The 124,343-nt window shown below is 43.0% G+C and overlaps 7 protein-coding genes, 3 long non-coding RNA genes and 7 other non-coding genes across 51 annotated transcripts; 11 read left to right on the forward strand and 6 right to left on the reverse strand.

Moving 5' to 3' along the window:
• The first annotated feature begins 629 nt into the window (after positions 1-629).
• LOC107308445 (transmembrane 4 L6 family member 1-like) lies at positions 630-14,509 on the forward strand. Of its 6 annotated transcripts, none has more exons than XM_015852342.3 (7): positions 646-766; positions 1,055-1,148; positions 2,917-3,097; positions 6,119-6,184; positions 11,019-11,164; positions 11,936-12,122; positions 12,625-14,509. In XM_015852342.3, the coding sequence occupies exons 3-7, from the start codon at positions 2,927-2,929 to the stop codon at positions 12,643-12,645; spliced, it is 591 nt and encodes a 196-aa protein (XP_015707828.2). In that variant the 5' UTR covers positions 646-766; positions 1,055-1,148; positions 2,917-2,926; the 3' UTR covers positions 12,646-14,509. The 6 variants fall into 6 exon arrangements, with proteins under 6 accessions (XP_015707829.2, XP_015707827.2, XP_015707828.2 ...); XM_015852344.3 differs by having other exon boundaries at positions 2,920-3,097; XM_085536452.1 differs by having other exon boundaries at positions 682-766; positions 1,058-1,148.
• Positions 14,510-16,539: 2,030 nt separating this feature from the next.
• LOC107308443 (high affinity choline transporter 1-like) lies at positions 16,540-23,805 on the forward strand. Its single transcript, XM_015852338.3, has 8 exons — positions 16,540-17,013; positions 18,054-18,167; positions 19,809-19,964; positions 20,144-20,292; positions 20,853-20,996; positions 22,057-22,210; positions 22,865-23,082; positions 23,171-23,805. The coding sequence occupies exons 1-8, from the start codon at positions 16,836-16,838 to the stop codon at positions 23,678-23,680; spliced, it is 1,623 nt and encodes a 540-aa protein (XP_015707824.2). The 5' UTR covers positions 16,540-16,835; the 3' UTR covers positions 23,681-23,805.
• On the reverse strand, positions 19,140-23,085 carry LOC146762855 (uncharacterized). The gene is made up of 2 exons (XR_014942234.1): positions 22,948-23,085; positions 19,140-20,535 (listed from the first exon to the last, which is right to left on the reverse strand). It is a non-coding gene; the product is annotated as an uncharacterized LOC146762855 (long non-coding RNA).
• Positions 23,806-32,710: 8,905 nt separating the features above from the next.
• On the reverse strand, positions 32,711-33,466 carry LOC146762856 (uncharacterized). The gene is made up of 2 exons (XR_014942242.1): positions 33,388-33,466; positions 32,711-32,757 (listed from the first exon to the last, which is right to left on the reverse strand). It is a non-coding gene; the product is annotated as an uncharacterized LOC146762856 (long non-coding RNA).
• A 212-nt stretch (positions 33,467-33,678) lies between these two features.
• On the forward strand, positions 33,679-43,496 carry VSTM5 (V-set and transmembrane domain containing 5). 4 transcript variants are annotated; one of them, XR_014942237.1, is made up of 5 exons: positions 33,679-33,867; positions 35,983-36,312; positions 36,399-36,536; positions 36,861-36,983; positions 39,590-43,496. XR_014942237.1 is itself a non-coding variant. In XM_085536474.1 (4 exons), exons 1-4 carry the CDS (start codon positions 33,783-33,785, stop codon positions 36,902-36,904), a joined length of 597 nt encoding a protein of 198 aa, XP_085392600.1. In that variant the 5' UTR covers positions 33,679-33,782; the 3' UTR covers positions 36,905-40,001. The 4 variants fall into 4 exon arrangements, 1 of the variants encoding a protein (XP_085392600.1); XR_014942238.1 differs by having other exon boundaries at positions 41,043-43,496; XR_014942239.1 differs by having other exon boundaries at positions 39,017-40,001.
• Positions 39,767-51,966, reverse strand: MED17 (mediator complex subunit 17). The gene is made up of 12 exons (XM_015852308.3): positions 51,709-51,966; positions 50,577-50,743; positions 49,901-50,120; positions 48,368-48,504; positions 48,179-48,263; positions 47,511-47,663; positions 46,673-46,803; positions 45,811-45,995; positions 45,274-45,411; positions 44,285-44,402; positions 42,915-43,074; positions 39,767-40,839 (listed from the first exon to the last, which is right to left on the reverse strand). Exons 1-12 carry the CDS (start codon positions 51,938-51,940, stop codon positions 40,634-40,636), a joined length of 1,932 nt encoding a protein of 643 aa, XP_015707794.1. The 5' UTR covers positions 51,941-51,966; the 3' UTR covers positions 39,767-40,633.
• A 225-nt stretch (positions 51,967-52,191) lies between these two features.
• BKGD (beta-keto-L-gulonate decarboxylase) lies at positions 52,192-59,827 on the reverse strand. 3 transcript variants are annotated; one of them, XM_015852319.3, is made up of 10 exons: positions 59,750-59,827; positions 59,343-59,528; positions 58,349-58,472; positions 57,094-57,192; positions 56,121-56,194; positions 55,617-55,718; positions 55,227-55,403; positions 54,048-54,197; positions 53,380-53,496; positions 52,192-52,697 (listed from the first exon to the last, which is right to left on the reverse strand). In XM_015852319.3, the coding sequence occupies exons 3-10, from the start codon at positions 58,404-58,406 to the stop codon at positions 52,524-52,526; spliced, it is 951 nt and encodes a 316-aa protein (XP_015707805.2). In that variant the 5' UTR covers positions 58,407-58,472; positions 59,343-59,528; positions 59,750-59,827; the 3' UTR covers positions 52,192-52,523. The 3 variants fall into 3 exon arrangements, with proteins under 3 accessions (XP_015707805.2, XP_085392599.1, XP_015707804.2); XM_085536473.1 differs by having other exon boundaries at positions 58,919-59,528; XM_015852318.3 differs by lacking the exon at positions 59,343-59,528.
• Positions 59,810-70,997, forward strand: TAF1D (TATA-box binding protein associated factor, RNA polymerase I subunit D). 23 transcript variants are annotated; one of them, XM_085536457.1, is made up of 14 exons: positions 59,810-59,932; positions 60,253-60,492; positions 60,578-61,034; positions 61,162-61,337; positions 61,756-61,816; positions 62,132-62,336; positions 62,839-62,882; positions 63,972-64,548; positions 67,091-67,128; positions 67,589-67,663; positions 68,381-68,437; positions 69,330-69,404; positions 70,011-70,080; positions 70,755-70,997. In XM_085536457.1, the coding sequence occupies exons 2-6, from the start codon at positions 60,266-60,268 to the stop codon at positions 62,252-62,254; spliced, it is 1,044 nt and encodes a 347-aa protein (XP_085392583.1). In that variant the 5' UTR covers positions 59,810-59,932; positions 60,253-60,265; the 3' UTR covers positions 62,255-62,336; positions 62,839-62,882; positions 63,972-64,548; positions 67,091-67,128; positions 67,589-67,663; positions 68,381-68,437; positions 69,330-69,404; positions 70,011-70,080; positions 70,755-70,997. The 23 variants fall into 23 exon arrangements, 22 of the variants coding, with proteins under 22 accessions (XP_085392583.1, XP_015707798.2, XP_085392582.1 ...); XM_015852312.3 differs by having other exon boundaries at positions 63,972-64,027; XM_085536456.1 differs by having other exon boundaries at positions 62,132-62,301.
• On the forward strand, positions 62,634-62,705 carry LOC116652831 (small nucleolar RNA SNORD5). Its single transcript, XR_004306050.1, has one exon. It is a non-coding gene; the product is annotated as a small nucleolar RNA SNORD5 (small nucleolar RNA).
• Positions 63,690-63,816, forward strand: LOC116652823 (small nucleolar RNA SNORA40). Its single transcript, XR_004306042.2, has one exon. It is a non-coding gene; the product is annotated as a small nucleolar RNA SNORA40 (small nucleolar RNA).
• Positions 66,638-66,769, forward strand: LOC116652817 (small nucleolar RNA SNORA1). Its single transcript, XR_004306036.1, has one exon. It is a non-coding gene; the product is annotated as a small nucleolar RNA SNORA1 (small nucleolar RNA).
• Positions 67,266-67,338, forward strand: LOC116652814 (small nucleolar RNA Z40). Its single transcript, XR_004306033.2, has one exon. It is a non-coding gene; the product is annotated as a small nucleolar RNA Z40 (small nucleolar RNA).
• Positions 68,199-68,330, forward strand: LOC116652819 (small nucleolar RNA SNORA18). Its single transcript, XR_004306038.1, has one exon. It is a non-coding gene; the product is annotated as a small nucleolar RNA SNORA18 (small nucleolar RNA).
• LOC116652816 (small nucleolar RNA SNORA8) lies at positions 69,080-69,218 on the forward strand. The gene has a single exon (XR_004306035.2). It is a non-coding gene; the product is annotated as a small nucleolar RNA SNORA8 (small nucleolar RNA).
• A 238-nt stretch (positions 70,998-71,235) lies between the features above and the next one.
• On the reverse strand, positions 71,236-104,834 carry CEP295 (centrosomal protein 295). 2 transcript variants are annotated; one of them, XM_032442200.2, is made up of 29 exons: positions 104,754-104,834; positions 103,371-103,480; positions 102,280-102,480; positions 101,491-101,615; positions 100,652-100,745; positions 98,647-98,760; positions 97,701-97,841; positions 96,122-96,305; positions 95,141-95,308; positions 94,039-94,263; positions 92,977-93,083; positions 91,298-91,492; positions 90,379-90,476; positions 89,200-90,256; positions 87,880-88,051; positions 87,586-87,738; positions 85,507-85,728; positions 80,778-80,881; positions 79,432-79,570; positions 77,910-78,143; positions 76,485-76,639; positions 76,136-76,292; positions 74,698-75,359; positions 74,058-74,231; positions 73,714-73,831; positions 73,207-73,410; positions 72,528-72,636; positions 72,051-72,150; positions 71,236-71,546 (listed from the first exon to the last, which is right to left on the reverse strand). In XM_032442200.2, the coding sequence occupies exons 2-29, from the start codon at positions 103,476-103,478 to the stop codon at positions 71,460-71,462; spliced, it is 5,607 nt and encodes a 1,868-aa protein (XP_032298091.2). In that variant the 5' UTR covers positions 103,479-103,480; positions 104,754-104,834; the 3' UTR covers positions 71,236-71,459. The 2 variants fall into 2 exon arrangements, with proteins under 2 accessions (XP_032298091.2, XP_015707768.3); XM_015852282.3 differs by having other exon boundaries at positions 103,371-103,504.
• LOC116652822 (small nucleolar RNA U2-19) lies at positions 79,815-79,897 on the reverse strand. Its single transcript, XR_004306041.2, has one exon. It is a non-coding gene; the product is annotated as a small nucleolar RNA U2-19 (small nucleolar RNA).
• A 74-nt stretch (positions 104,835-104,908) lies between the features above and the next one.
• On the forward strand, positions 104,909-113,845 carry LOC107308442 (uncharacterized). 2 transcript variants are annotated; one of them, XR_014942240.1, is made up of 4 exons: positions 104,909-105,055; positions 106,382-106,485; positions 112,917-112,975; positions 113,112-113,845. It is a non-coding gene; the product is annotated as an uncharacterized LOC107308442 (long non-coding RNA). The 2 variants fall into 2 exon arrangements; XR_014942241.1 differs by lacking the exons at positions 112,917-112,975; positions 113,112-113,845 and adding an exon at positions 109,978-110,523 and having other exon boundaries at positions 104,967-105,055.
• The last annotated feature ends 10,498 nt before the right edge of the window (positions 113,846-124,343 follow it).

Below are 124,343 nucleotides of genomic sequence, written 5' to 3' on the forward strand. Positions count from 1 at the left end.
CATCAGGAATATAGGTAGGCTAGGATGATGTGTACCTTACAGATACCTAAAGATGGTGAGATGGGAGATGGTGAGATGGTGAGATGGATTCCACCCAAAATGACCCAAAAGTGAAACTTTTTCCAAAGATGAGCATGGGCTACTTACACAAGAAAACTGGTGAGGCAGAGTGTGTGGATATTCATGAAAACTCAGTTTCTTCCCTGAAAGAGTATTATCTGCACAAGAGCTATCAATCCACCTTCCCCTTTGAGCTGAAAGCATTGTGTTTTGGAGTAAAGCCAATGCCAAGTTTTAACAGATGGAAGCCTGTTGTGTATAAGATAACTCTGCACCAACTGCTGGACATCACTGCGCCATTGTCCTGTGCTTTGACCACATTTTCTGCAGCGCAGAGTGTGCTCCCCTTTGTGCTTTTTCACCTCTCCTCCCCTCTTCATATTCTCACAGCTGAAATGGTTGTGGCAGCACAGAGGGCTCCACCGATCCCAAATTTGTGTCCTGGGGCACCAAGGCATTGACCACTGGAACACTGCCCTCAAATAATCAATTGGATAGGGTGGCACGCAAACATTGCGCTGGCCAACCAGCGACAAGTTGGGGTATTTCCTCACTCTCTGGAGAGGAACCACTATTTGTTTAATAGAGGTCACCACCTGAAAACGTTGCTGTGCTCTCTTGGGCTGCCACACTCCAGGAAAGAGGAGCTGGAAAGCTGGACACCGGCTGTGGGAAGTTCTGGGGCCTGGAGGCCATTTTGGTTCTGGTAAGCACAGATGTTTGTCTTCTTCTGTTTGTGTTATGAAGAAAAACCTTCTAGAACCTTAGCTAACAATTAGAAGCTCACTCTTGCTGCCTTGCCTAACAAAGCTGCAGACAGACATTGCTTTTGTTTGCTGAATTAATAAAGCATTTTGAGTGCTTCTGGCAATCCAGAGTGTTTTCCTAAGCCATAATAACATAGCCGTATCATCTGGTGTGCACAGGTAGAACAGCTGCATTGATTCTAGGAGGCTGTCATTAGATCTGGTAATTGTCGCAATTCTCCTTTCAGCAGGAAGTGTTGTTGAGATAGGTCAGGGCTGGAACCCTCCCAGAACAAATCTGCACTCTTCCAACTGAAGCGACGTTGTGCTCCTGTGCACCAGGTGAGAAGCAGGCCCTGCGGCTACGTGCGAAAGATGCTCCCCAACAAGTCCCAGATAAATGGGAGAAGGGAAGGCTGTGCCTGTGCTTGCTTGCTTCTCTCTGTGAGGGAGCAGATGAGGTTGGGTGAATGTATGGAAAAGCAAATGTGGGAACAAAGTGGGAAAGCGGGCAGGAAAGAGCATAAAAATGCACTGAGTATTTGGAGAAAGACAGTTAAAATATCCAATGTTTATTCCATCCCCTTCCTGCTTCATTCTTCCTTTGCACATTGTCTGTTTGGTTAGATTTTTACCTTTTCAAGCCAGTTGGGTTTTTTAATCCAGATGCTTGCAAAATGCCTTGCCCAAATTTGAGCATTACATAAAGAACAGGTAATGACCATAAACCAAGAAACACATCTGTTAAATGTTCCTTTCTGAAACAATTTAATGCTGGATAACTCGTTTTAAAGCTGGATTAAAATACATTATGTGATTATGAAGTACTTAGAAGATAATGTAGATAAGCAGAATGCTCTTATTAAATTCATAGTCATAGAGACCAATTTTTTTTTACTGTAGAAATTCAAACTCAGAAGTCTCTGGCAGTCTCAAAGACCTTGCAGCAATATCTTGCATCCCTCCAAATCAGAGGTCTGTCCTCATGCCTTACCTCATTTCTTCACTGTCTTCATTCTGTCAATGAAGCTGGGTTCAGTACGCCTCTGGTTTTCTCAAATATGTTCCTGCTCTCTCCCATTTGGGCCTTTTGCTTGGGAACACAACCCAGACTGATTTATGTACTCCCAGTCATCAAAAGTAGTGGTCATAGCTCCATGCTTGAGGCTTTTCAAGGCTGAGCCACACAAAGCTAGTGCCAATGCAGACACCTAGTGTTGGTCGCAGCCCTGGTTTCAGCAGGAGGCTGGGGTGGAGACCAGCACAGATCTCTTCCAAGTAAAGCCTCATCTATGATGATACTTTGATTGCAAAAGGTGATTCTTTGAGTTTAAAAGAAAAAGTGTTGACTGCTGTAAAATGTTAAGCTTTGGTTTTACACATTAAGGCAGATCTCTGAAAATGAGGTGGGATGGCTCTCCAATCTACCATTTGCATACAGCCACAGACCTAGATGTGCTTACAGTTTTACTGGATACTTTATCGTGGGTGCTAAGCAACCCCATAACCTGTAGCGTGTCACCCATGAAAGTCTGTCCACCTCTTGCTGTCATTGTAATTTTGACTGAAATGAACCCATAGAAACATAGAATGGCTTGGGTTGGAAGGGACTCCAAGAACCATCAAATTCCAACCCTCTGCCTGTGGCAGGGCCACCAACCTCCAGGTCCGATACTAGACCATGTCATCAGGTACCACACCATCTCATCTTCTACACAAGGCCTAAGCCCCACCAGAAAATCTACCAGGTAGGGCATCCATTTGTGTGGCAACAGTGGTGTTCTTGATGTTCCCAATGGTCAGGCAATCATTCATTTACAACTGAAATGTAACCCTCCATTCATTTCATACCAACATCTGTTTATTCCTGTCAGTTTTAAATAAATCCATTTAAACAATCCAGTTTGGAATAATTCCATTTTAAATAAAGGCTCTGGAGAGAAAAGGCTTTGAATTACAATTATAAATGAATTACAATATTATGCATATCATTCTTAACTAGAACATTTATTGTTTCACATCTGACTCCTCTTTCACTGAGAAGGAAAACTGCTGAAATCCTGTGCCTCCAGTGCAGCAGTAACCCAAACCTTACTACATCTTCCCTCAGCAGAGCCACCATGTGCACAGGAAAGTGTTCGAGGTGCATTGGCATCACCCTGTTCCCGCTGGCTGCATGTGCTATCATCTCCAACATCCTCCTGTATTTCCCCAATGGACAAGTTCTGCAGCTCAGTGAGATAACCGATCTGGTGTGGTTTTTCCAAGGCATTCTGGGAGCTGGGATACTGGTAAGAGAAGTGTTCCTTCTGTTTGTGTTTCGTAGAACTTCTGTTAATGTAACAAAAGTCATGGCAACTCCTTTTCAGAAACATCTGAGTCGGTTAATTGGGAAGGTAGAGTATGGAGCTGAGAAAGTGCATTCGAGACTCAGAAAGTCCCCAGTTCCTGAAATACAGTGATTTCCTGAAATAAACATCAGCTTTTCCAGGTCATGAGTAAGACTGCCTTTCCACTGTGAAGAACAGTGATGTAGGTGATCATGCCTTTGCAGTCAAAGCATAGATGAGGTCTTAAGCTCAGCCAGAGGTGGTGAGCTTTCACCTTGAATACAACCCTTCCTTATTCCTCTCACTGATTTTATTCTCACAGAACCTATCTAAAAATATTAAGGACAAAACTGAAATGTTTTTTGATAGGTGTTCATTAGTGACCCAGCCACCACTGTGTAAATGCGGAGCTGAAAAGGACTTGAACCCCAAATGCCTCCCATGCTCCTCCATACTTGGCTCCTCTTGGATTTGGTCTGGTTTGTGTGTGGTGTTCTGTGACCAGTTCTCCATTCCATGACTCAGAAAAAATCTGAATATCCATAACCAGAAGGGAACCTATTTGGGAATACTGATATTTCCAGTTCATTAGAAGCCTATTCTGTGCGTGTTCTTTCAGTTATCCACTCAGGTGCAGACAAAAAGCTGAGCATGCCTATGACAAGCAGTGGCTGTTATGCAGTCTGGACAGATGGTAAATTGGTGCAGAGAAGGCTACTTGCACATCAGAAAACCAAATGCTTAGAAATAATTAAATTACAAAGAAGTAAATCTTATTTAGTCAGGCCATGATCCAGCTACCACTTAAGTCTATAGAAAACTACAATGGATGTGGCTCAGACTTAGACTTATATTTCCCCCCGCAGAAATGTGGTATAAGATCATTCAATAAACTTCTCCCCATCAGCAGCTTACCTGCTTCGTCTTCTAGCTGCCACTTGAGCATATTACTCACACTGAGTCTGAATGTAAGAAATGAGTGCGTGGAAGGAAGCTTAAAGGACGAACTACATGAGAGACTGGTGGAAAACTGGTATCACTGCAAGCCCAGGAGTCATTGGCGTTCAATGAAAGGAAAGGCAAATGTCAAGCATGAAAGCATCACAAGCTCATTCAAAACATGCTTTCTTTTAAGGCTGCCACAGAGGCTTTCCTGTGGCCAGCACTGCATACTTTAAAGATGAGGACAGCAAAGAGAGAGGGGAGGAAGCATTTGCATTGGCCTTCAAAACACAGACACCAGCAGTAGGAGTAATTATCAATCCACAAATACTGCCACTGAGTGTACATGTTTTCCAGAAGAGAGTATGAGAAATGCCCACAGGTGGAGTGGGAAAGAAAACACTCATTGGCTCCATCTTCCAGGTGCTGGAAGCGTGGAAAAATGGCATCTGGCTTCTGGGCCATACAGAAAAGAAATACAGAGGGCAAGAATACACCATGAATGGAGCCTGGGCAGTATCCTAACTCCACAATAAGACAGACTGGGCTTCACAGATCTCCCCCATGAAAATATACTTGCCTCCAACTGGAAATCGACCCACTGATGGATACCCAGGTTACCAGCACTGAGCAGCCACTCCTGCCCTTTCCTTCTCCTCCTGTTGCTTCTCTAATCAGAATTCACATGACGTGAAAACCTCCCCATTTACTTATTTCCAAAGGTTAAGTTATAAAGAAATTAAGATTCTCTCCATGTGCCAAAGTAACATCCTCCTTGATGGGAAGCTTGTGTAGTGCTTACACCTTAGATGAGAAACCTTTGATGAAGAGACAGTTCTGAAGGGAAGGGAGCTCTCATTCAATGGATAGAAGTTCTAGCTCCCCCTAAAAGCCAGATGGCAATGCACTGGGACTGCCTTGGGGGCCACTTGTGTTTAAGAGTTTCTGTTTTCAGGAAGAGGTCTTTTAATCTCACTCCTCTACCTTTGTAAGACTCCCAATTGTGGTTGAACAACCACTGCAGGTGCTGGAGGCTATCCTTGAGGGGAACACAAAATGCAACCAGGAGTAAATTCATAAAGAAATGTTTTGGGGCTACAAGTCTAAGGAGGTTTTGTAAGACTGTCCTGCACAGTCTTAAATGGATATTCACACTATACACATAAATCCCCTGGACTTCATTCACCATGGACATTCTGCTCCTCATCTCCTATATGGGACAACATCCCATCTTGCTGATTTTGTATCTTTTTCTTTTTAAAATATTTTTCCCCCTCCTCCTTTCATTAACTTTACAGAGACGATTTCCTACTTTGTAAGATACTGTTTTCTTACACAGCTCTGTGAAATGCATGCAATAACAGTGGTGGGCAGATGCAAAGCAGCAGGAGCGCTTTGGCTGCACAGCTGGACTGATAAAAAGCTTTCTTGCCTTCAAGCTACCAAACTAAATGCAGCCTTTCCTATCTCCAGAGCGCCTGTGTAAGTGGCATTACATCCTGAGATACAGATGGTTGACCACAACCTGCTTCCTACAGATACTCCACCGGGCTCATCCATTAGAGCAGTCCCAGCTTGGGCCAGGGAGAAAGACTGACTGAACAGTTCAGCCTTCCTAGCACTTAAATGGGAGGTAGAGGATGGAGATTCAAATTCGAGATCAGCAAAAGGCAAAATACTTGGCCTCCTACCTCCATTGCTCCAGCAACAAACCCTAATAGTGGAGCAGGAGGAAAACTTTCAAGAGCAGAAATTGTGTTTTATCAGAATGAAACCAAACAATCTCCTAAAAATAAGCAGTATAGCTTCAGATAGCTTCAGCAGACAGAATTACTGTGTTAGAAGCATGCCAGACAACTGTAATGTCACTCTTCTTCCTTAGCTACTTCCAGCAAGCACAAGCATCTCAACTGCTGTAACTCATAGAGAAGAGCCAGAAGGTAGTTTGCATTTGAGGAACATGAAGCTTCAACTCCTATACATTAAAAGCCACCCAAGCAGAAGGACTGTGTGCCAATTCAACTTGTGCTTTTCTCGCAGGTTATTTTGCCAGCATTCATGATGCTGGGAGCAGGCGGAGCAGGATGTTGTGCTAACAGATGTGGGGTAAGTAGATGTGTTGAAACGGTGCTATGGGGTTTGCACAATAGCTCTGAAATGGCTGCTCAGCAGGTGGAAACGTAAAATAACAAACCGTCACACCACCATCAGCAGCCAAGTCAGGGAAATGCAGAAGAAGAGCCTGATTTGCAGCGTCTCTAGCTGAGACTAAGAGCTCATTTAGCTAACAAGAATGTAATGATATTGCAGACACTGATATGAGGGGAATTGTACTCAGCCCAGGCAGGTACTGGGGCATTTAGCCACAGCACTGAGGGTAAGGGAAGCAAAGATACTTCACCTCACCCTGCAGAAAGTAATGCGTATCTCCAGCTTCCTCCAGCTTGAAGTGATGGTTCACTTTCCTCTAAACTCTTTCATGGCAATTTGTTTCCCCATAGATTTATCCCTGCTAATCTCTGTATGGGTGGGTAGGGTACCAGCTAAAAGCCTGAGCTTCTATGGCTGGTACTTAGGAACCAGCACTGCTTCCCAAGGGCTGGTCCCCATGGGAGGCTCTGACCCATACCATACAATTGCCCAAGGGCTTGTACATGAGAGGTGCAAATACAATTTGGGCTCTCTGTCATCAGACAAAGGCCAGAGAGACTTTTTCTCTTGATAATTAAGAATATTATAAAGCAACATTTAATACAGACATCTCCATTAACTTTCATGCCCAGGGCACAAAAGTCAAATGTCCCAGGACAGGCTGTGTTTCTCCCTCAGCCCATTGACCCTGGTGATATCACAGTGCTGCCAGTAGCCCACACCTGCAGACTCCACGTGTTCCTCTGCTCACCACCATCTTCCTTTTGATGTCTGAGATATCCCAGCTATGTCCCTTGGTGGCCAGGAATCCTTTCTGTACTTTCCCAGCACTGATAGGTAATGGGCAAACTGTGAGTCACCAGGCTCTAGAGAGCAGAGGAGCTCTGGGACTGGTTCAAACACACACAGTGGCAGTTCTGGGAGGATCTGAAATGAGGTCCACAGGTCTTGGTGGTTTGTCCACCATGTTCTACCCACTGGCAGAGAAATAACCCTCACTGGAGCTACTCAGGCATCACTGAGGTCCAAGGATAGTTTCTGCTTGAACCTTAGATGTAAAATGGTCATTTAGACACAGTGCTCAGTATTGCATTTCAAAGAAAAAGAAAAATAGCTAGAGAACCCATAGTGCCTTGAATTATTACTCAATCAGAACATCACTGTTTTCCTCAGGGTTGAGACTCTGTCCTAGGATAATCTGTGCAATTCCTAGTTTAATAGCTCCAAACTTCATCACAGTATTTCCATGCTAAGTATCAACAACAATGCTAAGAATAATTACTATATTTCTCATCGTTTTATTCATCTTTTGTGTTCTCCGGTTCATAGTGATTATGTGCTGCGTTGAGTAATTTTTTTTTCATTAATCCATTTCAAATTGTTGCTGGCCAACACATCTAGATGGCTTCTTGTTCTTGCATTATGAAGTAACAGGTGGAAAGTAACAGATGTAGAAAGCTTCAGTGTGCTGCAGCTTAGCATGTACACCACTGAAAGCATTAGCAGCACTGGCCAGCAAGTAAAGAAGCCCCCTGAAAAACATTTGATGTCACTGCTTCATCAAACATACTCCAGCGTGTCCCAGTACACCTTAGCAGTTACTAGTAGAATGAGAATAGCTTTAACAGCTTTCCAGACCAACTAACTTGTATAATAATGATATCCAGATAGCCAGATAGTCTATTAATTCCTGAAAAACAAACAAAAGCAAACAAACACAGAAACAGAAAAACAGGGCAAAAAGGAGCGATGCAGAGCAGTTCCAGCTGGGACAGAAGAAACTTCACCAAAGAGGCTGGTGCAAATACACAATGAATGAATGCTACAAGTCTTAGAATCATAGAATCATAAGGTTGGAAAGGACCTACAAGATCATCTGGTCCAGCCATCCTCCCTTTACCATACCTACAGAAAAGCACTAAATCATATCTCCTAGCTCCCTATCCAGACTTTGTTAGCTCAGCACAGACAAAGTATGTGAAGAATAAGGCATTGAAGCAGTAGGAGATAGCAAAATCGGTCAGCAAAGTCAGCAAAAATGATAGCAAAGTATTTCCAAAAGGGAGAGGTCAGGCCAACACCATGAGAAAATAATCATGTCTACAAACTCAGGTATCCCAGCTTAGACTTCATACTGCAACTGAAAACCAAATGAGGAAATTATATATATGCATAATAAAAGTGATAAGTAAAAACAGTATAACAAGGGTAAATGCTGAACTGCTGAGATGATTAGATAGTTAATAAAACTGGATTTCCATGGAATATGCAACAAGCCTGTAGAATAATCTCCAGAACCATAGAATTAGTGGGGAGCTGTGTCTAGTAAACGCCAAGAAGAGCCAGTTCAACAGCTACACTGAAGCAACAACTGCAGCTGAGTCCCTTTCAGTGACAAGTAAACATTTGGCTATATGAACATAGGCACAGTAAAAGAATAACACGAAATGAAGCCAAGCATGCAGCCAAGAGATTTCAAGGGAGAAAATCCTGTGTCAAAGAACAATCACAAAAGCCAGCACCAACAGGTACTACTAGTACTACTAGTACTAACCACTGTGAAACAGTAGTAGCATTTGTCTTTTTTTGATCAGCATTGTCAATGGGTTGTGCTGAGATAAAAGAAATCATAATCATAAATGAAATCCTTTGACCAGGATGTAGAACTCAAAGATGAAGTAAATGAGAAAACAGACAAGGAGAAATGGTTCAGCTTAGGTAGGAGCTTCAGACGCGGTATCATTCACTCACCGTCACTGTGAAGCGCAGCTGGTGACCTTATTATGAGAGACAAGGCATCAGCTACAACCCGGGCACTGCTTTGATCCAGGACAATACCAGACTATCTACGTTTTGCTGACCTTAACGCTCCACTAAGACACAACTCAGCCAACGTGCAGATAAAGACAAGAGTGTCCAGCTTGGAAAAATCAGTCAGAATTTTGAATCAGTGTGATGAAATAAGTTTCCCAAGATACCCCAGCAACTCGCAATGCAGGGATTGCTGTAAAGGCAAAGAACACACAAAATGAGTCAATTCACACACTGACAACAGGCAAGAATATACAAAAAGCAGTAATGTCATCCTCTGACAAGTTGGAAACTGTGTCCACCAGCTCGAACATGTCTGGATAGGGGATAGTTTTCAAGACTGTGTGACAGAACTCCAAGGTGGACAGCGGATATTTCCATCTGGCTCTGCAGTACGGACCTCTGCAGAGCAGCTGACACTGGGACCTTCATTTAGGACTGGTAGTTGTCACAGGGATTTGCTGGCTATGGGGAAATTGAGGCCTGAGGTGCCTGGCTTCAAATCTAAGTCATGGATGGGAGCATTCTCCATGTGCTTTCTCAGGCTTGCTTGCACCCTGCCCCTTAGGCCACAGCATTTCTTCTCTCTTCTTGGCAGAGCTGTGAACAACCACAAGCCTTTTAAGGACTCTTAACTGGACTAGTGGGTTGCCTGTCCCAGATGCAATGCTAGTAGCACCTACCTAAGTATCTTATTCCAATTTACAGAGAGCAATACATCCCATACATTAGTGGAAAACTGCCCCTGAACAAAGGGAACAGTTCTGTGGAGGTAAAGAAACACAGCATATCCCAAGCTGGAAGGGACCCACCAAGGATCACTGAGTCCAACTCCTGGCTCCACACTGAACTGCCCAAAACCACTATGTATGTGAGTGCTGTCTAAAAGGTGTATTCTCACTCCAAAGGAATATGACAGCTTATAGAGAAAATAAAGAGTATATTATAAACAAAATGTATTTTGAAAACATGATTAGCATTTGTTAAAATTCCTTCTACTAAGATTCTGAAAGTACATAATGTCTTATTGTTTGGAAATCTTGGCACCTGATGTACTACTGGTTGACATAAGGTCTGAAAGATGAATTTGAAATTAAATAGATTTTTATGTAGTTAATGATTAAAACCATCATTACATTGAGAAGTGTTAAGTCTCAATTTATGCCGGTTTTTGACTTAATTCAAAGAGAGCATGGCAGTAAATTGAGAAAATACCTTAAAAGGGGTACCCAGAATACTATCATAGAAACACAGAACGGATTGGGTTAGAAGAGACCTTAAAGTTCACTCAGGGAACCTGTTCTGGGCTGGCTGCCCCCCACCAGCTCCTGCTGCCCAGGGCCCCATTTAACCTGGCTTTGAGCACCTCCAGGGATGGGGCACCACCACTCCCTGGGCAGCCTGTTCATTTGAGGCCACCATTGATTCATTGCCACATGAAGCAGAATTTTCAACATGAGTGGTGGTTACCACAATTCAAGCTATTGCAACATGAAGGAAAGCACCAATAAGAAAGACTCTGTTACGTTTCTCATCAATTGGCAAAAATTACTAATGCATACTTCACTGTTTTCATACCTGGTTGAGAAACTGCTTGCTTCAGTTGGTTCAAGGGCTGAGACAGGTGCTCTGGGAGAATCATTTGGAATGACAAGGTATATGAAATGGACCACATCATATCACAGTTTCATTTATGGCTTTTGGAAAGTAAACTCATCAGATTTATAACAATAAAATGAAGAATGATTAAATCTCTGGTCTTATCTACTTTTAGAAGTAAAACACATACAATCTGAAACCCTTTAATATCTAGGATTGCTGAACTAGTTAGAAGTCAACTATCTTTTATTCCACAGATACCATCCTATGACTTTTATCATATAGTAGGAAACAGATAGCTCCCTTCCCATTCACTGTAAGCTTTCCATGATATTCAGTGCCTCTGTGTGTGTGATACTGAAGGTCTTTTCCCTTTCAGATGCTGCTGTCAGTGCTTCTGGCTCTGCTGGGTTTTGCAGGAGGAGTGTACTGCGCAGTTCTCTCCTCAATGGGGCTGATTGGGGGTCCTCTGTGTGACACGGGTGATGGAGAATACCTCTATCCTTTCAGAAACAACACTCTAGAGTGAGTATGATTTATAGGCTCCTCTCAGTTTGTGTTCTCTGATTTCACTGTTCTTCTTTTCATAGAAAACTTATTTTAAGTGAATAGCTGGTCGACACTGTCTACACCCAAACTCATGTTCCTCTGAGCCAGCATGTTCCAGCTGCTCATCCCTTTGGCCAAGAGCTTACCTATAGGCAAAGTGTCTATGTTTCTGCCATTGTGCTTGTCAGCAACCCCTTGTGCATGTCGCACCATGCCTTCAAAAGGCTGCTGAGCGATGAGCTGTGACTATCATCAGAGTCAAGAGGAAGTATTTGATAATTACGCCATATTAATCTGTTAAATCAACATGAATTGAGTCCTCTCTGCCTGCTTCTGAAAAGTAAAGCAAAAATATTCTTTGATCCTTTAAGGGCAAACTTGGCAACCACACTCTTCAAGCCAGACCTAGAGATGATGGATGGGCTGAGATACCTCAGCAGAAAAGGAGAATATGGAGAAATATTTTAAAGCCATTAGATACCTTTCCCCTTAGGTTTTAGCACTGCTGTGAGCATGCAGAAAAGCGTGGGTATAGTCATTAATTGCACCTCTGCAAAGGGAATCCTAAAGAGAATCACCAGATTTACCAGTTGAAGTATAATCTGAGACTCCCTTTTCACACCCTGCAAACAAATTCAAGAAATATAAAGCCAGAAAATGCAAAGCTGTTCTGTAATGGCATACAGGTGAAAGCATTCTCAAATTCTTACTTATTAATGCATTGGCAATTGTTCTTCTTTATAACAGATACAATTATTTGTTCAACCAGACAACATGGAGTATTTGCAAAGAACCTGAAAACATCATCCTTTGGAACATTGTCCTTTTCTCTATTCTCCTGGCCATTGGTGTGATTGAAGCAATTCTTTGCTTAATTCAAGTCACCAATGGACTCATTGGCTTCGTGTGTGGCACATGTATGAGGAGAAGAAAGGTTGGTATGCAGTAAAATAACAGAGAGCTATACATTCTTACCACTTCTTTAATGATAATGGTATGTAAAGAGAGAGATGCACAACCCCTGACTGAATGCCTCTGGAAAGAGGAGGCAGTTCAGATGCATTTGCACATTATTAGTCTCCATCTCAGTGCAGACTGGGATAACTCAGCTCTCAGATATTTCATAATAGCTGAGAAGTTTGATGCTTCCCATACTCCGCTGCATACTCAGTTGCGCTTTTGTGCTCCTGCTCAAGAAGTCTTTTGGGTGAAGCGTAATGGCCCTCCAAAATGTGCAAATGGGAAAGATAAGAAATAGAGGACTTTTTTATTAGTAGTAAAAATGTCATTTTACAGACCTGTAGAGAACTTCTTTCCAATTTGGTTTATCATTACTGCTTCCTTTCCAATCTTACTTTCATTGCACAAGATGCTTGCAGTAAGTCTGATATCCCTCTGGAATATTAATTAACCATCTGTCATTCATTGCTTTTCAGACAAACATTTCAGGAATGTGAACCACATGCAGGGGGTATCAAGACATGCCTTGAGCTGCAAAGTCACATGTTACAAAAATAACGCATTGTGCTGTATTTATGGGGGGAAACAAAGAAACCAGCAAATGTTCAGCAGTGTCAGGGGGGTAAAACTGATCTTTTAAATGAAGAAATCATGGTTGAAAATGGATACGTCATTTACATCTGAGACTTTGGATTTTCATCTCTGTAAATACTCCTGCTGAAACTCAGGTAGTGCCAAAAACACAAATCTGTCTGGTCTGGTCTGCTGTGTTTATGTATAACCTGAGGTCCCCAAATGGAAGCTCACCATTTGCCCTCTTGTGTTCATGAGAAACCAAATCACTGACAATGTGTGCATTTATCAGCTGCACAAAACAGGATGTAAATAGCTCTGCTTGGATGTAAATAGCTTCCTGTCTCCCCCAGACTTACCTTGAGCTCACATGTGTCTTCCTCTTACCTTGCTACCCAGGATCCCAGTTTTACTTTAGGATCTACAGAGAATATATTGAGCTGCACCCACAGCTCTGCAGAGTCAAATGAAACACACAGACTTCAGCATCCTTCAGCCACTCTGGATACAAATCCCTTTCTTGTTTGCTATCTTTCTGTCACCAAAGCCCAGTTCTTCAGGAGCATCTGATACATGCAGTAGCCCCAGAAGAGCATTTTGGTCAATGTAGACCATAGATTTTGGAGCAAGAGTTTAACTAAGTGCAAAGGAGAACCTCAGCATCAATTTTGCCCTCACAAGATTGTGTAGAAGCCTCACTAAATTCCGCACAGCTTTGTAGGGCTGTTCTAGAATAGATCACATGCACGAGCAATTAACTGCTGAAGAAAAACATTAAATCAATAAGGCGAGTAATTACACACAGCTCAGTAACAAATCAGAGATATAATCTGAAAGGCAGCAAATTGCATAAGTCTTAGTGTTACAGCAACAGTAATCCCAAGGAGGATCTGTGTAATTCTCCATCATCAGTCACAGTCAAACCCTTCATGCCAAAGCCCATGACTGGCAAGTTTCAGAATCCCCATCGCGTCGCTGACTTCCTCAAAGGCTAATTCTTGGCCATGCCTCTGACTTCCTTGAGTCAGGCAAGCTGTAAGAACATTGTTATCCATCCTGAATGCAAGTAGAGAGCTATGAAAACCTTCTTTGCACACCCAGACCTTCCACACACACACACGGCCATACGTGCCATCCTCTAATGCAGCACATGAACCCGCTGCAAAAGCTGGTGAAGGAAATGTCAGTTGTGCTAAGAAGAGGAGCACACGGACACTTGCTTAACGTATAACTTCACCCCTGAAAGCAAGGAGCCTGGCCTATGAAGCTTAAAATATCTGTTGTAAAGTGAGTTTAAGGCTCGTTGAGGTTTGCCAGTGTGACATAGGTGCATCCAAACTTGCGAAGTTGGCCTAAAATTTGATGTGCACTGTGAGCAGCAAAGCCTGGGCAATACTGCCATAAAAAAAAGACATCAATTGATTCAACTGAGAGGGAAGTCAAGGAGGCAGCCAGATGGATGCTCAGCATGTAGTCAGATTGGGAGGGAGAATCAATGAGAACTTCACAGCCCTTAAACATTAGCCCTGCCCTCATCCTTTAAGTTTTGTCTCCCTGTTTCTTATCTGAACACTAGAGCCAGTTTGGGCTGCACCAACACCACTACAAGGAAAGATATCCAACTGTATGTAGCATCCCACAGAAAGGTAAATGTACTGCTGCCACCTGTTTGTTCCCAGCTGTCCTGCCCCAGGGATGCTGGGTGTTGTGTCTGTATACTAATGGGAACACCTCTGTAATCACTGGTTTCACTGATACATGTAAATATTAAATATTGTTATTCAAAAATTGTGTTCTGCTTTGATTCGTGTGACCTCAGTGTCTCATGGCTTCAAAATAGTTGCAATAGGAACAAAGAATCAGAGAGTAGCAGAATTATTAAGGTTGGGGAAGTTCTCCAAGATCATCTGTCCAACCATCAGCCCACCATGCCCACTTACTACGTCCCTCAGTGCCACATCTCCACAGTTCCTGCACTCCCCCGGGGATGCTGACATGGAAATTACATGGCAAGTAATTCTGTGAGGCCCCAATCAGCCTCCAGGTGCCACTGCAGGTGGCGAGGGTCTCCTGTATGTCCTGTGTCACACCTCAGAGCCCCTCACAGGTTTCCAGAGACCCATCTCAGTTGTGGAGATGGGCAGGGCTGCCAATAAATGTCTGCAGGATGATAACAATAACAACAGCATTGGCTGGAAGCTGAATTCTTCTCTTCCCGCTATAACTGAAACTGATGCAGAAGATCAGCCAGGCACAAAGCTGTGCTGGTTGGAAGAGATAATACTCCTCATTAGGGTAATGCTCGTAATAAAGGAGAGAAAGTGTTCCTGGGGTTACCTTGGCACAGCAATAAAACTGTAGACCAAGCACACTATTTGAAAAAACTGCTTGAGAGACCAATGGGCTGCTGCTGTAGCTGCTGTTTTTTTCCTGTTAAAGCTGACTGCTGACTACTTCTGAGAAAGTATGAGCTCAGTAGAGTATCCCAAGTATTTATCCTTTGTGTCACTGAAGATATCATAGAATATCCTGACTGCAGTTCCAGAAGGGCATGTGCCTCCCACAGGTGCTCTGTAATATCTGCTTGTCCATAGGGACATCTCAGGGACTTCAGCACAACACAGGTGGTACCAGATATTCCCATATTACCAGCCACATCAAGCCTTGAAACATCCACTGGCTCTGCACTGTTCTTAAACCAGTCGGAGTACAGAGAACTGCCCTCATCCTGTACTGCCTCGTAGAGTGACCTAAAGTAGGTCAGTGAATCACATCCCAAAATTGGATACTTCTCCCTCCAGGTTAGGCACGGAGGTCTTTGTGGTTGGTGCATGTCTGGCACCCTGAGCTGCAGCTCTGCATCACAGACAGGAGGTGAATCCCTTCCCCTACCCTTTCCCTTTCCCTTTCCCTTTCCCTTTCCTTTTCCCTTTCCCTTTCCCCTTCCCCTTCCTTTTCCCCTCCCCTCCCTTCCCTTCCCTTCCCTTCCCTTCCCTTCCCTTCCCTTCCCTTCCCTTCCCTTCCCTTCCCTTCCCTTCCCTTCCCTTCCCTTCCCTTCCCTTCCCTTCCCTTCCCTTCCCTTCCCTTCCCTTCCCTTCCCTTCCCTTCCCTTCCCTTCTCTTCCCTCCCCCTTCCCTTTCCCATTCCCTTCCCTCCAACCCCTCCCCTTCCCTCTCCTTCCCTTTCTTTTTCCCTTTTCCCTTCCCTTTCACCTTTCTCCTTCTCTTTTTTATAAAATAGATGCAATAACTGAGAGTCACCTAGTGGCAAAAGAGCACAACAACAAAATCAACAGGGAACTGGTCTCAATGCAGTTTCATGCTTCTTGCACATCAGCAGAACCACCGCAGCTTCAATTACCTCACATACACTTTTTCTCCAGTCTCTTCCATCTTAGTGTGTAAAGTTGTCATTTAGTTCAAGAACGGTGGAGATGTGGCACTGAGGGATCTGGTGTGTGGTCATGGTGGGGGTGGGCTGATGGTTGGACTGGATGATCTTGGAGGTCTTTTTCAACCTTAATGATTCTATGATTCTACAAAATGAAGTTGTGCTGCCTTTGTATCTCAGAAAGCAGCGCCTTCAGTGAGTCAGCGGTAAGTCTCCTTTCCCTGCTCCCTGGGCTTATTTTGATTATTACTGTAGGATTAGTTCAGACAGCTTTGAACAGACACAGTCTCAGCCCTATCTGCTGCGTCAGCCTTGGACCTAGAACCTAGAGAAATATGGACTATTTTCATAACATTGTGTATCAGACAAAATATAACATTTCCCCTCTTTTAAGCCAAGCTAACTACCTCTCACATCAGTGTTCATTGGCTATTACCAGCGGTAATTCCTGCTCTCCTATTCCCCACTCCTCATAAAAGTAAGATTTGGGTATTTCTTGAAGAAAGACGAAGACAGAAAAGCTGCCTCTTCTCAGCATTTTGGGTTTTATATCTCTGTTTCATCGCTTGCAGAGGGCAAGAAACAAATACTCAGCAGTTTATTCACAAGGCAACACTTTTTTTTCCCTATTTTTTTTCTTTTGTTCTTTCCTGACTGTGACTATCCAAGAATACAGCCATCGATCCACTATCCATATCTAAGACCTACATTAAACAACAGAAAAATGGCTCTAAATATACCAGGATTGGTATCGTTGAGCGTATTTTTTACATTCACTTTGGCTGCTGGAATTTGGGCTTCGTGGAAAAGCAGAAAGGAACAGGAGAACCAAAACCCAACTGAAACGGCCATCGTTGGAGGCAGGAATATAAATGTTTGCATTGGATTGTTTACTGCAACTGGTAAGCTTTCTTAAAGGACTTTTAACGTTCTCCTTGAAATACATGCACTACCCAGATCTGGGGGCAGTTTTCCTTTCAAAGCAAATTGCCTTTAATGTCAGGGCAGATTTTACCTGAGTGTGGCTTTAAAGGAGTATGGTTTCGTGAATCATTTTGGGATGGATTCTTCCAAACCTCTTCACACTGAGCAGAACCTCATGTTTATGTAGATTAAATTAAAGAGTTTAATTTAAGAGTTTAGTTAAGAGCCGGAGAGTTTAATTTAAGAGTGCCTGAAGAATGGGACATTTTTCATTAAGGAAGAGTGTGGTCTTAATCTTGAACTAGTTTCTGTTATCTGGCATTTTTCTCCTGGAACAAACCAGTTGGAACAAACTGTTCCTGGCATTCAGCACTTGCTGGGAGCTACAAGGTGAAGTTTCAACCCCTCCCCTCCCCACTGTCCTGCTCTTCCATTTTCTCTTCTTGCTGCCTGGCACCACTTGAAATTTGCTTTTCTGCCTTTTTTTTTTGTTTGTTTTCTTACAAAGGCTGCTGAGGTGATATTTGTCTGGGTAAGACACTTAAGCCCAGGCTGCAAGTTTGCTATGCTAACTTCAGTGGCTGCTTGCATTTCCTTTCCTAGTGTCTACTCCATTACCATTGTAGGCAGTACTCATGAAGGAAGGCCTGTCAGCCACAGCAGAATACCAAACACAGTCCTCTTTTCCCTAGCGAAGAGTCTTCTAGAGTCTTCCAGTGAGAAAAAAATATGAAATGCAAAATGAGCATATTCAAATTGCCTTTAAATATTGGAACATTGAGCTTTTCTATGAATGAATTCATTTTGAACCTTAGGAATTATTTAGGGTGAGACTCCAACAGTTACCTTCCCTCAGCCAAGTGTGATGAACACTCAATCTGGGACAAGATTTATGTCAGAAAACAGGAGTGTGATTAACTGCTTGAATGAGAAAAAGTTTCACAAGCTCTCAGTGTCCAACAGGACATGATGAGGATGTGCAGCTCAAGATTTACCTTTGTGTCTTTTGTGTTTGCAGCCACCTGGGTTGGAGGAGCGTACATCAATGGCACAGCTGAAATTGTCTACCTGCCTTCCAAAGGACTGCTGTGGGTTCAAGCACCTGTGGGGTTCGCCTTGTCCCTTGTTATTGGTAAAGGATTCACAGAGTAATTGGGGAACAAAACCACGCGAGTGCATTAAGTTGTGTAACAAAGTGCAGAGTACATTTAAAATATGATTTTATTCCTCTAGTTCCCTATAAACCAAGAGTAAGCATTTATGATGCTGTCTTCCAAAAGAAACATAAGAAATCAAGGTAGCTCGGAGCTGGTGTAGAGCTTTGCCTGCTCAGAACAATTTATACTACAAAAGCCTCGGCTGATAATTCTGGGAAGGTGTGGCTGTGTGGATGTCACTTTTTACCGTAGTCTGTTAGACACAAACTACTGAGAATATCGCTATCATCTGATTTTTTCCTTTGGGATTTTTGGGTGATTTTGCCACTAACAGCCATATTTCAGGGTGGATTGTTGATGTACCCGGCTGTGTCCCACCCAACAGCTGGTCACAGTTTTGTTGAAACTGACCAACAGTTTCTGGTCCAACCAAGTCAGCAGTTTCCCACATCTGTTCCAAAACTCAGAAATTACTGTGTTCACACTGAGATTCTTGCTGAGACTGAGGGTTCTTCCAGTCCACACCAAGTTGTAATATATCTGTACAGACACTGGAAGATTAAAGCCAGGAGAGCTGTGCAGACCTTGCACAGGAATTTCTAAAGAAACAATGACCTTTATTCTCAAGTCAGAAAAAAGAGTCCAACTGACGTGAATATGAATCAGACTTGGAAATATACTGCCAGCATTTCTTATGTGAGCAATTCTTACTAATGAAATTGGAGAGTGCAGGTCTAATCCTGCAATCTTTACTCAGGTCAGTAGTGCCCAGACAAGCAGTTCTGTTGGCTTCGGGGTTAAGCACAATACGTACTTCTTGGTTTTAATGAGATGGCTGTATGACTGAAGACTAATATTTAGATGAGGGTGGGTGAAACTCAGCTCAGTGTGCAGATTAAAACAATATAATTTTGGGAACAAACAATGAAGACACCTAAATGAAAACATAACCAGAAAAGTAAGTTTTATCAACATGTTTCATCACATGGACAAGGACAGAAGTTCATCTGTTTTTAGCCAAATACTCAACACTTCTGATGTTTTCCATGGGAAGCATTTCAGAAGACTGTGTCTCAGGTTGGCTGGTCATTGGAGATGAAGACAAGACTACATCTAGGTGTGCTCTGAGCTAATGTCTGAATTTCTGTTACAGTCAGTGTCCTTCATATGCTCAATGAATCGAGATTTCAACTCAGTCTTAAGTCTATGGAATCATAGGATTGTTTGAGTTGGAAGGGTCATCCAGTCCAACACCCCTTGCAGGGAACAGGGACACCTACAGCTAGATCAGGTTGCTCAGAGCCCCATCCAGGGATGCCCGAGGGGTTCCTGCCTGAATTCCATCAGCCACTCCCAGAACATGTAGAAGTGACAAAAGTGAAGGATCGTATCTGTCAGTTGTAGATGTCCCTGATGACCTAGAACCTCTCAGATGGATGAAATCCCCCATTTAGGCAAGTGGATCATTTCCTGGTCTTTGCTGTATTATTTCATAGGCTCCATAAATTATGAACTTCACACTTAAAATACAAATTTGAAATATACTCAACTCCTATAGTACTCTTATATTGTATAATACGTGCAGAATTCTATTAAAATGTAAATTATTCTGATAGGTGGTTTATTCTTTGTAAATCCAATGAGATCCAAGAATTACATGACAGTGATGGATCCCCTTCAGGAAGCATATGGGAACATGATGGGAAGCTTACTTTTTATTCCTCCACTGCTTGGAGAGGTGTTTTGGTTTGCAGCTATCCTGGCATCTCTAGGTGAGTAACTGTTATATTTATTGACAGTCATATGCCACAAATAGCAGAGTGAAATACACATGTGGTCATGATACACATGATGTCAAACAGCGCTAAGAGCACAGTGTATCTTTACTTATTCTATATTCTGCATGTATGAAATCTCCATTAACATACTTGGCTGCTGTCCTTGTCTGCAGGAGCAACAATGAGGGTCATCTTGGATATTGGAAGCTCTTTAGCTATCACCCTCTCAGCATGCACAGTTATACTCTACACTCTACTGGGAGGCCTCTACTCTGTTGCATACACAGATGTCATCCAGCTGGTTTTCGTTACCCTCAGCCTGGCAAGTCCCGTGCATTTCTTTGTTACCAGTTTCCTAACCAAGGGACGAAATCTTTCTCCTTTCAGCATGTCTCCATGAAAATAACTTGATCAGTATTATTTCTTTACCCTCTTCAGAACAAGTCTCCCGAAAGGTGTTAAAATCCTTATGCATTGTAGACATTGCTGACACGAGCTATTGGCTTTGCTGGATGACAAGCTGCTCACAAGTAAGGTCAGCAGAGCTTGTCCACGACAGTCTTGGCTGGAAATGAGAGAGATTTGTCTACTGAAGTGATTCATTTACTTGATGATGTCATGAACCAGAAACATAGAGAAAGGAAGGTGGGAAAAGGAACACACCAGGTCTGGGTTTAAGTAACCTTTAGCTTTATACTCTATGTATAAATGTATATGTATTATTATATTATATATATTATATATATTATAGTATATTATACTCTACGTATATATGTACTATAGCTTTATACTCTACATGTTAACTGGATTTCAATATCTGAATATTTTTTCCTAGAACAAGGATCATCGAAAAATGTTAAACTATTCCAATTTCTATCCTAGTTGGTCTGTATTCCCTTTGCCCTGATAAACCCTGCAACAGAAAGTATTTACTACACTGCAACTCATAAACATTACCAAGACCCTTGGATTGGAAAAATAGAAAAACAGTACCTTGGAAGGTGGCTGGATGACTTCTTCTACCTGGTATGGAATATTTTCTAGGACAGGTGATTGGGAGAAGTAATTATGTGGGATTTTCTGCATGGAAAGCTTACGGGTTCTTCCAGCTGGTAGTACTAAAATGCGCAGTTAGCAGGGGTAGGATGAGGTATAAAACCTCCTTTCAGCCATTCTGCAGCACACTGAATGGGAAAAGCCGGAGCTTAACTCTGAACAGGAAGGGAGGGGTAGGGAAGCATCCTGCACTCATGTAAAGGAATATACCTCTGGAGTAAGACCATCCAGACAACTAATTCTACTCCTGACACAAAATGAGGCACTTTGTACAACCTGATAGTTTGGTCTTTCAGCCTTAGTAAAGTGCTTTTAAGATAATTATGTAAAATTTCCTCTAGCTGAGAAAATCTATTTAAACAGCTCCATTGCAGGTCATCACCATGGCACCAAGAATCACCATTGGCTCCACTGCACAACTCAGCTTTTGAGCTACCAATATATCCAGGACTGCAGTGGGTTGTTACAGTCTCACTATATTGGTAATATGAACACACAGATGCTTGACTTTGCTTGGTGAGGAAAGAACCTTCAGATTTCATCTGATGCAATTTGTCTGCTAAGGAAGAGAAAATAATTACTCCTTTTTATTATGATTATATTTTTACATGTTACATTCTCGTTACCTTTAGGCAGATTTTGACAGAAGTCTCATTCTTGAAAAGCTTATCTTTGGTTGTCCATCCTCTGGTTCTCCTTTACCATGCCAGATAACCTATTATTTCCCAACTTTATCTGCCTGCATTAGGTTTAACCTGTTATGATTAAAATTTCATCTCCATTGTGATTAAAACAAAGGACAACCTCAATCAGAAATATTAAGCCTCAATCAGAAATATTAAGTCTCAATCAGAAATGTTAAGCTTCAATCCGAAATGTTAAGCCTCAATGTCTAAAGCTGGGCAAAGTTTATGCATTTGAAGAGAGAGTTTAATAACAGGGAAGATTATCAACCATCTGAAGGGATAGATGGTGCCATATAGCAAGCAGGAATCCATTGAATACTGCTGCTAACATCTGAATATTTCAGGTGCTTGGGAGCATCCCATGGCAAACTTTCTTCCAAAGAGTGCTCTCCATTGCCTCACCTAGTCAGGCAAGGTTCATCTTCTACCTCTCTGGATTAGGATGCTTTTTAATGGCCATCCCCTCTGTGCTCATTGGTGCAGTTGCAGTGTCAACAGGTAAAGCTGAACTATTTGTATCTGAAAAATGGACGTGTTTTCTGCCAAAGCTGTTTAAAACAAGGGATAAAAAAGCCCTGATTAAATTTTCTACTAATGCAGGCCAGCTGCCTAAAAGCCCACTATGGGAGATGTGGCCACTAAGCTAGAAGCATGTATCAGAAATGTAGAGCCCTGGAGACATTTAAACCACCCCAAAATCTGCCTGGAGATATTTCATTGTGGTGAAATGCTTTTTCATGCACTTTGCAGTGAGGAAAGAGGAAGGCAGAACCATAAAACACTGTATAATATGGTTTTCCTAGAAGTGTTATGCTTGCTTCTCTTAATGTCTTCTGCATGTAAGACCCAGTAGTACTACTACAGATTGCTTTCGATGTTCATGAGAAAATCTGCTTGGATGAATCAAGTTCAGTCCCTTAAGCCCACAACCCCCACCCAGAGGAGTTCAGTTGACTGTGAGCAGGGTTAAATAGCAGCCAGACCACTGACTATTTCTAGAAATCAATTGAAATTCATCAGTCATTAGGGACATCGGAGCAAAACTTCCCTCTCCTCTGAGAGACCTCTCATAAGTGAAGTCTAGAAGACTGATCTTCAAACATCCCATTCCTAGAAACACGTGTTGTGAGTTTTTCTTCTTCTGTCTTAAAGACTGGAACCAGACAAGCTACGGTCTTCCAAGTCCACTCGAGAAGGGAGAATCTGCTATGATACTGCCATTTGTTTTACACTACCTCTGCCCAGCGTACATCTCCATTGCCGGCCTGGGAGCTGTCGCTGCTGCTGCAATGTCTTCTGCAGACTCAGCTCTTCTCTCTGCTGGCTCCATGTTTGCTCATAATATCTACAGAAAAATCTTGAGGAAAAAGGTACTTGGTTACAGCTTTGGAGTCAGGATAGATGTCCAGTCTAGGTCAAGGCAGTGCTGTGGTAACAGTACAATCTCCTCTTTTATAGGCTACAGAGAGGGAGGTCTTATGGGCCATGAGGACCTCCATGCTGGTGTTTGGGGCCGGGGCTGCCAGTCTGGCTTTTTACTCCAACTCTGTCTACGACCTGTGGTTCCTCAGTGGGGAGCTGGTGTATGCCCTGCTCTTCCCACAGCTGTGTTGTGCCCTCTTTGCTCCCAGAAGCAATACATATGGTTCGGCTGCTGGTTTCTTCATTGGACTCCTCCTGAGGCTGCTGGCAGGGGAACCTGCCCTGAAAATCCCCCCCATCATCTGCTATCCACCTTGCTCCCTCCTGGATGGGTCCTACACGCAGCTCTTCCCCTATAAGACATTCACCATGCTTCTCACCTTGGGGACAATCATTGCTGTTTCATATCTGGCAACAGTTTTGTTTCAGAGAAACCTTCTTCCCCGCAGATGGGATGTTTGCAATATCCTGGGGGAAACCAGCACTCACACCCCACTGCATCAGATGGGTTTGCAAACAGTGCCACTGGAAGTGAATCGTGATTAAACGTGGGACCTTAAAAGGACACAGTGCATTCAGCAATTAGAGTTTGGCACTGCTCTTCCCTTTGCTTTCTCCAGTAACAAATAATAATAAAGTAATAAAGACACACTCCATTCATTCAAGGACAATGAGTGAACTCAGAGTCTGCCATGATTAAAGGCACACAGTGATGGGGCACCATCCTGTGGTAGTGACCAAGGGGCACCCTGGGCCCAAACGGTGTTTGCTTTAGGGTGTCCCTTGTTCCCCACCCAAACTTAAGGCTACCAGTCATGCTCCAATATTTATGATGTTCTCAAGTCACATCGTTTTCTCACCTCAAAAATGATTGAGCACACTTGGCTAAAAAAAAAAAGCACAAATCTGTTCCCATTGAAGCAGATGGAGTTTTAATGTAACCTCTCCTAGGGAAGGCATCAGATATAAAACAGAGATTACTGAATGCCATGTAATCACTGTAGAGTCAGTTGGTAATTTCAATTCCACACCATGCACTCCTGCATCGCACTCATTGAGGATCCATGTGCTACTCCCATCTGTATCATGGCATGGTGCAGTGGCCTGGGACAAGAACTGGCAGCCCTTTACTCTAGATACAGCTTTGATCACTCTGCCCTCCACAGGGAGCATCCTTTAAAATACCTTCCCCGGTGTCATCCTCAGGAAGATAGAAGTCCTGATGCTCATCAGAAAGATAGCATATAACCTTGTGCTTTACCCTACTGTTGGTAGACAGCTGTATGCAGTAGTTCTGTTGATATGCTTTGTTAAACCCAGTCCTGAAGTTCATTCCTGTATATCTAGAGACGGTGTTTAATTAAAATACATGTTTAGAGAAAGAAAAACAAATGTTTTGAAAATGAAAAGCCCCAGGCAGTTCCCCACTGAAATCTTTCATACTCTAGTGGTGTGAGTGGGAGTGTGTGAGGCTGTACTTAGCTAAGGGAGACACCAAAGCTATCATTACCATAGCGCCAGAAGAACTGAGCTGCTGTTAAATCACAGTTGCCATATGCTCATTCCAGCATACTCTCCTGATTTAGGGATGACCTAGTTTGGGTACCCAGACATCTGTCTGTGTGGAGCAGGTGGGGCAGACCAAAACTTACAAAATGAACTTGCATAAGGGCACAGACCTGCTGTATGGCCCGATCAAAAGCAAAACTCCAAACTCCTCATGTCAAGGTAAAGCATCCTAACCATTGACCACTCTACCCAATGGCAATGAAGGTTAAATGACTAGATCTGGATGAATCTTTTCACCACTCTGCCCAGTTTCTGCTGTTCCACTGCAAAGTCCCATGGCTTAATGTCCTGGTAGGCAGCAGACCCCCACCTTCCTGGAACAGAAATTACATCCAGTATTCTGGGGTAGGACAGGGTCTGTGTGGTTTCAAATAAAACAAGGTAGATTTAGATTGAGTATAAGGAACAAGTTGTTTATGATAAGAGTAGTGATGCACTGGCACAGGTTGCTGATAGAGGTGGAGGAAGCCTCATCCCTGGGGACACTCAAGGCTGGATGGGGCTCTGAGCACCTTATTGAGCTGTAGTGTCCCTGTTCATTGCAGGGAAGTTGGACAAGGTGGCTTTTAAAGGCCCCTTCCAACTCAAACAATTCTATGGTTCTATGATTCTATGACATTGCTGAAGAGTGTCACCACAGCGGTCACATCACCACTACAGCCACGTCGCAGCCACAGCCACATCACCTCCTGGCATCCCCACAGAATTGTAACTTCAGATAGGAATGCCTTAGTACTGTAGTTTGGTGCCTGGCACACTCAGCACACGCTTTGCCCTTACAAAGCTCCTCTGAATTTAATACTGCTGAAACACACTCTGCTGCGTGTGGAGAGACTGAAATGGCAAAGATACAATGACTGCAACTCTCCTGAATGTTTACCATTTTCCATCCTTATATGACTCCCTCCTCAGAACATTAAAAGGAAAACATTCATCAAGGTCAGGCAAAGTTTTGAAAGCAATTAGCTGCAAGTAAAATAAATATAAAAGCAATTCCAGCCTGTACTTAATGACAAAATGCCTCGTTGTTCCAGTCCAGCACACCCAGTGCCCTTTAGGTACTGCCAGCATAGGGGACATTGACCCAGCACCCATGAAACTCGTTTGGTTCACTTGTGCTTTATGTTCCCAATTCCTTAGAGAGGGACAGCATTTAACATTTAATTGTGAGAGCTTTGGAAGAAAGCCGTGTTATACATTGAGAACGCTCATTTTACATGAGCTGAGACCTTCTGTTTGAGCCTGCATAGCCTGCTAGAATAGCGATGGAAGACCACAGAAGCTGAAGGAACCAAACCTAGTTCAATCTCAGCCCTTCAGAGTGACCTGGAGTGAACTGTTTCCTGAGTGGCAGCTGAGTTTTGGTTTAGAAGAAACTAAACAAGATAGAGACTTTTTACACAGTCTGACAGTGACAGGACAAAGCGGATGGGTTTTAAGCTAAAAGAGGGGAGATTTAGGTCAGAGGTTAGGAAAGAATTCTTTACTCAGAGTGGTGAGGCTCTGGCACTGCTGCACAGAGAGCTGTGGTGCCCCATCCCTGGAGATGCTCAAGGCCAAGTTGGATGGGCCCTGGGCAGCCTGAGCTGGTGGGGGGCAACCAGCCCATGGCAGGGGTTGGAACTGGATGGGCTTTGAGGTCCCTTCCAACCCAAACTGTTCCATGATTCAATGAGTCTGTGATTCTATGGTTCTAAGATTCTATGTTTAATACACTAGCAATCATGCAATGATAATAATCAGTGCCCCAGGAGCTGGGAATGAACTGAGAGACTTCCTTTGCCTCGGGCTTCATTTACATTTTTAGACTTCATCTTCTGTGGAGCATCTGGGCTGATATCAAATGGTTTGATTAAGAAGCAAGAACAACAAAAATCAGTGCTTTATACATTAGGTAGATTAACTGAGAGGTCTTGAAATGTAATTACAAGCACAAAATCACCATCCAGTATGTGAATCTCTAGTGAGGTTGATTCTCAGCACTGTACTATTGAACTGCATTTATTGATGACTGAGTAGGCAATGAAAGGCAGTCGTCATCTTGTCCTCAGCTGGGCAAACAAATGTGATGCACTTCAGTATGGGCTAATGGACAGTCTGAAACAGATGACTAGAGCCAGATCAGGTGAATCGAAGCCTGATGCTCAGTACAAATACTTGCTGAAAGGAAGCCCTGAGTGACGCAATGAAATGTAATGTTGACAGTTATCTGGGAGGAGTCACAACCAGAGCGTGTTCCTGTTGCTTTGGTAACATCCCTTGTCTCACATTCAGGGTTTATGGAAAGATCACAGAATCCCAGAATGGTTGATGTTGGAAAGTTAAAACTAAATGAATTCAGAATACAGACAAGGGTCAGCTTTGTCCATTAAATGTTATAAATGTTAGGACAATTTGCAAAGGGTTGAGGTGGCTTCCACATCACTGAAAATGCTACAGTGCAATGGAAGCCCTTCTGAAAGTTGTGCTCTGTTTTAAATGGAAGTTTATTGAGGAGAGATCTGAATGTGATATCCAGCCCCAAAACCAGATCAGCAAACACCACTGGTACATTCTGTTCACCTTCACTAACTGGTTACTAAGTCCAAGTGTAAGGAGTATCTTAACATAGAATCATAGAATGCCTTAAGTAGGAGGGAACCTCAAAGCCCACCCAGCCCCAGTCCCTGCCATGGGCTGGTTGCCCCCCACTAGCTCAGGCTGCCCAGGGCCCATCCAGCCTGACCTTGAGCATCGCCAGGGACAGGGCACTACATCTCTATGGGCAGCTGTGCCAGAGCCTCACAGCCCTCTCAGAAAGGAATTTCTCCCTAACATACAACCTAAACCTCCCCTATTTTAGTTTAAAGCTATTCTCCCTTGTCCTGTCACTGTCCAGCTGTGTAAAAAGCTGCCCCCCTCCTGCTTTAAGCTCTCTTCAGGTACTGGAAGGCTGTGAACAGGGACCTAAATATTGGATTTAAAGCAGAGACATTTGATTTCCAGAGATGCACTTCTGGCATGCACTTCTTGGACAGATGTGGTTGGTTTGAGACAAGCTGTATAGCACTGCACTGGACTGAGGAAAAAGGAAATGGAGCAGACAGATAGGAGGTGATGTACAATAGAGGCTGCACTCACTGCTGCCCCTGCTCTGCTGTTGTAGGTGAGAGAGCACATAAGTCAAGTCTGGGTCTGTGATGTTTTATTTGGGCTCCAACAGCCCAAATCGTACATCTCTGGTGTGAGTGTCAGGCATTTTGTTACTGGTCCGAACTGAAGAGTCTTCAAATCAGGTTTTGAGAAAGTACTAAAAAGTCAGGATGACTTAAGGCTCTTTTCCCTTAAACCTTGCAGCTCTGTCGTGTCCTGTGAGGTGAGCCCTGTTTGTGCACCATTTCTCACTATTTTAGGGGCAGATTTCTTCCATCTCCCCATTCGCACACCTCAGTTGCAGAGGTTTTAATTATTTACTCTCTAGCACCACCTAAACGCAGCTCCGGGTAACAGAAACCAGCTCTCCCTTTTCGGAGCCCAGATGAAGCCCTCCCAGTGTCCTCACCAGGAGGCACAGGTTGCCGCCATAAGGCATCACCTGCCACTTGCTGGATAGAAGTGCACCTCCCAAAGTCTTCGAGGTCCCTTCCAGCCCAAGCCATTCTATGATCCTACACCCGCAGTCTGTCCCCACTTACCATGCACCATGTGCCTCTGTTGGTGCTGCTGGGAGGTCCCCTGCTGACTGTGATGGTGTGCATGACCTCCTCCACGTAGCACAACACACTCTTACAAATTAGATGCAAAAAAATAAATGAAGTTTCCACCTCTGGAATGTTCAGGGAACTCCTTAAGTTCTCCCCACAAACAGTCTGAGTCCCCACAAACTCTAATTGCTGTTGTGATATTCATGATGCTCCAGGAGGAATCCACATGTACAAGGGTCTGAGCTGGGGCTGCCCTGGGTTACCCACACTGCAGCCACAGCAGACACCATAATTACACCGCTGTGCTCAATCACATCATTATTTGAAAGACCACATGCCTAAAATGCTTCAGTGGTCATTCTGCAGGGCTGGATGGGTTTGATTTGATTCACTTTGGTGCTGTTTATTCCCAGCTTCTCCCACATGCCCAGACAAGGGTAGTGAAGCCAGGAGCACTGAACACAGCTTGCTGGGGGGCACGTGGCTCAGAACTTCTGCAAGCTCAGAGGGCTAAAACGGAACAATAGACTCACAGAGGCACAGAATAGCTTGGGTTGGAAGGGACCTCAAAGATCACCCGGTTCCAACCTCATCATAAAACAGGTGGAAAAAGGCTTCTGCTTTTGGCAGCCTGGTTAGACCAAGTGAGGACACAGCTGTGCTGACAGAGCAGGTCTCAGGACATCCTCTGCACCAAGTGTTGACTAAATGAAATGGACAGTTGTCAGGTGATCTGCATAAAAATACCTACTGAGATATTTAAACGGTCAGTTTAAACTAGACTTGGTTTAATCACGCTTAATTATTGCCTTGCTTAATTATAACTCAGCCTTAATTCTTTTTAATTTCTCACCCAATTTGTGCATATCACTCCTCCGGCATCTCAGGACAGTGACCGAACTAGAGAAGGGCAACAGGCTCCTTAACACCATCCAGTCCAGCTGTTCACCCACCACCAATATTCCCCACTAAACCATGTCTCTAAGTATTATATCTACCCTTTCCTTAAACACCTCCAGAGACAGTGACTCTACTACCTCCCTGGGCAGCCCCACCATCATTACTTAAGAACTTTCCCTTCTCTCTATCTAGATATCTTCAGAAATGGTTTCATGACTCTTACATGTGACAAGGCTGACTTTGTGTCTTTATTTGTGTGGTACCACACTAATTATCTAGATAACAGGCAGTAACCTCAGACCTCAGATACCGATGTCATGTGAAGTGTTCTACAATAACTGACCTTATGGTATCATGGCCTTCCTTCCCCTGGGTGCATCCTGATGGCAGATCATAGAATCAAGAAATCTTTAAAGTTGGAAAAGACTTCTAACATCATCAAGTCAAACCATCGACCGATACCCACAATGCCCACTGAACCATGTCCCTCAGTGTCACACCTCCATGTTTCTTGATGTCCTCTGGGCAACTGGAACTGCTGAGCCCATGTGTGGTCTGTGCTGAGGGCTAAAAGTAGGAGCAGAGGGGTGACAGCTCCTCAATACAAGCAGGAATGTCTTCTAATTTAGCAGGGTTTGGGTATGTCTTCATGGTCCTCACACCTTGAGGTTCTGTGGTGTTCACGCCTTGGCTGGTTCAGTGTCTGCTTCTTGCAGTGAAGCTGTTACTCCTGGCATGGTTTGTAGGGTATAAATTGCAACTCACATTGATGATTTTTGTCCCAGTGTCTTAGACATCAGATGCAGGTGTGTGCACTGTGTATGATGAGTTGGACCAAGAAGAGGAAGGAAGAATCACAGAATCACAGAATGACCTGGGTTAGAAGGGACCTCAAGGATCATGAAGGTCCAACCCCCCTGCCTGGCAGGGCCACCAAACTTCCATGTTTACTAGATCAGGTTGCCCAGGGCCCCATCCAACCTGGCCTTGAACACCTCCAGGGATGGGGCATCCACAATGTCCCTGGGCAGCCTGTTCCAGCACCTCACCACTCTCCTAGTAAAGAACTTCCCCCTGACATCCAACCTAAATGGATGAAGACCACAAGGGTACTCCGTGGCACTGCAATCACCCAGACATCCCTACCTGAGGGTCTACTTTGTGTACTTCTGATTTGAGAAATGCTGTTTCCAAATGGGAAAACATCTGTGCTTCCTCACATATTCATTTCCATGTCTTTCAAGGGTGAAATTCACTTCTTTGCTTCTTTTTTTTCCCCTCTATTTTCTTCCCAAATCCACAGACCTCAAACCACAGAGAGACTCAGCTCAGATAGCTCAAATAACAAAGGAATGCTGACAGACCAGCACTGCCCTGAGCCTCTCCAATTACAGCTATTGATTCACCCGGGGTGAGAGGAGGGCTTTTTGTGCCACACATCTGCCCAAACAATGAAAAGACAAAAAGAAAATGCTGAGACATGAAGATTTGGCCATGTCCTGCTTCCAAGGGCGTCTTCCATCTTATGTGGGAGGAACGTTTCTGAAGACTGAAATCTTACCATCCCCTCAATGAACGTTCTTCCCACTTCCAAACAGATGCAATAAGGCAAACCTGGACCACTGGCAGCATATGGAGGAGGGAGCAGCAGGATGCTGCTTCTTTCTCTTGTTTCTCTGGTTCATGGTTCTGTTGTCAACTCGGACCTCCCTGCCAATTGCATCTACCAAAAGCATCTCAAAGGAACACTGAGCTGACCCTCTGCCCCTGTAGATGCAATGTCATTCAGTCCACATCCACATTTCCTTTCTGAATTTTCTCCCATGGTGAAATTGCCTCCTGCAGAAGGTTAGAACCGCTGTGCATGTTTAACACTAGGGAAGTTATTCTCTTGTTTTCGTTTGCAAAAGGCAAGGTCAGGCCTTTGTCTTCTGTCCAAAAACACATCAAAGGGAAAGGGTGAGCAGAAAAACACAACAACAACAACAACAACAACAAAACCTCTGTCTAAAGCATTTCAGAGAACTTATGCAGCATATTAGAGTGAAAAGAGCTTCCTGGCTCCTATCTGACTGTCACTGCAGTTGTTAATGTGGTTTTGTTCCATTATTAATGACACCAGCAGAAAGAAATCAGACCTTGCAGACAAACTTGAGAGACACTCAGGCAGCAAAGCAGAGGAAGGAGCCTTTAAAGCAGAGGGAATAAGTGAAGGGGGAAATAAAATACTGGACTTAATAGTGAAGCAACAAAGCTCTCCAGGTGTCTCTGATGCTGTATGGATGGTGAAATGAATCTTCCACAAAGTCTATAGATCATTCCCAGAGCTGGCTGCTTTAAGGGCACTTTGTAATTAAACATATAAAAAACTGCTTACTTACAGCCCATGCTTTATTGTTTGATATGCTCGTGCTCTCTAGAACTGCTGCTTGGAAAAGTGATTAAGTTACACCCAGAAGGGCAGCACTAATGGATGAAAGCTCCATAACTCAGAGCAGCATATCATTCCTCCATCTGAATGCAATAAAAACCTTAGTTAGGAAAATGCATGATAAATATGTCAAGGTAAGAAATCTCAGCTTTAATGACTCACTTGACAGCTTTCCTGTAAGGTTTCTTTGGTTTAACTGCTAAGTCTGCTAGAGCTCTCCTACTGTATTTTGGGTAGCTGGGGGGACTGATCCACTGGGCTTGCCACAACTCAGGTATTAAGGTTAGATTAGGTTAAAATAGGTTAAATTAGGTTGGATTATTTTAGATATGTTAGATGTTAATAAAAAACATAGCCATTATATGAACTCCTTGAAGTCAAACAGGTGGTGCCCTGGGCCAGGAAGCACCACACTCAGACACTGCTGAGGGCATGGATGGCCTTTCTAAAGCCCTCAGAGCCCTTAGGTGATGCTTCTCATGCAGTAAACTCACAGAACCATAGACAGGTTCCAGTTGTAAGGAACCTCGCAGCCCACCCACCCCCAACCCCTGCCATGGGCTGGTTGCCCCCCACCAGCTCAGGCTGCCCAGGGCCCATCCAACCTGGCCTTGGGCACCTGCAGGGATGGGGCACCACAGCTCTCTGGGCAGCAGTGCCAGGGCCTCACTGCCTTCTTAGTACAGCATTTCTTCATAACTTTAAACCTAAGCTTCTCCTCTTTTAGTTTAAAGCCATTCCCCCTTGTCTTGTCACTATCGGATCACATAAAAAGTTGTTCTCCTTCCTGCTTGTAAGCTCCCTTCATGTACTGGAAGGTCACAATGAAGTCTCCCCAGAGCCCTCTTGCTGTATAAGTTGGCACAAACGATGACTTTTAAGGCCGTAAATCCTGCGTCCCCAGCAGCAGCCCTATGGCCTGGAATCTGATTAAACACTTCCTTAATACTCAGTGTTTTCTCGTGTGCTGCAGGGTATTTCTGGAGGCACAGGTTTAGTTGGTTGTTTTTTTCTTACTTCGATGTTCAATAATTTTCCCTCTGAAAAGAAGGAAGAAAAATGTCTTCGCTGTTAATCATTGATGCTGAAAACAAACATCTATTTCCTATCCCAAGACTGAACACTTGCCATATGCTGCAAAGCCAAAACTACCACTATCAGGGAAGCTCTCGTAATCTGGATTTCAATGTCATGGTTGCCCCTGTCATCAATAGAACAGATTAAATCAATGGAACCAGTGTGATACCTTTTAAATTACTCACAGTTAAATCCATTTGATATGAGCTCTTGCCCCATATGTTACGCTGCCAAAACGGGTCATTGAGCCAAGAGCCCGAAAATAACTTAATAAAGGCTTAGAGAAATGAATAGGGATAATGGCACAAAGTCACATCGCTGTGAGACCTTTAATGCTTTGAGGAATAAAACTGCTATGAATGCTTGTGCCTTCACCTGATATCCTTTGAGCATTCAGGCACGTACCATGTGTCTGGAAGGTGGAGAATTTACCGCACTGTGAATAAAAGCTGAGCCCTGGAGTTCATGCAGGTTGCATCCTCTCTAGTCAAGGACTGAGCAAAGAGCTTGAGGGCTCCCTTCTCACCTTCACTTTGCTGCCTCCCCCCCATGCCCACGTCCCTCATTGCCGCATCCCCACGGCTCCCGCACACCTCCAGGGCCGGTAACTCCACCCCCTCCGTGAGCAGCCCGTGCCGGTGTCTCACCGCTCCTGCAGAGAGGAGAAATGTTTCGGAACTGTTCCCTAATACCCAACACGAGCCTCCCGCGGAGCACCTTAAAGCCGTTCCCTCTCGACGTGCGAGCAGAGCCGACCCCCACCTGGCCACAACCTCCATTCAGGGAGATCCCCTTCCATCTCGGGCTCAGCCACGCGGTTCCATTGGCGGCCAATTGCATCCCGCGGCCGTATCGGGGCAGCGGGGAGAGGCGCGGGGAAGGCTGAGCTGGGGAGGAAGAGGAGGGAGAGCAGCGAGGAAGAGGCCGGCAGCCCGTTGTCGCGGGCCCCGCCCGGCGGGGTCAATGCCGGCACCGCGGCCGCTCCCCGATGAGACCTTTGCGGGGCTGTCGGAGACGCGGTGCCATCGTGGGGACCGTCACCTTGTGCCTGGCGGCCGGCTGGGCGCTGCAGAGTAAGTGTGCCCGCTCCCCTTCCCTCCTCCTCCTGCATGTACCGTGGGTACCCATCGCCCTTGGGTGCGATGTTTGCACTGCGGGCTGCTGCAGCTCGTTTGGGATCCAACCGGTTCAGGTGAGCCAGGAGCACCGCATGTCGCAAATACTTATCGGTGTTTAGATGTTGCGTTGCTGTGTTTGGCTCCGTGGGCTGCACGGGGAGCTCACGTTATTTGCAGATAGTTCAGTGGAAGGAGTATCTTTTTAACGTTTAACTTGCCGTCATATATTCAAAAGAATTGCCTTTATCACAGCATTAGAAGGCACTGCTGGCTCAGCTCTAGCCAGAAACAGAGCAAAAGGACTTTAAATAAACATAGGGAACAGAAAACAATCAGAGCAATTTGCAGCGGTTACCAGAAGTTCCCATCCGCTCTGTTTATCTCACGGTCACAAAGCCCTTAACATGGGTCTGCTCGGTCTCTGCTGAAGGCAGACTGAAAACAAGCACAGCCTGGGCAAGGATGCCACGGGGCTGTGGGAGGGCAGCAGGCAGAGTGAGCACAAGGAGAACCTACCAAGGGAGAATCCCAGCAGTTTGTGGTGGGAAGAGCTGAGGTCCCAGCGCTGTTCCCAGCTCAGCAGTAGCAGTCAGGCTGTGCCCAGGCCATGAGGGTGGGTGAGATGAAGCAGGAAAAGGCTGCCCCTGTGCTTTATCTGCCTTCGGTCTGGTTTGATTTCTGCAGGCAGGAAACCCAGTCTGAGCCTCTCACCAAGTGTCACTAACTTGCCATTAACTCAAAAACTACGTGCTCCAATTGAAACTCACATGGTTGGTGTTCTTCCAGATCCTCATGCAGGAAAGCCCTCATGCAAGTAGGATTATTGCAGTTACACATTAAACATAACGATCCATTCCGTTTAGCAGTTATGAACAGCTCCATAATCACATTAGTGGGAAGTATGTGGTAATTATTTCTTGGTATCCATTTTTTTTGCCTGGACGTTGGTGCAAAACAGCAACAAGGTCCCTCTGATGATGTGGGATTTATCTGCACTGGCAGGTAGCTGACTGTCCTGATGTAGCTGTTCTCTCAAACATTCCTAACACATTATTGATGTATCTGTTCTGTCAGACGTTATTGACACGTTATTCCTGATTTAAAGCCTACACGACATCTCCAGCAGCCTGCTGTGTCCCTCTCATCCTGCTGTGTCCCTCTCATCCTGCAAACGCAATTAAGTCCTTGCCAAATCTTCACGCGTTTAAGCTTGCTACAGTTCTTGCTTTGGGGGGACGATTAGTTGATAAAATAGCTTACTTTGGTCACAGTAATTAAGATCTCCATTTTAAACCTAGAACTTCAAAGGCAAGTCAGGTACCAGTGAACACAAAAGCATCTCTCGATCCATGGTATGAGGTCAATAAACCAGGCTTTGTATTTCTTCAGAATGTTTGTTGTCATTTTAGAGGGGGCATTAGGCTGACTTGGTCTGTCTGAAGTCCCTGTAAACTGGAACATCGTAATTGACTTTATAAATCATAAAGGCCATCCCTGTTTTGTTTGTTTGTTAAGTGCCTGGCAATTGAGTTGTAAATACATTACTGTGAAACACAGACTTTGGGGATGTAGGAGAAATGGAGCTTTGGACTGTTCACAAAAGACAGTTCATTTACCTCTGAGGAGGTGATGGGTTGCAGGGCCTTGAATGCTTACAAAGAAAATGCAGCACCTACTTCTCCCATACATGATAAAACGCATTAAGGATGAGGTTTATGAGAACATGATGTGATTTCCATTTCTCCATTTGAGATAATCAAAAGCCCAGAGCTTCCAGAAAGTGTCACAATTCCTTCCCAGAAAGACCCTTCCAAACTGGTTCCACCAAACACTGAAACACAAGCTGTTACTTGTAACATAGAAACATTTCTCCTGACTACAACCAAATAAAACACGTATTTAGTCTTAAGTTAGACGTGTGCATTTCTACTGTGGTCAACAGAGAGAGAAACTCCTGTCCTAAACCAGACCACTAGGATAGAATGAATTGCCCTCCCAGGAGGTCCCACCCTGCCCAGGATACACAACTGCTGCATCCCTCCTACACTCATCTCCCCTTTTGTCTTTCAGCTCCTGGAGGAGTGTCATTAATTGTCCCACAGCCCAACATCAACGCAACCGTGGCACAAAATATCCTCCTCTCTGTTGAGTACTCCTGTAGAGGCATTGCCACCGTGGAGTGGAAACATGTGTCGAGCTGGGGCACCACCAAAATTGTGGAGTGGAAAAGTGGGAGTTACATCAATATCTCCACCGGCTATAAGGACAGAGTGACTACTTTTGACAATGGTTCTATACAGCTTCTGAACGTGGGCATGACAGATGCTGGCTACTATTTTATCACAGTCACAGAGGAGTATGGAACCAATGCCTACGGCACCATCATACTCAATGTTTACGGTATGAACCTTGCAGGAGTTCTTAGCCTTACCCTGTGTTTAAACACTCATAAGCAGTTCTGTAACATCACACATTTCTCTTTGCAGAGATTATCTATGAAGATTTACATTTCGTAGCTGTTCTCTTTGCATTTCTTGCTGCGGTATCTGCCATTTTGATCTGCTTCATGTGGCTGTGTAACAAATCCCTGTACCTATTCCAGAAGAAGACACATAAGCTAACAGGTATCTAAGAATGCAGCCAAGATAGATACACGTTTTTCCAATCTGAATTCTGAGACATTTGAGCAACTCACTCATGGTTTGAGTTTCTTTCACTTTTCATAGTGCTTTTAGTCTTGTACTCAACAACTAGTGTCACATTCAGGGTTCTGAGGGACTTATTATGTGGTCAGATGCTTTGGAAAGATGTACTTTAAGCCAAATTCTAGATGAGTAACCTGGAGTTAATATTAAAAATGTCTCAGCTATTAAAATGGAGTTGTTAATTTTGGAATGCTGACCTTCCCATCCATTTCCCAATCAATAATTTCATCCTTTCATTTGCAGCAAGTACAACTGAAGAAATTGAATTGGAAACCATTGAGTGTTAGCCAAGGACTCTCTCATAACAAAAATAACAACTACCTCAGGAAAAAGTATTGGCAAGGAAAGCAAGAAGGAACCTACAAGGTAAAGTATTTGCGACTACCATAGAAAATTATTGACTTACAGAGCTCATAGGACCTGAAATCAGCAGTGTCTGATGGAGTTGTTTTGACCTGTTAGGATCTGGGCTCTGCTAGTCAGAGTTCGTGTTCGTGACTGAGTACAGACACATTTTTGTGGCTAACTAATAAAATCTACAGCCTCTGCCACTCCTAAAAACAAGCAATCAATAATATCTACCTGTAAGGAAATGATAGTGTTCCTGAAGGACACTTGCATTTTGGCTACAGCAAGACAGAACGGCCATTACGATAGACCTACATAATAAATTCAATGTCTAATTGCAATATTACATGACAAAATTACCCACAAGGATTTCTTCCTATTTATTATGCATGTGCTGCTACTTTCAGTCATAAGGAATTTCCCGAAGCTCTGAACACAAACTGTAATTCTCTCTCAGTCAAAACTGACATTGAAATAATGCCAAGATGGTCAAAGTTCCACTGCCTGTGCTTCCAACTGTTTACACTGCCCAGGGACATAAAACACACATTTTATGACATTACTAAGAAAGGCTGTCGAACAAGGAACTGCGCACAGGCACCGAAGGTGATGCTGTCTGAAATGGAGGATAGAAAACTGACCCCACACCAGTGGAGTGGCTTAAAATGTAAGAGGCTGAGGGCTAGTCTGTGTCTATAGACACCACGTGGCTTTTTGAGCTTTGCTGCTGCTACTGCCTCTTTTACACTTCAGCTCACTTGCCTCATAAAGCTTTTACAAGTCATAGAGTCATAGAATTGTTTGAGTTGGAAGGGACCTTTCAAGGCCATATGGTCCAACTCCCCTGCAGTGAACAGGGACGCCTACAGCTTGATGAGGTTCTTAGAGTCCCTAATCCCGTCTGACCTTGAGTGTCTCCAGGCATGGATGGGCATCCACCGCCTCCCTGGGGTGACAGTTCCCCTCTTCTCAAGGACAGCTGTGCTCAGAGCTGAGGTACCACAGGTTTGATCCACAAAAACAAAGCATTTCCTATCAAGTGCACAACAGTGCAGATAGGAACCAGAAAAGCTTTTTCCAAAGCACTTGGAACAAAATGCTTCATTCTAGGGCTGACTTTTCTGCACAGGCCATTTGCAGTGCAGAGGACCTTACACCCACTCATAAATTCAGGTGTTAGATTCAGCTGGTTGCTCCTTCCTGCATCCAGGAAGCAAGAAACTGAAAAATAAATGAATATCTCAGATATAAAACACAGCTCAGTGAAGGAACATTTGGTACCAGTTCTTCACACTAAGGATGTATTGCCAGTCCTCTGCATGTCTGAGTGAATTCAACTTCAGTGACACAGAAGCTGAAAGTGTTCCCTTTAACTTCTTGAAGTTTGAAGCACTCTGTAAGGCATTCTTGTAGCATTCAGAATACTTTTCCTGTATATCTCTTTCTGTTTATTAATTCCCAAGTATTAGAACTTAAACATGAAGCGACTAAGCTAAGCTGAGCACATAGCTAGAGTTGCTTAGAAAACATGATAAATGTAGCTGACATTTAAGACCATTTCTTGCCTACTAACATTTACTTGAATAAATGTGACAAGTCAGAAAACATACGCAGGCATGGATGCCCTGACTTGAAAGCTGGAATGAGCCCTTATGGTGTAGATGCACTGTAAAAGCAAAGAGAAATTTCCAACTCGCATAGCAGAGCCCTGCAGAGAAGGACCTGGGGGTCCCAGTGGATGAAAACCTTAACATAAACCATCAATCTGCTCTTCAGCACCTGAAAGCAAATGGCATTCCAGGCTCCATCAGAAAAGGGGTGGCCAGCAGGGACAGGGAGGTGATTGTCCCTCTCTACTCTGTCTTTCTAAGTGCTGTGTCCAGGTCTGGGGTTCCCAATACAAGAAACAGGGAGCTGCTGGAGAGGTTCCAGAGGAGGTCCACAAAGATTATCAGGGGGCTGGAACACCTCTCCAAGTCTGTCTCAGTTTAGAGGTCGTATCAGCCTGTTTTCCACCAGTACTGAGTACTCACTGATTCCTCTCTTTAAAGGCACTCTGCAGGCTCCTAACCACATGGCGTTGTTACTAACAGCCAAGCCTGAAAGTCTAAACAACTTTCTGTGCTCATAACGTGCTTGCACTTCTGAAACAAGATGATCCCTCTGCGCCCTTCTTTTTGCCCCAGAAGGAAACAAACCCTGCAAACACGACAACTTAGTAGCTCCAAAGTGATTACTTGGTAATGAAGTGCTTCATTGGCAAACAGGCCACTGCTCCATGCAGATTTGTCAGTTTAGGTTGAAAACAGTGAAATTACAGATCAATTTGTTTCATACCTACATCTGATTTGGAGTGAGATCTGATGTGCTGCCAAGAGTCAAAACAGCTTTACTGCAGTAAGGTGCAAGACCTGCATCAGTCTGGGAGCTGCACTGCCACCCCTTGTTCAGTAAGGAGCAAAACCCCACCTGCTAGCCAAGCAATATGGGAACAGGTATCACAGCTGTTGTGATTCAGCCACCTCAAGATGATCAAGAGACCTGTGTGCTACTTTCAACTATTACTTTTTCTATTTCATGAATTATCCACGACACCTTATGAGAAATGCTTTTCTCTCCCACAGACCAGTTGCACAGAATTAAGAACTTCAAGGAACTGAAATAACAGTATGTTCCACAATGGAAAATTTCAACACAGTATAATAGCTGCTTTGGATACACACTAAACAGCAGTTGCTTAATAGGTATTTCTAACAGCTATTTCACGTTGCTCAAGAACATAGCAAAATAACAACTGTCACTACAGAAATACGATGGTTTAATTCAAGCATGTTCTATGTGCAAAAAGTTCTCTTCTATATATGTATGTATATACACACCTTGTAACACAGTATGGATGAAAGTCTTAACCAGCTTACACAGGGCAGTTTCAAAAAGACCTTTAGCCATTAATGACAAAACAAAAGTGGGCAAAACTTCAGTAGAAACATCAAGGCAGCTATAATTACAGCAAAGGAAGAGAAAGAAAGAAAGAAAATTACCTCTTTAAGACCTCAACAGAGCTGACCTCTATGAGAATACCATCGTTCTTCTGAATGGCAGTGAATGCCAGGGCAGAAATAAAAAGAACAGGATGACTATGGAGATCCAAGGCTTCTTGCATGGGTTACCTGCTCTGTTCCCAGTCTGTTCTTTCTGGACATGAATTTACACACACAAAAGTTACACAAAAATTCAAACTGGCAGGAGAATTTTATACATAGGTAAAGTTCATTTCCTCTACATCCAGAAATTGCAAGCAACGTAACTGTAAAAATCTATTCAGCAAAAGCAGAGGCTGTAAAGGAAAAGGTGTCATTTTGAGCAGGCTCCTTTCATACAGCAAAGGGCTCCTTAACTCCATTTAATAAACAAAAAACACATTAGTCTCTCAGGTATGTTGATCCAGGTAGAGCAGCCTGCAAAGGTACAGCTGGAAGGAGCTTTCTGAAGAAGCTGTATTCTACCCATCATTGATAATGCTTTATTATAAACCCTACAACAGATGCATCTGTACAGGAAATACATTTGGTTTTGTTTTCTTGTATAGCCCCACAGGCTACATTATCTTTTGTTGCACAGGCAGCACAGCAGTGACTCAAAGCCCCCACGAAGAGACTGAGAGCTTATCAGCATGGAGTTAAGGCTGCCATGAGCAGCTCCATTTTATACACGAAGTTGCGCCCTTCCATTTTATTCCACTGGACTTCCTTGAAGGGCCCTCGAAGGTGGTTCCATTTGTTGTCCTGCAGTACGTCGCCTTTGGGGAGATCTTTGCACTGACTCCGTGGAAACTGAACCATAACTTTGCTGCCACTTTCAGGACCGTTACGTACTGTGATAAACAAAGATTTTATGAGTGTTTTTACACATTACAAGTTCCTCATGTTAAATATCCTTCCTCAGGTATGCAGTACATTATTTTTAGTCAATTCCAAACACGCTGGACACAAATGACAGATTGTCTCACGTACATTTATGTTGTAAAAGCTGCTACTTTTGATTTGCTCTCATTGATTTCATGCTTTTTCTCTACAGTTTTTCTGTTGGCACTGCTCTTTGCTAAAGCAAACCAAAGAAACATTTGACAAACAATCCATGGATAGACCTTACACGTGAATGGCAAGGAAAAATAGCCTTGATCATAGATTTCTACTGGATATCTCTGAAATGGAGAGGAATGAAGTCAGGACTGCTGTTATTATCAAACTGCATGACTGGTGGAGAGAGGGTGCTATTCTCTATGTCTTGGTGGCAGGTTTTTTGCTTGTGTTTCTTTGGTGTTTTTCCTTTTTTTCCTTTTGGTGGTGGTGGGCTCATGATTTGCTTAAGCAGGTAATGCTTGGCTTTCCCAAACATTACACTTGTGGCAGCAGATGAAAACTGCTGTATGACCACCTCAGATCTGGGAATCAGTTTGTGCCCATGGTTGGGTGCCACTGAAAAGAGCCTGGCTTCATTCTCACTGCACTCACCCTCCAGGTATTTATGGACATTAATGATGTCACCTTACCCCTCAGCCTCCTCTTCTCCATGCTGAACAGTCCTAACTCCCTCAGCCCTTCCTCACAGGAGAGATGCTCCAGTCCCTCAATGGTCCTTGTGGCTGTTTGTTGGAATCACTCCAGCACATCCACGCCTCTCCTGTACTGGAGAACTCAGCACTGAACTCCAGCTGTGGCCTTACCAGTGTTAAGCAGAAGGGAAAGATCCCTTCCTTCAACCTGCTGGAAGGCTCTGTGTGATGTAGTATGGGAAACTGCTGGCTTTTGACATCAGGACACATTCTGGCACTTGTGGGCAGCTTGCTGGTGTCTGGGCTTGTTCCTCCCCATGTGCAGGACTCAGCACTGCCCTGAGGTTCCTGCCAGCCCAGATTTCAATGCATCTCTTAGGATGGCAGCACACACATCATCACCATCAACTACTTCTCATTTATGTATCGCCAGCAAACCTGCCCCAACATCCTGCTGCTCTAAGCAGCCACGATCCTAGCACTGAACTCTGGGGTACACCACACTTGTGGCATCCAGCTGGATTTTGTGGCTGAGGATCACAACCTTTTGAGCCTGGCATTTCAGCCAGCCTAGCTTCTATTCCATCACTCTGTCAATCAAGGGGGATGTTGGTGTACAGTCTCAAAAATCCTGCTAAAACATAGAACATCCATTGTTCTCCCCTCACTTACTGACTTAGTTATCTCAGTGTAAAAAGCTCTTTGGGCTCATTGAGTGTAATTTCTCCTTCATAAGCTGATGTCAGCTACTCCTTACATACACCTTATGAGCTTAATATGTTTGGAAACTGCTGCGTCTTTTTTACCCTCTCATGTTCTTAGTAACTGCAGCTAAGCTGACCAGATTGTAGTTTCCTATTCTTCATTAATATATGACACAGGCCTTCTGTTAGTCTTCAGGAATCTCTCCTGATCAACATGACCTTTAATGGATCATCAAGAGTGGATTTACAGTGACATTAACCAGGTCCCTCAGTGGTCAGACACATCCTACATGATTCTTTGTTCTAAATTCACAGAATCATCATTTAACCTCAGTAAGGAGGGTCAAGTTAACTCTGTGATCCAAGTCAAGGGGACGTGGGATTCCTGAAGGTCAGTCTTAAGACCAAAGGAAAGAAGACATCAGGTACCCCAACATTCTCCATGTCCTGAGCTACCAGATCCTGTCCCCACCTGGCAGCAGGCCCAGGCTTTTCCTAGGGTTTCTTTTGCTGCTTGGTAAAGTACTCATTCTCTTTAGGTGCCGATTCCAAGCACAAGAGATAGTTTCTAGAATATTTTGCTCTAAGTTATCATTGTTCTATAATATCCTGGAGACTGATTTTAGAGGAAAACTTAAAAATCCTTTAGAACTTAAGAATTTTGTACACATTTGAAATAGAAAGTATTACCTGAAATGGCATAGTCTCCATTTGGTGACGCTACGGTTATTGCAGATGCATTGCCAATACTCTCCACTGGCCCCAGGCCAACGTGATTACTGAAGCTCAGCACGTGCCATCCCATCACTTTTGCAAGCTGCTGAACTGCATGTACTTGGTGCTGCGACATCTGAAAGGTGACAACAGGTTCGTTTTCTCATCAGTATTTGCACACCGCAAAATGAAATGCAGAGCAACTGTGACTGTGGGTTGTTTTGTGTGGCTTTTTGTTGTTGTTTGAGTTTCTTTTCTTTGTCTGCTTTTGTTCTTTTGGTTTTGGTGGCTGTTTTGGAGTTTGTTTGTTTAAAAAAAACATGTTATACATGTCAGCACAGCTTTGTAGGCAGAGGCGACCACTGTATCAAGTACACTATGCAACCAGATGACTGTTTTAAGTACTGCTTTCAACTAACAAGAAAATTACCCAGCTGTTATGAAAAGGATTTTGAAACATTTTTCTTGGATAAAGACCTTTGCTGTAAAATATCTAAAATATCTTTGCAAATATATATTAACATTGCAAACTCAAATAAAGGCCGAGGTTCTCTGGCACACGATTATCTCCAATAACGCTCAAGGGCTTTAAGCTTTGAACTTCAACAACTTACAAGTTTAGAAGTGAATGTCTTTCCACATCAAAACATAACCCTTGTCACAAAGAATAACCCAACACTGTCAGCACTTCTCTGAAAAAGTCTAAAAACACGTCTTCATGAAGAGATACCATCGGTAGAATCTGTTTCAACTTGTTTTCTTTGTGTTCTGGAGTTTGATGCAACTGCAACAGGCCAAGCACTGTTATTAAAGACCTGTATTTTGACTATTTACAATGTTTATTAGTGAGACTGTCACTTCTGAACAGAACCAGCAGCTTGTTCTATGCAATTAACGAGCCTCAGTTCGAATATCAGCTGATTTAGTAATGGTTGTTGCAATGCAATCATTAACAACACAGCGCTGAAATGACAGTAATTGTGGGCTCATTAAGATCTCTGGATTGGATTTGGTTACAGTAAGCTTAATAATATCAAGTACCTTGTAGCCTGCTCTCACTGGTTTGTTCTGAAGTCAGCAAGAATGCTATCGCTCTGATAACGAGTATCAGTATCATTAGTATTTTTAATGGAAGGGGAAAAAATTGATTGCTGCTAGTGACCTGGTATGGCACTTCAGTAGCAGTTGCTAAATGCAGTATACAAACACATCCGGTCATTTACCTTTTCTCTGGCAGTAACTTCATTTCAAGTTTCCTAATGTTCCTTACACAGATAAAGGAGAGATTCCCACTTCTGTCCCCCAAAATAGGAGAAGAAAAGGAAAAGCAAAGTATATGAGTATACCTGAGATAAAAGGAAATCCTGCAGTTCTTGCTCTTGATGAGACAGTGTAATAACTCTTCCATCTCTGTGCACTACTCTGATTTGCTCAACTCCGATATTGAGTTGTAGTTGAATGGATCTTTGAAGAAAAGATAAACATTTATTCAAAATGTATTATAACACCTCAGAAAATAGAAAGCTTGTTCAAGGAAGAGTTCTGTGTTCTAATTAATTGATAAGAACTCTAAGACAAGGATAGTGCAAAGCCCGTGGAATACAATAACAACTTTAAACACCTCAATTATATCATTCGCTACAACATTCCCCTGTATGCTGCATGGCAAATCTATTCCATGGCACATTCCCAGGACTGGTCCACTGCTTGTTCAAGTCAAGGAACCTCCTGAGGTGCCTTACAGCTCCCTCCCTGCCACTGTGACCATCTCTTTCCAGAAAACAGGAAAATTTACTAAGGGCCAGAGGGCCACTAAGATGATCAGAGAGCTGGAGCACCTCTCCTATGAAAAAAGGTTGAGGGAACTGGGCTTGTTTAGCTTGGGAAAGAGAAGGCTCCAGGGAGACCTTGTTGTGGCCTTCCAATACTTGAAGGGAGCTTATAAATAGGAAGGGGGGTGGCTGTTTATGAGGGTGGATAGTGATAGGACAAGGGGAATGGTTTTAAACTGAGACAGGGGAAGTTTAGATTAGATATTAGGAGGAATTTTTTCACACAGAGGGTGGTGACACACTGGAACAGGTTGCCCAAGGAGACTGTGGATGTCCCATCCCTGCAGGCATTCAAGGCCAGGCTGGATGTGGCTCTGGGCAGCCTGGTCTGGTGGTTGGTGACCCTGCACATAGCAGGGGGGTTGAAACTGGATGATCATCGTGGTCCTTTTCAACCCAGGCCATTCTATGATTCTATGAAAACTGCAACACGCCACTTGTACATGCTGTGCTACTGCAATGTCAGTTTACAAATAGAAAGATGCACGTGCTTTCATACTTACTTGCATATCTGTTCATATCCTTGAGAAGTTATTAGAACTTTAACACTGGATTCATAAACATCATTTATATTTGACCAGTGGGCCTGAATCTGAGGATCTTCAATACGACTAGCCAGACTGTCAATGGTTCGAGCAGTTCTAGAGGAAAAAGGATACATTCCACTCAAAATAATATTGCTAATTTGTGCTGTTATCTTCTTTAAAGGAAATGAGCCAGTGTATTTCAAAATTCCAGCTGCAAATTAAATATGGCCATTTACTGTATATATTCCACATATACTCTGCAGAAGTATTGATGTGATATTACACAGTATCAACTGCACAGCAAAGAACTTTAAAAAGGATAACTACGAGCAGCCTCCATCACAGCTGTCACAGACCTCACTAGTAAGAAACATTCAGATTTCTCTAGCCAAGTATTGTGTGGTCATACGTTGTTATTCTTCATACTTAAACAGACAAAGAAGTAGAAACCGAACACTGAAAAACATCCTGTTTTCCACAGTGTCACATTTCATTACACAGCTCGTGACCTACCTGCGCCTCAGAAAGATGTGTTTTGCCTGTTTTATGATCTTTTCCAGAAGCCCTTCATTTGTCTGCAAGGCAGTGATTTCATTTTTATCAAAAGCCTGTGGTCCTGCTAGTCTCATTCTCTTGTGGCCAAAAGGGGCACTTGCTGGATGTGGCATCACCGTGGAGCTCAAAGTTTGCTTGTGACACTGGAAACAATTGTTAAAAGAGAAAGCGACCAAATTAACACAAATACAAGATTTAATATGCATACGCCAATACAATGCTTCACATTAGATCTTAGAACTTTGCCACTGCACATGACTTCATGGCTCGTGGAGCCACGCACTATGGGTAGGAACACTTTCTGGAACATGCTTTTACAACTGCTTAGACATCTGCACTTTCTCGGATCAGGAAGGATGCACACCTCCTGCCTATTTCTCCAGGTCTTCCCATTCAATTGTATGACAATCTAAAGCACTGAAGCAATAGTCAGACCTCAACTGAAGCACAGTTACTGCAGGCATTTATTGTTCTTTTCTCATGGAAGTATAGTCCAAATCAATACTCAATTCATTACGTACTTGACAAACACTAATTAAACACAGAGGTAGAAAAGGGAAACTGATGAGCTGGAGAAATCCTTGCATAGCTTTTCACAAGTGAGCAGCCGGGCTTAAAGTTATGTTCAGAACTAGCGTTCCATGAAAGCATTGCTGGAACTCCTTAGTCACTATTGCATAGTAAAGCAGATCAGCAGGTTGCTTCACAGAAATGGACAGAAATGTACTGGCCTCTAGTGGCCATCTGTTATTATAGCAGCACAAAACAAAACTAAAAGCCAAAAAAAGCCCCCTCCAATACTGGACCATGAATGCATTACCTCTCTGATAAGTTGATGCAAATTATGTTCCAGAACATAGAGATGATCCTCGGGATTCTGTTTTTCTGAAGTGGACTTCTGTGACTTTTTGTCATTGGAAGAGTGACACAGAGAAATAGACAACTGCAAGCCTGTGCAAAGCAGGTTTTAAAGGATTACTGAAAATATAATAAGGACATGGTTTCCAAGCAGACTGTTGAGATCTTATTCTTCACCTTATATAGACACTGGCTCTACAACCAACATTCACTATCTCAAAGGGAAAAAAAATAGAAATAAAATGATGGAGAATGCAACAGCAAAAGCAGGTAACACTTATTGCTCACTGAAGGCCAGCTACCTCAATGGATTTATTTCATAACTACTTCTGTAACTCAAACCCGCATACAGAGGAAGAAGGTTTCTTCATAAGCAGTTGCGTATCCCTTGTATGAATTCAGCAGCTCTGACCCATCTTCATCTTCTCTAATTGTTCACATTGAAGAGTATCAGCCTTCATTCTACAGATAGCCCATTAACTCACCACTAAAGTTTCACCCACACGAAGCAATGATTTATGCAAAGCTCCACAATGTGCACCTGTCATTACAGCTGACAGAACGATGTTAAGTACTACCGACAAAAAACAACAATCTGTATAATAACATAAGAGCCAACTAGAAAACGAAGTATATTAGTTGAATTTTACTATAATTAGCAAGTAAAATTTTGGGAAACTCTGCTTTTCAGAACCTTTGAGAAGCAAGTTTGACAGTTTTTGCCTTGTTTCCTAAAGAAAAAAAACAACCAAAGTCACATAAAACAGAACTTCAGTCTGTATTTAAGCAAGTTTTCCTACCTGGGAAAGGCTGAGAGATGATCTGATTTTTCACAACAATGTGAGGAATTTGTGATTTAATTTGAACAGCTTCTCGTGACAGCTGGGCAAAGATTTCTTTACACAGGAGAACATTCTGTGCAGTCTCCAGTTTTGTTTGCCAGTGCGGAGTACCTGAAAATACAAATACATGACTTCAGAAAAGAGAAGCTGCCTTCTTGTTCAGATACCAGATATTCTGCAGCAGTTGCCTGAATGTCATTGCTAGAGTAATAAGGTGGTATTAATGGTTTTAAATTGAGACTGGGGAGGTTTTGATTAGATATTAGGAGGAAGTTTTTCACACAGAGGGTGGTGACACACTGGAACAGGTTGCCCAAGGAGGCTGTGGATGCCCCATCCCTGCAGGCATTCAAGGCCAGGCTGGATGTGGCTCTGGGCAGCCTGGTCTGGTGGTGTCGACCCTGCACACAGCAGGGGGTTGAAACTGGGTGATCATTGTGGTCCTTTTCAACCCTGGCCATTCCACAATTCTACAATTCTTCTACAAATTGAGTATTTATCAGAATTTATTTAGTTTAAATAAGAATATTCTTGTCCACTCTTCTTTAAAGCTTTATGTGAGAATTTTCAAATTAAACATCACCCACAAACCTATTTTGTGACAACATGCCCTGAAAATAACATACCTGGTTTTGATTTTGGCATGGGTCTTTTGAAGAGATTGACTGTCCCAAGGTCACCAATGTCTGGAGCTTGTTTCTGAATAGAAACCTATGTGGAAAAATAAAAATAAAAGGTTATCTCAAGTTTATTCTTCATTGCAAACATGCAAACAGCATAAAAACAATGCTATTCCGTTATAGTTTCTGACAAACCTTTATGTAGGCTGATCCCTCTAAATCACTAGGGATTTGAACATCCAAAGGACAGTAATCCTCAGGTATCTTTTTATCCAGGTCAATGTCGGTGTTTTTGATCACCTCGAATGTGCCATGATGAAGGAAAAGGGAACCTAATCAAAGAACAAAGACATGTATAGCAGAATCCTAAAATCATCCAGGTTGAAAAAGATCTTCAAGATTATCAAATGCAGCCATCCATCTCATCTACCAAATCCCATCACTAAACCATGTCCCTTGGTACATGTCCATACATCTGTTACGTATCTCCAGAGGGGGACACCACCACCTCCCTGGACAGCCCTTTCCAGCCTTAAACTACCCATTCCATGAAGAAACTCTTCTCAGTATCCAATCTAATTTCTCTTGACACAACTTAGGATGCAAGGAAATGGTCTCACCACTTGTCACCTGAGAAAAGAGACCAACACTCTCCCTGCTGTAATCTGTAACCTCCTTCCAGGTAGTCATAGGGAGCCCTGAAGTTTCCCCTCAACCTTCTCCAGACTACAAGAGCCCACCTCTCTCAACCACTCCTCATAATTCTCGTTTTTTTAGTCCCTCTGGCTTTGTGCTTCTGAGAACACATCCGATCAACTCCATGTCTTTCTTGTAGCAAAGGGCACAAAACTGAACCCAGTACTCAAGGTGTGGTCTCACCAATACTGCATGGAAGGGGACAATCCTTTCCCTAGCCCTGCTGCTGCTCTATTTCTGATGCAGGCCAGGATTCCATGGGCCTTCTTGGCCACCTAGGCACACTGCTGGTTCACGTTCAGCTGCCTTCTACCCAGCATCTCAGGTCCTTTTCTGCCAAGCAGCTTCTCAGACAGTCTTCCCACACCTGTATTACTGCACAGAGTTTGATGCGACCAAGAGCAGCACCTGCCATATAACCTTGAGACTCAAGGAGAGTCATAGCTACAGCTTAATCATTAACAAAAGAAGAACAGCTCTAATTCTCTTTCTCCACCTTAGCTACTAGGACAGGTGCCCAAAATAATTGGTTTAGATGCCTGCTTTATACCTATACCTCAGAGACAGAGATGAAATTCATATAATAACGCATTATTATTCATGATTCATACATAATGCACGTAATACTGTATATTCTTAGTATCAGTTCTCAGAAGTTACAACAGAAGTAATGAATCTGCGTTCATGGAAAAATAAAAGATACTCCTCAACTTAAAAATGATTCACAGATCTTTTGTGTACAAGGCCTCCTTGTCAGCAGACCACTTCTCAGCCCATTGAGAACTGTTCTGTAAAGCAATCTTTACTAAAACTCATCTCACCTTTAAAATCACTTTCTAGGTTAAGGATGGTGGGATGTTTTCCCTGATAATAAAACAAGCGTCCTCTTACAATTCAGTCTCATAATTATGTATTATTAACTGACATGTATTATTGAAGATAGTCCGTCTGGGTTTTTTTTTCCAGCTTAAAACACTCTTTGTACAATCTAAATATTCATTTCTGTGTAAAAACAAACCCCTGACTGCATACCTGCACTTCTGTAGCTCAGATCACCAAGAATTTTGTCGCCCACTTTTCTCAGCTTCCAGTGTTGTCTCAGTCTTAGTAGTTCTGAGTTGAAATCTCTTTGTCGCTTATTTTCCTGGTTTTCTGCCACTGATTTGGATAACCTTTCCGCTCCTTTTAGCAGGATCTGAGCTGCACCTGCTAATGACTTCTTCTTTGAAATCAACTGTAGAAACTGAGGATTCTAGGAGGAAAACAAAACCCAATAAACCTGTCACAGTTTCTGCTGGGACAGAGTTGATTTTCTTAACAGCGTCTGGTACGATGCTGTGTTTTGGCTGTGGGAGAGAAACAATGTTGATAATACATCAATGTTTTATCTGTTGCTGAGCGGCGTTCAACAGAGCCAACAATGTTTCAGCTTCTGACACTGCGCTGACAGTAAGGCAGCTTTTGTAGGATGCTGAGTAGAATTACTTTCACGTCAGTATGACATGGCCACAAGAAGCACTTTGATTTACAACTCCAAGAAGCCTCTGAGCTCAGCATCCTTTCCCACTCTGAGCCCTCCCCACTTACCATACAGCACAGCAAAAAGGCACCGTGTGGAATACTACCAGATCTTCTATTTATCACTCACACAAAAAAGCCTCAAAACCTTCAGTATGAACACACAGGAGATGCATAAGCTGCAATGTACCTGCTTGGGAGGAGGAGGGTCCTGCACCACTGGATCCAGGGTCATGAACTTCTTATCTTTAACGATGCTGAGGACATCGTACAGCACACACATTTCAGTCAGGGCACTTCTTAAGTTGTTTCTCACAGAGTCCCAAGGCCAGAGGGACGGCTGAAACTTCACCAACCCTGAAAACAAAACAAATACAGACATAAGGTATGTTTTAAGAATGAGTCTTACACCCTATCTTTTTACAAACCTTCACAAAAGCATAAAACACAACGTGATACATGGATTTACCTTGTCTCCCTTTCACCAAGGTATTTCCTAGAACTCTGTCAGCAGTATTACAGAATCATTTGAGTGAGAAGGGACCTTTAAGGGTCATTTAGTCAAACTGCCCTGAAATGAACAAGGACCCCTACAGCTACAACACGTTACTTAGAGCCCTGTCCAGTGTGACCTAGAGGTCTTCAGAGACATCAGCATCTCCCTGGACAACCTCTTTCAGTGCCTCACCGCCCTTAGTGTAAAAAAAACTTATATTCAGTCTAAATTTCATTCTTTAAGTTGGAAATCATTTTCCTTGGTCCTGTCACAACAAACCCTGCTTAAGAGCCTGTCCCTTCTCTTGCCCCCATTTAGACACTGAAAGGCTGCTCTCTGGTCTCGCCGCAGCCTTCCCTTCTCCAGGCTGAACAGAAGCTTGGAGAACTGAGCCGAGCTCTCATAGGAGAGATGTTCCATCACTCGGATCAATTTTGTGGCCCTCCTCTGGATGCATCCAACAGCTCCATGTCTGTCCTGTACTGAGGACTGCCCATCTGGACACAGTGCTCCAGGCGAGGTCACAGAGTGTAGAGCAAAGGATCAGGATCACCTCCCTTGCCCCGCTGGCCGTTGGCTCTCTGGCCTGCTAGGCAACACTGCTGGCTCACGTCTAGGCTGCCATCCCCCAGCACCCCCAAGCCCTTTCCAGCAGGGCTGTGCTCTATCACCCCCCAGCCTGCAGGGACAGCAGTGTCTGCCATGCCGCAGGAGCAGACCTTGCACTACGCTGCAGGGAACCTCACCAGGCACACCGGCCGCACAGAGCAGCTCTGGGGTCTGCAGGCCTCGGGCATCCACCCCACCCGGCCTGCTCGCTCCTCACCTTCCTCATCCTCCGCCTCGTTCTGCTCGGCCCAGGCGCGGCCCGCCGAGCCCGGCTCGTCCTCCTCAGAGCCGGAGCCCTGGCTGAAGTCGATGCGCTGCGCCAGGCGGGCCAGGTTCTGTGACATGGAGAGGGGCTGCAGGTAGGTCTCGCTGCCATCCAGCCCCACCTCCTGCACTTGTTTCTCACACGCCGACTCGATGCTGATACGCACGGCCGGCACACCCGCCATCTTGGCTCGCCCTCCTCGCCTCCTACGGGTGCCGGGCGGAGCCGCGGGCCGAGCGCGATCGGCTGTTTCCGGCTGCCACGGGAACGCCCCGGCCGCGGCCTTGAGCTCAACCCCAACCCTCACCCACAGCGCTGCCGGCGATTCCTTTGCCAGTTACCCTTGGTTAAAGTGGGTTTTTTAGCATCCTAAAGGCAAAATCACGCCTCGCCAGCAACAACCGCACAAGAAAAGCCACCGAACAATGAGAAAAGTACAGCATTAGTAACGTTTAGTGAAATGACGGCTCCAATTCCCCTTCAGTTCCAACTTCAATCTTCCCCCTTGAACAGGCATGAAAAGCTGACAGTTGATTATCACAGAATGACCCGGGTTGGAAGGGACCTCAAGGATCATGTAGTTCCAACCCCCTGCCCAGCAGGGCCACCAAACATACACCTTTAATAGATCAGGTTGCCCAGGGCCCCGTCCAACCTGGTCTTGAACACCTCCAAGGACTGGTGTATTTGGCTTTGATCGTTGTGTGTGATTAAAAACGTTACAAAAATCAACATTTTTACTCCAAAAGCCACAATCTGGGCAGCCCTCAGTCCCGCCCCACTCCGTGTGTCTCCTTGGGCCGGTCGATGCGGTAGAGCAGCTCAGCGGGCAGCAAATAGCCGCGGTACTGCACGGCATCCGGCGTGGTGTCCGCGTGGTAATGGCCGCCCTCCCCGTGCTGGCTGAAGCAGTGCGTGTGCTCCAGGCGAAGGTCGAAGCCCTGCGGGCAGAGAAAGGGCCCTCAGTACAAACAGGGTGTCTCCAGTTGCACAGGGAGCTGGGGGTGCCCCAGCCCTGGAGGTGATGGTGGCCAGGATGGATGGGGCACTAAGAAGTGTGATAACCCTGCCCAAGGAAGGGGGTTGGGAACTGGATGGTCTTAAAACTGGATGGTCTTAAAGGTCCCTTCCAACCCAAACCACTCCAGGGTTCTATGAAACAGAACAATTCATTCACCAATTAAAACCGTTTTCCTCTGGTGTCTCTCATGACACTCAAGTACTTCCAAAAAGAGCCATTTTGACACAGCATTGTTGGAAGACGGTGCTTCTGAAAGTGAACAACATGAGCACATGACTGAGCAAGCTGCCATGCTCTTAACATTCCTCCTGCTGTGTCCAGCTGTGAATGCAAACAGTGCTGATAAGCTGGGGATGCAAACACTTGCACATAGCAAGTGTAACAGAACCACTTGTGTAAACCCACTATGGACACTCACTACGTTCCAGAGCTGGTTGGCCAAGTCTCAACTGAAACCAATGACAGAAATGAGAGGCTTGTGTTTTATCACTCCTTCTGTAAGTTTGCGATACACACTCTTCTGTTCTTAAAGGGAAAACCACATCCACAACAAAACTCACTACCAGACTCAGTTTATAGTTAGAAAGGTGGAGAAGACTCACTGGATCTCTTGAAACAATTACTGGCTGACAGATGAGCGGAGCCTTCATTTCAAAGAATTTGAGCCAGTTATTCACGTCCTCATCAGTGTTCAGAGGACAGGCAGAAAATTCTGGAGGCTACGGCAGAAGCAAAAGCTGTAAGTCAGATAAAGGTATTTACATCGAGGCATTTCTACTATCAACTTCCCTTCGACTTCTTCCTCCCCACTATTTGTTCAGGTTTGTTCTTGCCTTTTGGAAGCCCATTACTTTGCTTCTGTCAGAAATGGAAGTGACCCAGAATATTGCTTCTTTCATTGCAGTGATGATTTTCCTTCTGGTATTTTAGAAGCTCAGTTATCATTCACAAAATAAATGCTTATTGCTTTCTGTAAGTATCATCTCAATTGCTGTATGTTATTTCACTTTACAGTTGTCACACAATTCCTTCGCTGGTTGCCCATGGATTTTAGAAGATCAAAGTAAGGTCAATTAAGACAGCATCATTAGTTTTGTTATGTTGGTTTTGTAGGATTTGCTTCTTACTTTAACACAAATTAATACAAAGGGCTTACACAATACAAAAGGAATACAAAAGAAGTCGAGACAGTAAGAAATTAGACCTTGATTTATAATTCTGCTTTCAGAATGATAAAAAAGAGAAGTTCTATGAATTGAGAACAACTTACCATAATGTGAAGTTTTGCTTTTCCCTTCTGAATGATAAAGGTTCCACCCATCCCAACTGGCTTTTCTCCATAGTGTTTCTCTAAAATTTGTCTTAGACACGACACAAAGTTCAGCTCCCCGGTTCTTCCATTGGCTTTCACCTCAATAACCTGGAGGATAAAGTGATTTCATCACTGTTGCCTCCTACAGCAACCATCTGTAAAAGCTGTTCTGAAACTCCTACATTTATAACCCAAGATGACTTTTTCAAAGCACGAGTTTCCCCCAGAACTGCTGCTCCACATCCTTCCAGTACTGGATCCAACTTTGTTTCTGACTTCCTGTTCAACACTAGATTTGATTGTGAAGGGTATTTGAGTCAGTTACTCATGCGTAAAACAACTGTATAGGTAACTCCCTTCCATCCATGGTTCCATCCACAGGCTGCCTTCAGCTCTGGTATAAGTGCTTGAAAAGAGACTGTTCAGTTTCCATGCAATGATCTGGTTTTTGGCTGCTCTGCTTTGTGCCAGCTGTGTTGAGGGCAAAGCTTCTACAAAAAAACCTAAGATTCTGTAAATTGTTTCTGTGCACAATTCAATCATTGCACAACAATAACCTTAAGTCACTGTATGTCTGGACTGGATTTGAATGGATGATTTATGAGGGAAAAGTTTATTACTTATTCTTATAAGTCTAATTTATAAGTCTCTATTCTAATACAAATACTTATATGGATTTAAGCTGAAAGAGTGTAGATTTAGGTTGGATATCAGGGGGAAGTTCTTTACTAGGAGAGTGGTGAGGTGCTGGAACAGGTTTCCCAGGGAGGTTGTGGATGCCCCGTCCTTGGAGGTGTTCAAGGCCAGGTTGGATGGGGCTCTGGGCAGCCTGACCTAATAAATGTGGAAGTTTGGTTGCCCTGCCAGGCAGGGGGGTTGGAACTTCATGATCCTTGAGGTCCCTTCCAACCCAGGTCGTTCTGTGATCCTGTGATATTCCTCAACATTTTATACACCTCTCTGTATCCAACAATTCTCCTCATTCACCAGCCATGGCTTCTCACATTTGGATACTTCTTTCATGGAATTGCTCTTTTACTGCAATCACAGAAATGTGATTTAAGAACATTGAAAGATGGAATTTCCCATCAGCCACAAGGTTCTACAAGAGAAGTTACCTTTGATCTCAGTACGCACCTTACCAGGTTGGCCCTCGCTGGCATAAAGGTTGGCCAACAGCCCAAATTCACAGTCTGAGTATTTGCTGCTGTACTTTTCAAGCAGGCATCCTTTATCTGCAGGATTTATCTGAGCAACATAGCTCCCATTTATAGCAGGCTTTTTTTCATGCTTAGTTTGCACAATAGGGATAAGCTGAGACAAAGAACAGCAAGAGTCAGTATAACGAACATAACTAACATATATGCAGTTTCAGCTTTGGACTACATGGTTTATGAGCTTTTGGCATGGAGAGCATTTATTAAATGATCACTTTGCCATAAGTAGGAAGTATTGAGCACAATACCACTCTACTACTTTGATATTTCAATTAAACCATTGAGAACCATCACATTTATAGCTACCGACCTCAGCATTTACACCAACAACCCGAGATGAAGCAGCCCCAGCTCCAAGAATGAAAGCTCCAGGAAGCTCTATGTCTTTTGCAACAGTATTTAGATCATAAACCTGCAAAAGAGACACAAGTGTGATTGTGGTGCGGTGCTCTGATCTGCATTAATCATTCTCAAATTGCCACTGTAACCCCTGTGTGCATTCACAACACTCTCATTAGTATCTGAGATAAGTTCGGATGAACACAGAACCCAAGTCTAAACAACACAGTATTTGATAGTAATGGATATATCCCCAGCTGTTGTTTCCAGCTAAGATGTGTAAGACTTTCTGACGTGGTCTATGTTTAATATACATCAGAATCAACCTTAGAAAACACAAAACTCTTTCACAAGTGGAATCATCTGTTAGTCCTGGGTTTTGATTTTATTTCAACAAGGTACCGCTTTTCTATTAACAAATGAATTTAAATCACACAGCTACAGGAAAAACAACAACAACAACACAACAACTCACTTTTTCTTTCTGTGCAAGTGGAATGAGGTATGGAACACCTCCCACATCTGCTATTCTAGGCTTTCCACAGATTCCTGGAAGAACACAGCCAGTTAGTTTGGTACAGTATTTTCCCTGACAGCCTTAGATCAGCACACAGCCTAACACACCAAAGAACAGGTTCCTCAAACATACAACACACTTGGAGATCACTACTTCTCTAGGATGCTTAGGTAAGATGTCACACTATTGAGAAATATAAGGACTGTAAGCCATAAAACGGTACACATTTAGAAGAATTTAATGGTAGTCAACTTGCAAAGTAAGCACAAAACAAATTTACTGTGGGCAACAACTGCCATTTGCTGTTTCTCCAGTCAGATGCTCTGACCACACAGCTGACACTCCCATTGGGAGACTCCATTTGGGAAGTTTCCGCTGTGTTGGATGCCCAAATCATCCCATTTATTTGGGCACGTACCTGGTATGACTTTGGGCATGTATCAGGTATGAAACACCTCAAGGTGCTTCTTGCATTACACTGATGATAGAGGGAAATCATGAGTAGCACAGATGAGGTACCTGTCTTCCAGACAGCTGATGTCAAAGACCAGGAATCCCACACAAAAGGAGATAGTTTAACTTATAATATATGGATGGCAGGGATTAAAAACAAATGGAAGCACAGCTCCTTAGGTTCAGACAGCGATTGCCATGGATCTAAAAACATTCATCCAGCTGGAAGATAACTCCACGTCAAAACTTTTTGAGCACAATAATGGAAGTGTATGAAATAAGTGAGAATCGCAGACATAAGTTAAGGAAAAAAAGGAGAACAAGTGCTTGAATTATTTGTGCTTGTTCATTCATCAACTAGGAAGCATATGCAGGAATAATGTGGCTTTCCTTTCATGCAAATCCTTAACCTGAAAAACAGTCTGAACTCTCCTAATAGATCTAGAGAGATCTGCAGAAGACAAAAGCACTGGGTTACCTTTAGCAGGAAAATTGAAAGGCTCCTGAGTCAGATCAGGACAGTCAACAACAGTGACTTGGGCATCAGCAAAGTTTTCTTTCAGTCCTTTCTGCAAAACTACAATTAAAGAATAAGTAACGGCAAAATTATTAGCAAGGGAAAATTACAGAGAGGTTGACAAACCACTAATAGAATTCTCTGTCTAGCCTTCACTTCAGCAAGACACTCTAAAGAATATATAGATACCCTAAGGAACTCTTGGCTTAAGTGTTAGTGCCTGTAGGTGCACTGTTTCTTGAGTCAGAACTTTACAGAACAGCAAGAGCTTGTTCAGAGCATCACTAGTTACCGCATTAAGAATCTCACAGAACTTATAAGTACAGCACCTGTGAAGTAACATGGATAACCTTAAACTATAGTCAGCAGAGTTTGTTTGTTTCCATAAGGTCAGACAATTACAATCACGGCCAAGTATTATATGAGAAGAAAATTAGTAGTAAATTTCAGCTGAAGTGATGATGACTTTAAAAACTATGAACAAGACTCCTTTGGCTGATCGTAATCTGACTGCTGTCTCGAAGCAGCTGCTCTTGCAGGATATCATGAACAGAAACATGGCAGTGTATAAGATATTCTGATAAGTGCCACTGGTAGTAAAGGGAAAATAGTGAGCAGAGCTGATGATCAGTCCAAAATCCGAACTTCTTTTGTTTCATATCAGTGTTTTTAGGCCCAAAACCTGCCTAAGTACCTCAGCATCAGGGATGATTCTGACTTAAACAAGTTCAGTGATTAACAAGAAGCTTTAAGTGCATTTTGTGAAGACTTTGGGAAGAAAAATAAGTTGTTCGCCAAAGTCTGGTTCTAACTCAATCATCAGCAGAGGAGCCAGCTGAGCTCAAGACCATCCTGCATCTTGTTAGGTGTGTTCTGAGCAGCTCCAAAAGAAATACTGGAGGCAGAGGAGAACAGGTGACCCCAATTGTGTAATTAATCTCAGCTTGTGATCATCAGACTTTCACAACCCTGGTACAAACCAGCAGATTAAAGACTCTGAGAGTTTGCTCACATGCTCAAATAGACACCTGGGGCTTTGAAAGGTGAGTTATCACTTGCTTGAAAGTACTAAGAGTGCATAGAAAAACAGGGCTTTTCTTTACGTCCCAGTGGGCCAACAGCAAGAACATTCTGTGTGCATACAGAGGATTTGCTGGGAGCACTAAGGAAAGCTTGAAAAACATATTTCCAGTTTATAAAAGGTTACATGACTCACCTCCAGCAAGCTCCTCCAGGCTTGGAACATGAAAAGCAAACTTCTCTACCTTGGCCATTGCCTGCTTGGTTCTGATTTCTTCAGGTTAGAAATTACAGTGTAACACACTGCAGAAGTGACTGATCTGTCAACAAAGATAATGGTTTAGTAATTAAAAACACACTGCTTTCAATATGCAATTTATCTGTCAAATTCACCCGAGAATACATAGATAACAGTAGAATTGTTATTATACCATTGAGGGAAAAACTGACAGCTTCAAGATTAGTGTTTTCTCATGGTTTAGTGGCAGCTATTAGTAATATGTGGATGGTTGTACTGAATAATCTTTCAGGTCTTTTCTAACCTTGGTGATTTTATGATTCTATGTGCTTTGGAAGCAGGTGTGCCTACCAGCTCTGCAGCTGCTTCAGAGCATTACATCTGTTAGTCCTCAAACTTCCATCTCAGTACAGACAAAATATGTAATACGCTGAACCTAATTCAAGGGACAGGTCAGTTATCTGTCCTTTGTAAACCCAAAGCCACGCTTTTCTAAGCACAATAACTGCCTTACCCGGTCTTCACTACCTTAATGTTTACTTTTCCAGCATTGGCTATGATGGACTTTCAACCTTGGCTCCCAGTTTCTTATAGGCACGTGTTTCCAAAGTGGAAGAAGGTTGTAGTGCGTCTCAAAGCCAAACAAAGCCACCAAAGCAGCAGCAAGTTGTACAGCACTGGACTCTATATCAGCTCAGAGCCTTTCACAGCAAGCTTTGTTCAGAACAGAAATGTTGGAGCTTCTTTTGAAACGAGCTATATTTCAGTCATGCAACAGCATAACCTGCTACGAGGGCAAACCAGCAGCTCCAGGCACAAGCAGCTGGTTACATGCTACCTATAAACCAGCCCCAGAAATCATTAACTCCTTAGGCACACGCCTGCTGCACGTAACAAAATAGGAACCTTTCATGGAAGAAAAAGCAAGACTTTGAGCTCAAAGTTCAGCTACCTCAAGTTCTGCCTGTAACAAGCAATAGAGCAAGAAAGCAAGCTGTCTATGTAGAGTGATTTCCATCTTAGCTGGGGGCTCGTCCGCTTCTATGGGCGATTCTCCTTTCTGTGAAGGAAGCTGTCACAGGAACGCTGCAAACGGGATGGCAGGAAACAACCGACACGTCGAGACACTGCGGCTTTTCTTTTCCAAGCAGGAAAGGGCAGAAAACGGAAAGGAGAAGTTAATGGCTGGATAGAAACGCTTCATAGCGGGGTCTGGGGGGAGAAGGAAGCACAGAGAGAGCCACAGAGCAGCCAGGGACAGCGCCAACGTGCAGATGAACTCAGCAGAGATGTGAGAAGGGAAATTCAGGCCACGTAAACGAGGGTAAAAAGAGTCTAAAAAGAGTCCCGGAGCCAAACCTGCAGGAGCCACCGTCTGGAGACCCACAGCGAGCGGGAACCGCAGCCAATGCCCACAACCTGCGGCCGCCCATCCCCGCCCCCCTCACGACACTCCCCGCCCCGTCCTGCTCTCGCGAGAGCCGAGCGCTATTTAAGCTCGGGGGCGGCCATTGCGCGCCCTTTCCGGAGGTGAAGCGTGAGGTGAGTGTAGGGTTGATGATGGCGGTGCGCTGCATCCGCTGCCATCCGCCGTGTGAGGACCCGCTGTGAGGCTGGGGTAGAATCAAAGCACATCCTGTCGCTGAGCGATTCCTAGACGGAGCGCAAGGAAGGCCCCGGGGCGGGTGGGATGTGGGAAATGGGCTCCTCATGGCGGCCCGGGGCTGTGGTAGAGCGGCGGGAACCGCGCAAAATGTCCGCCCCGGGATGGTGGGCGGGAGGGGGCTACTGTGAGGGAGACACATACGTTCCTTGGATGTGAAAAGCTTTGCCTGGGGTAAAACATATTTAATTTCTTTCAGGGCAGATTAAAACATGAGTGATACAGATGAATCCCACACCTCTTGTTCTGATGATCCTGATGCTCAGAGTCTCGTATCCACTCAGAGGCGAAAAAGATCTAAAATACCTGAGCGTGCAGTGAATGCAAGGAAGAGACGTTTGTGCTCGAGGCAGAAGGACGCCACTCCTGAGGAGTCTTCAGATGAGACTAGTAGTACAAATACATCTTCATCTGAGGTGGATAGCAGCGATTCAGAAACGTGAGTTACCTGGTTCCTTAGAATCACTTACGAACAAGACTCATAAACGTATGTGCTCTGTTGAATGTACACGTTTCTTTTTCAGTGATGTTTCAGCTGCTCGGGGCAGCAAACGCTCTAGGAAATGCACTGCTCCCTCTGCGGAGCAAAAGAGGAGATCGCAGCCTTCAAGGAAACAAGCAGGAGCTGATGCACGAGTGTCTGATGGTGAAAGTCCTGACTCTTTGCTCCCTCAGAGCCCGGTGAGGCCACCTGAACCCTCCCAAAGGAGGAAATCCAAGCTCGATTTGAAAGCCATTTTTGCCTATCACTTCAGAGGAAGGAAGTTTAAAACTGCTGCGCACCGAAGATACAGGAGCGGTGTTTCACGGAAGATAAAGAGACGCTCGGAACCCCCAAAGAAGCGTGGTGGGAATCGGCCCATGACAGCCCCGCCTCAGGAGCGAAGGAGAAGGCTTCGGGATCCAGGCTTTCAGTTCCCTTTTGTTGAAAAACATTATGGGAGGAAACATATTCCCGTAAATATGGTTCTTAGCTATGAGGTGAGCCCTGTGTTTTGTGGGAGAGAACCAGCTGACCTAAGGCTGTCATTTAATATTACAGTCTGGTTGATTATATAAATGGTTCATTTCTTTGTTTGTATTTAAGATCTATTCCTTTTTTTTGCAGCAAGCAGCTGCGAAGGGATATTTCCAGTATGTTGAAATGCTTAAAGCTGAAGAACACCTCAAAAAGGCTTTGAAATCCCTTGAAGCAAATGAAGACTTAGAAAGGGAATGTCTGACAGCGCGGAAACATAAATATTTAGATGACAAAGGCCCCATTTCTCCTATCCAGGAGACAAAGTAAGTTCATTTTCAGTAGTATAAAAGTTGCTGTTTTGTTCTCAACTTAAAGTCTGTGTGTTCAGCATTGCTGTCTTTATTGTCTGGCACGTGCATTATATTAATTGGTGAAATACCTCTTGGATTTTTCTGTAACTCAGTAATGGATTCTGTTGGCTTAGCACTGCTGTGTTGTGTGCTCTCTCCTCATCCTTAAAAGAGCAGAGAGAGAAAATAAGTAACAGCTCATGGCTTTAGATAAGGATCTTGTTCCACAGGCTCTCAGTGTAGCCTCATGTAGAAGTGGGAGCATCCCAGACCTGTAAGCTGTAGCGTTTCCATATGCATTATGAGGAAGTGGTGCTGCATTAGGAGAACAGCTTGTTTATGCTGCGCTACTGTAGAAGTACAGATTTGATTTGAATTTCCTGCCTTTCAGCAATGACGATGATAACTGCTTGGGCTCTGATAATCCAGAAGACTTTGATGTCAGAGTAGTGGTGAGTAAACATCCATAATTTGAAAACTATAACCTGTTTTCTCTTTTGAGGTGTTAAATAAGTAACAGATGATGCTTTGAGTACTTAATTCTTGAGCTTGGATCTGGAATTAACCAGTTTGTGTGGTTTTGGTGTGTAGTACAAGAGGAAATTGGTTTGAGAGAAGTCTGAGCTCTTTGGAATTATGTTGGGATGTGCGGAAATTGGGCAGTTCTCTGAAGCGTCCATAAAACTTCCTAAAGGAAGTTAGTAATAAATTGGTACTTCAAGTGTCTCCAAACCAGACTTGAGAATGCTGTTTTTTTTTGTTCTCAGGACAAAAGCTGTTTCATTATAAGCAGCAAAATTCCCAACAAGAAGAAGAAATCAAAGGCCAAAACAAAGCGAGCAAAGTCAGCTGGAGTGATTGAAGTAAAGAAGAATGCTGCTGCTAAGTGATCCTGCTGAAATAGCACCTTCCGCAGCCTGGCTTGTGGAACCAGCAGGTCACAGAGCTACAGGACTAAGAGTTCCAGCTCTTGTAATTAAGCAGTGTAGAATAAACTAATTCTCCTAAATCCAATATCATAATCTCAAGCTGCTTTAAAACAACTAGCAGTGTGATGAAAAGTTCTATTCCCTTCTTCCCCTCCTCAGTCCAGAGTGGGGTCTTACGAAGGTGACTGAGCAGAGATAGAAGCCCTTCAGCACAACAGGGACTATCTGCTGATCTTGTAGCATGAATGGGAACTTGTTGCGGTTGCTCAGACTAGATGTAGGAGTGGGGTTCTGGCAGGGTAATGCAGTGAGGTGGGTGTGGAGTCCTGCTCATTCTGCAGTTCACGTGATGAATGTTTCTGTTCAACTGCTGAGTGACTCAGAAATGAACTAAATTTCAATTCTGATTAGAACTGGACCTACACATCTGAACAGTGAGTGCACTGCAGCTGCCAAATTGATTGCTGAGAAGTAGCTTTTGCCTGTAGGAATCTCAGCTTATTTGACCATGATTGATGATGTTTATTTCTTTTGGTTTTTTTCAGTCAGTTGCTTTTGGATGATGACTGTGGATCAGCTGCTGTGTGAGGTAAGCTGGGAGTTGGTGTGCAGTTCTTTTCTCCCGGCAGCTCATGGGCTTCACAACTTCTTCCAGTCCAGCCTGTGGCCTGTGCTAGAACAGAAACTAAACATCACTTCTTTAACACCTGTAAAAGCAGTTTGTGTTAGCAGTGATATACAGCAATACTTGTTTCAGCTGGCGTTGAATGCTGCAGGGCAGATGAACCAACTAAGGTTCATGTTGGCTGCTCCTAGTGGAGATGTCAGTACTGGTGTCTCGTGCAACTGCAGCATCTGATCAACTGTCCTGTAGTAAAACTGCAGGAGGAAGATGCATCATGAAAAATCATCTTGGTCTTGGATGTTACTGCTAAAGCTGGGACGTTTCTCACAAAGGGGTGTTATCAGATCTGTGCCTCTTCAGGAGGATCCAGGAGACAGAACACAAGAAAAACCTGAGTTACTCTTTGACATGGAGAGTCAAGAGGTACAGCTACACCAGCAATGAAAATGAGTGTGTTTCCTTGAGGGAGGATCAAAGTGAGGCATCTGCCTTCAGCTTTTGTTGTAGTAAAGGTACTAGAGTAGATAATGTCAACTTGACACAATGTAAATTGTTCTTACAACAGTATCTGATGGTAATACTGAGCTTGTTGCGCCTGTTACCCTTGGCCCAATCATACCTGTCTCTTAAAAAAACAGGAGGCCCAGTAATGGACAGTGACAGTTAATGGAGTAAGTACATTGTTGACTGATAAATACCTTTACTTCCATGTGCTCTTCAAATACTGTTTCAAAAGCAGCGAATAAGAGGGAAGCAGATTGATTCCGTTCCAGCACATGTTCAGTTTTTGTCTGGTGCTGTAGACAAAAACCTGGAACCTGGTGCTTAGAAAAAGACCTTCTTTCGCAACCCACAGCCGAAGCATGTGTTGGCTGTGTTACTTATATGAAGGGACAGTGTTTAGATTTATTCAAGCAGTAATTAATTCTAAGGGCTCGTTTTGTATTGCATGTGCAGAACTGGAGTCCAGTTGCATTGTTTCCTTCCTAGATGTTTTCCAGCCCTGCAGCAATGAGCTATCGTAACCATTCTGATCTGTTTGAATTCTTACAGCTGGTGCACAGATCTGTTACTCCCATGCTCTCCTGTGGAACACGCTGGTTAAGGAGGTAACGCTTTGTTTCTGCTGAGGTTCAGCACGAGAGAACTTGGGTCTTTGCCTTCTCAGGGAGGCTTTGGTGGAGTCTGTCAAACACAGCAGTGGGGAACTGTTGGACAAGTTGTTACGTGATAAAAGGATGCTCAACTTTAGAAGAGCAGACTTCAAGCTACTCAATGGAATGCTGGCCAAGATCCCCTGGCGCGCTGCCCTCAAAGATAAGGACGTTGAGGAGAGCTGGCTACTGTTCAGGGATGCCCTCCTGGCAGCACAAGAGGTCTCCATTCCCCTGATTAAGAAAGTGGGCAGGAGAGGTAGAAAACCGGCATGGCTCAGCAAGGACCTGCTAAGAGAACTGAGGGTGAAGAAAGGGGTGTACAAGCTCTGGAAACAAGGCTGTGTCACCTGTGTCACCCGGGAAGAATACAGGAATGCCGTCCGAACTTGCAGACGTGGGATCAGGAAAGCCAAGGCGCAGGCAGAACTGAACTTGGCGAGGGATGTGAAAAACAATAAGAAAACCTTCTACAGGTACATTGGCCAGAAGAGACAGGCCAAAATGGGCGTACCTACTCTGGTAAATTTAAAAGGAGAAATGGCTTCATCAGATGAATAGAAAGCTGAGGTGCTGAATGAGTTCTTCACCTCGGTCTTCACTGGTGGCCAGGATTCTAGTCTTTTTCACGTCCCTAAGTCTTGCACCCCCATACCTCTATGTGGGGACCAAGGAGGTAAATCCCTCCCCACTGTAAGGGTAGAGCAAGTCCGAGAGTGCCTCCTTAGACTGAATGAGTATAAGTCTATGGGGCCAGATGGCGTGCATCCCAGGGTCCTGAAGGAGCTGGCTGAGGTGGTTGCTGAGCCGCTCTCCATCATATTTGAGAAGTCGTGGCTGTCAGGTGAGGTCCCGGATGATTGGAGGAAGGGTCACGTCACTCCCATATACAAGAAGGGAAGCAGGGAGGACCCGGGTAACTACAGGCCGGTGAGTCTCACCTCTGTGCCTGGGAAGATTATGGAACAGATCCTCCTGGACAACATGCTCGATCACATAAAGAACGAGCATGTGATCCGAGACAGCCAGCATGGCTTCACCAGGGGAAGGTCATGCTTAACTAATCTTGTGGCCTTCTATGATGGAGTGACAGCGTTGGTGGATGAAGGGAAGGCGACTGATGTCATTTACCTGGACCTGAGCAAGGCCTTTGACATGGTCCCCCATCACATCCTCATCTCCAAATTGGAGGGAGGTGGATTTGATGGGTGGACAACTAGATGGATAAGCAATTGGTTGAAAGGCCGCAGACAGAGGGTGGTGGTCAATGGCTCTATGTCCAGGTGGAGGCCGGTAACGAGCGGCGTCCCTCAAGGGTCTGTCTTGGGACCGGTGCTCTTTAACATCTTTATTAATGACATCGATGAGGGAATGGAGTGCACCCTCAGCAAGTTTGCTGATGACACCAAGCTGAGTGGTGCAGTCGATACGGTGGAGGGAACGGATGCCATTCAGAGGGACCTTGACAGGCTGGAAAGCTGGGCTCGGGTGAACCTAATGAGGTTCAACACGGCAAAGTGCAAGGTTTTGCACTTGGGCCGGAAGAACCCCAGGCACCTGTACAGGCTGGGAGGAGTTGTCCTTGAGAGCAGCTCGGCTGAAAAAGACCTAGGGGTCCTGATAGATGAGAAACTTAACATGAGCCAGCAGTGCGCTCTGGCAGCCCGGAAAGCAAACGGGATCCTGGGCTCCATCAGGAGAGGGGTGGTCAGCAGGGACAGGGAGGTGATCGTCCCTCTCTACTCTGCTCTTGTGAGGCCCCATCTCTCATACTGTGTCCAGGTGTGGAGCCCTCAGTACAAAAAAGATATGGAGATTTTGGAAAGGGTCCAGAGGAGGGCCACAAAGATGATCAGGGGGCTGGAGCACCTCCCCTATGAGGACAGGCTGAGGGAGTTGGGTTTGTTCAGCCTGGAGAAGAGAAGGTTGCGGGGTGACCTCATTGCAGCCTTTCAATACCTGAAGGGAACTTACTCCCAGGAGGGGAGTAAACTCTTCGAAAGGGCTGACAATAGCAGGACACGGGGAAATGGTTTTAAGTTGAAGGAGGGAAGATTTAGGTTGGATGTTAGGGGAAAGTTCTTTACTAGAAGGGTGGTTAGGTCCTGGAACAGGCTGCCCAGGGAGGTTGTGGATGCCCCGTCCTTGGAGGTGTTCAAGACCAGGTTGGACGGGGCCCTGGGCAACCTGATCTAGTAAATGTGTATGTTTGGTGGCCCTGCTAGGCAGGGGGGTTGGAACTACATGATCCTTGAGGTCCCTTCCAACCCGGGTAATTCTGTGATTCTGTGATTCTGTGTGTGAAAAGCGCAATGAAGTTGACGTTGTTTAACATTTCTTGAAGTGGAGGAATATTGGAGGAAGTTGGTTTTTCCTTTGGGGATGTTGTTGTGTGAGGACTGTAAGCTGAAGGCTTAGCTGCTTTTATTTTTATTTTTCCCAAAGTAGTTCAATTGGAAAGACAAATCCAGCTCCCAGAAGGCAGCCAGTGATGTGTCGGTGTTAGCTTATTGGCTGGGCTTTACTACAAGCTGTTCTGCAGGTGTAGTGAAGGGTTAAGTGTTACGCCTTGTTATTCAGCAGGCAGACACAACTCCACATGTGTCTCAATTGAACAACGGGGCTAGAACAGCAACAGGTTGTGCTTTCCTCACTGTAACACCCATTGCAGTGGTGACAATGAGACCTGTAACAGGCTTATGTACTGCGCAAACATGGTTCAAAATGCAGTTTAATCTTACAGTCTGAAGGATTGGCATGTGTGGCATTATGAACTTCTAGAATCACAAGGTCATCCAGTCCAACCATCCTTCTATCACCATTACGGTTTAGTAGCTTAGTAGATTGTGTCCTGGAGCATTCTGCATCCTGCTGGCTGTGGGAAGTAGAAGAAAAACACCCAGTGCTGAATTCTGTTAATAGTTCATCAAAGCACACTTGGAAGCTGTCTTAAGTTACTGAAATGCTGAAGAAACTTAGAACTGTTAATCACATACTGTGATCTGTTCTTCTTTTCAGCAAGCCCACCTGCCACTGCAGAACAGAAGAATTCCTTGGTGAGTTTGATACCAAATGAATGTAACCATTGCTTAGAGCTCTAGATGTTTTACTTCAACTTTCTGAGCTGCCATATGGCTGTTGTTTCTTATTGAGTGCTGCTGCATCAGGAATGAAGCTCGAGGCTGTCTGAGGAAGTTGTTGTGATGATTGGCAAAATGTTCAACTGCTCTGAAGAGAGTGAGTGAGAATGGCCTTTCTGAACAAACCTGCTGCCTGGCTTCACACTGTGTATCCGTGCTGAGGATGGAACATGCAGAATGCTGTCAGTGAATAAGGCTGATTGTTAATAAAACTATCAAACTATGTTCGTAATGTTCACTGCAGTGGGAGAGGTCATCAGAAATGCCTGTGGTGGTTAGAAATGACTTCTGACGGTTCTAGAATTCACTGCTGTAGGTTCTACTTGCATGTGCATGCATGTCATTTTGTAACTCTGCAGTGATGCTGCTTTTTCAGGTGGCAGGTGATAAGAAGACATGAGAGAAGAAATGCAGAAAGCCACTAATTGACAGAGATGGGAGCTCCTTCCAGGTTCGTGTGCCATCTGAGCTTCTTCAAATGCATTGGTGTTTGAGGGGCTCTGTTTTTCAGTGGCTGGAGCTATTCACCTGATGAAGCTCAGTGCCTTTGGGAGTGTTGCAGGGGTGTAGCTCAATGCTGTGTTAGTCTAGTAAAGTAGTATTCCTTCTTCTTACGTGAAGATTTCTTTAACTTTGATTTATCCCAAGAAAGATCTTTTGGTCTGAAATGAAATGACGAGCTGAACTTGCTAAACTTGGGCTTTACTTTAAAAGGAAATGAGTACTAGGAGAAGTTCGGAGTGTTTGAATAAATGCAGTTAATTTCCTCTGTTTTACGCCGTCCATGTAATAATAACTTTTAACACGAAACTTACTGATGCGGAGTTATTACCGTATCTTCCAAATGAAATGGTAGTGTAACAGTTCCCTCCTTTTTCCCCAGCAAGTCGTGACAGAAGTAAGAAGGCACTTGATAGGAACTGTGCAAGACGCTTTTCCAGTCTGCTTGATTTTTTTTTGTTGCATTACTTTATGGTCACAGAAATGGTGAGGTCTATCCCGATAGGATCTCTTCTGTAGGTTCATGTCGTTGGAAACGCCTCACAGAACAAACTTGTGGTTTAGTTTTACCCTTTGAGCTACCTGTTAGCTCTGTGGGACGGAACTACAAGACAAATCTTCATCTACTGTTTCAGGGATGGAAGTAACGTGTCATGTTTTCCCTTAGGTTCTGGTTCATGCATTTGATATGAATGGAAAAAAAAAATTCAAATGGAAAAGCTTGGTAAGAAAGAGTGAAAAAGAGCATGTTGTGAGATTTAAAACATAACATGTTTAATGGTGTGGGTTGAACTTGCTCTTCAGCCAGATGTCTGGGAAGGTACCAGACCTCTTTGTGGATGTCTTTTTCTGGTTGGCTTGAAACAGGCTCTTCCCACTTCAATCCCAAAGTGATTTCCTGTTCCTTGTGCTGGCTTTAGGTTTAAATTAAGAAGTCCAGCCCTCCAATGTCTGTCCAGTCTTAAAGTAACTCAATGAGTGTGTTGGATTCTTGCTGTGCTATGTAATTCAGCAGTGCTGCTTTTCTCTTGTTAAGCTTCAAAGATTTGAAGTCTGAGTTGATTTCTGAGCATCTCAGCCAATTTACTACTGCGGTGTTAGAAGTCCTGGGTTATACGGAGCGTAGTGCTATTCTATAGAACGTAGCTTAAAGTAAAACAAGGACAATACTTGCATAAGCCCTTTGTGCTGGGAATATAAAGAACACTAGAAAGAATTACGAGGCTGCTGCAATTGATGGAATGTCTTTTCCCTCTTAGTTGCATGGCAACTTCAGAGAAAAATCGTTACTTCAGCTTATTACTAACTGGTGTGTGGAGAGCTTGAACTTAACGTGCATTGATTGATTGGGGACTGCTGTGCTTGTTGCACTGAATGGTATCTGCACCCAGCAGCGTTCTTCTGATGGGGTGTTCAATAACCAGTGCTACAGAATTTCAGCATTTGGCATCGTTGGTTTTCACTCCGCTGTGGTTGTTGAACCTGGTATTCTTGCTGATACAGGCTTTGCCCTCTTCAAGGGTTTGAGCGCAGTCCTTCTGTGCTGGGTAGGACTTGTCAGTGTGAGAGCTGCCCCCTGGCTCTCCCTGGTGTCTTCAGTTTGTTTCTTTAAACAGGTGCCTTGGGATCGAGAACAGTCAATTGGCTGTGTGAAATGGATTCGCTGGAAGAGGAAACTACCAGTTGGATAGGTAAGCACTGGGTTTTCAGTTCAGAAGGTTTCGGGCAACTTGATGGAAGCTCAGTTGCTAATGTATGACTCTAGAAGATCAAAACTTGAGACAGCTGTCTAGGAATGTAGATATGACTGCCCATAGCAGGCAGTCCTGGGCAGCACTCGCTCCAGATTTTGGCAGTATCAGGGTCTGTGTGTACCCAAAAGCTAGTCCTATATGCTTGTAAAAAACAGCAGTAAAGGGAGAGGATCTGGTCATTACCAAGGCTGCAAGGATATGGCTGTTCCTGGTGAGCTGTGGACATGACCATAAAGCAAGTCCATCAGACTCTTGAATTGCTGCGTTGTGTGGCAGTAGGTCTGCTGGGAATAAAGCTTTGGTGTAGGCCACAGACACAGCACTCCCTTCTGCTGGGTATTAGTGGCTCTCCTTGGCTACCAAATAACCCGAGTGCTGACTGCAATCTTCAGCTATTGAACTCAAGGTCCAGAAGCTGCTATTGACAGAACTGTCATGCATTCAAAATGGAAAACAAAAGGCTCCTCCTTGCACTTGGCATCCAACTTCAGTTTTACTCTTAACTCTTAATTTATACTAACCAATGTGCCTTTGTGTACCCAGAGTCTGCTGCTGTCACTGAATGTCAGGGGGTGAGAAGTTGTACCTGAGTGCTGCCACAGCAAGTCTGCAGGTAAGATGCTTAGCAACAGCGCTGGTACCCAGAAGAATTTAAAAGGTCACTTCAAAGAGGGTTTGCATGGCTTGAAAACCAGCAGCTCTTAACGCAGTGACCGTACATCAAACTCCTTTTAGCAGGATGCTGTAGCCACTGTGTGTGTGTGCTGTGGTCTATTTCAGAGGAGACAGCTCATAAGTTACGTTGCTGCTTGGATTGAGAAACCACCTGTAGCTACTGCTGGGTCACTTTCTGAATTGCTAATGCAGGCAGAACGCTACTTGATTTCATCTGCAACCAGCTGACTGCCACAGCATGTGCAGGTGGAAGAGAATATTGATACAGTTGGGGCACGATGAGCCATCTTGTATTTTTATTTCTTATTTTAATTCTTAATAATGTTCTTGAAACTGCGTGGAAATAAATAATCCCAAATAGATGAGGAAGTGGACAGTAATGCTGAACTGGAATATTAGATAGAGTGCATATAGGAATCTGTAATCAGAGCTAGCATGCAAAATGATACTTAAGGGTTTAGGGGCCAAAAGTAAGGGATGTGTATGTGTGTGCCTGCAGTGCATTGGCACCTTGTTATGAAGTTAGGTTGCTTCAGCCTATTGGAAGGTGAAATATAGAAATGGCTTTTCTTTCTCTTGAATTATGGTGCTAATTATCTTTTCTTCTCCCAGGTCCCAGTGTGATATTGCTGCAAATCTCTTGCAAGAAAGAAAAGGACAGTTCTTAAATGCTCTTCTATTTCTTCTAACAACTGAGAATTTTAAGTATTTTAAACTTCATTGCCCTGTAAGTTGAAGTAATGGATCAAGGAGGGGTTGTAGTGGGGAAGGTTTATCAACTGTGTTCAAACTGTTCAAGTAACTGTTTACTTCATATGGAAAGTAACATTCAAATAAAACTGATGCCTGAAAGAACCAGCTGCAGACAGGGAATTATTTTGTACTGCTACACTGTGAGCCAGCACAGGAGTAAAGCTAAAGCAGGGATTGTAACCATGTCTGCCTTGTAGGCAAGTGTTAGTTTGTCTTCCGTTCTCACCTGGCTACAAGAAAGGAACTACATTCAGTTATTCAACAAGTGATCAGTAGAAACGGTAATTAAAGATAAGAAAAATGGGTAGTAGTTTCAGCTTTTTGAAGAACCACCTTATTGTTTTATATGTTTTATAAAAACATTTTATTTGATGATGCTTTTACACAACATATATTACAGGCACTCTTTCAAACACTAAGGCACATAAAGCTTTTTCCTGCAGTGTCATTCTACTCAGTGCTGGTTGCTACACGTTAAAAGTAGATAGTATTGTAGAAAGCATCTGTCAGCCATTACCTGATTTAGTTTAATGCAGATCTCACTGTTTGATACAACTCAGAGTATTAACACAGCAGTGCTTCTTGTTTAGAGGCTTCTCCTAGTCTGGCTGTTTTCCCTGGCTTCTTGGCTCGTAGTTTTTCCAGCATTTTCTGCAAGATTTACAATAGCAAGGCAAGAGCATAATTTTAATATCACCATTTCTTAAGATAAGTTGTACAAGTGAGGTAATGCTGCTATATAACAGAAGTATAAGCAGGTAGCAGAGACTTCCCTGGGAAGCACCAAGCCTGCCTCTGCTCAGAAGTGCTTGGATCATGCTCTCATTGATACTGTTTGACACTAGCAGCTGGATCCCCTCACACCTTTTACATGACCTCAGATCACCACAAAATTCAACCTCAGGCTGCTGCCCTTTAGAGAAAACTCAGCTCTAAGAGCTGCATTGTTTTAGCACAGTGCCTCAACTGGGGCTGTCTTAGACTAAGCCAATAGCAATGCTTATGAAAGCTCTAAAAGCCCACAGACTGAGTAAAGGTAGAGGCCATGCTGAAATATTCACCACAGAATGATGCCTCCCTCCAGTCTGATTAGAAGCTAAGGGACATGAATTGACAAGCTCAAAGATGCTCAGAGGGGGAATTACTTTACTTTACCTTCTGAAACTCCTTAGCCCTTTCTCTGTTTTTAGCATAAGTTTCCTGCCTTGTTTTTTCTTCTTTTCTGGTCTTTACTTCTGAAAGTTGATTATAAAGTCTGTCAAAACATTAGAAAAAAACATTGTCAGAAAGGAAAGTGGGAATGCAGAAGTACATTAACAGCCTTAAGGGTTTATACTATCAACTGCTAGAAATTAAGAAAAAGCAATTCTGAGTGAGCTATCTCCTGGTCTGGCATCATTTCAATGAACTGCCAGCTGACCTAACAGACACCCCACTCTACAGCTGTATTTATACATGTTCATCATTACTAAATGCTGAGTGCAACTGTCAACTGCAGCTGGGCAGGCAGCCAGTGCTTGCTGTGAGCAGGGTAAGGACATGTCTCAGTGTACACCTGTATAAACACAGTGTTGGGTTCACATCAACTTTCTGGTTTTTTAATCCAAGCTCCTCCCGCTGTTTGTACATTACCTTGAGGTGCGCTGATACATCTCGGCTTCTCCAGCCTTTCTGTCTTCTGGAGAAGACACCTTCACTTCTCCTACTTTCTTCAGCTGATTGACAACTGCGCCTTTTTTGCCTTCAAAAGACACAAACACAAAATGTATCTTAAATCTCCCATTCAGAAAATACATCCATTCTTAATGCAAACTACTGGACCCCAGGAAAGGTTTGCTCAGTTTATGGTACTGATAGTTAAAAAAAAATAAAATCCAACTGTCAGTGAGAGTTTTTCAGGATACAAGAACTCAATTAAGAGGTTTTAAAGATTAAGATGAAACTACAAAGAAAAGAAGCAGAATCGGTACAACGGAGGTGGCAGTTTGTGTTAAAAACCAACATGCCTCATCACGAGGATGCTGGCTGTTCTTGGAGCCAGCCATGCTTGTCACCAGGTGCCTTCCAAACCCCGCTACCAGGCATTAGAGATGCATTCACTTAGTGCAGTTCTTTGACAATCCGTTCATGATGCCAAATGCAGACTGCTTCCCACATGAGATGCAGCCAAATGGGGGAGAAGGAGCTTCCCACGGCCCTGAGAAATTCAAGAGTACCCGACTGCAAAAGCAAAGATGCAACACACTGGGAAGGTTTTCTTTGATATTAAATAACAAAAGCAGTCCCATGTCACATGCCCAAGTAAACGTACCAGTGACAAACAGACACTCCTTTGGTCTGCTTAACGTCTCACACTTTCTCCTTTGAACCCGGCTGCCTTCTGGCTTTTCATTTTTTCTCTCTCTTAGTTTCATTTCTTCAACTCTCCTCAGTGATTTCTGGATGAAATCCTTCTTCCTTTTTACAAAAGCTTCTTGCAAACTCCCTGGTGCAGAAGCAGATTCCAGCAGCATCTCTGAGAAAGAAAAGTCCAAATGTTCCTCACTTTCTGTGAAGAAACCACCTTGACTAATTCCTACATTTCAGTGCATTTCTCTAATTATAGCCATTACCAGCTCTTGCTTAAGATGGCCAGCTATAGGAAGAGACAGGTGAGTATTTCCTTGTCAGTAAAATACACACCAAACCTAGGCCAAGTGGATACAAAAAGCAACGTGCACTTGTCTAAGAGATGTTACATTTTCCAAAAATGTGATGTGTATCTTAACAGTGACTTTATAAGTTAAAACCTCAGTGTATTGAAGCTGTACGTAATTACCTGCAGTCTGATGTGATGGACACTGACCCTCTGTAGGACTGTGGGCTGTGGAAGAGCCGTCAGGCCTTACGAGCACTGAACAATCTGTGTCTGGAACCAGTGGTAAAAATTCTCTTTTCTGTTTGAAAAGGAATCATTAGTTGAAAATGCAAAAAATACACCACAAGCCTGAAGCAGTCATACAGTACCCTAACATGGATGAGATACAATGACGGTCACTTCCCTTTAGCAGATGCAAGAAAAACATCAGGAATGGATACTGACAGATCAGAATGCTTCTAAAAACATTCACAAACATTAAACCCATTGCGGTCCCTTTGCCCAACAGATGAACTAAGACTCACCTCGGTCACAACACTGATAGCAGACCTGTCTGTACACATTGGGTTATTTCTTTGATCCTCAGTACTTCTCTCTTGGTTCATATGTTCAGCGTCTGATTCTGCAATACTGATGTCATTTGAGCTCACAAGAGTGAGTTCAGGTTCTTCCATAATACCAAGTCCTGACTCGGTCTCCTAGTAAAGAGAAGACACAAAACCTCAGTGTAAAAGTATGTATCATAACCCAAAGCAATCAAACACTCACCTGCTAAAATCTAGTTTCAGGCATGGTTGGTTGGTTTGTTTTAAGGACGAAGAAGGAAATAGGTTTCACATAGTTTTCAATCACTTATGCTTTGGTTCTATTATTTACATCCCAGACTGGGTTAAGTTCAGTTAAGTAACTGCAGTTTCATGCCCATGCTGCACCAACTAATTGCTAATTGTTTCGGTGCTGTGATATAAAAGCAAGGAGAGCAAAAGTCCAGGAAACGTGCAAGTCTGAACTGAACTACAAAGAGAACGTCTGCCAAGTTTCCAGATGTTAAAGATCTACAAAAGCTTGGTAAAGGAACCAAAAAAAGAAACCATCAAAATAAAGGCAGTAAAGCACCAAAATACCTGCACAAAATACTAAGTTTGGGAAATCTGTCCTACTTACCCAGATTGGAATACGAGATGAGCTTCCAGCCACAGAGTTAGAATGTTTTTCACGTCTTCCCAGGCAGAAAGCATCGTGTTTTACTGCTGCCTGTAAATAAACGTCTGGGGCTTCCGTGCTGATGCCTTCAGTAATTCTTGAAGACTTTTGTTCTTGAGCAAAACCTTCATCTGGCTCCTCTGCATTTCTATTGCAATGAGAATCCACCTCCATGGCTTTATTTGCTTCATGTACGTCAAGTAATTTTTCAGGGAGCTTCACATACTTCCTATCGAGTACCTTGGCAGGTAATTTTTCAGAAGACAGAATCTCTTTTTTGAATGCTAGGCCCTCTTTCGGTGTGTGTTTAGGGAAAGGCTCATCCACTGTCACTGGTGTGGTACTGAGCTGATAAAATGAGTTTTGCTCATGCAGCGAATTCAGACTGTCGTGTCGCATATCCTCCACTGAATGCTGCAGACCAGTATGATCCAAACTCCTTGCCAGTTCTTCATATTGTCTGTCAGATGAAACATCATTCTCATTGCACCCAATTTCAATCCCTGGATTTAGTTCCAAGGACTCCTCTGACACAACATTAGTGCTTGCTGGCCGAGCAGCATTCTGACAGCGATTGCTCAGAGCAGGTTCTAATTGCAGCGAGTGAAAAGATTCTTCCAAACCTGTTCCAAAAGTTAGGGTCAAAATGTGAGCTTAACACAACCACATTTCAGCTTTAAAGAAATTCCTCCTTAACAGGGCTTTTGAGGAATGCATGGACATCTAAGCAAATAACAAGGTTAATTAACTACATCTGATCTCCCCCTCAGTCTTCCTTTCCCCAGGCTGAAAAGACCCAGGTCACTCAGCCTTTCCTCAAGCAGAAGATGCTCTAGGCCCTTTACCACCTTTGTGGTCCTCTGTTGGACTCCTTCTAGGAGATCCCTGTCCTTTTTGACCTGAGGAGCTCAGAACTGGTTACCGCAGTCTAAATGTGGCCTCACCAAGGCAGAACAGAGGGGTAGGATCACCTCAACCTGCTGGCCATGCTCTTTTTAGGGAAGTTCCATAAACTGAATAATTTCCCCGAACTAACAAAATGAGGGAATGAACAATTTTTTTGGTAAAACTTGTTAATTTCACTGGAATTAATGCACTACCATCAGAATTACTGCACACAGTAAGTACCATCTGTTACAGCACTTTCAATACAAAAAGCCAATCCCTGCATACAAGCAATAACTGCTAAGTAAAGACCTTAACATTTTTGTATTCTACGCATTGAAGGTGGTGGAGAAGATGGTATCTAAGAGAGCAGATGCAGTTAAAACATTTTAAAGCAGAGCTTATTTAGAAGTAAAGAGTTCCTTCCCAGTTTCTACAACAAAACAAGCTTAAAGGTTGGTATTTACATATTGGTTCTATGTTTAGAGCTTTGATCAGACTGCACTGTACGTACCCAGAGTAATGCTCTCTTTGAAACACTCTTCTGATGTAATGTTGTTTGGCTTGCTTGTTTGACTGCCCATCAGACTGCTTCTTTGTGTATCCAAATTGGAGTTTCTCACTTCTACAAACGTAGGCTGGTCTTGAATTTCAGTTGAAAATGCTGAAATCTAGTGGCAGAAAATATCCTGATTAGGCTTCACTGAGGAATAAGAAGGATGGAAAGTTCAGGGCAACATTTGCTTTTAGGAACATATTTCTCCTACAAACAGCAGAAATGCTTCCAGCTCCACTCATGTAAAAAATCACTATGGTATTTCATAAAAATAACTTTCAAGCCAAACAGAACTTTACTGTAGTACCTTCCTCAATTCTTTGTTGCCTTGTTGAATCTTGTAATGAGAAATGGGTGATGTAACACCGAAGGCAGGACTTGGTTCCAAAGGCTGAAAGAGCTTATGGCAGAAGTTAGGAGAAGGCCTCTCAGTTTCAGGGAAATCAAGCTCAGCCGAGAGAGCTGTAAGAAAAGTAAAAAGGTTACTTTTAAAACATAGAAACTGACATCTCCCACCTTGCTTCTAGATGGAATAAGGAGTGGGTATAGATTTCCACAGGTAAACAAATGCTAGCTTGCAAAAACACGTCTTTACAGCACTCAACTCCTTCATGATGACACAGCGCAAGTACAACTGCTGCAAGAAAGTGCTACCTGTTTTCATTACTTACTTTAAGTGAAAAGCTGAGGTCAAGAAGCTGCCTGTTAAGCACCTGAGAGACTGCATTAGAAGCACTGTCCTGTTTTGGGTTTCCCAGTACAAAACACACACACTGATACACGGGAGCAAGCCCAGTGAACAGCCATAAAAATGATAAAGGATGAAACACGCAGTGTTCAAAGAGAAGCTTAAAAACCGGGTTTGTTCAGTTTTGCACAAACAGTACTGAGAGCCTGAGGGAAGAGGCACAGAGATCAGTGCTGTCTGCAGTATCCCAGATGGAAGCACAGGGAAGATGCAGACAGACTCTTGCTGAACATACTCAGTGAAAGAAAAAAAGGCTCAAGACAACGGACAAAAGCAACACAGGAAATTCTGGTTACGTATAAAGAATAAAAACCTTAATTGAGATTTTTTAGGAAGATGCCTGACTGGTATGAAATTCTTCCACTGGAAGAACTTGGCTGGACAAGCCCGTAAGCAAGTAAATCACCTCTCAGTTGAGCAGGATTAAGAATTTCTGGTCTAGATTAATATAAAACTCCATGATTTTTCCAACACATTCCTGAAGGAAGCAGTTCAAATTAAAGTGCTACTTATCACCATGACAGATAGTAAGGGTGATTTTATTGTCATTAAACATTAAATGTGCACAGTTAAAGAGCACAGAGCTTCCACTACTTTGTTATCAGTGATTCTTCATCTATCAACTCCATTTGAGTAATACAGTATTACATAAATGTTGTTCTGAACTCCTTTGTAGAGTTGTACTTACGCAAACAACAGTATTAGCACAAACAACAAAGAACAGTCTTGCTATGGTAGAAGGAAGCTACTCAGAACTAGACTGTGACCCCATTATCTTTTTGTTGCACTACACAGTGCTACGTGTAGATATACATAAAGCCATGAAGGACTTGCTTCCATTAAAGCAGGAGTTCTGCTGAGCAGAGCATTTATTGAAAATAAAATGTAAGCTAAATATAAGCAATACCAAACTCATGAAATCCTGATTAAACTCCTCATTCTGTATGACAGCACAGACCACAAAAGCTTTAAAATAGAAAATACCTTTAAAACACATATTGGTCTCTGATGAAGAGTTCAACTCTCCACAGCATTTCTCCAAGACCTGCTGAATCTGACTCCCTTTATCAAGGCACGGTGCTCCTTCAGGCAGCTCAGTTTCAGGTACTTCAAACAGAGTCTCCTGCCAGTGCTGTGCTGTAAAAGGCAGTGAGGAGTCCCATGGGCTGCTTGTGATTCTTTTCAAAACTTGATCTTCCATGCTGTCAGAAGACAATCCTGAAATAAGAAGCCAGATGCTCACATAGTTTTATATATAAAGCATTTACATGAACTCACCTGAAAAGATGCTGCTTAATACCTTCAAATGCCCTTAACACCTTCTATTATTACTTTTTACATTTTTTTTTTTTTCATCCTATTGCATATAAAGGTGTCATGGCATTATTTGAGTTGAAAGGGATTCCCACACCAAGTCCAACTCAATTCAATGAACTGGGACACACACAGCCCCATCAGGTGCTCAGAGCCCTGTCCAGCCTGACCTTGTGTCTCCAAGGATGGGGCATCCACCACCTCTCTCTGGGCAACCTGTGCCAGTGCCTCACCAGCCCTAGTGTAAAATACTTCCCTCCTTATATCCAGCCTAAATCTCTTCACTAGTTTGAAACCACTTCCTCTTCTCCTGTCACAACAAACCCTACTTAAGAGCCTGTCCCCTTCTTTCTTACAGCCCCACTTTGGACAATGAAAGGTATCCACACAGCCTTCTCTTCTCCAGGCTGAACAGCCCCAACTCTCTCAGAATGTCCTCATAGTAGAGATGTTCCATCCCTTGGATCATTTTTGTGGCCATCCTCTGGACACACACCAACAGCTCCAAGTCTCTCCTGTACTGAGGACTCCACATGTGGCTGCAGTGCTCCAGGTGAGGCCTCACAGTGCAAAGCAGAGGGGCAGGATCACCTTCCTTGCCCTGCTGGCTATGCTGCTTTGGATGCAGCCCAGGATACAGTTGGTTCTCTGAACTGTGGGGGCACACTGCTGGCTCATGTTCAGCTTCCCATCCACCAGTGTGCCAAAGTCCTTTTCAGCATGGCTGTGCCCTATCCTTTTGTCTCCCAGCTTGCACTGATAGTAGGGGTTTGCCACAAGCCAGGTACAAGATCTTGCATCTGCATTTGCATAATGAGGTTCGCCTGGGCCCACTGCTCAAACGTCTTCTAGGTCTCTCTGACTGCCAATCTGTCCCTCAGGTGTGTCAATCACACCACACAACTTGATGTCAATCCTTTAATGTGACCTTGAGCATCTTTATGATACAGGGCAATAGTTTAAATCCTATTTAAATAGAAACATCCTAATATAAATGAAATAAAATAGAAGGAATTGTGGAAACGACAAGTGGGTTCCTTGCGAGCACACCATCATGCACACTGTCAATTCTTAAGGGAAGTTCCACATTGTATATTTCCAGAAGAATTTATGTCTTGTGAGTTAGATCCATTCTGCTATAAAATAAAGAAAACATCAGTTTTTCCATTTATGAAAACAATGAAACACTTACCAGTGTCAACAGGGCTGACATCCAGTGTTTCAGTAGTCAAAAAGCTTCCAGTGGAAATAGTTGAAGATAAATCACAGGGTATTGCTTGCATGGAATCCTCTGAACCTACATCCACGGACACTACCTTAGAAAGTACTTCCTAGGAGGAAGCAACATGTACATTACCACGTATTCAGACCCCCATAATCGAAACCACAATCACAGATTTTATTCTGAGCTCAGTTCAAGTGTAGAAGCCTTCATTTATTGCAGTCAGGCAAATTAAACTCATCATTGCTCAGTACACAACATTCACATCCAGTCTCACAGACACAATTCCCTCCAGCAGCCCCCTCCCCCCAACACACACACACCACACACACACACAGACACACAAAGAAGCCTCTCAGAATTCCATACAAATCATGACACCTGGGAGCTTATTTATCTCCTGGTGCTCAGATTTGGCTATTTCTCATCACAGACCCACATCAATAGAACTGTAGATCTCAGAGGAATATAGATGTAGAACTCAGGAACGTTACAAGTACTTCTAACACTGAGACTTCTGAATACAGGACAACGACTGGAGAGTTTAATTCTACTTTAGTGGTGAAATATGTATCAGATTTTCTAGAAAACTGTATTCGTTAATTTTGAAGCTCTGCAGTCACAGAACAGAGACCAAGGTTCCAGACTTAAGCCTCCAGTATAACACACAGATTTCCACTAAGGGCCACCAATATGGTCAAGAGGCCTGGGGAATTTCTCCTGGTGAACACCAAATAATTGAACGTGAGTAGCAAAATGCCCTTATTACTGCAAAGAAGGTTCATGGGCTGCATCAGGCAAAGTATCATTAGCAAGCTGAGGGAAGTGATCCTTCCACTTTACTCAACACGAGTGAGGCCACACCTTCAGTGTTGGGTCCAGTTCTGGACTCCTCAGTAGAGGAGAGACAAATACAATGGGCATGAATTGAAGAAGCAGAGGCTCATACCAGTTATAAGGAAGAAATTTCCCAACAGGGCAGTCAAGCACCAGAACAGCTCACACCATGTCTGCACGTTTGGAATTGTTCAAGAACCTACATAATAAAACTCTGAGCAACCTCGTCTGATTCCACAGACGTCCCTGTTTCAATCAGGAGGTTGAGACAGGGATCTCCCTAGGTCCCTTATAACCTGAATTACCAGATGACTGTACTAGATTCCTACCAACTCACAAACATGTTGAGAATACAAGTTAAAATTATCAAATGCCCAATTCAAGGCTACAAAAATAACATGCTTTTCCCTTTTGCACAGCATCTTTAAAACACATCTCAAAGAGTAAATTACATTATGTGTTTACTCTGATTGACTAACCGCATGAATGCCTCTGAATGATGATCCAGAATGCAGTGTGTCCCCTCCAGCTGCAGCAGCAAGAACTGGCACATCTTGAGCCACAAGAGAATCTTGGGACTGAGCTAAAAACAAATTTAATAGAAAGCAGTTCATTGTTAGTGCTCATTTTTTCTTTAATTGCTATTATTTTTGTGGAACGCCAGATGGCAGTAATACCCTACTGCTGCTATCCTCACTGCTAGGGCACTGATTTTGCCCTTTTCTTACCTTTTTCTTCTCACTTTCTGCTCCATTGCACCACAATTACTGATTAGCAAGACTGCTCCTTGTAGGGCAAGCATGAAGAGCTATAAACACATGTTTTGGCCTTGAAGAATAAAATACAGCTCTGGTAGTGTTACTACAATCATTTATTGGAGTGGAGAAATCTTTTTGTCCTCTACCATTATAACAATAACAAAGAAAACCAAACTTTAAATAAGAGAAACCAGAAACAGTGAATTATCTGACTAATGCATGATTGCTGCCATGGAACTGAATCACCTCTTAGACACACAAGTAAGATCAAGACCTCTGGAAAAAGTACCACAGCAGCACCAGAAGAACAGAAGCAGATACGTTTCCTCCCAGTTCTACAAGAGTCAACGACAACAGAGACACTTCAAATTCCCAGTTCTCCTGAAATTCTTAACAGGAAGCAGCAGCAAGAGGCAGCTGTAAGACATACAGGAACTGGAAACAGACCACTTACTTTAAAATGGAATAAAAACTAAAATGCTGAAACAAGCTACTATGGAAAGCCTGGAATTCCTATTTTCCTGTTCACTTTACATCAATATTAGATATTCCTATGAAATAAATGCTTTATCTTATGAAGGACATCAGAGTGACATGAGATGATACTCAAGTATCCAGTACAGTTTTGTATATATATTCTATGAAGATCTACTCTACAAACATTTTATTCCTGCGCTGTAAGGAATGTGTTGTTCCATGACATAAACACAAGGGACAAACAGCAGCAGCTTCAAGCAATAAACCCAAATTAATTACTCATTTCAGAATGAAGAATATAACACACCCATATCTCCTGCCTTTATTACAGTAATATCCTTTAAAAGCTGCACTTGGTGACTCATAAAAGGTGGGTTTTTTACATTGATTTTTTACCTCTCCCTCCAAAATAATAGTGCAGAGTTTGTGTTCCTCACAGCTTCCTGACATCTGCATGGCCCCTTCATTTTAACCTCCTGGGCACCACACAGTGACAGAAAGAAGTGTTAACTGAAACTCAAGTAAGAAACAGCAGTAGTAATTTTAGGATGCAACTGAGAGACCTGAATGACAAGTCACTCAAAGACAATGAAAAACAGGCCCATACCCTCTATTATAGAGACAAAAAGAGGAAAAAGAAGTCAGTAGTTATAATTGCCTGCTAAATCGGTGAAGGGTGAGGCTGTCTGTTATAATAATGAATTATGGACAAATATCTGAGATTATTAAAAATAAATTGAAGTCTTAATCTCGGATAACACGGAAAATAATCATGCTTGGAATAACACCTGCTTAGGGCAGCAGTACATGAAAATGATTGTGACTGGAACAGTGCCCACGGGGACTCTTTAAAGGCAGAGATGAATACAGAGAAAGGCTTGTTGATATGCAGGGAAGGAGAGCTTTGAAAAAGATGCATGCATCAGGTCTAGTCACTGTCTCCAAGACAATTTCCCTTAGGAACTGAGGTTTATGTGATCAAACTGCCTGTCTCATCTGTGGGATTACTCTGCAGTTCCCTATTAACAATTTACATTCCATTAGCCCTTTTTAATTCCTCTTTAAATTTAATTTAGAAGAAGAAAACTCAAATATGCTAAGTTTCTCACTCACCTTGAGAAATAACAGTGCCATAGCAAGAGAAAGCAATCTGAATCAGTGCCATCACTAACATCACTAACAGCTACCCATCCTCCCTGCCTGCCCAATCTGTGCAGCACCTGTAACCATTCAATGCAAAGGTCGGGGATTCATGCTCCCCTAACCAGATGGGGTGCTTAAGAACCGCCCCCCACCCTTTGCACCCAGATGACACCCCCGATACCAAGTTGGGAGGTGATGTTAATCTGACTGAGGGAGGGAGGCCCTTCAGAGGGATTTGAATAGGCTGGATCACTGGGCTGAGGTGAATGGGATGAGGTTCAACAAGGCCAAGTGCCGGGTCCTGCACTTCAGCCACAATAACCCCATGCAGCTCTACAGGCCTGGGGCTGAGAGGCTGGATGACTGTGAAAGGGACTTGGGGGTGTCAGTCAATGCTCGGCTGAACATGAGCCAGCAGTGTGCCCAGGTGGCCAAGAAGGCCAACAGCATCCTCGCCTGGATAAGAAATAGTGAGGCCTGCAGGAGCAGAGAGGTGATCATCCCCCTGTACTCAGCTCTAGTGAGGCCGCACCTTGAGTACTGTATTCAGTTTTGGGCTCCTCACTACAAGAAAGACATTGATGCCCTGGAATGTGTCCAGAGAAGGGCAACAAAACTAGTGAGGGGTCTGGAGCACAAGTCTTATGAGGAGCAGCTCAGGGAGCTGGGATTGTTTAGCCTGGAGGAGAGGAGGCTCAGGGGAGAGGGGAGAGGTTTTGGGCCCCTCACTATAAGAAAGACACTGAAAACCTGGAATGTGTCCACAGAAGGGCAATGAAGCTGTGAGGGCTCTGGAGCACAAGTGTTATGGGGAGCAGCTGAGGGTACAGGGATTGTTCAGTGTGGAGGAGGCTCAGGGGAAACATTATCACTCTCTACAACTGCCTGACAGGAGGCTGTGGTGAGGTGGGGGTCAGTCTCTTCTCCCCTGTAAGTAGCAACAGAAGTAGAGGGGAATCCCCTCTGCACCAGGGGAAGGTTATGCTGCATATTACAAAACATCTTTTTCCAAAAAGTGGTCAGGTGCTGCTCAGGGAGGTGTGGAGTCGCCGTCCATAGAGGTGTTCATGAAACGCTTGTGTAGTACTGGGGACATGGTTTAGTGGAGGAATATTAGTAATAGTGAATAGTGGATGGTTGGACTGGATGATCTTGGAGGTCTTTTCCAACCTTGGTGATTCTACGACCATACAACCTATTCTATAAACACAAGTCTTGTCTCCAAACACTGTTAAGAAACAAAATTCTTTAATTATCACTAAATAAATGAAATATGCAGATTTCAAACAGACTATTTGGAGAACTAAAGGAAGAAACTGAGAGAAAAACAGCTTATATCTGCTGATTTAAAGCAACTTTGATCCCTAATAAATCTTCATTGAATTCAAAAGGATGTCTCAGCACAAACTAAATCAAAATTTACCTCGTATTTGGGACAGCATCAAAAATTCTAGTAAACCCAGAAGGTGCATATGACACAGCTGTATTGCTTATAAAGATGTACATATAAGGGCAAGGTGCTGAAAACAATTGCTCCACAGCCCCTATTATATATTTATTTTGGATAGATACTGAAAACTGCACCGGATGTCCAGGTGCTGTCAACACTCATTCAAATTCACATTGCTCAGGTCAGCACTTCACAGAACACAGAACAGTTCACAGCAAGTCAGACACACCATTTACCAGCTGCAACTCCAACAAACTGCATTTCAATCTGCAAGAAATTTCAGGAGCTGTAAATGCACTGCAACTGAAAGCACTGCAACCCCCAGGTTCGCTTTGTCCCAAGACCAAAGAGACAAGTTGAGTTACTACAGGCAGGAAAAAACAGCAGGATTTAAAAACCCTGACTCCACCTGTTAGGCCAAGCACTCAAAAAGAACTCTTCTAATGGTCTTTCTTTGATCACCTTTGTCCTTTCATAAGCCAGTTAAGCTGCCCATAACATGCTTGAACACATCCACAAATTGCTTTATTTGGGATAACCAAAACAAATGCTTTCAATTTATGGTATCTGATTAACATTGTTGCACATGGACACAGTCTAGTCTCCAAAGCATAATCTCTAATTAAAGCTTTTCACAGATGAACACATACCAGAATTAAGGTAATCCTTACATTATTGCACTAGTTTTCTATCTACCAGCTGATTCTTTCTAAGTTTCTTTACACGAAGGGTAACAATCAGCCTTTTATATTCTGTCTCAGTTGTGCTTATGTGCAGTTTCTTACAAACAGATCTTTCTCTGGCTGTCTATCAGTACAGTAACACCCTACATTCCTTCCTAAGCATAAATCTCTTGTGCCTTCATAAGGAATCAGTACCAACACAGGCACAGCACTGGTCAGCTCCAGGTTCTCACTTGGAAAAGGTTACTGGGCACCCCACACATACACTGGGCAGAAGGTCTCACTCTTGGAGGGAGAACACAACTTCTAATCTAGCATTTCACTCGGTAAATGCATGAGAGACTGCTGCTATGGCAGGGCAATCAGGTGATGTAATGAGGTCCCTTCACAGACAGCTCCAGGAGTTACAGATACACAGTGCACGCTTTGGATGAACAACTGCTGACTGGTAAAGATCCGCAGTGTGACCATGGAGTACCGCAATGGCAGTGGGTCACAGACAAGCAAAGCAAAATCAAAACTCAGTCCTAAGATGCACTTACCAAAAGACCATTTTTTACAACTGAAATTAAATGGTATTTAAGTAGCACTGTATGTTCTTTAACAACTCAGGTCACATCTTACAGATAAACATTGGTTAAATTAGTAGTGCAGAATGGTACCCACATAGTTCCCTGAAGAAAGAGGATATCCTCACCTGAATCATATGAATTTTCAGTAGACATCAGCAGCAACTCTTGTAATAATCCAGGTTGTTTGCTTTGCTTCAGGCTTTCAACAGAGATTTGCTGCCCATAGCTTGTTATGCTCCCAGGTGACATGCCTTCTTCATGAAGAGCATCACCACAACATTTCCTATACGCAGACTCCCCAGCAGTTGAAATGGGAGAAGGTTCTCCACCAACAGAATCTGTTTTACCTGAATTTAAAACATCTCATCAGTTCAGGTATAGATATGCAACGTTCTGCACTTTATAAAACAACACCTTAAGGCAGGTACAATGTTCTACAGAAATAATCTGCTGATTTTGCTCAGTGCTCCATGCAAGTTAACCACACCAGCTTAGTCAGTCCAGACACAGAGTATCTTCTCTGCTCTGGGTTAGGAATTATAGAATCACTCAGGTTGGAAAAGACCTTAAAGATCATTGAGTCCAACCACAACCTGACCATATGCCCTAACTAACAACTCTCCACTGAATCATGTACCTGAGCACCACATCCAAACAGCTCTTAAACACATCCAGGGATGGTGACTCAACCACCTCCCTGGGGAGCCTATCCCAGTGCTTAACTACCCTTTCTGGAAAGAAGTTTTTCCTGATATCCAACCGAAACTTACCACGCAATACTTCAGAAGTATTTTTTGGTAGTAATTCCATATTTAATCTTTGCTGCTGGTTTGTTTAAAGAAAGTGTGTATTACTAAGTCAGTTGCTTTGAAGAATATATTCTTAAAACACCTCAGAAACAGGAATGTTGTTGTTGTCCTGCTCTTGGCTGGGATAGAGTCAGTTTTCTTCCTAGTAGCCGGTATGCTGCTGTTTTGGGGCTGAGAATAAGCTGTGTTCAAAAAAGGTTAAGATGCTGCACTAAGGAGCGTGGTCAAGCAGGGAGATATGGGTGGTAGGTGGGCAGTTGGACTGGAAGATCCTGGAGGTCTTTTCCAACCCTGGTGATCCTGTGATTCTAAGTTTTGCATTGTTCTGCTTAATTCTTTTATGAACACTAGCACAGCATTAAAACTGTGTGAAATACATATTAAACTTTAGCTGTAAAAGGACTTGAGGGGGAGGCCAAGGGGAACAATTTAAAGTTCACATTCAGAAAACCTTAGTTTGTTGCACCTGTTATTTAATGTTGCTTAGAGAACATTACAAAGTGCTGCATACAAATGGTAACCAGCATTCCTAGAAACTGATGATTGCTTTGCATGGCTTTTGTCTGGAATTGCTACAGAATGGTTTGTAACCGAAAAAAACTTGTGTAGATATTTGGTGCTGGCTCCTTATTTAAAAGATTTTAAAGAAAAAGAACTTCCATCACCTGCTCCTGTCTATTCTTTTTGCAATTAACTGATACATTCACATCTGATTCAATCCTCGGAGTAAACAAGGTATGAATAGCTACATAAAAATGCAGACCCTCTCCAGGGTATGAGCTTTACTCTCACACACAGCTTTATTCTGTGCTCAGTCTTCTACTTTTGCTATTAAAGACATTTTCAGTATAGAACCTGTAAATCTTCAATGCTCTAAAGAAAAAGCAATCAGTCCCCAAATTAGTGGTTTTTTCTTTCTTTTTTTTTTTTTTTTTCCTGTATTTCTTCTAGGCTGACACTGATAAGGAAAGCTTTTCTCAACTATAATTCCCTTGTATTAACATTTTAATTATATCTTATGGTACAAGTACCAGCTATTACTTCATTATCAATGACCTCAAAAGCTTCAGAAAGTAATTGCTTCCTCTGACCTATACTCCTTAGAACAGAAGTATTCATATATTCTGTACACATATAGGTTGGATATCAGGGGGAAGTTCTTTACTAGGAGAGTGGTTAGGTCCTGGAACAGGCTGCCCAGGGAGGTTGTGGATGCCCCGTCCTTGGAGGTGTTCAAGACCAGGTTGGACGGGGCCCTGGGCAACCTGATCTAGTAAAGGTGTATGTTTGGTGACCCTGCTAGGCAGGGGGGTTGGAACTTCATGATCCTTGAGGTCCCTTCCAACCCAGGTCATTCTGTGACTCTGTGATATACATTTTACACTCATACTTTACCTGCAAAAGAAATGTTGCAACTCCTTGGTGTGTCTACTTCTGGAATAACACTAAGCTCATGTTGTTCCAAACCAAGCCCCAACTTCACTTTCGTTACAGGAGGTCTGGAAATCTTCAATTTCTGTTCTCTATGCAGAGCTTTCTCAAGCTGCCCTGTAAAACAAGGATTTATGGTTTAGGTTCCCTTAGCATGTTACAGTATACCTATCAAATCAGCTTGGGCAAATGGAAGAGAACTGCATCTCAAATTGAGAAAAACAAAATTCAATAATAAATCATGCCATACAGCCTTACCAATTTGCCCAGCCAGACTGATGTCCTGTGAAATCATTTCATCTCTGTGAAATTGACTCGTGTCACAGTTCTCTGAATGGTAGTTTTCTGAGTCCTGGAAAAAGTCACTCTTACTAATCCAGTCAGGCCTTTGTGGCTCTGTCATTGCTCCATTCATGTTGCTGTGTCTTACCTTAAAGGGAATAAATCAATAAATAAATAGCAATGACAGCACTCACGTTTACGCTCATTAATTCAGCCAGCTTTTAGCTGAGTGTACATTTCACAGTATTATGCACTTTGATAAACAGGTTCAAGTAAGCATTTTGAGAAAGAAGTTTAACCGTAGTCCAGAGAAGGGCAACGAGGCTCGTGAAGGTCTTGGAGAATCAGCCCTACGAGGAGAGGCTGAGGAAGCTGGGGCTGTTTAGTCTGGGGAAAAGGAGGCTGAGGGGAGACCTTATCGCCCTCTTCCAGTACCTGAAAGGTGCTTACAGTGAGAGAGGGGCAGGTCTCTTCGCACTGGTGACAAGTGACAGGATGAGGGGAAATGGCCTCAAGTTGCGCCAGGGCAAGTTTAGGTTGGATATTAGGAAGAACTTCTTTACATAAAGGGTAGTTAAGTACTGGAATAGGCTCCCCAGGGAGGTGGTTGAATCACTGTCCCTGGTTGTGTTTAAGAGCTGTTTGGATGTGGTGCTCAGGGATATGATTTAATGTAGGGTTTTTAGAGTTAGGGTACTGGTTAGGCTGCGGTTGGACTTGATGATCCTCAAGGTCTTTTTCAACCTGGGTAATTCTATGATTCTAAGCAAGCTCCAACCCTTGTACAGCTTGAAGAAACATTTGGATATACAGATATCCAGTTTAGCTCTACACACCAAACATGCCAAAACATTATTTGTTACACTTTCATGGCATTTGTTAGATTCCATTAGAACCGTCAGCATTTTTAAGAATAAAAATTCCTAAAAATTCTGATTTTTCCACTCCTAAATGCAGGTATTTTAGCTGTATGGAGACCGCAATAGTGCAGCTCACAGCAATAGTTCTTTTAACCTGAATCCTCCTTACCCAGAAATGCGCAAAATAACAAGTCAAAAGTGCAACTTCCAAAACTAATTTTATATGTGTGTACATACAGAACTTTTTGAAATAAAAAGTTACAGCAAAGAACTACAAATAACATTTAAGTAAAACGTTCCTAATTAAAATTTCCAATACAGTAAATCACTTAAAGCTACCAAGGCTCCCTGAGATACTTCACCACCTCCTAGCATTCACTCTAGAGTTTTATCCTTCACTGGATGACTCACCGGGCAAAGCATTTCTAAAGCTTACCTGCTTGTTCAGAAATTCTTTCAAAGCCTCTTGTTGTTTCTGCATCTGTTCCTTCAGTTTATCCTGTTTCTGCATAAGTAGTTGCTCTTGTATTTTCTGCCTCAAAAGAAGAGCTTCTCTACGTGCATCCAGCTGCTCTTGCAGTCCTTTCAAATACTGCTGCTGCGCTTGGATACTTTCTGATGAGGCCAACACACTGTCCCTTAAATTCAGTATATGGGAATAATTAAATGAAGATGCTTTTGATACTAAGGATTCCTCAGTGCTTTCTTCATGAGATAAAGACACAGGTTCAGAAAGACAGCTGTGTTCAAGGCTTGCTCTGGTGGGGCTCACTGCAGACCCCTGCTGACAAGCCAAAGAATTAACTGTGGCTTCCTGTACTGTAGAATATCCTTTTGTTGCTGCCCTAAGGGGTGTCACAGGCGGAGGCTCTTCTTCAGCTTGTGCTTCCATTTGATGGTTACACCACCTGAGGTCTGATTTCTTCAAGTGCTCTGTTTCTGAAGGCCCAGAGGAATGTTCTGCAGGTAAGGCAAATCTAACCTGTTGTACACGTGCTCCCAGGTGCGTTCTGGGTGGAGAAACATCTTGCATGACCAACACCGATGGCAACTGGAGCACAGGTGGTTCTCTGACCTCCTTGTTGGAGGTGTCCAATATTCCCACTAGTTCCTGTGAGGAACAGCTCCGTGACAAACAGTTCTCTCCAAACTTCAAATTCAATGGTTCTGGAAAATGTAGGTGCCTACCAGGATAAACACTGTGCATTTTCTCTCTATGTTTTTGTGAAGAGGCTTTTTCAGGAGCATCACACATGTAGGGAAGAGGTAGTGACAGTGTGCAGTCTTCTGCACAAACCTGTTCAGGTGATTGGGACTGCGCAGACTGCATTCCCTGCCTCTGCTGAAGTTGTTCTGAGACAAGCTTTAGATTTGCTGATGTTGTTTCCACAGAGCTTAACATTTTCACAGGATCAGTCAAATATCTTTGCTTCAGTTTATTCTGATACTCTCGTAGACGGGTTCTAGCTTCATTGATTGTCTGTTTGTGTAGCCTAAACAGAAAGAAAACACGCATCTTTCCAGACTGATGCATAGATTAACATCATTTTCAATAATCAAAGCATTTCAAATTATTTTGAAACAGGAAGGTCAGAATTTTAATCAAGTAGTTTACCTGTTTTGTTCCAGAAGACGCTGTTGATAATTACGAATCACCTGTGAGTGGCTGTCTTCTCCAGAACTCCTGGTTTCTGGCACAGCAGTACTTCCAGACTAATTGAAATTAAGTGGTTTTAAGTAAAAATAAACAAATAATTCATAGAGACAGTTAAAGCAACAATCTCAAGCTGTACATTCATTCTCTCAGGAATGCAGAAACCACTCTGTATCGCTGCTGTGAGCTTTTGGCCTCAGGCAATGAAGCTAAAGTAGTTTCTGGAACACACAGCCTACAGCTAAGGTCCCTCTTGGCAAGTCTAGCATCCACCATCAAAGTCAATGGTGCATGGAGGAGCTTAGCTCAAAGAGCTAAATGTACCCAGTAGCAAATTAAGTGAGTAATGATCCAGCACAGCTGCCTTTTCAAGGCAAATAGATTCTTTTAAGAGCGCACATTGTGGAAAAAGTTCAAAATTTAAAACAAACCAACACACGTTTCTCCTCACTCTCCTCAGTGGATTCCCCTCCAATTAAATGGATATTTAAGAGCTACACAAGGACAAAAAGTCATAGCTTTTTTTTCCCTAAGATTACTTCTCCTTGAAATAAGACTTTTGTATGTGCACTGTCATTACACAGCTCTAATCAGGTTCTACTAACAAGCATTTGACACAGACACGCTGTCCCAAGGCCTTTGCAGATAACGCAATATATGTATCACTGAAGACCTTCAATAACGCAACATAAAAACTTCCACATTAGACAAAAAAAGTTACAAACTTCAGTACAAGAGCTTCTGATTTGTGGCCTGAGAAATAAAAAGGTTTTCATTGATATAATTTAAAAGTGGCAATTGGAGCTCTTGATTCGCATAGAAGAAAAACAACTGAAACATACAGACCCCACCCCAAACACCCCGTTCCACAATTCCTCACCTCATGTTCTGCTTTTTGTTCATCTGTAGAAGAAACACTGCAGCTTTGTACTGCCTGACTTTTCTCTTCCTCCTCCTTTTCCTTCTTGGCCTCTTCCAAACAGATCTGCATTTGGATCTCCAGACGTGCCTTCTCTTCTTCTATTTGTTTCAGCAAGGCCAGCTGTTCCTGTTTCTGTTGCTCTATTTGCTCAAGCTATTGGGAAAAAAAACAACAACAACAAACAAACATCCCTAGAACTTGAGGAAAAAGACCCATGCATCCACACACAAACTTTTATTCCAACTCCTAACTCATAGCAAAAATTGTACCACTTACAACTGGCTCTTGCAAATTGTAAGCAGGCACTGAGAGCAGCGCTGAAGCTGTCAAGAATCCTTGACTGGCTAGAAATTCCTAACGGTCCCTGAATCCATTTACTATTGCACAATTATCTGCCACTGAATTAACAGAATGGATAAAAATCCAAATCTAATCATTCAAGATGCATCATAATTTTCCAGAGACTGCAAAGGAAGTCCTTCTTTTGGACTGAACTCAGAAATCTACTTTGCATTTTATAGAGTTTCTCATCAAAAGTTCAATGCATTTAAATGCTAATTCAAATCTTACCCAACTTCTGAAATGGCTCGTGTACCGCCACTTTAAGAGCACTCCAGAAATCTCTCAAGTGTTTTGTTTATTTTTATTCTCTTTCCGAGTATCTTTCATCTACGAATCACTTACAGCCACACGAAGTAACAGCACATACACTTTTACAATGGAAGTGAAGAAAAAATTCTAAGCAGTGACAAAGGGAGCCCAGGGAGAAGCTGGGAACTGGGAACACTTCACAGAAATGGGACTATAAAAATATACACATGTGGACATGCATTAAGTGGGAGAAAACAGATGTTACATAAAGTAACCACACTTCCACAGGGGACCTACTGCCTTTTGTTCTCCTCCTCCTCACTAAAGCACTATTCTGTGAAATTTATTTCCTGAATTTCTGTACTTTCAAACTATAATTTAAGGTTGCAGTAGGACCTGAAATTCAACTTTTTGTTTAACTGATAAGCCACCACAAAACAGCTGGCAGGTCTCTAAATACCTAAGATACAGTAAAAATATAATTAGATACATATAATATAGACACACAATGTACATATCATTAACAAAGTTACCCTGTAAGTACAGCAAATGTTCATATAGATAACAGAGGACATTCTACACTTGGTTTTATAAACTGAGATACAAAATACTCAAGGTTTGCAAGCTTTTCCTGTCACTCTATGCAATCCTAGAGACTTTCAGATATTATTACACAGGGTTAGTAAAATCTTCACAGTTCTGTACTGGCAGTGACCTTTTCCTTAAGCCTGACAACTGGAATTCTTAATTAATCATGGGACAGAATCCTTTGCCTACAGCAGCTGTTAATTTTACAAAAGAAATCTCCTCCACACTATTCTACATTCCAGTTAGCATTCACTAATTGTTACAAAACAAAAGTTACTACACTAAGGCCTAGTTTAGATAGTGCTGCATTAAATGTTCCTTTAAAACACTGACAGCATGCTGAAAACGTCTGTTGCAGCCTTATAACCTGAAGCATTTTATCATCTTCATTACCTTCCATAAATCACTTCTTTTTTTGTCTCAGTTATGATGTAGAAAGTATATACACTCACACTTACCCACTGCTGTCTCTCATTTTCCATTCTAATTTTAGCTGCTTGTTCTTCAGGATGGATTAGAACTGAATTTTCAAGTGCAACATGATGTTCCAACGTTTCCTTGGGCTCTAAAATACATATTAGTTAACTATAAATGCACCCAGAAAGAGCTTCATATCTTGTTTACATCTTGCTTTAGTTTCCCAACCTCTCAAAAGAAAAAACACACAAGCAGGCAGCCTCGACAAGATACCATCTCCACCTCACTCAGCTCATCTCCATGAGCTGGAAAAATCAGGTTTTGCACTATTTAAGTCATTAATGGCCTTTTATCAATTGCCATTCCTGAATATAAAGAAATAACTCAGTTCTAGCTGGACTGAACATTGTTTTTTTCCAAAGAGCTTGGTAGCCTGGATAGCAAAATCATTTTCCTCAGGTGTAGGAAAGAAAAAGCCTAACTTCTAAGAAAAAAAAGGAGGATCTAAAACCAGAACTCCGAAAGCAAATATAAAAGCACAGAAATCAAATCTCCATACACATTCATCAACTTCAGCACTTACATAACTGAAATAGCAACACATGGCTGCAAAACTCCAAAGCAATAGGGGCTACCAAACAAAACGGGATGTTTGACTGCTGTGAGATCAGGTTTTACAACGAGACCTTTTGGGATGGTGCTTTAAGTCCAGCAAAAATCCCTCATTATGGACACATCAGCTCATGCCTGTCAAGCGTTTCTAGCTCTAAATCTCATGAATTCAGCTCTTCCAGTTTAACAGATAAACAACTTCCACAACCAATTTTGCCCTGCGACTTCTGTCCCCATAGGTGAACACCTAAGACGCAGCAGCATGAAGACTGACAAAAATTTGGGTAAGATTTATAATATAAAGGTATTTTTCCTCTGAAAGATCTTCCTGGGTAGGACAAAAGGGAGAGATAAGAGAACTGTATCTACCTTCTGACAGAAGGATAAAACAGCACAACTGAAAGATTCACTCAAATTAAAAAAGCTGTTATGGTCCACCCTCTGGACTTGCTCCCACAAAACAAATCTTCATGCAAGCATATATTCCATACCTTTGGCTTCACATATAGAAGTTTTGTGCCGCTCATCATTCGGTTCTAAATCAACCAGCTGTCTCTCTTTGCCAGCAATAGTGTCTGATTCAATAGTCTCATTCTTGCTTGGAAATTCTTTCTCACTTTTTGACATCCACTGCTCTTTTTGGTTTCTAATCTTGTTCAGCAGTTTCTTCAAGGCAAGTTTTGATTGAGGTTGATGAGTTTTTACCTCTTTATGACCTATAAATAATATATATACTTTTAAGAGACATCAGTAATGATTATCTTCTTGTTCCAAAAAACAAAACCCACAACATTTTTAATCGCTTACAAAGCTGAGTAACTTTCTACATTATCGAGTTTCGTAGCTTAAGTATTTCCTTCTTGCAAGACAGAAGCAGCAGTGTGTCTCAAGATGCAGTAACAGGAGGGTTCAGCTTGTTTCAGCATTTCAGAACCAGATTAATCACAGACTGTGCTGCTGCAGAAACCAGCAGCACTACTTCACCAGTTTGTCCGCTCCTGCCCTCTCCTTTGTAGTACAACTGGCAACACAATGAATGCATCACAGAGCCAGAAATGGACAGTGCCAGCAAAGCCACAAGGCAGAAATGCTTGTCATGCAGCAACATGCAATAATATGTCTTTTGTTGACGCTGTGTTATTCTGCTCATGCCATGCACACATGCAACTAGTGTGGCCTATGCACAAAATGAAGCAACTCGATCACAAAGCTCTTTTATGCTCACATAAAGGACGTACGGTAAGTAGACTTTCACATGAAGTCAAGCTAAAGCAAACTTCACTCTTCACTTGGCTGATATTTCATACATCTGTGCCATCTCATCATATGCAATAGTTACACAGAAAACACTATAGTAACATTATTGTTCTTGCAGCTATTATAATTATTTGCAGTATTCTAGTGAAATGAAGTGTATTAGAAAAAGCAATTTCTACTTCAAACTTGTATGTCAGAACATTCATCATCAGTGGCGAGCATCATAAACCACTTAACTGACACTTCGTATACATGATGGAATTTTGGTACTTAAGCATTTTAGCTTATACTAACATACAATCTCTTTTCTTCTACTATAAAACAAGAAAGCATTACTTTCTGATTCACTGGGGACCTCCTCCTTTGCCATCTGTCCTGATTCTTGCTGGCCGTCACAAACAGATTCTTGCTCCAAAGAGAGATCAAGATCATTATCTTGAGATTTATCAGAAGGGGATGGCAAAGGCTGCGGTTCAAACTGCAAAATCAAGTCTCCTTTCATTTCTAATTAGAGGAACACAAACACAAAAAAGTGACCAATTAGAATAAAATACTCACAGGCTCAGTCAAGAACTTGCTGGCATAAGTACATACGTGTCTTTGACAGACAACTAGAGACAAGAGGATCCAAGGTCAGTTACTGCTGGCATTGATAATGTGTACGTGTTTGCATAGACGATGCATCTGTGCATCAAGAGCTGGAGTGAAGCAGCAGTTCATGTGTCCAGACGCCAGCTGCTGGGGAGACTAAGGAACCAGCACTAGCTGGGTAGAATGAGTATTTAAATCCACCTTACTAAGAGATCCATAGCACATGTTGAGCACAGCAGTGCATGTATGGACACTCCAGGGTAAATGGAAGGCTACAAGGTATGTGATCAGCTACTGGACAGAATGAGTATCTAGCTTTAAGTACCGGAGTATCCATTCTGTGCTGAGAGTGCTGTAAGGTATGTGTATGCATATCTGTAAACAAGGGTGCTCAAGCACAAGAAGCTGGAGTAGGGCTGTGAGCCTCAGCACCTTCTAAGCTCAGATGCCAGCAACTGGGTAGGTCTGGGATGCAGGGATCAGATACTGGGTTGACAGTGTCTCAAAGTAACTTCTGGAGGGATCAGTACTGTGCAGACGTACTTCCCATAGGCCTCCATCCTGCTCAGAGCAGGGAACAGGATGAAGCCATCTGTACTGTTTGAGAGCACACCCAACAGGAAAAAATGTGCACCCTCACTACTTGCTGTACCTGGGAACACGCAGCTGCAGCAGCCTCTCATCTGCTGGGCAGCCAGAGTCAGCATCCTCCCACAGATTACTCACTTCTGTCCTCGTTGTACATATCTTCAAAGGCAAACTCCAATTCTCTCTGCCAGTCTTCTTTCATTTCCACGCGTTTATATCCAGGTACAAAAAGTTGAGGTGGCATCTGAGCTACCATCTGCCTTCTGCGCATTTGATCCATTCTCTGCATTTGTTCAAGTTCTTTCAGTAGCCTTTCCCTGTCCTTCAAGAAAGGGGTGAGAAGCACTCAGCATTAACTTTCAGACAGCAGTGCATCAGAACTGATAAAATACTTCCATTTGGATACCGTGAAGTTAACTTGAGGTGTTTAGAATTAAACTAATCTTATCCTAGGAAACAGGTGCTTCCCTGGCAGAAGACCCTATCTGACCTTTAAACACAAGAACGCTTCCAATGTAGAAATGCTAGTTTCCCAAATATTTGTGACACTAACAGACAATACACCTCAGAATGTAGCTGTAGAGCTTTCACTTCTCAGGGGAAACGACTTCCATATTTCCAGACTTTTACAATACAAGTGTATGCCTTTCCACTGCAGAAGCAGTTCTCCTAACAGGTCACAGCTGGTGCTGCAGACAGCAGCAAGAAGAAGCCCCTGCAGTTGGTGGAGAGTAAGTTCATGTTATCTCCACCTCTTGCTGTACTGGGTAGCAAAAGGTCATTACACCTCTTGTCTGAATGGGATACAAAGGTGAGGAAAGTCTGAGAGAAGCACCAACTGCTGAATGAATCCTCTAAGCACTATTTTCCAATGTAAAATGAACTGTAAAATGTCAGAGAGGGAGGAGGACTGAAAACGAGTCTATAGATTTCAATTTTCTTCAAAGGACATTAGTGAGATTTAGGGTGGCTGACATTCTCAGAGGTGCTTTGAAAAATGATACCCATCATTCTGGACATAATTTAAAATCATTACATGCTTTCTCCTCAGTCTCACAGAGCTATAATGTAAACAAGCTTTTAAACAATGGCAGTATGAGCAGTTGATGAAATGAAGACTCAAACCACTGTTCTGCCAGTTCTGTGATTAATTACCTAAATCCTTCAAGCAGTTCACTCATGAGGCATTTCACCTCAGAAGCACCTTTATAACCAAAAAGTCAAGCACAGCAAAAAGTCATCAAGTACAGAGCTTACAACTTTGTCAAGGCTCTTTTCATTCAAAGAGAAATGTGTTTTTTTCCAACACTATCATGTATTTAAAACACAAGAATTCCATTTCTACTTCCCTCTGAACTGACACTGAGGATTCCCCTGACCTCAGCTACTATGTAAACAAACAGCAAATACTTCAGATAAAGACACTGTAATGTTATGAAGAGCTATGGCACAAGAAAAGCTGACTTGTAATGTCTACTCTGCATCCAAATATATTTCCAATTTATCTTGGTGAAAGATCACCCTATAGGCTTCCACACAGCTCAAACAAGCAAGCTGAGTTTGATCATGTTTCAAAAGCATTCTGAAAACCCTATTAAATCTGAACATCTTCCTCTTGAAACTGCAGTTGCTCTGGCAAATACCTACCTATAGCTTACTTAACATTTGGCATTAAAAAACAGGTACTGGTATGACATTTAATGACTGTTTTGCCTACCTGAGCCAAATGGACCTTCTTCAAGGCATGAGTTCCTCTCAGATGTGCCTTCTCAAGCTGCTCTCTTCTCTCCCTCTCTGTCTCCTCGTGTAGCTCCTTCAAACGCTTCACCTCCTCTTCAGCTGCCAACCGAGCATCTGGCTGGCAGACAATTACTAGTTTAGTCCACTGAGTTCTTCTGGTAGTTTAAAGCGTACTTAATATTGAGTAATTCTATACTAAAAAAACTCGGAATTTACAAAAAAAGCAGAGAATGCAATATGAACTGCCCTCAGTAACTTTACAGCGTTCAGTTGCAGGCAGGACCAAACAATATTTACACATAGGGAAAAAAAACAAAAAGCAAACATACAGATTTTACAAGGGTTAGGTATTAAAGTATTCTAGTTTCAAACTCCACTAGAGACGATTGTTCATCCATTTTTTATCGCAGTGATTATTCTTCCTACAACATCAGGTGCAAATGAATAATACCATCAATACTACAGGTTTACTACTTGTATGCTTAAAGGTTTTATGTTAGAAAATAACCAAATCGTTTCCATTCTCATTTGAGAAACAAGAAAAAGATCTGCAAGTTTTAAAGAAGTCCATCTTTTACTTCTCCAGCTCCTTCTCTTCTTCTGATCAAACTTAGACCTGGGACTATACTGAAAACCTGAGTAAGCCTTCTCACTTGGCAAAGCTTTATTGAGAATTCTTTTTCCCAAATCAGACTTATGCAAGTTTAAGCTGCTGACTGCATAAACATTTGAGCATGAATGTCAAGCAAAGACTGTGAGTACACAGCTAAAAGAGAAGAGAAAAAAGCAGGGTGAGGACAACGATTATCTTAGCACAGGCCTTAAAATGGAAACCTAATTGCTAATGTGATATCCAGATACAGAATGCAACACGAAGAAAGAAACATGGAAATGTATATCACAAACACTGGGGAGTTAATCACCTGCTCTGCATTCCTTTCTCTGTCCACATAAGGTTCTGAAATGTGATAACGTGTAGCGGAAAATTTGCCAGCACCATGGGCCTTCATTGCAGCAATCTTTTTCACTTCCAGATTCTAGAAAGAAAAGTACAAATAAGCCACAGAGAACAGCTTCCTCTGGCAGGGCAGCTAATGAAAGAGAACTGAGCTCCGCAATTAAATTAGTATCAAAAGAAAGCAAATAAATAAAAACAAAGAGAAAATTACCTCCAGAAAACACCATCATTTCAACCTTTACATACACTTAATTATTAAAAAAAGAAACACACAGAACTTATGAGCATAATGATAGGGACGAGGACAGGACGTTGTGAGCATAATGATAAGGAGCTAGGAGATATGGTTTAGGGGTTTCCTGTAGGTATGGTGAAGGGAGGACGGCTGGACTAGATGATCTTATAGGTCCTTTCCAACCTTGTGATTCTATGATTCTACAAAGAATACTTAGAAAGCTTGATAACTGAGAGCATCTATCAGCACGCAGCAAACTCCTCCACAAAAGTCAGCATTCATCATGGAGTTTTACCTTCCTCTTTCAAGAGCAACAGCATAATTCAGAAGTGCTTGTGTTTTAATGCTCTAATACAAATCCCACACAACAGCTGCCATATCCACCTGCATACAGAGCAACTTCAGATCCACAACATAATTACACATAACGGTAAAATAATCTTTCTCAAGTACAGACTTTGTGTATAGAACTCAGAGTCTATTATGTTCGGTTTATTAAACTACCAGGAAAAAGAGCATTTTCTATAACCTCACTGAAAAGTGTTTATACAAACAGCAGCAAGAATTTTTTTAAACAAGTTTCAAGTATACAACCATGTGTCAGCTCTTATCTGAAAGATATTCTGAGCACTGAGCAACCACATCTCCCTTTATTTGGCTCAGATTGATGTTCTCCCAAGGAACAACCCCAAACACTTGCTTTAATCCTCACACAGCCAACTTCCACAATAAGAAAACACCGGGCAGCAAATAAGATCTGCATAGGAGTGTGCAGTAAAGTACACAAATAAAGGTAAGTAAGCATCCCTCATTTAATCATTCTGAAAACAACGAGAGTCAGACCTTACTCGGTTTCTCCAGATGCATCAGTTCCCCTGTCTTTCAAGACAGGTACCTACACCTCAGGTGCTGAGTGCAGCTGGGAAAAAGCTCTCATTACAGAGGCTCTGAGAGAGACCAGATTAATCTTTCTTTAGTAAATACCCAAATCCTTTATTTTCTTGTCTGTGGTCAGAATATTACTGAGTCTGACAGTCTGAAAGGTCACAAAATATTAGATACCAAACTCTATTATTAAAAGAGTATTAAAAGAGTTCTGTTAGTAAATTTACTTCAAAAGTTAATTACACAATAAAAAAGCACGTCATGTTCTTAGAATCAGGAATTGCTCAGGTTGGAAAAGACCTTAAAGATCATCGAGTCCAACCACAACCTAAGCATACATACTACCCTTACTCCATAACACTATATTTTACACTGTAACACTACATTTTGTAGTTCAGATCTGCAGTTCTACTGTGACTTCTACACGTATTCAGAATATAACTGAAGTCAAAAGAAGCATGAAGGAGATGCAAAGTCATTCCCCTAAAAAGGCCCAGCACAGAATTAAAACCACAGCTTTTAGCCCTGAGTTATTATTTTGCTAATCAAAATTCAACAGCCTACCACAATTTTTGCCTTCCCTGAAAGAAACAGAAGAAAGAAAACAATAAAGAAAGCAAGTAAGGCAGAAGAAAGCAAAATACGATGCTTACTGCTGAGCATCCTGATCTAGCAGGTGGCAACCCTTGGCAGCACATTCCTTAAGGTTCATTCTGACCCAAGCCGTTCCATGAGCCTAATGACACTGTACCATTATGGTAGACAACTGAGGCTATATGTGCTAACTGGGATAGACAGCACACTGTATTGACAAGGCATCCTGAAATCATGCACTATCATAGATACATACTTCAAGAGGATGTGGCAGAGGAGGTGGCAGGCTCGCAACCCTGGCTGCTCTTTCTCTTTCCACATCCAGAGCGTGCTTGCGTGCATCGATTCGACTTGCAAATAAAGGAAGAGAGAAAGAAAACGATTAAAGAACCAATGACAGCACTGTGCAAAATAATAGGCAAACCCAAAAATCCGATCAGTTAGTTCATTTAACTGCTAAGGATGAGCAAACACATGGAGGAATCAACAGAACTGAAGGGCAACAATTAACCTCTTGAGGTAATGCAAAAACATTAATAACATACATGTTTCTTGAGATCAAAGCAAAATCTCACTTTTCAGTTCTGTTTTCAGACAGCTCCGCATCGCTGTCACGTATTTTAATTGCTCAACTGTGTACAAAGCTGAGCATTCGATCAGTAGGTGTCAGCTCTACTCAAGCTCAACTATCCCAAGAGCACACAGTTCATTTTTCATGCCAGCTCAGGTTCAGACTGTGTCAAATGCAACAGGTCCTTTTTTCAAGTCAGTAACTTTCCATAGTGACTGACCTGAGAACACATCTCGACCCATCACTGAATAGCTGCCAGCCAACAGTGTGCACTGAACACAGCGAGGTAAAAGGCTGCCTGGCCACCAACAGTGGCTCAGGTCTGCTTGTATACCTGGCATTTCAATCTTGGATGTAAAACTACAAACGTTATCAAAACTCATAAGTCGGCCCACAGCCTTGAATACATTAACCCAGAGCATTTCAAAACTAAACAGCTCCAAGCATCCGGAATGTTGCCTTTCACTCTGTAACACCACTGAAGTACACTCTGTGCTTAAAGAAACTAAATAGCTGTTGCATACCGGGTTTGTTCACAAAGTAATCTCTCTTTCTGCAACTTTTGTTCTTTCAGGGCTTTCTTATGTCGCTTCTCCGCTCTTTCCTTCCTTTCCTCTGCTTGCTTTGCCAGGGCTTCTAAATCAGGTTCCTTAACAAAGATATCACAAGCATTTAATACACAATTTTACTTACATCTTGTACGTACTTGATACATCAGTATCAAGTTCAAAATTAAATAAAGCAGTAGGAATCAGAAGCCTGAAATCCTTCCCCACCATATTAAAAATTCTCTGAATAATGACTTTTTCTCCTCTGTTGTCTTTATTCTCTCTTCAGAAAAGAGAATAAAGACAACAGAGCAGAAATCTGCCTACAGCAAAAAACTTGACTGAGCTGATATAACCAAATACTGATATGGGAATCTAAGCATCTTTCTTAATCTCCTCATAATAACAGTAATATAAACATACTCACACATCTTAGTAGTGCTGAGTCATCTGTAAAGATAAAGCACCTTGCTATCTCTTGGCCATTAATTAAAACAATTATGTATCAGTGCAAATCTATGGAATCTATGGATTTTCACTCAACAACCTCAGCGTTCCCTCAAACTGAGTCTACACAGACAGAAAACGGGTAAATAGCTGCAAAAGTAAACATTCCATTCTTCACTCTTTAGATATTACAGCTCCCAGATCGAGAATATTAAAACAAACAAACAAAAAACAACAAATGAACTAAAAGACAGGCAGCCTCACTATTTTTACAACATCAAGTATTTCTATGACAACAACATAGAGCTGTTTACTTACATTCTCCTTGGCTTGGCGGTGACCCTCACCAACAGCTCTTAAGCTTGATAAAAACAGTTTTTCTAAAGCCTTCATCTTCTCCTCTTGTGCCTTCTGCCATTCAGCTCTCAGTGTCTCCTCTAACTGATGTAGCTTCTCTGCCCTCCTCTGCTTTACTTTCTGCCTTATCTGTGAGGATATATACTTCTGTTGCTCTCTAACCTGTAGTAATAGAATTCATGTTTTGTCAGTAACATTAAAGGGTGAAGAATATTTTTGAACAAGTATTTCCATAACACGCTCTACTTGTACACCTTTCCACTTCACAGAATCACAGAATTGTAGGGGTTGGAAGGGACCTCTAGAGATCATCGAGTCCAACCACCCTGCCAAAGCAGGTTCCCTACACCACGTCACACAGGTAGGTGCCCAGGCGGGTCTTGAATATCTCCAGAGAAGGAGACTCCACCACCTCCCTGGGCAGCCTGTTCCAGTGCTCCATCACCCTCACTGTAAAGAAGTTCTTCTGCACATTCGTGCGGAACTTCCTATGCTGTACTTTCATCCCATTACCCCTAGTCCTATCCCCACGCACTACTGAAAAGAGACCAGCCTCACCACTATGGCTCCCACACCTCAGGTATTTATAAACCTGGATCGAGTCCCCTCTCAGCCTTCTTTTCTCAAGGCTAAGCAAACCCAGTTCCCTAAGTCTCTCCTCATAGGGAAGATGCTCCAGGCCCTTCACCATCTTAGTGACTCTCCGCTGGACTCTTTCCAAGAGATCCCTGTCTTTTTTGTACCGGGGAGCCCAGAACTGGACACAATATTCCAGATGAGGCCTCACCAGGGCAGAGTAGAGGGGGAGAATCAGCTCCCTCGACCTGCTGGACACGCTCTTTTTAATGCACCCCAGGATGCCATTGGCCTTTTTGGCTACAAGGGCACACTGCTGGCTAATGTGCACATACTTGTAAATTAACACAGCAATGGAAAATAATTCACAATCTAAATATAAGCTCAATATTATTACAGTGAAGACGCTAGCTTAGCTATGAAATAAAACTTATTTTCCATTATGGAAGAGACAACTTGCAAAAATAGAAGCATACTTGCTGCAGCCTCAGCTTTCGTCTTCTTTCGTATTCTTCTTTCAGAAGCATGGTTTCTTCATTAGGACTAAGCCTCAGTTTCCCAACTCTTGATGCTTTCCTCTTCATCTCTGGAAACACAGATGAATAAATTTCTGTAGGATAATAGAAAGCAGAGATTTGGGTACAAGTGACATAAGATAGCTATAGGAAAAAAATATATTGCTATGATCTTACAAAGCTATCAAGGTATAAGGAGTATGAGCTATTTATGCCTGTTCCATTTGCATCCAACAGCTCTGACAGCCATAAAAGGCAGTTCCATGAACTATTCTGTCATATAATCTACCATAGGGAACCTTCCTTACAAGAGGAGCTGGACTTCATGATCCCCACGAGCCCCTTCCAAATCCTAATGTTCAATGACTCGATGTAGCAAGCACTGCAACAGTATTATTTCCAAAATCTACATCAGGGACTAAAAAGTCACACCTTAAAGTGAATAACAAGCACTGTTCCACTCCTTGGAAGCCATAAAGTTACCACAACCCATGCCATACAGTTAAAGCAGGCTGGTTATAACAACAGAGATGTAAGAATCAGAGACTGCTCACACAACCAACTGCAGCCCAACGTTTTCAAGTTCAGTACAGGATAAACAGGGGCAAAGCTTCACTCAATCACAGAATCATAGATCATAGAATCACTCAGGTTGGAAAGGACCTCAAAGATCATCAAGTCCAACCACAGCCAAACCATAGTACCCTAACTCTAACAACCCTCTGCTAAATCATAACTCTGAGCATCACAGGGGTTAGAAGGGACCTCTGGAAACCACTGAGTCCAACCCACTGCTAAAGCAGGTTCCCTACAGCGGGTTGCACAGTAAAGCATCCAGATGGATCACGAATATCTGCAGAGAAGGAGACTCCACCTCTCTGTGCAGCCTGTCCCTGTACTCCATCACACCCAAAGTTCTTCATGCTTATATGGAACATAAGCTGCTTCCGAAGTAACTCCTCCTGTTTATTCCCACAGGAACCACACAGAGCCCTATCACAGAATCACAGCATTGTAGGGGTTGAAAGGGACCTCTAGAGATCATCGAGTCCAACCCCCCTGCCAAAGCAGGCTCCCTACACCACATCACACAGGTAGGCGTCCAGGCGGGTCTTAAATATCTTCAGAGAAGGAGACTCCACCACCTCCCTGGGCAGCCTGTTCCAGTGCTCCGTCACCCTCACTGTAAAGAAGTTCTTACAGAACTATAACGCTATTTGATAGAGCAAATACTCGCGGAACGCCGCCCACCCCTCAGCCCCTCACTTCAGCGCCTCAAAGCGGTTTAATGAGAGATCCAACACCCCCCCAACAGAGAGCCCCACCCGGAGCTTTCTCGGTCACCTGGAGCCGGGGACAACGAGACGGGAGAGAAGCGACGAGGAGATACAAGAAACCGAACAGCACGAAACAACCCGGAACAACAAGGAACAGCCCCACAGCCCTCAGGGCACAACGGCCGCAGCTCCCGCCTCCCGCCATAGCGCCAGCAAATCAGCGCGAGCGCGGCGGGAAACGGAGAGGAAACCGCCTCCTCAGGTCCCGGCTTGTGCCGATCCGTGTCACTGTGGTTCCGTGTGTGGCACCGTGTGTTGGCTCGGCCCAAGATGTAGAGTAGAGATGATCAATCCCTCTGCTCTGCCCTGGTGAGGCCTCATCTGGAATATTGTGTCCAGTTCTGGGCTCCCCAGTACAAAAAAGACAGGGATCTCTTGGAAAGAGACCAGCGGAGGGCCACTAAGATGGTGAAGGGCCTGGAGCATCTCCCCTGTGAGGAGAGACTTAGGGAACTGGGTCTGTTTAGCCTTGAGAAAAGAAGGCTGAGAGAGGACTTGATCCATGTTTATAAATACCTGAGGTGTGGGAGCCATAGTGGTGAGGCTGGTCTCTTTTCAGTAGTGTGTGGGGACAGGACTAGGGGTAATGGGATGAAAGTACAGCATAGGAAGTTCCGCACGAATGTGCGCAAGAACTTCTTTACTTGTGAGTGTGACTGAGCACTGGAACAGGCTGCCCAGGGAGGTGGTGGAGTCTCCTTCTCTGGAGACATTTAAGACCCGCCTGGACGCCTACCTGTGCTACCTGGTGTAGGGAACCTGCTTTGGCAGGGGGGTTGGACTCGATGATCTCTAGAGGTCCCTTCCAACCCCTACAGTTCTGTGATTCTGTGTGACTTCTGTGCTATAGGATCATTTAGGGAGATAATTTCCTTCCTGTGAAGCACCTTGCTACAAACTGCTCCCTGTAATAGCTGGCTACAAAGTTAATACCTGATCGTACCTTAAAGACAGCCAGATGTTTCACAGTATGCACAGTGAATACATTAAACTTAAGCAGTGTCCTTCTGAATGTATTTTCCACTCTCCTTATTGGATTTTTTTGTCCTTCAGCATTTTCATTTGCAGTGCTCTGTGCAATAACAGCTCTTCTAAATAGGTTTATCCTGCAGGTCAGCAGGTAAAAATAAAAAATAATATAAAAAATTGAAGGCAGTCTATTAAAAGAGTAAATGAGATTATGGATTTTATAGCCCTCTTATAAGATGTGAAAGAGGTCAAATATATGCTGCAGAAAAAAAGAAGTTATGAAACCTACGTGTACTGGATAAGAACTTTATTTCAAGGTGTTTTCTCGTCAGCATATTACAGATTTATTTCTGCTGTCCCTTAATTTTCATACGTATACTTAAAACCAGAGATTTAGCAGCTATTTTAATATGATAATGCTTTCTGTGCTTTAACACACCCGTTTGAATTGCAGTATTGCTGGCCTATGTTAATTCTTTCCTCTTAGGAAGTAGGTGTGTTCCTTTTATAAGGGCTGTGTAGTGATGCAGTAATATGGGCAGCTGGGCACATATGAAACTGGAGATAATAGTTCCCATGCAGTCATATTTCTCCTATGGGTAAAGGAATGTACTTAGAAGAGTTATCTATAAATTCATAAGGGGTAAATATGAACTTATTTTCCAGACAGGCCATCAGCTATCTTGGAATATGGCTTTGAAGAGCAGAGAACACTTGTTGACCAACCTGTGAACCACCAAGAGAGATGCTGGCACAGACACATTGTCTTGGTATGCTGTATTTCTGGATCTAAGATCAGTCTGAGAGAACAGATTCCCTGCTCATGGGCACGGTGAATAGACCAGATTTATCTCTTATTGCCACACAGGGGTGCTTGCTTCTTTCTGTGTTATAAATTCTTTGCTGGCTGCTGTGTCCCTCGCTCTTATGGAGGAAGGCTGTTTTTTGCAGGCTTTTCTGCCTTTTTGGCTGAACAGGTTTTCTGAGCTCTGCTAATGGAACAGTACAACCACCTGACAGCTCACCCTGGCACTCTGCAAGAATTCAGTGTTCTCCTTGATAAGGTCTGAAGGAAGAGCTTTAAAGAAAGTGTCATATTCAGACACTACTCCCCCCTCACACCCCATCCCAAGAGCTCCAGCACCTCATTAGACGGTAATGCAGTTTTTTGTTTCTTGTCTCCTTCTTGCTGATTACTGAAGTATCTGAATAAAATAAGAGCTTCACTCAGTTTGAATTGGCTATTCTCCGCATTCAGCTTTCCTCAGTGTCACATAGCATATTATTATATGCTCTTAAATGTTTCCCTATGGCTCGTTTTGTTTTGATCCCTGATTACTTTTGTCATGCTGTTTCATCTTTGTTAGCACTTAACAATGAATATCTAATTACCACGACCACCAGCAACTAACAGGAATGTGGTTTTACAAAGGTTTGCGATCCTCCGGTTAATATGATCTCAAAATCACCGTGTGTTTTTGTTAAACAATTCGATTTAAGTGCAGTTTTTATACGTAAACCTTGCAAAGACAGATGGTTCCTAACAAGAAGAAAAAGCTGATTTTCATTTTAGAAGCTGAGTGATACAGTGTGTGCAGCCCATGCAGGCACAGCCTACAGTAGTCTCTGCCCAAGACTGATTTTGAAATAAATTTTCTTGACAGTTGAGGAAGAATAACTTTCATTATTATGCTCCTTGTCATGTAGGAGAGGCTGAGGAGCTACACGTTCTAGTGCCATACTAAGAACATTGCCTGTATAGACTCCCTACTTGCAGTTTCTAGTCATTAGAAAGATGCTAAAGGCTAAAACAAAAACTGCTACTATTTCTCCAACCTAACCTTGGCTTTCTTTATACTATTTACCTTCTCCATTCGATTGCTTGTGTTTGTTATACGTAGGAAGACTAGCAAAGGGAATCAGAAACTAGCACTGGATAATGTTTTTTGGCATGAATTCTCCCTTGGCACTGTCCAGCACATTAAGTGTATATTGAAAGTGTCTGCTGAAATTTTCACAAGCCTCATATTCTCTCAAAATGCCATCCAAAGGCTGTATTGTAAGCAATAAAATTAATGTAAGAACATTTGGAAGGCTTCAGGTCTACAAACTGCTGAAGAACAGGTAAAAGGTTCTGGATGATATTATAAGGAAAAAGAAGAGTAAATGTTCAGCTTTGGCCAATTTGATAAGTGATGAAAGGATTCAATCAGAATACCTTAGAATGTCTCAATAGTCATTTGCACACAAGTCAGTGCAAGCTGTGTGCTAGGTACTACCACCATCACTGGCTGAAATGCGGAGGGAGATAAAGAATGTGGGTTCCTCTCAAAAATGTACCTGTCATTATCATGAAATTATCCATTAAATGACCATGATGTTCTTTATGAAATACCAACAGAATGTTAATGGAGAGAAGAGTGGATCCAAGCCCTCACAGCCTGAATCAAACAGACTATATGATCAGACGGACCTGCAGTACACCAGGTTACCATCCTATCACAAATTATCTTTGATGTTTTCTTTAGTAGAGAGAAACTGATTCTGTAGATGGAGTCATTAGAAGGCTTTATGGAAGGAATACATCTCAAAGAGAACCTTAAAAAGTCAAGTTTGGAAAAGAATTTACAAGGCTTGAGAACGGATTTGCACCAGGATGAGGGACTTGGAAAAAAACTGTTTAGTTTTCTGGGACATCATAGATTTTAGTGCAGGTATCCTCAGCTTAGTCTCTTAGGGCTTAATTTGATAAATGCAACTGAGCTCCAGAATTCCGATCTTGATAAGCCTTCTTAATAAAACTTCTAGATTTGCTTTTACATGCTCACAGAATCACAGAATGGACCAGATTGGAAGGGACCTCAAGGATCATGAAGCTCCAACCCCTCCACCACAGTCATGGCTGCCAATATTAATACTAGACCAGGCTACCCAGGGCCCCATCCATGGCCTTGAACACCTCCAGGGACGGAGCATCCACAGCCTCTGTGGGCAGCCTGTGCCAGCACCTCCCCACTCTCATATTAAAGAACTTCCCCTTGACATCCAACCTAAATCTTCCCACTTTCAACTTAAAACCATTTCCCCTTGTCCTGCTGTTATCTGCCCCTGTAAGGGATTGACTCCCTTCCTGTTTATTGACTCCCTTGAGGTACTATAAGGCTGCAATGAGGTCACCCCACAATCTTCTTTTCTTCAGGCTGAACAATCCCAGCTTTCTGAGCTTGTCTTCATAGGAGAGGTGTTCCACCCCCCTGATCATCTTTGTGGCCCTCCTTGGGGCCCTCTCCAACAGCTCTCTGTCCTTCTTGTATTGGTGGCCCCAGACCTGGGCACAGCACTCCAGATGGGGCCTCACGAGTGCAGAGTAGAGAGGGACAGTCACCTCCCTATCTCTGCTGGCCACCTCTCTTCTGATGGAGCCCAGGATCCCATTTGCTTTCTGAGCTGCAAGAGCACACTGCTGGCTCATGTTAAGTTTTTAATCCACCAGGACCCTCAGGTCCTTCTCTGCAGGGCTACTTTCAAGGACTGCTCCTTCCAGTCTGTATATACGCCTGGGATTCTTCCAGCCCAACAGAACATGCTCAAGCTGTTCTGAGAACAACTCCTGTTGAAAGACAAGGGCAGCTGTATTATTTGCCCCAGCAATGTCCTTGGCAAAGGAAAACCATTCTTTCCCACTGGCCAATAAAATTACTTCAATCTGCTTCCTTAAGTGATTGTTGCTCATCCAAAATTTCATTGCTGTCCTTTTTAGTGGATAATTTAATTGTTTTATGTTTATAGATGCAAAGTAATAACTTTAGATTTACATAGAGCTAATTTCTTTCTTTGTGAGTGTGTTCTGTAGGATGTGTGCAATTAAGCTTCAGTGGGAGGATACAGGAAACATGATTAATGGATCAAAGAGACACCATCTAAGGGAAATGCATATAATGCCAAGGGAGATAATGCTCCATTTCATAATAGTTATGCAAATATGCCAAATGTTGGAGAATTCAATTAATATTTGACAAATAGATATTCTGTGATGCAGGGTAAACACATATTGAGGAGCAAATAAAGCCCTGTTGCATGCCATCTATCAGCTTCCTCTCATGCAGACTGGGTTGGCTGGTCAGACAACTCATTCCCCTGCAGGTATCAAAGAGCAGCTGGGCATGAATCAGTGCCAGACTTGTATTTTGGATGAAGGAGAGTGACAAGGTTAAAATTTACGCACACAAGGCCAATCAGCACTTGTCATTGTCTCTCCCCAGATACTGGACTCTGCAGTTCTTGTTGAACTTCAAGACATTCCTGCCTGCCGACCTCTTCAACATGTCAAGGTTTCACTTGATGTCTGCACAGCCCTCTGGTGAACCAGCCACTCCTCCCAGTTCTGTGTCATGTCTGGGTTTACTGAAGGTGCACTCTACCCCTTCATCCAGAAACCAGAGAGGGAATGGCCTCAAGTTGCTCCAAGGAGACTGAGGTTGGATATTAGGAAAAATTTCTTCTCTGAAAGAGTGGTTAGGAGCTGGAATGAGCTGCCCAGGGAGATGGTGGAGTCACTGTCCCTGGAGGTGTACAAGGCGCACTAAGGGACATTATTTAGGGAGGAAATACTGTGTTCTGTGGACAACTGGACTGGATGATTTTGGAGATCTCTTCCAACCTTGGTAATTTCATTGTTCCATGATTCTATAACTGTAAGCAGTGCAGATGTAGGTGCTCTTGCTCTCACCTGTGCATCTTTTAAGTGTCTATTTTGTCTTTGTTTTTGACTGTAGGGAAAGATATAAACTATATTCTGTATTTTGAGATGTGTTCAATCATTTGGATTCACTGTGGTCAAGTCACAAGCTCTTAAGAAATCCTCACCTCTTCTGCTCAGCCATCTATTTAAATCAGACATAATGAATGTCCATAAACGTTGATGGCTTCCCAAGTTTATGGCTTTTATAACAAGCAGTTTTGCTACGATCTTTGAGTTACTGCTTCTAATAGATGACTTCCCTGTTGTCAGGGCTGATTCTGTTCTCAAAATGTATTAACCTAACCCAAATGCACACTGTAGTTAAATGTCTCCTGGCAGACATCCACCACTGGAATCAAGTAATGAACACCACCGAGCATTTTTCTGATTGGATATAGCATTCATAATTTTATCATACAATTCTTTACTACGCAGTATGTCCAATTAGATATAACAAGCTCTTTTTCAGGACAAGTTAGCCAAGCAGGTGCTACTGATAGTTCATAAAGGCTACAGGAAAAAGCACTTGATTAATTTATTTCCCAAATTAATTCATCATAGGAAACACTGTGGCTTCTTTTTCTCTTATCATGTGAGCACCTGCTTTTGGAAATCAAATCTCTTCCCAGTGTGTAATTTCCAGTGTTTGTTGCAATACCTTTATTTCTTCTGGCAGATATTATTGCAACAAAGCATGTTTTAGCTTATCTTTCTTATATCAAGCTGATGAAACCACTCAGAGCAGTCTGATGATGTGGAAGCGGTAGCAATGCTGCTGTCACAGTATAATGCTACGGGCCAGCTTGAGATCCTGCTTGTCACTGTCATTGGAAAAAGGAGGTCCAAACACTTAAGACAGTGATTCACAAGGCGGGTTTCTCTAATGAGGGGACAGAATTTTGTGTTGTGCCTTTATGGTTGTTTGGCAGGCAAGCTTTTTTCCATGGCAATAGCAGCGATGGGAGCAGCTCCATGGGATGGCCTCTGGAAATGGTGGCCTCACTCCCACTCTGCTCTTCCTCGAAGTTCTTTACTATGAGTGGTGAGGTGCTGGAACAGCTGCCCAGGGAGGTTGTGGATGCCCCATCCCTGGAGGTGTTCAAGGCCAGGTTGGATGGGGCCCTGGGCAGCCTGGTCCAGCATTGAATGTGGAGGTTGGTGGCCCTGCCTGTGGGAGGGGGTTTGGAGCTTCATGATCCTTGAGGTCCCTTCCAACCCAAGCCGTTCTGTGACTCTATGATCACTCTGTGAACTGCTAGATCTGAGGTATTAAGAATTAAAGTGACATTCTAGTTTGCATTGGATAGGTATATGCCAGGGCTTTCATGTCTGGTAACCTCACTACTACTTGCAAAGATGGTTCTCTTTTATATACAGAAATAACAAGACAGAAAAATGCTCAAAGGATTGCCTGAAAGCTGCAGGTCACTTCTGGCAATCATTAGTTTTCAGGCCACTGTTTTGCCCATGTGTATTTCATTCCTCCTCGCTGCATATATATAACAACAAATTGCTTTGCAGAATAAGAGCTGATGATTATAAACTTAGGATGTTCTCTCTGAATTGTTTAGCACAGTTTACACTTAGTAATGTTTTGCTGTTCATTTATTTATATGCACCTGGGTGATTTCCCAATATAACAGGCCATACTTCTTTTCATAATGAGAGCAGTCATGGAAAAATTGCTCAAGGTGCTATAATGAAAGCCAAAATATTATGATGGCTCTTTGGCAGAGTGCGCTGAGCATGAATACCTGCGTGTTAACTGTTTCTTTCAGCTGTACAGTACAAAATCCTGCACTAACAGTAATATTAGTAGTAGAATTTTACACAGCAAAGAGTCAACATTCCTTAGACATCCTTGTGATAACCTGGGAGAGAGGGGAATGTCATTAACCCCATTTACAGTAACAACATTGGATTAGCATTGTAACTCCATTGATTTCCATGGAGTTGTTCCAAACTTACACCTGTAGATGTAATACTGAAACGAGTCCTCAAAAGATGGAGCCATTTGCTTGCAGTTATCCGGTCACACAGCTCAGGATTAAAAACTCAAGATATCAGTGCTTCCTTCTCCCTCACAATAAGACTTTCTGCTGAATCATAGAATTGCTCAGGTTGGGTAAGACCTCAAAGATCATCAAGTCCAACCACGACCTGACCATACTACCCTAACAAACAACCCTCCACTAAATCATGTCCCTCAGCACCACTTCCAAACAGTTATAAACACATCCAGGGTGCGTGATTGTGGTATTGACAAATGGCACATTTATACCTTTAGCCAGGCTCATCTGAAAACAAACAGCGACAGAACCAGAATCTCACATTGTTCTACCACTTGGTGCCTAGAAATAATTGCCCCTTGTCGAGCTTTGCATCCGATGGAAATAAATGAAGAAGAAATTATTTTTTATGAAATTCTATATGACCAGTAATGTGAATGTTTTTTTCTAGGTAAATTTAACAGCAGGGAGGAATAATGGGCTTCTGAAGATTGCCAATGAGCAAAGAATGTGAGTTAAAAGCCTTTTTATATGCAAATACTTTATTATGGTTTTTTTTCCCCCAGTTTTTGAAAGCAAAAGCACAATGGGACATCAGTTACTTTCATTTACATATGAATACCCAGAATTCACTTTCAATTTGCAGCTATTCCTGAGCCCTGGTACTACCTGACAGCATTTGAGGTCTGCAGTGAAGTGGGAGCTACCAACTCCTCGAGGCTGAGTGCAGAAATGAGAGGTCCACGCTTTTCTGTAGAAATTGAAAAGCTTTTTGCAAAATATCTGTTCATTTCCGAGTAAGTGGTGACAACAGCATTATTTGTGAGGAGGTACAGATCGAAAACACAAATACAACTCTCATGTTTTCGACTTAATTTCTTTCTGAGGTCTGCATTCTAAAAAATGGTGAGCTGTCAGCTGTTGTTTACTCAGGGCAGGTTTGGGATCTAAAGATGAAATCCAGCTTTACACTAATTTTCACTATTTACACGAAGGATCAGGACTGAGATTCAAAACAGGTCTAAGTCCTCCATGTTAATTTCCGTGTTTGAGTGGCACTCACTGGCTGAACAGGCGATGAGTGCGCAGGGCAGTTCTCTTGCTGGGGCCGAGCCATTCCTTAAGTGTTTAAATTCCTTCTTGAAACTAGGCATGAGGCTTAAAGAAGGTGACTGTAACCAAATTTTGAGTATTTGAGATGAAAGAATACTGAACCTGCAGGTAGAAAGACTGCTTTTATGCATCAGAGCCAACATGAGGGCCAGTTTGTATGTCACTGACACCAGTGACACTACACAGATGTAAATTCATGTGGACTCTCCTCTGCTGAGATTAATATTCCAACAGGGTTTGATACTCTTGATATTCAAGTTTTGAAAATCTGAATCGAAAATAAAACACCTACTTAGTCAGGAATTGTTTCTCACGTGAAACTCCTTCCAAGGGTAAAAATCAACAAGAAAACCAATTAAGCTGATGTTGCCAAGGCCAACTCTGAGTCAGAAAATTTGATGATAAAAACTGATGTATACAGAGAATGAGATATGTTCTCCGTATGGAAAATCAGTTTTACCTGTAAATTTTTGGTCTTACCTGGTGGGGATGTGACCCCATGCTGCTCTGTCTCTTCTTTGCCTTCTCCCCTGCACCGAAGGCATCAGCTGAGCACCTCACACCACAGAATATTCTGTATCAGGCTCGGATAACACTAAATATGTGCAGTGATAACTTACCTGGGGTCACATTCACGCAATGTTTGAAGCACTCCGGCTCCTGTTAAGCTTGCTTCCTAGCAGAGGTTTGTCATAGTGTAAAATGGCAGGTCAGTCTGGGCCGTGGTAGGATCAGCCAGTGCTTACCTAGTGTGTAGGATCCTGATGCCTTCAGAATTGTGCTCTCCTCATTGTCAGTGTGACTTCCAAAAGCACAGAGCAGGAACGGGGGAAAACACATGCTGCCAAGGTGAGTTTCCTTACAGGATCTATCTTACAAATTCCTTAGGAAACTTACTATCAGGTTTTCAAAGAGAAGTGTTTACACAACTACTGCAGTAGCAGCCAAATGAAGGGCCACAGATTTAGGGATTTTTAGGTTATAATAATGCTTCCAGTTCAGAAATAAGAATTTTTACCTCTCAAAGAATCCTATGGCTGCTGCGCCAGCACAGGAGTCTGAGAGTGTAGATCTGACCTCCAGCTCTTCCACAAACATTTGTTTTGCACTTAGGCAAACAAGCACTGCCCCGCGTCCTTCTGCAGTCAATGGGAACAGCTCCAGTTGACAGCTCGGTGCTGGCCCTTATGGTCTCAGAACACATATCCATTTGTGCAGGCAGCAGTCATTGACATTACCAGACAAAAAGTGTGTGACATGGATCTATTTCCAAACAAAAGAAGTTTACGAGCCAGTTGAAAATGCAGCGTATTCATTTTCTTTAAAGCTAATGAGCAGCATGATCCGATAATAATTTTCTCTTATGCTTTTCATAAAGCTCTTAAAGCATTTCATAATCAATTAACAGCTCAAGCACGTCATCATTACAGAATATTTTGCAATTATCCATTAGGAAGTAATGTAGAGGGAGCGTTCCATCACTGCTAAACAAACTGCTATCCAGCTAGGATCCATGCCAAGCAGATGGGCTCTGCATTTCCTGATGAAGACAAGATATGCTTTGCAAGTATATTGCGGGGACTTGCTCTTCTCCTCACCAACACCTGCATTTCTGGTGGTTCTCATTTAGCCTTTTCTCATTCTTCAGGTGAGATTAATAAAATCCAGGCTTGCTGCACTGCATTGCCTTCAATCCAAATATTTAGGCCTTGATGGAACACAGAAAATGTGCCATGGAGTGGTTATATATCTGGAATGCAAATAAGTCCCTGAAGTATCTTCATATGTTTCTGAAGTCTTAACAATTCTGGGAATGTCTTTTAAATATCCTTTTGCTGCCCCTTCCTAAATCTTTCTGTTTTTTCCATTTAATAGAACTAGTTTTATCCCTGCCTCCTTGGATCAATCTCAGCAAGGGAGGGAGATACACCTATGTGGGTTCTTCCCAGCTGTTGCCAGATGCAGCAGTCAAGTGCCTGGCTCTCCAGGTACTCGTAGCAGCAGTAGTACCTTGCATTCCAGACAAGCCTGGCTCTAAATTCAAGCTTGCACCTGAACAGATCCCTCGCTTGGCAAGAGCAGGCTGTTCCTTCCCAGCGTCAGCACATTCATGGCTTACAGGCTCGTCTTCTGCCCAGCAACAGTTTGCTCCTTCCTATCTGCAGCAACAGTTTAATGTAAGCATCTTACCCTGAGATCAGCAGCGGGAGCTTACAGCGTGATTTGCAAGGAAAAGAGCTCTACAAAGATTAAACCGCCTTTAGATGTCTGACACTGGGGCCCCATACTGACAGCATCACACGAGATGCAACTTTAAAGCAGTTTAAGCGAGGCATGTTTTTGTTTTACAAAGGCAGCACACAGTCTATTATTAATATTTTGCACCAGAGATGTGGCAGTTTCCCCACTGCTCTGCCAGACAATGCCATTTGATTGCTTCTGCCTCTTGTCAAGCCTCCAACTGTAAATATGCGATGTGAAATGAAGTCCAACCCGACAGATAAGAGTGTGCTGAGACAGATAGTTTCAACAATACCAGCATAATTAAGGATTGCTATCAATACCAGAAACAAAATAAGCCCAGAGTTTTGGAGGTTCAATTAGCACTGCAGGATTGTAAGGCTCCCAATTATACGTGCTCTATATCAAGTTGACAGAGAAAAATAATCATAAAATAGGAAAGTTTGACACTAAATGCTGTACATTAGGAATGTTTAATTTATCTAAAGGTTTTTTTGGGGGGGAAGATTTTTCTGTCAAACAGAAACAGGAATAGAAAGTGTGTTTTTGCGGCAGCTGTTGCAGCAAGGTAGTGAGACACTGTTCTGATCTTTATGCTAACATGATCTGCATCGCTATTATGTGCTCAGACCTATGGCAAATGTAGCAGTAAGAGAAGCAGTAAGGAGAATGAATGCCAGTGGCAGGAAATGCTAACAGCAACAGATTACATAAAACTTGAGGGATCCCTTCTGTGCATGCTACATTTGTAAAAAATAAAAGAGAAAACTGAGCTCCTTCTTTCCCTGCATCAGAAAATGATGAAGTACTGCCTGTAAGAGCAGTGCTAAACAATGAATTGTTCTTATTACCACTATGTCATTCAACTTCAAGACCAGCCTGCCTTGCTTCAGCACCCAAGCAATGGAGTGAGGCTTCCTGCTCGCTAGCTGTCCCCTAACTCCTGCTCCTGTGCATTGTTTTTAGAGATGATATTTGTCCTTGATGCTTTACAAGGATTGGTCCCTCCTGCGTCCAGCTCGGCAATCATAGAGTCATTAATTCCTGAGTCTTTAATTCCATATTTGCAAAGAAACCATCTCCCTTCTTTGGAGAAGAAATGCAGCCTGCACACGACTGCTAATCTGTACCCACAGTCAGGCAGTGAATGCATTGTGAGAGGAAACAGGAGCCAGGGAAAAAGTGAATGAATGAGTTCTCATTGGCTTCTGATGGCACATACAACCTATACAGGAAATAGAATCTCCTTTGGAATATCCAAGACAAAATGAATGAAACAATTCCCTCCAAAAGACATGTTGCCTCTCTTTCTTCCCGTCCTGCTAATCACACCTTGCCTTATGCACACTCTGGTCATGTCTCTCTTTTAGTTGAGGGGGATATTCATGCAGTGCTTGCTTCGCTCAAAATGAGAATATTCTTAGTTTATTTCCCAAAGTGAATGTATCAATTCAACCAGCTCATCAACTGGAAACTGCGGCGCTGTGAGCCAACCCGGGCTCTCTGTGTTGACAACTGAGTGATGCAGATTGCTGACAAGCTCGACAAAACAGCCATTTCACAGTTGTGAGCTGCAGAGGGATGGAGTCAATGTTGGTTTCCAGCATTATGCTTTCCCAAGGAGCTACTGCTTCGTATCCCTCTCACGACACATCAAGCATTATGGATGCTCTACCTTCTTTCCTTCTGCCTCGAAAATAGTACTGCAGTGATATTTCTAACTAATGATTAACACCAGAGGAAGGAATATTAATGTCAGCAGTGGTCTTGTGACTAACATACTGCTAGGAGGTTGCTTGGATTAGACTTGGGCTAAGCTCTGCTGGGTGGTCCTGATAAGCCCATTCTAACTAACAGCCCTCTGATAAGGAGCCTAGATTTGAACACAGTCCTGGATTCATGGTTGCTTCTTCTGGAGTCAAGCTTTGAGCTTGTTTTTCCTGCAGAGAGCCATAATGACCAGGCTACAGAGCGCTGCTGGACACCTCTGCTAAGATATTCCACTTTGTGAAGAATAATTAATATTCACAGGAACCTGAGAGATTATGGCTCAGAAACCCAGTGACTAATGCAGGTGTCTGGAGAGGGGAGGGGGCTTCTCATCTATTCTCCAGGGAATGTATGAGTTTTAATTTATTAAGTAATATACTCAAAATGTATGGTGAGTGCTAGGCAGAAGATGCATAATGCAGGCTTACATTTGGCCATGATGCTACATGGCATCAAACCTCTTTGCTCCGGGGCGTCTTTTCTACTTGCTTTTTGCTCTGGTTCCTTACTAAGGGACTTGTAACTGTTATTAGCGCAGCACTCCAGGTTAATTCCGGGTGTTGTAGGATCAACTAAGACTGCACGCATTCAACTTGGTGGAGAAGTACCTTCCTCCGACTGCAGCTGATGAGGAAGCAGGCAGCTACGTGCTGCATGGATGCACAGGGGGGTGTTTAATCATTAACGTTAGTGCCTGTTAAATTGCTGGGCAATAATATGGCAAACCTCAGTAGGCTTCTCTAAGAAGTAAGACCTACTTCCAACCTCTATTATGAGTTTGACACAAGAATTTTGAATGATAACACTTTGCAAACATCTTCAGAAGTTAGTAAAAGGTTCCCATTGATTCCAGGGGCTCACCAAAAAAGGCTCACTGCAAACCTTCAGCGTTCATCTTTGAGAACTGGTGATAAACCAGATTAGTTACAACTCTTATTGAAACAATTTTCTTTGATTGTTCCATTTCTACAGAAGTGGGGTTTCTATATGGAGCCACCCATTTCAAAACCATTTATATCAGGAAATAATTACAATTCGCTCTTAGAACATTCTTCAAATGAGAAATGTTGATCTTTACCTTCAGTACTCTGTCATTTCGTAACAAAGAGCGTATAAGAATAGTTTAAATTGCAATAATATCATGGAATCATCATGGAATCATCATAGAATGGCTCGGGTTGGAAGGAACCTTGAAGCCCACCCTGTTCCCCCATTGCTGTGCAGGTTGCCACCCACTGGGTCAGGCTGCCAAGGGCCCCATCCAACTTGGCCTTGACAAACGTTTGGAATAGATGAAGATAAGACATCGTAACTCACCTAAGACTAATTTCATTTTGTCTGGCAGTTTAACAGAGATTATTCTCATCCCCATCATCTCCCTGCTGCTCCAAAAACTACTAATAAATAAACAAACAGAAGCTTTTGTCCCACTGGGAGTGCAGAAACCTTCTGTCCCATCAGGAATAAAAAGAGCTTCCTGCAGGATTTTCATGGTCCAGGCTGACTCTCCTGAATCTCCTATGGTGCCTCAGAGCTGTAAGTGCCGTTTGCAGATCTCACACCTGTGTTTAGTTTATAGTGGAAGAAATGTATCTGTGTAGGTAAGGCAGCTTTTCCATGACAACGGTGTGTACTTCTATGTTTCGAATAGCGGTTGTTCTTAAAAGCACAGAAATAAGAGAATACAGACAAGAATGTTACAAAAAAAATAGCAGCAGCAAGTATATAACAGTGCAGAACTGAGTAATGCATAGAGTAGCTGAGCTTGTTTAAGTGGGTAATTGCGTTAGTATTGACTCAGTGTAACTGTATCTCATTCCTAAACGAATGCTTTGCATGACTGGTTTCCTGTGAGTGTAAATGCATTGGATTTTTTCTTCTGATTGAATTCCATTAAAACAAAACAAAACAAAACTCACAACTGCCAAGATGGAGGCGATAGGAGCTAATCTCTAATATTTTTACAAGTAGAAATATGCATAGCAATGAATCCAAATGTAAGCAGAGATTATTTCAACTGCTGGCGTACAAAATCATATTTATCACCATTGGAAAATGTCCCAAATTAGAACTCCAAGCCAGAAGGCATCAGGAATATATGATTTGAAATGCCCTCAGTCCTGACTCTAGGTTTCCACACAAGTCTGGGTTCAAAACAGCCTTTCACACTCATCCTGCCTTTGTGATGCTGCTCCTGTGGCTGAGGAGCACCTACTCACGCAAGTTATGAGGCTGAAAGAGTAGGGGTTTAAAGAGCATCTCCTCCTTCACTTCTCTCAGTGCTGCAATGTATGTTTGCACTATAAGTATAAAACCTTGGGGGAAAATAAGTTGATGAACTTTGTCTCTGGGATAATATCAGATGTTATATCCATGATTTAATGTGAAGGAGGACCTTGGAAATGAGCCCAGACAGAACTGCAGAAACTAGACGGAGTGCCCTTCATTTATTCTGAGATCTGAAAGTCTGACATCAATAAATTAAAGAGTTTTCAGTCTGGAATTAAGCCTGCATAGTTGTGCATGGCAATACAACCCTCAGGCTGCACAAAGCTTTCAAGAAACATGGAGGTGAGGAAGGTAAAGTCCAAGGAGTTGATCAAGTTACCAAATTCTCTTCAGCTGGATCTAAACAAATGTTCCATTTTCATCATTATGTGCATGAAAGTGACTGATATTGACATGACTGTAACCAGCCTGTCTACAGCCAGAATCTGCCAACACACACGTCCATCTTGAGGTCCACACCTGAAGGATCTCTCTTCCATGGCCCAAAGTTGACCTGAAGCCCCAACACGTGAGATTCATTACAGACACTGACCCAGTGCTGAGAGGTGAGTGCTGTGAGCAAAGCAACGACTGTGCACACAGTTCTACCTGCCCGCTAAGGATCTGTGAAGAAACACTCCGCACATTCATAGTTTCTGAGACCAAAAGGAACTGCAGTGTCTCCAGCTCCCGTTGTAAGTTTCCCAGCTGTAAGTTTCTTCTAGATGACATATTTTATAAAAAGGATATTAACACTTTATTTAAAAGAAACTTAAGTTGTAATGAATCTACAGCTTCCTTGCAAGGCATCCTACCATTTCGTTATTCTCACAGATTGCATTTTACTTGAAGGTGGAAACTCTCCTACTTCAACTCACAGCTTTTGGATTTTGCTATGCCATCGAATTGGCCTGATTGTTTAGAGAGAAAGTCCTCAACTGGATCAGTCTTTTGAATATCCAGCTACAATAATTAAGGTAAAAGATAAGAGCTCACATCGTTAGAGCTTTTGTCCACATAAGGGAGGCAGGTTACCTGCTGATCATTGTGGATCTGCACATTGACTTCTAAGCATAAAATCTTTGTACACTCAAGTTTCTCCAAAACATTTTGTGCCTTACCACTGAAAGATAACGTCATCAGCAACGGGCAGCTGATGGCTGCTGTGAGAATCCCAGAAGGAAATGACAGCGTTTGCCAGCTTGGTCTATTTTTATGTTAAGAGAATAGAAAACGTCAAACCATACCTGAAGGTAATTAGAAATATATGAGCTCATAGGATTAGATTGTGCTTGATTCTCTAACAGTCCCAGCCCTTCCTGTAAATAGTCACATGCGTTCGGTTCCTAACGATCAATAGGAGTTGAAAGCATTTAGCAGGAAGCTGCTCAGCACGATGCAATTGCACTTACAATGCAGGTTTGGAAGGTCTGACTGATACGTTATGTTCTTCGTTAAGAAAGAAATCTCAAAGCAGAGGAAATCTTTTCTCAAGCATACACCTATGGGTCACATAGCTGCTAATGTATTTATGATGACTGAGCGTGGACATGTTGCACATAGACATCAACTGTGAGAACGGTTGTGATTTAGAGAGTTGGAGGTGTAGCTTTTGTAAATTTCACATTGTTCAGTGCCAAAAAAGGAGATAGAGAGAAAAATTATAGGCAGAGCTGTTAAAGGCTTTATATCAATAGTCTGCGCTGAAGAAAGCTTTGTCATGACTTATCTCTTCGCTCCTGTAAAACAAGGTACGGATGTCACTGTCTAATCTGACTTTTAGTCACAATATTTAGCTACGTGGAGGATAAAGCACAGCGAAACACCATGAATTTCTGCTCCCTATCTTAGCTTTGGAGCCATGAGCCTTTGAAGGCAGATGACATAATTATTATCAAGTCAGTTTTGTATCTGTCATTTGATCGCTCATGACAGCAAAAGCAACGTAAAAAGAGTAAACGCTTGCTACAGAATTAGACTGCAAAATATAATAGTCATTGTAGTGTATCCAGCACACCCAATGTAAATTGGCTGTCTGAAGTTTCTGAATGATGTCCTTGTATATTTTGGATTGGGCCAGCCAAAGTTCTGCTGATCAGTCACATCTTGGTGGGATCTTTCAGTACATGATGCATTCCTTCCTGACGGAAAAGAAGCTCCATTCTCCTGCTGCAACCAGAATTCCTGGGAAAGACAGACAGCGTGTTGGTGCACTGCAGCCTCAGCTTCAGACATTCATGGATCAGAATTTCTCCTCATAGAAATTAACATGTTTTCATTGGCTTAAGTGAAGCCATGATGTTGCAGCAGCGGATGAATCCAGTCTTTTGTTTTCCATCACAACTGACATATTCTTCTACTGGTCCTGTCAGTCTCCACACTGAGCAAACCAATGGGACTGTGAAACTTTTCCAGCCATCAGAGGAGCCCTGCAGAATGGTGGCATTGAGCACCACTTGTTCTGCCTTGGCAATAGAGACATGCATTCTGTTTGCAGAGCTTACACCACAGTTTGTACAGCCAGAAGAAAGCACTGCGATGATTTGCTCTGTCTTTCTGTATGTGGAGATCATCACAAGTTCTGGGCTCAGTTTTTAGGTGAACTACAGCTATTTTTCTTTATGAGACCCTCCAGTCAGAATTTAGACCTTCCCAGAACTCCTCAAGTCATACTCGTTTGTATTCTGCCCTCCTCATTTATCTGCTTACCTGCTTTTAATCTCATTCTTTCTTCACTTATGCTGAGAGCATTTCATTTCATTTCATCTGAGAGCATGAAGAGCTTGTTTCTGAAGCCTTGTTCCCCACCTGGGCACTTCCAGCTCACAGCCAATTCGCTCCCAAAAGTACCTCTATGAGAAACTTGTTCTGCAACACTTTGAGCTCCACGAGTCCCCTCTGTCCAGAAGAGAGCAAAAGAGTAATAGAGTCTCCGGGGCGGTTCGCTGAGTGACATCTATAATGAAACCATCACGGAGCTCTAATGAAACCATCATGGAGAATACGGATGAAGAGCTGGATGGATTCTCTCATTTTTCAGAGACTACTCAGTTACTTTCAGACAGCGACAACTAACAGTCACTCATTTTCAAGGCCAGGCTGGATGTGGCTCTGGGCAGCCTGGTCTGCTGGTCGGTGACCCTGCACATAGCATGAGGTTGGAACTGGATGATCATTGTGGTCCTTTTCAATCCAGGCCATTCTATGACTCTCCCTGTAAGGTTTTACAGCTCCTCCGGAACAGAAACACTCTGCAGGGAAAGGTCCAGCGGTGTTTCTGTGTACGCACCCATAACGTTACATTCTGTAACTTGTAACTACAGAAGAAGCCGTTGCACTGCAATTAGCATTTATGGGTGAGTTTCCCCTCTTTCTCTCCATACACTCAGATATTTAAAGAAGATATTTAGAAGAAAAATCCACCACAGCCCCATAGATGGAGGATACAAAGAGAAAAACAACCATCTGAATGTAAGAACAGCATTCTCTTCCCATCGTTCTCTTTACAGATGCAAAATGAATACAAAATCTATAATTCTAAGCAGGTTGAAGGGGAGATTACTGCATGCTCAGAATTAAAAATAAACCAGAAAAGGCCTTTCTCCCCCCCTCAACCCCCAGATTAAACAGAGAAGAATACAGATCACAATGTAATCCTGGCAGCAGATTTTACATCCACATCCAAAGGAGGTGTGGGGTTATTTATTAAATTAGGGTGCAGCGTCTTGAAGTGCAAAGCAAAGCTTTGGCTGAGCCGTTCTGCAGGCTGCACTGTTGCAATCAATACTCCAAACAGACCTATTTCTCTTGGACCAAAAAAACCCACCAAACCCATAACGTATATCTGACATTTGAGGAAGCCAGGTGAATAAATCGATGGCTAAACAAAAAAGCAGTTAATCGTATCTATTGTGGACAGACGCAGCTCACCTACTGCCTTCTGCTTAAAGGTTAGGGATGGAACTGTGATTCCTAAGGCGCAGCCCTCTGGTACACAGCATTAGTGAAGCCAGAGTGATGGCAGGGAGCCACTGACAGGGTCTGGGGCTGGGCAGGTCTTGCCCTACACCTTGAGGAATGCACTTTACTGGGGTACATAGGAAAGATTCACACATTCATTACAACCTGAAATCGACTGAACTGTTACCCAGAGTTGGGCCAAGGGTGAATTCAATGTGTGACGCATTTTCTCTCTCCTTAATGGCTTTAAGTGATGACTGTTACGAGCACATTTCTCGTGCCATTGCAGGTGATCATTAAACGTACATAATAGCCCCACTGAATGATTATGGATAACTCTGGCGTCTTGGCCAAAAAACCTCTATGTCCAAAGGTGCATCAGTGCACAGAACACTGCTGAGCTTAAAGGTGGCCCTTTACCTGGCACTGCTCCATAAGGCCCTTGGAGATAACTGCAGTGCCAGGGATGCTTTAGTTCTTATTACCTGAAAGTTTGGATTTCTTCTCTGCTTTAGCCCTAAGCAAT

Source organism: Coturnix japonica, chromosome 1, assembly GCF_054131305.1.
Source record: "Coturnix japonica strain WE chromosome 1, WE-NBRP24, whole genome shotgun sequence".
In the NCBI taxonomy this organism is placed as follows: domain Eukaryota; kingdom Metazoa; phylum Chordata; class Aves; order Galliformes; family Phasianidae; genus Coturnix; species Coturnix japonica.

What these genes read in the sequence shown, in the direction of transcription:
- LOC107308445 (XM_015852343.3), top strand. Translation starts at nt 2,927, where the DNA reads ATGTGCACAGGAAAGTGTTCGAGGTGCATTGGCATCACCCTGTTCCCG. An exon ending in TTCTGGGAGCTGGGATACTG is followed by an intron (nt 3,098 to 6,118) that starts GTAAGAGAAGTG and finishes CTTTTCTCGCAG; the next exon opens with GTTATTTTGCCAGCATTCAT. An exon ending in CATGTATGAGGAGAAGAAAG is followed by an intron (nt 12,123 to 12,624) that starts GTTGGTATGCAG and finishes ATTGCTTTTCAG; the next exon opens with ACAAACATTTCAGGAATGTG.
- LOC107308443 (XM_015852338.3), top strand. Translation starts at nt 16,836, where the DNA reads ATGGCTCTAAATATACCAGGATTGGTATCGTTGAGCGTATTTTTTACA. An exon ending in AGCTATCCTGGCATCTCTAG is followed by an intron (nt 19,965 to 20,143) that starts GTGAGTAACTGT and finishes CCTTGTCTGCAG; the next exon opens with GAGCAACAATGAGGGTCATC. An exon ending in TTTTCGTTACCCTCAGCCTG is followed by an intron (nt 20,293 to 20,852) that starts GCAAGTCCCGTG and finishes TTTCTATCCTAG; the next exon opens with TTGGTCTGTATTCCCTTTGC.
- VSTM5 (XM_085536474.1), top strand. Translation starts at nt 33,783, where the DNA reads ATGAGACCTTTGCGGGGCTGTCGGAGACGCGGTGCCATCGTGGGGACC. An exon ending in GGCCGGCTGGGCGCTGCAGA is followed by an intron (nt 33,868 to 35,982) that starts GTAAGTGTGCCC and finishes TTTGTCTTTCAG; the next exon opens with CTCCTGGAGGAGTGTCATTA. An exon ending in GAAGACACATAAGCTAACAG is followed by an intron (nt 36,537 to 36,860) that starts GTATCTAAGAAT and finishes TTTCATTTGCAG; the next exon opens with CAAGTACAACTGAAGAAATT.
- MED17 (XM_015852308.3), bottom strand. Translation starts at nt 51,940, where the DNA reads ATGGCGGGTGTGCCGGCCGTGCGTATCAGCATCGAGTCGGCGTGTGAG. An exon ending in CGAGGCGGAGGATGAGGAAG is followed by an intron (nt 50,744 to 51,708) that starts GTGAGGAGCGAG and finishes TTTTGTTTTCAG; the next exon opens with GGTTGGTGAAGTTTCAGCCG. An exon ending in TCTGAGCTACAGAAGTGCAG is followed by an intron (nt 48,505 to 49,900) that starts GTATGCAGTCAG and finishes TTCTTTGATTAG; the next exon opens with GTTCCCTTTTCCTTCATCAT.
- BKGD (XM_015852318.3), bottom strand. Translation starts at nt 58,406, where the DNA reads ATGGCCAAGGTAGAGAAGTTTGCTTTTCATGTTCCAAGCCTGGAGGAG. An exon ending in CACTTGCACAGAAAGAAAAA is followed by an intron (nt 55,719 to 56,120) that starts GTGAGTTGTTGT and finishes TCTCTTTTGCAG; the next exon opens with GTTTATGATCTAAATACTGT. An exon ending in GCGAGGGCCAACCTGGTAAG is followed by an intron (nt 54,198 to 55,226) that starts GTGCGTACTGAG and finishes TTTATCCTCCAG; the next exon opens with GTTATTGAGGTGAAAGCCAA.
- TAF1D (XM_085536454.1), top strand. Translation starts at nt 64,820, where the DNA reads ATGGGGCCAGATGGCGTGCATCCCAGGGTCCTGAAGGAGCTGGCTGAG.
- CEP295 (XM_032442200.2), bottom strand. Translation starts at nt 103,478, where the DNA reads ATGAAGAGGAAAGCATCAAGAGTTGGGAAACTGAGGCTTAGTCCTAAT. An exon ending in TTACTTTGTGAACAAACCCG is followed by an intron (nt 100,746 to 101,490) that starts GTATGCAACAGC and finishes TTTATTTGCAAG; the next exon opens with TCGAATCGATGCACGCAAGC. An exon ending in CAGTCTGGCTGGGCAAATTG is followed by an intron (nt 87,739 to 87,879) that starts GTAAGGCTGTAT and finishes CTTGTTTTACAG; the next exon opens with GGCAGCTTGAGAAAGCTCTG.